Raw genomic sequence first — 144179 nt, 5'->3', positions numbered from 1 at the left:
ATATTTGTGAGATACCTTGTTTCCTGAAAAATGTTTCAGTCATCAATTTATTTTAATCTATCATTTTTACTTTTTTAAATAGATAAACAATAGGTACAATGACATATGATGTTCTCATATTTTAGTTCATTGTGTAATGATTATGAAGATGTGATCTTTAAAATGCTATTTCCTTGTATGTTTTGATCAAGGATATCCTCAACAAATGCCTGGAGCATGTACATAAAGCTTTTAAAGCAATGACAAAATATTCATATAAATTAATTGCTGATATCTTCTCATTATTTTCCTAGACAGTTTGTAAGTTATTTTTAATTTTTTATCTTCCCTGATTTGTGGTATATGTGATATTGCATTATACATATATATTTAAGGGGAGGATTTTTCTGGAAGAAAGGTGTAATAACAATTATAATTTCAAAGTAATTCAATATGAAATTGGAAAATATTCATTCATTTGATGGACAAATTTAGAATCTATAATCTTTCATGTTTGGACAATGATTAGATTGAAGTTTATCTATGGAGTTCTGCTAAAAATTCCTATGTAGATTAATATCATGAATTCAGTGTATCAGAAGGGTTGATATTATATTTAAATTACTTAAGGAAACATATACTTGAGCATTCAGTTATGCATAAGTAGCCATTGATCGTAAGAACATGAATGAAAGGTATTGAGAGAGAAAAGGTTCAAGGTCAGTGCCTCAGTTTCTTCCTCTGTAAAATAAGGGGTCAGAGCAGATATTTTTGATGTATCTTCTAGCGCTACCTCTTGATAATTCCTCTATAATTATCTTATTAATAAAATGTCTTTCCTTTGTTACCATACTGTTAGACTAAATACTACTGATAGATACTAATTTTTTTGTTTTCCCAATGGATTTCTTATCTTAAAACATTTTCATAATGTAAAACTTGCCCATTTGAATTTGTCTGACAAATGTTCCTATAAATTAATATATATGTATATATATATATATATATATATATATATATATATATATATATAGTTAGTTAGTTAGTTAGTTAGTTAGTTGGTTGTCTCTCGAACTGAGGATGACGATTGTCTTTATGCATTTTTGTGCACAAAGACACCTGTGCATGAAGATTTAAGTGGAAAAGTCGAAGCACAGTGACAGTCCCACTCTCTCAGCATTGGAAGCCTGGGTCCATTGGCATGAAAAGTTGTTACACCTGGAGACTTCCTCAGCTGCATTGGATGGCCGTGTTGTCCTTTGTGCTCCAACACGCCCTAAGCACTCCACAGTGCCTTGCTGCATCGCCATCTCAGCTGTTGAACCTTCTTTTTGGTTTCTTCCACCTGTTCTGCCGAAGCAGTCTTCACATGCTGGGTGAGCAAAGCCCTAGTTCACCAGGGGTCGACGTCGACCCGATGGCTACCCTTACAAGGTTTAGCTGGCCTGTCGAAGCCGTTGCCTGGGGTGTGGCCGCTGCCGCATGCTAGCAGCTACTGGGAGCCACAAGTAAGAGCTGGGTGTCAGGTGAGGGTCAGTGGCTGGAGAGCTGCCCTAGAAGGGCACGACAAGCCCTCCATACCAGAGATATTACCCTTCCCTGAGCACCCTATATATATATATATATATATATATATATATATATATATATATATAGGTCAAGGCTTTAAACTAGTAGCTTTTAAAACCTGGAAAGATCTTCTTGAACTGATGCAAAGTGAAGTGAGCATAACCAGAAGAACTTTCACTCAGTAACACCCAATATTAGATGATTAATGTGTTTAGGAATGACAGCTACTCTTAGCAATAGAGTGGTCCAAGAAAATCCTCAAAGATTAATGATGTAAAATTAAATTCATCTCCAAGAAAAATCTGATGAAGTCTGAATGAAGATTGAGATAAACTATTTAATATGTTTCAGTTTATTATTCACTTTTGCTTGTTTGAGTTCTCTTTCACAAAATATCTAATATGGAATTATATTTTACACTATTTCACTGTTAAAATCTACTTCAGTTTGTTGTTTTAGGGAGAGGGGAAGGAAGGGACTGAAGAAGGGGGATAAGAATTTGACTCAAAAATTTTTAAACTATTTTTCATGTGAGGAAAAAAATAAATTTTTTTTCAAATATTACTTTCTAAAATTCTGTATTTAATTTATACCTCTAAAGTCCATAAATAAAATTTACAGAACATTATAGCATTAATTTCCCCTTCTCAATCTCTGATTTATTACATTGTTTGTAAGGATACAATGTTCTTTTATAAACAAAATTAAAAGCACATTATATTATTAAGATAATTACTCCTACTTCAGTCTCTAATTCATTGTACTGCATCTTTATGACATCAAGCATTTTCTCTTATGAATGAAATTATATGGTTATTGCTATTTAAAAGATACAAGTACCTCCCAAATCTGTAATGCTTATATTGTTTAATATGTTGTTAATCACCTTTTGTTATTCTTTTTGACTTTTTTGACTTTATTGTTGAAAAGGAAATTAAATTAAGTCAATTAAAACATCCATGGCTGGTAAGGAAAACAAATAGACATTACTCTATAGAATAGTTTTAGTACATGGAAAATACAATCTATGGTGTATTCATAGTTAGTTTTACTATGTGAAAAACTTTAATATATCAAAAACAATTTTAATCATGAATACTATATTACATAGAATTTTATTTTTATTTCTTCTTATAATTTTTACTATATAATTCAAAACATACATTTCCTATATATTTCTTCCTCTTTTGGTAAGGGAAAAAAGTTCTTTCCTAATTTTAAAGTATTTGAGAATCTTAGATAATTTTGGCCATAAAGCATTTTGGTTATTTAAATATTTATTTTTGAAATGAATCTTAAGCAATGGCAAATTATAAATACAAGATAAAATAAAGAAATTAATTTCTAAAGTCATCACTATAATTTTAAGAATAGAAAATTTTTCAAGTAAAATTTTATTATTTTGTTATTATTATTATTGTTCACAGTCTCCTTTCTCATATCCCACCCTCAGATATATAAACTCAAACATATACACTTTTGGAGAACTCAAAACAAAAGACAACAACCTCTCTTTCTCCCCACAACTCCCAATAAATCAAACTTTTACCAAGTCAGGGAGGATCAAGCAGCAAAGTACTTAGCAAATAGTCTCTACAGAGGGACTAGTGCTGAAAAGCTGTATTTGCTGTAGTGCTTTAAATTTGCTTTGTATAAGGAGCTGAGAAACCAGATGACCTGTAATCTCACTTGCCCTTTCTACTTTTGCTCTCTCTAGGTCCTGTATATCTCTTCTTCCCCCTCTGACCTTGCCTGCCCCAGGTGCCATCTCCCAGTTGGCTTGTTCTTCTGAAGATGTCTGGTATGGTTAAGATTTATCAGATCACACCTTGGCCTGTCAGACCATGGCGCCTCCTTTGCCCAGCATCAGTCCATCGCTTCATTTCCCCTCCAAAGAGCCGGGTTTAACAAGTTAGCTTCGTTAGGCTCAAATAACCTAGATGGGTCAAAAACAGCTGGCAGTTTCCCTTTTTGTTACCTCTCAAATCCTTTCAAATGTGGCAGAATAGAGCAAGGTTATTATGAATTTCAGTCAAGGTCATGCCACAGAGGGAGAAGAGCAGATGCCTCTGGTTAGTGGCTTTAATGCTGTGATTTATCTAAGGCAAATAGTTATTTACTTATAGTCCATAAATAATGCTAACCTACTGTACCACTGATATGTCCATATTCTTAACTCTTTCATCTTATTTTTCCTTAATTTTGGAGTTATAACTTATTTAAGGTGACTCTTTTCTATCTACCATATACTTTTCCCACCTGACACTATTCTTCATTTGTTTTGTATCTGATTTCTCCTTTCATTTTGACGTTCATTTTTCCTTTTTTTTTTCTGAAGGAAATTCAATTACAATATTATTGGGATAGAAGACATACTTACAAAAAGATAACAGTTCTTTAAACAAGTCTCTCCCTTTTGCCCTGGGAAGATTACAAGATCACAGATCTTGAGCTGGAAGGGTATCAAGAGGCCACCTAGTCCTACATTTTCATTCTATAAAAAGACAAACTTAGGTGCAAAGCGAGGCTTTGACCAAATCCACACAAATAGAAAGGATCAGAGGGAGAATTTGATAGGAGCCAACTGAGGCAGAGAGAGATGGGAATCTCTTTCTGAGCTTTTCATATATTATTGGATATAACAAGAATCATGCCTGAAAGATCTAGTGAATGGCCTCATCCTTGCCTGAATATAGTTAGATATATTTCATCTGAAGTGAGAAAATATATGTAAGAAATTTGAAAATTTTAGAGGTCTAAATTCTAGAGCTCTTTTCACCTCTGGAGGTGAAAAATCAACCATATCTTACATAGATTTATAACAAATTATTTTATTCATATCTATGACAAGAGGACCAAATCAGACTAGATATCTAGGAAGTAATGTAAACTTGGAAGCAAAGTATTTACTGACTGAATGAATTTAGATTATTTAGATACAAAAACCTGAGAGGTAGGAAGTATGGTGGAAAAATGCTAGCTCTAAAGATAGAAAATGTTAGTTAAAATCACAGTTTTGATACTACCTTTGCCACTGTGGATAAATTGAGGCCTTCATGACTATATAGTGTAACAATTAATTTAGTTTCTAGTAATAAAAGTATTGTATTTTAAGAGGTTTATTAAAAATTATTAGAAATCAAGGATACAAAATAATAAAACACATACCTAGGGCTGAGTAGCCCATTCACATTTTACTTACTACATGTTGCAATTGCGGAGTAGAGGAAGAGAGAGGCCCAAGTAGGTGTTACAGCCAGTTTAAATACAAATTGTGATCTCACGCAGATGGGGACTCAGGTGAGATTATAGGGAATTCTGGGAAGTACCAAGGACTTCTGGGGATTGATGTCTGGGTTTCAAATCTCCATGTTATATTACACCCCCCTGAGGCCCAAGGAAGACTAGTCTCTCTGCTGGGGCTTGTAAACATACCTACTTTGAAATTATAATAATTTGAGGATAAGAGGAAAAGAGAACAAAACCAATGATTGCTAGGTGCATTGACAAAAAACCAGTTAGGGGGCAGTCCCCTTTGGCATGAAAGTATACATACAAATTAAATGTTCAATCAACCACACCCAAAGTTCATTCTTGATCTTTCTCGTGCAACTTGTGGTCTGTGGAGGCATCTTCATGGTGTCTTCTCCAAACAGTTTAGTTTCTGGATTCAGAGAAGTATCATGTTTCTTAACCTAAAATTATTCTCAAAAGGAATTTACACTTTGCAATTTAGAATAATAATAATTTTACATTACCCCCCTGAAGAGGGTGATTGAAAAACACAGGGGTCATTTAGGGATGCATGGCTAAGTTATGAGGTATAAGAATTAATTGGCAAGAGAAATAAAAAAAATCAGAAAATCCAAATAAAAAAAGATAATTTCTGGATGAAATAGAGACTATCAAAGTCTTATGTGTAAAAATTCTAAGTAAAGGAAAAATAAATCTGTAACAGGTCATTGAATCAGGGCCCAATTAAAATGATATAAGCAATTTAAGCATTTACCCAGTCAGTAGCCAGGACTATAGAAAGTTGCCACATTATGAAAGAAAGAAAAGGGACTAGATTATAGGAGCCAGGTAGGAGCCAAATTTGAGATACTTGTCTGTAAGTATTTCCACAGAGTGTGGATACAAGGAAGTCCTACTTCTTAACATAGTAACTTCTTAGCTTTGTAACCTCGAGTCATCACACTATGTTCAAGTCCTTTGTATTGGCTTAGAAGTGCATCAATCCTTCCTGGATTGTTTTTTTTTTACCTGTGTGCTCTTTTGGCACAATTCAGGTTTAGCTTTGTGCTTCTTTGACCCTGTGTAATGGCTCTTTTGTATATCTTGTCCTGGAATCAGACAGAATCATTAAGCAAAGTCCCATAATTTTTTTAAAACAATCAATGGCATCATTTTTATAATCTCAAGCTTTTGGGGCATGCATTGACATTATAGAAAATGTATTTTAAACATATTACTGCTAAATCAAAAAGGTTTAAAAAAATCTTAATATTGGTGATGTGCTTCAAATATAAAAGGAGAAAAAATAAAAGACTGATATAGTAGATTGAACATGCAAGAAAAATATAATAATAAAAGAGTTTTTGAATTCAAAAATATCTTATAATCATTGACACATTGTGTCAGCTAAGGAAATGTGGAATACAAGGCTTTCTCACGAAAAAATGAGATCCATTTCCTCTTCATACCAAGCCATGATCCACTGTGAGTACAAGCAAATGAATTTCACAAAGTAACAGTTGTTTTTCTTTTATAAAGAACAGCAATACAAATATGTAGGTATCAATATCTCCAAAATTCTCAATAGCCCAATTAATTACAATAACAAACAAAACTACTATCATATTTCACATAAGTTGCTGAATGGCATTTTTAAAGAAAATAGATACTTGTCACAAGTTTTTCAAGTGTAGAAATGTTTCAACCTTGGCAAACATATTTTTAACAAAGTGGAACTTATTTGGGTCTAGAACATCATCAAGAAATCTAAAGATCATTGAAATAATGTGTCAGAGGAGTCTAGGAAAAACTCAAACCTCTGTACTGTTGATGTTGGGTAAAGTGAGCTGAAGAGTTATAAATGAGAGATTCTCCTCTTTGGAGAGTCATCCAGAGGGATACAATGCCCTGGGACTAACTTTCCAGCTCCTTTGGTATGAGACTGTGATGTCCTATCCATTTACATTTTTATAAATGTGGGAGGTGGAGAATAAAATTGTATTTCACTTCAGCTACTAAAATGGATGTTAATTCCTGTTAGGGGCAGGCAAAATGATCAGTCTTGTTGGGAAAATAATCTAAAAATCATGTCTAAAAGATCCCTTAAAATCAATTTGAGATATTTAGCTTATTAAATTTTCCAAGGTTGTTATACAATTGTAACCAGTTCTGCTGAAGTCCATCTATTCTCTATGTGACAATTTACAAATTCAAAAATGGAAAAGGCTGTTTTTATATATGGGCTTATTCAATAATATTTGTTCAATATAGTTATAGGGGAAAAGCAACAGAATATAAGAGTAGTTAAAACCCAGTACATTAAAATGATTCAGTGTAACAGAATAGTATTGAATGCATTAATATATGAACTTAAAACCAACAAAATTAAATCTTAAACAAAACAATCAATAAAATGCAATAAAATACAGAGATTTTTATAAAACATTGGAGTCTAAAAAGTCTTAAAATATAACCTCCAGTCTCTTTAAAGTTCCTTCATTTTTGTCCATTTGGATGCCTATTGTCAGAAGACAGAAGATTGGTAAGGGGTAGGCAATGGAGTTCAATTGACTTGCCCAGGGTCATATGGCCAGGAAGTGTCCGAGGCCAGATTTTAACCCAGGACCTCCTGTCTCTAGGCCTGGTTCTCAATACACTGAGCCACTGAGCTGTTCCCCCATAGTGAGAGTGAGTTTTAGGAATCTAAAATTGGGCCAAAAAGTTGCAGGAAGCTGAATTTTCCCCCTGAATCCCAGGTGAGATAAGTAACAGAATCAGTGCACTCAAAAGATATCCTGTGAAATATGCCATGCTTGTAATTAACTTCCTGTTTGGAAAAGTCTCTTCCTTACCCTCGTTCTTCCCCCCCCCCCCCCGTGGTCCCCTGCCCCCTGCCACATGGAGGCTAATTGTAGCCTAAGGAAAGAACACCCCATTTTTACCAGTTGGCTTGTGATTCCTGAAGACACAGCAGCTACCAGAAGCCTGGGTCCTGGGACTGGCCTAGGGCGATCTCACTTGGAGGCCAGAGTTGCTGGGGCAGAGGCCGGGGCTGGGGCTGGGGCTGGGAGAGTGATCTGGGTCAAGCAGGTCCAGATTGCAGGAGTGCAGAAGCAGGCAGCAGGAGCTGGGTGGGTGGGCAGGGCTGGGACCAGGTGAATGATCTGAATCAAGAAGGTCCTAGTGGATGGCTGGAACGAGCTCAATTAGAAATAGCTGTGCAAGGGTAGGCAGAAAAACCTTGGCCAGAGAAACATGGCTTAAAATAAATCTAGGCAGTTCCCTCTACAGCTGATCAAAATAAGCTATTAAAAGCTGAATTTATGGATAGTCACAGTAGAGAAAAGGTTTAGGAAAGTTAAGAAGATTGAGGATATTTTGTCACAACCGTCATGGTCAGTCAAACTGTAATAATTAATTTAGTTTCTAGTAAGAAAAGTATTGTATTTTAAGAGGTTTATTAAAGATTATTAGAAATCAAGGATACAAAATAATAAAACACATACCTAGGGCTGAGTAGTTCATTCACATTTTACTTACTACATGTTGCAATTGCGGAGTAGAGGAAGAGAGAGGCCCAAGTAGGTGTTACAGCCAGTTTAAATACAAATTGTGATCTCGCCCATATGGGGACTCAGGTGAGATTGTAGGGAATTCTGGGAAGTACCAAGGACTTCTGGGGATTGACACCTGGGGTTCAAATCTCCATTTTACAATAGCCATTCCAGAGAGTAGTTTGGAACTATTCTTAAAAAGTCACTAAATTATTCATACCCATTGACCTAGTGATATTGTGCCTATGCCTACAAAGTTCAGAGAAAGGTAAAAATATTAATAAAAAAGATAAAAAAAATTTTTAAATCTTTTTAAAAGATTAAAAAAAGATAATAAACATTTATAATAGCTGTTCTCATAGTAGCAAACACTAGAAACTAAAGGAATGCCCAACTATTTGAAAATGGCTAAACAAATCACAAAATGTGAATATAATTATTATTACTTCATAAGTAAAGGTAATATGGACAGCTTCAGAGGTAATTGAGAAGATTTCTATGAACCAAAGTTCATTGAAATGAAGTTAACAGAACCAGAAGAGTTTTTACAATGATAACTTTATAAAGAAAAACAACACTGCAAGATTTTAGAATTTTTATTCCTGCTTCTAGAGAACTGAAGATAAAGCAAAACTACTCTCCTGCCAGACCAGTGAAGAACTTACAATGCCAAGTAAAATTTGTATTTTTTGAACTTCCTAACTTGAAAATTCATTAAATTTTACTATGTATATTTGCTGTTAGGATTTTCCTTTTTCAGTGAAGATAGATAATACATGCTTATTAATAAAAATATAGTTTTTAAAAGTTTTTTTTAAAAAAAGAAAATTTGAAACATGTTTTACTGGAGTCCTAGAAACTAACAGTCCCAATTTTTGGTATGTTTCTTTTTACCTAAATATTTTGAAATTTGACTTAATATTCAGCTTAAGTAAATATAATAAAATAGATCTTGTTTCCCTCAACAACAAAAAAGAGAGAGGGATGGGAATTCATTTTAGAAAGGCATTTGTGGACACTAAAAGAACCATGTAATTTCTCCAATGTACCCAGCCTACTCTCCTCCTGCTATTCAATTCTGAGCCCAGTTCATCATCCATCCCTTAATCATGTTGTGTCTGTTCAAGATATGTTTTAAATGGACTTCCTTCTGCTCTTGTTACTTTTTTCTCTATAGCTGGTTAAGATGAATTTTTTTGTGAGCAATTTTAGGTCTCATTGCTCTTTAAATTAGAGCTTTCATTAAAAAGACCCAAGCTTGATGAAATCAGCACAACATCTTCAGTAAACAGTAATACCTCAGCTTCTTTAGGTAATTCTTCCTTTAGCTAAATTTTATATTGTATATTTTCCATGACAATGGTAAACACCTTTGATGAATGTTTATATAATACTGTGTCACTGAAAAAGGATTATTGGACTAGTTATCAATAATATATCTTTCAATGAATGTTAAAGATCTTGATTTTTGTCTACTATATACACTAACAATATATTGGAGAAGAGTCTTTATTGTACTATTTTGCTCTATCAAATCAAAGTGTAATTGTGTAAGGAATAAAAACAAGTAAAAAAACATGGTTTAGGAATAAAAAATGAGAGGTCAAAATCTTACAGACCAATTGTTTCAAACAAGTAGAAATTGGGAATACTAAACCATAAAAAAAGATATTTATGGACTGCATATTGACCTAAAACATACATAAATATTATCTATGTTTTATGATATTTTTATTTGTTTGGTTTAAGTATTTCCCAGTTACATTTTAATATTTTAATCTCTTTGAACTGTACTCAGGAGTGTTGTGGGAAATATGTGACCTTTGGGCCAGGTGTTTGACACATCTTAATATATATTATATAGAAGACTCATAACTATATATTTTGAATACTCCATCAAGAAGAAAGTCAGAAAGCACTGACATGCTAAGCACTAAATGACATCACCACCACCCAAAGAAAATTATTATATTTTAACAGAGAGAGAAGAATTGTTACTGAAGGAGTCATTACTGGATTAGCTCTCTGTGCTCAATCATACTACTGACTTATGCACTACATGAAAAAGTATGAAAGGCTATAAAAAACATCAAGATGGATACCTCAATTGGACTAGCAAACTATGTACAAATCTTTATCAGAAATGGTATACACATGGTAAAAGAAATAATTGCCAAAATTCTATAGTACATTCTATATTTAAAGTCACCTAATAGACAGTCAACAATATAAGATTTAAATGTATTTATTATTTGTTGGCTATGGAAATGTGAGGAATTATTCATGAATAATATGTGAAATAGGATGTTACTAATTATTTTGATAAGGCATAGTATAATGAAAACTGTTAAAAAGCACTGAGTGAAATGGTTCTTTAAGACATTGTACATAATAAACAAATAGAAAGCCTTCTTAGACACTATTGTCCTAAATCAGTCTGGAAATTAGCCTGAGAAACATTTCTAATCAATTGTCAACAACCTATAATAAAAATTACTCTGATTAAGATTCGTTAAAGAGCTTATATACTCTTAAGAAAGTGTTGGACACTCATTTTAACAGTTTGACTATTCTTTGAATTTAATATTACAGAAAACAATGGAAAATTTCAAGAAATGAAAGCATATGAGAAATTTAGTGCAAATTCTGGGAATTTGAAACCTTAGAAGTTGTCGTGTAAAAGCTAAAAAGAGATACTATCAAATCATTGAATAATAAATTTAGAGCTTGGTGGATACTTAGAGATCTCCTAGTTCAATCCCCTTATAATGCTAATGAGAAAATTGAGACCCAAAGAGATTGTGATTTACCCAAGTTTTCAGTTAGTAAGTGGCAATGTCAGGATTTTAATCCAGGTCCTTTGACAACAAATTCAATTTTTTTAAATTAAACCTTAAGAGCAATATATAAAGTTATTTAAATAGTTCATATCATTTCATCATGGTTTAATATTGACGACTTTAAATTGTATAGCATTGTAAATTACAGGAAAATGAAAATTAGAGAAACATAAAATAAGAGATTTAACTCATGAAATGTTTGAAGTTTATAATGTTTTTTTTTTCTCCAATAATAAAAATAGATCTCATTCATCTTTTACTCTATTGGGAGGAGGAGGGGTTCTTAATGATATTGCTTTTGTGTAATTCTTTTAGACTTTCCAGTGACTTACTGAATGCATGTTTAAAAATATCACTAAGCCACTTCTTTTCTACCCTTTTCATTATTACCTCACCCTGCCAATAATTATAAAAGCACAAGTGAGTATTATAATAGTCAGTAGAATCTTGATTTTGTAATCTGAGCTGTTCTCTTGTAGGTGCTGAAATGTTTTCTGGTACAAAGCCAGAAATTTTAGTTCAATTGTGGATGCATTCCATTTTTTTTTTCTTCTTAACTGACATTTTGTGAAATAATAACCCAGTTTTTGCTTTAACATTAACTTCGAATTTGCTGTTTTCAATCACTTCTAGATTCACATTAAAGCTTATTTCCCTTGTTGCTCTGAATTTCCTCTGGTGTCTCACCTTTAAAATTCCTCGCAGTAGTTTAACTGGTGTTAATTAGAATTGGTAGTCAATCCTCAGTCATTTGAGTTAAAATAGAACTGAAAAGAGACATAATTATGCCATTTCATTGTCTTGGGGAGACAGAAAGCCCATGGGGCTTCCCTTATTAAGTTAACATCATCCTAATGGTTAATTTCTTTGTCTTTAGAATGTCCTGTAAATACAGATGATGGATACCAGTCATTTGAAGTTTCTACCCAACCCCCTCCGATCTCATCACCTAAATCCAGAATGAGTGAAGTGGATGTATGTGGAGGTGATAGAAGAAGAGAAATGGACTACATGTCAAAATGACAATTTGGATTAAGTGATTAATATAATGAGAAGAACACGTGATTAATGAGGGTGTTTGTACTACTTAGTCATACAATGCATTCATTTTTCTAATGTTTCAGGAAGATCTTCTCTCCAGTCTATCTGGATTTCAGTGATTTTTTAAAAGTACACTCATTTAATGAATGTGGGATTGAAAAACAACTCTAAATGATCTATAGTTTGCTATATTACTATTTGTATATGTAGAGAAAAGTTATACTTGGTACCGGAACCCTAGTTTGGGAATGGTAGACCTAAGGAGAAAGTCTGCTATACAAGTTAAGTAGAACATATTTGGAAAAAAACTAAATAACACTAGAAAGGTAAAGCACTGACTTATTTAAAATATCTATGGATATTATACTTTGATATTTGATAAACATATAGAACATGATAAATAAATAAACATATCTAAATAAAAGTGTGAAATTCAATTTTGTTAAGGTAATAGGTAGGTATGCCCTCTACTGGATTCAATTGAGTTCATTGATTTAAGTGAAATGGTTAAAAACTCAAAGAATAAAGCATAACAGTGATCTTAAAAGTAACTTGTTGGAGAGCTAGAAATGTTTATAAAGTATGATCCAATATGAAAATATATGATACATGTACCTATATATAAAAAGAGAGAGTCTCAACATTTAGGGAGAATCTTAATGTACAATAGTGGGAAACCTTAGAAAATGAATAAATATGAAAGTAAATGAAAAACAGATTTTAAGGGACCAAGATCAGGTGGTGGGAAACTTAAATAAATATCAGCTACTTAAGAAATCTACATTGACTAAGGAGCTGCTAATGCCCTTTCAAAAGGGATATGGAGGAATTATCTTGAAAATGTTCTCATCAGGGTCTCCTTACATCTAGAAAAATTGTAGCTAATTTATTTTTGCAGTATTTAAATCAAATCTGACAATAAACATTACACTTATTAATTTAAACTTTATTGCTTAAAATGCATTATAACTAAAATATAATTATACATTCATACATAATTAATAGATATAGATATAACCATAAAAATGAACAAAAGAATGTCAGATTAGGGTCTCACCTTGGTGTGTCCTGGAATATTAGTATACTATCTGTCATTATATTGCTTTTTATTTATTTTAAAAATCCAATAAATTAAATATTAATCATACTTAAATGTTTTAATGATAAAATAAAATAATGCTTAATTGTAAAATAAAATACTATTATTTGATGTTGAGCATATAGTTACTATTTCTTTCAAAATGAATTATAATTGTTTTTATTCAAAATATAATATATGATATAAAATAATGATATAATAATAATAATATAAAATATATGGGGGAGAATTAGATAGAGCATGCCTCTTTATCAATAAAATGATATATCATCCAGATGCCCAAATGGATTTTTCTCTTTTTATTCCTATATTTTAATTTGCAGCTGTAACTAGTAATGTTAAAATAATAGTATGATACTAGACGTATAAATGGAATTTTTGAAAAGATTATTCCTTTCTGTTCATTTTCTATATGAGGAAACTGGGGCTGAGATCAGTTAAATGCTTTGCCCAGAATAAACAATTTATCAATGGAAAAGCTAGGGCTACAATTTAGATCTTCTGAGTTTTAAATTCCACCTTTACTCCACTAAGTCACAAGTTCTGGTCTAACATTTGTTCCTCTCCCTCCCTCCCTCTCTCCTTCCTTCTCTACCTTCCTCTCCCCTTCCCTATCTCCCTTCCTTCCTCTCTCCCTCCCTCTTCACTCCCCTCTCTCTTTCTTCCTTCTTTTATTTTCTTTCTTCTTTCCTTTCTTTCTTTTTTCTTTCTTTCCCTCCTTCCTTCTTCCTTCCTTCCTTCCTTCCTTCCTTCCTTCCTTCCTTCCTTTCTTCCTTCCTTCCTTCTTTCCTTCCATCCATCCATCCTTCCCTCCTTCCACTACTCTGTGATTTAAGCCACTCTTCTGAATAATATTGACAAGATCCTAGATTCATTTTCTCTTTGGAATTTAGCTTTGCTGTGCTGAATGAGTGAAGAGATTAACTAAGCTTTGTTCATTAGATATACTTCATAAGAGAAGGCATATGATCAGTGTGGTCGATAAGAAAATAACAAAGCTGAACTCCTATTGGTTATGGACAAATGGCAACATATTGCATAAGGAAAATTGCCAAATTGGAATTATTCATATACTGCTTTATTCTAGCATGTGATACAGATTTTAGCATAAGATTAAATAACTGCCTTACAGATGCAAATAAACTGCCTTACAGATGCTATGATTTACACTGAAAGAGATATGTACTCAGTTCGTTCACTATAATAAAAAATAATTTCAGTGTTTCACCCAAATCTGACATAGAATGAATAATTCCTAGTAATTGAATCAAGTCAAGCATTTTAAATAATCTCATAATGTTGTGAATAAAAAATGAGAAAATGACAATCCAAGATTTTATAGAGTATTACACAAAGATAAGGCATTATTATATTTATTACAATTGTTAAAGAATGTGAGCCAAAAGGAACCTCAGAGAAAATTATTTAGTGCATCTATATTTGATAAAGGAGTTTTCTATAAAACTTTCTGATCAGATTTTGTTTGAAGATGTCTCATCATTATCAATCATCATCATTACCACCATCATTATCATCTTGTTTTCTGCCTGTATTATATAAATAGAAAGTATTCTTTCTTCTCTATGAGTTATGTTTGACATTTGGCATATTAATAAAAATAATTGCTATTTTTATAAAAATACATCCCACTATATATTAAAATATAATTATATTAAAATTGATATGCATATGTATTCTCTACAGGCTTATATATATATATATAGTCAATCTATTTTCTATCTATTGACATTGATCAATTTAGACATCTATTATTTCATAGACAAGACTTGGAAAGAACAAGTTTTACTGATTTGGGGGGGGGGGAGAGAACATTCATATTTTACCTTAACAATAAAAAAGCAGCAACAGTCACAATAAAACCACAATAAATCAAACCAAGCTATTGAAAAATATACTCTGTAGCTTAAACTTAGATCTCACTAACTCTAAGGCTATCTCTCTAATCATTCTGCAACGTTGGATTGGGGAGGGAAATTGGAGAAACACAGAGTACTGTCTTCCCCATATCTCTGTTTTTAAAAGAGTTGTTGTAGACCTGTATGCCCTATATGTGCTCTATTGTTTTATATGCAGTGGGAGAAGACTACTATACACTTCATACCAGATGCTACTGTGTGGTTACATTGAATTTATGAGAGGTACAGACTGGGCATGTGAACAAATGCAGATGAGTTTGAAAGGCTTGTCTTCATTCCGATTTCATGAAGGTTTTACTAGTTCTTTTTAAAACCATTAAGATGTTCTTCTAAAATTGGACTGCCCAAGAGGGCTTCATAGTTGTCAGTTAACCTTAGGTCCTGTGGATGTGGCTTCCTCTTCACAAAAGGTCATAAAAGGACTACTACATGAAATTGAAAACTTTCAGATTTAATAGTACCCTAAGACACCTTGAATCACTACACTTACCCCACTGACCATGGAAATAAAGAGGGCTGAGTCTACCTGTGTTAATGATATAGTCCTGTATACTTTCCACACAATGACTAAATAAATTTATTTTTATGAATAGTTGAAAGATCCATGAATTTCTTCCTAGTACTGAATCTGGATTCCTAATGAGGTACTCTGAATCCAGACCACTAGAAGGAGAGATAGGACATTTACTAACCTGGAAATTATTTTCTAGGGCTTTAATCTCCACTTCCTAAACTTTTATTTAAGCCATAATTCCTTCTGTCCATATCTGTGATTCCACAATTTCAAAATACTTCCATACACTGTCTTCTCTTAAAAAATTTTTTCTGATAATGAAATAAATTTTAATAGAAAAATTCACAAATTAAATTATTTATAGATTTCACAACACTTCCAGAATACCTCAAAGAAAATGCCTTAATCTCCTAAAAGGAGACATTTACTTCTCTTTTGAAATGTGTACTTGTTGACTAATTTTTTTTTTATTATCAAAGCCATGAATACAAAAAAGGACTGTGGCTACAATCATTATTGTTATTGTTTTTTTTTCAGTTATTGTTCTATGTAATTATCTTCTTTTACAAAATGCTAACTTTTCTTTTGATCAGAATTTATTTGTGATCTTTTATTTTCAACCATTTTTCAACTTCCTTATAAATTTACACATTTTAAAAATTATTATATTTTTTGATATCCCAAAATACATTGTGGATAATAGTCTTACATCAGACTTTTAAATATTTTCTGTTGTGATATTTAAATACCTGTTGTGATATTAAAACATCACTAAATTCTAGATCATGCATCTTAACCTGAGGTCTCTAAACTTGTTATATTTATATGCTGATAATTGGATTTCTTTGCAATTTATTTTCTTTTTTACCTTATTTCAGGTTTCACCAGACTGTCTCAGAGGTCTGTGACATACACAAAAAAAGGTTCATAACCTTGGCTAGTATAATGATTATTTATTCTAAGGTAGCTGATTTTAGAATCTTTTTATTGAACTATATATGTCCCCTGACACAAGGCCCAATTTCAGGACAGTTAGCTCTTTAAAAGGCTTCCCCTCCCTGTCCTATACTTCAATCTTTTATTTCATCAACAGCTTTCAGAGACTTTGTGTTAAATACAATTAGATTACCATCATTGCTCAAGGTCTTAGACTGCCAAACATAATCCATGTAAGGCACTTTTTTTAAAATTATTCAGCCAAGTATATGACTTAGAGTATTCATGATGGGATTTTTTTCAAAAACTTGGTCTGTAAAGTGATAGGCACAGAGCAAGAGGGATTACATAAATAATCAAGGAATGAAAGGGAATACAGATGATGTAACACTATCTCCTCCTTCAAAGCAAGAGACAGCATGTACTAGGCAGCATTAGGGACTTAAAGTGGGTGCCTAAAAATGGAAGCATAATTACTCTTCATGGTTAGACTCTAAAGTATTTCCTTTAGGAGAATGTACTCTCTACATTAAACAATCTAATGAAATGGTGAGGAAGAAGACCTTTGCTTACTAAGCTATAAATGATTTTCTTGAAGTCAAATACAGGGAGTCCTTTTGAATTGTTCTGTTTAACAATGTAATTGTGTCCTAATGTTCTAGCTACTCTTTTTTTTTTGTCTTTTTTTTAATTTAAAAATTTTTTTTTCAATTGGTATGTTTTATTTTATTTTAAGGATATTTTTTGCTTTTACATCACACTCATTTCTTTTTTTTAAATAATATTTTATTTGATCATTTCCAAGCAATATTCATTAAAGACAAAGATCATTTTCTTTTCCTCCCCCCCCCCACCCCCCATAGCCGACGAGTGATTCCACTGGGTGTCACATGTGTTCTTGATTCGAACCCATTTCTATGTTGTCAATATTTGCATTAGAGTTTCGTTTAGAGTCTCTCCTCAGTCACATCCCCTCCACCCCTGTATTCAAGCATTTGCTTTTCATCAGTGTTTTCACTCCCACAGTTTATCCTTTGCTTATGAATAGTGTTTTTTCTCCTAGATCCCTGCAGATTGTTCAGGGACATTACAACACCACTAATGGCGATTATACCACATTGTATTAGTCTCTGTGTACAATGTTCTCCTGGTTCTGCTCCTCTCGCTCTGCATCACTTCCTGGAGGTTGTTCCAGTCTCCATGGAACTCCTCCACTTTATTATTCCTTTTAGCACAATAGTATTCCATCACCAACATATACCACAATTTGCTCATCCATTCCCCAATTGATGGGTATACCCCCTTTTTCCAGTTTTTGGCCACCACAAAGAGTGCAGCTATGAATATTTTTGTACAAGTCTTTTTGTCCATTATCTCTTTGGGGTACAGACCCATCAGTGCTATGGCTGGATCAAAGGGCAGACATCCTTTTGTCGCCCTTTGGGCATAGTTCCAAATTGCCCTCCAGAATGGTTGGATCAGTTCACAACTCCACCAGCAATGAATTAATGTTCCTACTTTGCCACATCCCCTCCAGCATTCATTACGTTCCTTTGCTATAATGTTAGCCGATCTGCTAGGTATGAGGTGATACCTCAGAGTTGTTTTTATTTGCATCTCTCTGATTATAAGAGATTTAGAACACTTCTTCATGTGCTTGTTAATAGTTTTGATTTCTTTATCTGAGAACTGCCTGTTCATGTCACTTGCCCATTTATCAAATGGAGAATGGCTTGATTTTTTTGTACAATTGATTTAGTTCTTTGTAAATTTGAGTAATTAAACCTTTGTCACACATCTAATGTGTTTTCTTTCATTATTTCCCTGGATACTGCTTCCCTCCCCACCAGACCATTTGTTACCCTTTTACTCCCCTATAGGGTGCAAATCTATTCTCTGCCCCCAATGGATTGGATTGTTTTCCCCTCTTTGAGTCACTTTCAAATCACGTAAAAGTTGAGTATTTCCTTTCTCTGACCTCTTTACCCTTCCAGTGTATTGATGTCCTCACCCCTCCCACCATGAGCTTCTTTATGACATATAAATTTACCCCCATTTGTTTCTTTTCCCATTTCTTTTAATATTAACCTATTTTAAGCTCTAGTTATATATATAAATATGCATATATGCATACTTATGCATATATATTTTTGTATGTATATATCTATATACCTATTTATGTCTTGTCCTTTCATCCTATACGGTTTGTTGATATTCCCTCTAAGTATACTTCTTTTTGCTTCCCAGGTAATAACAACAGTTTTTAAGAGTTACCAATGACCTCTTTTCTTATAGGGATACATATCATTTTAACTTATTGAGTCCCTTAAAAATTTTTTTTGTTTTTCTTTTTCCCCCTCTTTTTTAATTACCTTTTGATGATTCTCTTGAGTTCTGTGCTTGGACATCAAATTTTCTGTTCAGGTCTGGTCTTTTCTTTACAAATTCTTGGAATTCTTCTATTTTGTTGAATGACCATACTTTCCCCTGTAAGAATTTAGTCAATTTTGCTGGGTAGTTGATTCTTGGTTGTAGACCTAGTTCCCTTGCTTTCCAGAATATCGTATTCCATGCCTTTCTTTTTTTCAGTGTGGATGCAGTCAGATCCTGAGTTATCCTCACTGTGGTTCCTTGGTATCTGAATGACTTCTTGGCAGCTTGTAATATCTTTTCTTTGGTCTGATAGTTCTTGAATTTGGCTATAACATTCCTGGGTGTTGTCAGTTGGGGATTAAGTACAGGAGGTAATCTGTGGATTCTATCAATCTCCACTTTTCCTTCTTGCTCAAGGATTTTGGGGCAGTGTTCTTTAATAATTTCCTGTAATATAATGTCTAGGCTTTTTCTTTTGTCATGGTCTTCTGGTAGGCCAATAATTCTTAAATTGTCTCTCCTTGAACGATTTTCTAAGTCCTCTGTTTTGTGAATGAGATGCTTCATATTTTCCTCAATTTTTTCATTCTTTTGGTTCTGTTTTATAGAGTCCTGCTGCCTTGTGAAGTTGCTCAATTCTAGTTGTTGTATTCTGGTTCTTAAAGACTGGATTTCATCCTTAGTTTTTTGGTCGTACTTTTCCTTTTGGTTGGATTTTCTTTGGAGGTCATCTTTCATCTTCTTCACCTCATCTTTCATCTGCTTTGCCTCATCTTTCATCTCCTTTGCCTCATTTTCCAGCTGGTTGATTTTGGCTTTCAAGACACTATTTTCTGTTTCTAGATGACTTATCTTAGTTTTTTAGTTCTTTTCCCAATTGTCTTCAGCCTCTCTTAATTGTGTTTTGAATTGCATTTTGAGTTCTTCCAAAGCCTGTATCCAATTCGCTGGGATTTCTGATTTTTCCTTTGCTGATCCCTCCCCCTCTGTTTCATTCGCTCTTTGCTCATTACCTGTGCAGAAGCTGTCTATTGTAATTTCTTTCTTCTTTTTCTGTTGTTTGCTTGAGTTTACCCCTTCTTTGCTCCCCGTATTTGGCTTTGCTCTTGCTCCTCTCATTTTGTTTTGGTTTTGGGGCTGTCAGTCTCCCCTCTTGGAGCTTTGTCAGATCTCTTGGTACAGTCTCTAGGGGAGGAATGTTAGCTTCTCTGTCCTCTGGAGGCTTTTGATTAGATTGAGTTCAAGTGGGTTAGGCTGTTTGTGGTATGAAGATCTGAGGCTCTGAAGACTCCTAGAAGGCTGGGCTGCCCAGGCTCTCTCCAGTTCTCTCCAGCTGCTTCTCAGCTGTCCGCAATTGCCTTTACCCGCCTCCCTAAACTCTGAGGAGTTCTGATTGAATTAGGTTCAACTGGATTGATCTGGTTGTGCCCCGAGGCAAAGGTGAGGCTGGAGCCTGATGGAGGGAGACAGCTATGGCCCGTCTCTCCCTGGCTTCCTCACTGCTGTCCAAGCTGGATGCTCCCAGCCCGGCGCCCGCTGCTCACAAGGTAGACCCTCCAAACCAGCACCTTTGCCCGCTCAGAGGTTCCCGCTGCTGCCGAGGGCTCAGCCCTCTGGGTTGTAGGGGAGTGGTCCTGGGATCTACCCTCTGCCTTCCCCTTAGCCCTAAGTATTCTCGGATTCTGGCTTTTGGGGGGCATACCTTTTGATTTGAGTCCAGAAGGAGGGTTCCCAGCTTCTGTCCTGTTGTTCAGCTTAGATTTCGGTGCCCTCGGAGCATTCAGTCTGTATTGGTAAGGAAGGGTCTTCCAGGAGGTCTGAACTTTTGCCACTTGCTAAGCCGCCATCTTGACTCTGCCCCTGTTCTAGCTACTCTTAAAAAATAAATAAATACAAGAGACCTTTGTTGGGTCACATTCTCCCAATTCAATGAAGCAAGCTTCAAGCAGTGCCTAATGTATTACCAGGTAATAATTTAGCTCTGGAAAGGTTACTAGAGTAATTATCTTGTCCTCTTCTTCTGTCTCTACAACTGACAAGGCAGGAATGAATTAAAAGTATTTCAGTCTATCATTTTCTTTAAACTCTCAGCATTTCTAAAATAAAAAAGGGATGGAAGCTGGTTTTAGGCTTTAAATAATTTGATGAGCCTCCTTATAAAAATAAACAAACCAAAAAAAGTAGTAAAGATGAGAAAAACCCAAAGAGCAACTATCCTAATTGTAGCACTTTAGCAAATTGTCCTTCTTTTCTTCATCCATCTAGGTACCTCATTTCATCTACTCTTGGTATCAGGTGATCTTACCATCATAGATCTAGAGCTGGAAGAGATACCATCTAGTCCAACTACCTTATTTTATACATGGGAAAACCGAAGCCCATAGAAATTAAATGTCTTGTTCAAAGGTACATAACTTGTAGCTTGTGAGCATTAGAAGTAAGATTTGAATCCAGGTCTTCTGGCCCACAAATTAGTATTCTTTCCACTGTACCATAAGGAGTTCTTTTTCACTCTCCCACTTTCCCAATAAATGTGGGTTCTGCAAAGCCTCTAATAGCCATTTACCTCTTAGAATAAATATGTCACATCCACTCCTGAGATGATTTTCTGCATTTTAAAATTAACTTTAATCTGACAATGAAAGATTATGTCCCCTTCTAAGATATCAGTGCATATGGAGGAGATGAATCTTTTCCAGGATCCTTCAAATCACACCCATCATGAGGAGTTGGGGGAAAAAATGGCCAGGATCTAGAAAACCTGGGTTCTAATATTTTCTCTAGTATTAAATAGCATGTTATGCCTTGAGCAGAAGACTTTCACTTTTATTACCTCAGAATGTTGAAAAATAGGTTGAACTGGACTATATAAGGTTGCCTCCAGCTCCAAGATACTATTGTATCTATGAATCTAATTAGCTAGTATAAGCCTGGCCAGAGTATCCTCTCACATCACTGACCAAGGCTATCATACTTGGTTTCATTTGAAAGTTGTAATATTTCATATTTTCAGAATTAACTTCAGTGACTATGATAAACAAAAGTCGTTTTGCTGTTGTTTGTTTTCATGAGAACCAAGCTGACTTGTTCTTTAACTTTAGAAAAAACTTGCAGTCAGATTTTCCAAACCAAATATTGCAGGTTGATAAAGTTAGAGGAGGAATTGAGTTCCCAGGAAGGTTGATTAAGTGAAAACAAACAAAACAAGCAAGCAAAAATCCTGGGAATTAATTTCCCAAGCATATTCCTAGATATATATGTTTGTGAGAGAGTGAGCACATCATTTGTACTTTTTAGGCTCTCATATTATACGAGTCTTTTCATCTTTAAAATGACACCATGAATGTCTAGTTTCAGGAAGTTATAGAAAAACTTGCTTAATTTAGGTGACAATGAAAAACTAGAACTAAAACTAAAGCAGTATGAGCTCATTAAATGAATTGTTTGAGGTCAAGAACATGATTCTCAGAACTGAAAATGTGCATAATTCTTTTGTAATAATCTCCTTCCTTTCTTTTGTTAAAATATGAGTGTTTTCTTTAAGTCAAGACAAGGGTAGATGTTTAATTAAAATATTTACCTCCTTATGTCCACAGTATCATTTACCAAGAAGTTGCAACAGGATCAGAACCCCAATCAAAATAACTCTAACCCATTTCTACAGTCTACTGTGGTGCATAAAATTGGCATGTAGTGTAGGCATTATAAATGCCTCATTAGGTAGCCCTTTTAATCTGGCATTCTCAAAACTATGAACAAGAACATAATTCATCAAACCTACAGTCTCATTTCTAATAGAAAGGTACACAATCACATATGCATGCAAGGAAAATAAACATCCTTCCTTTTGAAATGTAGGTAGAATTCTATAGTGGATAGAGTACCTGACTGAGAGTCAATAAGATCTAGGTTTGAATTCTGCCTCAGTTCCCACATATGTAAAATGAGGAGGTTGAACTTGAGGAACTCTAAAATCCCTCCTAGCTCTAAAGCTAGGATATTGTGAAAATTGAAAAGGCTCTTAAAGAAAGTAGGATTTTATCTGGGTCTTAAAGAAAGCCATGCAATATAAATATTAAGGCAGAGAATTCTAGTTATGGAGGACAACCAGAAAAAATACTCAGAATTAGAAGATAGAATGCCTCATTAAGAGAATTTAATACCAATGGATATTATGTACATATTGTGTGTAGATTGTATGTACAGGGGCTAACAAGGAACTCAAGTAAAAGAAGACTAAAAAGGTTTTCTGATTCTTATAATGTTTTTTAGAAATCAGTACTAAATTCATATCATCCATAAGCTTTCCCTTTTTCTTGATCCTTAGATTTAAACTGGGGTGGGGAGGAGTACAAGGGGAGGACTTTAAAGGTCCTTTTCATTTTAGAAATGAGAATATTAAGACACAGGGAAATTAAGTGGCTTCACCAACGTCATACAGGTAGGAAATAGGAGAAAAATATCAGAACTGTCTGATTTCCCATTCACAAATTTCCTTGATATTGTTTTGTGGGCCATTTCTTATGCATATGCTATTGTTGGTAATAGACTACAATCTACTTATAGCCACTGTGCCTTTCCTTTTGGACAACTGGCAATTGTGATTCTCCTTGGGTGTTGAAAATATCTACATAATTATAAGAACACCATAGTTTAAAAGATAAGACTAAAGAGCTACCTTATCTATGAACTTCTGCACCAAAGTAAGCAATTGACCCTGAAGAAACCCTAATAATGATCTAAAGATAATAAATATTGGACGTGAACTTTCCAAGCTAAGGTCATAGAGAGGGGGAGGGAATAAATTACCATTGATTGGATCCTTTTTTTTTTTTAATCTGTAAGTCTATGGCCTTATAAATTCTCATTTGCCCACACCACCCAAAAGGGCCAAGATCTTTAATGTGAACTCTAAAGCTTCTATGGAAAATCCATTTCTTTTCTACATAAACTTATGTTGCTTCCACATCACTTGCATGGAAACAAAGTCAGATAGTCCAATGGGACTTTGAAACATTGGCACTTAAAGTAAATGATGAATGTAATTTGGTGGCAAGTGTTACTATCAGGTCATGATAATGGTTAGAAGTTGTCTCCAATCTATTCTATTGACTGTTCATAAAAACTTCAAACACTATATCAGTAAATTATTACCTTACAAAATAGAGTCATGCACCTAATAGAATTGGCTATATTATTATTGCTTAAGTAGAAAGGATTCTATAGTCATTAGTAGCCTGACCAATTTTTTTATGGACTTACTTCATAGAATATTTCTAGAATATTCTGAAATTTAAAATTCTGAAATATTTTTAGAATATTTCATGAAAAATATCCTACATTCTTTTTTTAATTGTGTAATATTTTATTTGATCATTTCCAAGCATTATTCATTAAAGACAAAGATAATTTTCTTTTCCTCCCCCCCTAACCCCCATAGCCGATGCGTGTTTCCACTGGGTATCACATGTGTTCTTGATTCAAACCCATTGCCATGTTGTTAATATTTGCATTAGAGTGTTCGTTTAGAGTCTCTCCTCAGTCATATCCCCTCTACCCCTGTATTCAAGCATTTGCTTTTCATCAGTGTTTTTACTCCCACAGTTTATCCTTTGCTTATGAATAGTGTTTTTTCTCCTAGATCCCTGCAGATTGTTCAGGGACATTACACCGCCACTAATGGAGAATTCCATTACGTTCGATTATACCACAGTGTATTAGTCTCTGTGTACAATGTTCTCCTGGTTCTGCTCCTTTCGCTCTGCATCACTTCCTGGAGGTCATTCTAGTCTCCATGGAATTCCTCCACTTTATTATTCCTTTTTGCACAATAGTATTCCATCACCAACATATACCACAATTTGTTCAGCCATTCCCCAATTGATGGGCATCCCCTCATTTTCCAGTTTTTGGCCACCACAAAGAGTGCAGCTATGAATATTCTTGTACGTCTTTTTGTCCATTATCTCTTTGGGGTACAGACCCATCAGTGCTATGGCTGGATCAAAGGGCAGACATCCTTTTGTCGCCCTTTGGGCATAGTTCCAAATTGCCCTCCAGAATGGTTGGATCAGTTCACAACTCCACCAGCAATGAATTAATGTTCCTACTTTGCCACATCCCCTCTGGCATTCATTACTTTCCTTTGCTATCATATTAGCCAATCTGCTAGGTGTGAGGTGATACTTCAGAGTTGTTTTGATTTGCATCTCTCTGATTATGAGAGATTTTGAACACTTCTTCATGTGCTTATTACTAGTTTTGATTTCTTTATCTGAAAACTGCCTATCCATGTCACTTGCCCATTTATCTATTGGAGAATGGCTTGGTATTTTGTACAATTGATTTAGCTCTTTATAAATTTGAGTAATTAAACCATTGTCAGAGGTTTCTATGAAGATTTTTCCCAATTTGTTGTTTCCCTTCTGATTTTAGTTACATTGGTTTTGTTTGTACAAAAGTTTTTTAATTTGATGTAGTCAAAATTATTTATTTTACATTTTGTGATTCTTTCTATGTCTTGCTTGGTTTTAAAGTCTTTCCCCTCCCAAAGGTCTGGCATATATACTATTCTGTGTTTACCCAATTTACTTATGGTTTCCTTCTTTATGTTTAAGTCATTCACCCATTTTGAATTTATCTTGGTGTAGGGTGTGAGGTGTTGATCAATTCCTAATCTCTCCCACACTGTCTTCCAATTTTCCCAGCAGTTTTTATTGAATAGTAGATTTTTGTCCCAAAAGCTGGGATCTTTGGGTTTATCGTATACTGTCTTCCTGAGGTTGCTTGCCCCCAGTCTATTCCACTGATCCTCCTTTCTGTCTCTTAGCCAGTACCAAATTGTTTTCATGACTGATGCTTTGTAATATAGTTTAAGGTCTGGGACTGCAAGACCCCCATCATTTGTGTTTTTTTTTTCATTATCTCCCTGGATGTCCTTGATCTGTTGTTATTCCAAATAAACTTTGTTATGTTTTTTTCTAAATCAGTAAAGAAATTTTTTGGGAGTTCAATGAGTATGGCACTAAATAGATAAATAAGTTTGGGTAGGATAGTCAATTTTATTGTATTGGCTCGTCCTATCCATGAGCAGTTAATGTTTTTTCCAATTGCTCAAGTCTAGTTTTAGTTGTGTGGAGAGTGTTTTGTAGTTGTGTTCATATAGTTCCTGTGTTTGTCTCAGGAGATAGATCCCTAGGTATTTTATTTTGTCTAAGGTGATTTTGAATGGGATTTCTCTTTCTAGTTCTTGCTGCTGAGCTGTGTTGGAGATATATAGAAAAGCTGATGACTTATGTGGGTTTATTTTGTATCCTGCAACTTTGCTAAAGTTGTTAATTATTTCAATTAGCTTTTTGATTGAATCTCTAGGATTCTTTAAGTAGACCATCATGTCATCTGCAAAGAGTGATAACTTGGTCTCCTCCTTGCCTATTTTGATGCCTTCAATTTCTTTTTCTTCTCTAATTGCTACTGTTGGTGTTTCTAGTACAATGTCAAATAGTAGAGGTGATAATGGGCATCCTTGTTTCACTCCTGATCTTATTGGGAATGCATCTAGTTTATCTCCATTGCAGATGATATTAGCTGATGGTTATAGATATATACTGTTTATTATTTTTAGGAATGACCCTTCTATTCCTATGCTTTCTATTGTTTTAAATATGAATGGGTGTTGTATTTTATCAAAGGCTTTTTCTGCATCTATTGAGATAATCATGTGATTGTTGTTGGTGTGTTTGTTGATGTGGTCAATTATGTGGATGGTTTTCCTAATATTGAACCAGCCCTGCATCCCTGGTATAAATCCTACTTGATCATGGTTGATGTCCCTTCTGATGACTTGCTGGAGTCTTTTTGCTAGTATCCTATTTAAGATTTTTGCATCTATATTCATTAGGGAGATTGGTCTATAGTTTTCTTTCTCTGTTTTTGACCTGTCTGGTTTTGGAATCAGTACCATGTTTGTGTCATAAAAGGAGTTTGGTAGAACTCCCTCTTTGCTTATTATGTCAAATAATTTGTATAGTATTGGGATTAACTGTTCTCTGAATGTTTGATAGAATTCACTGGTGAATCCATCAGGCTCTGGGGATTTTTTCTTAGGAAGTTCTTTGATGGCTTGTTGGATTTCATTTTCTGATATGGGATTGTTTAAGAATTCTATTTCTTCTTCTGTTAGTCTAGGCAGTTTGTATTTTTGTATATATCCATTCATATCACCTAAATTGGTGTATTTATTGCCATATAATTGGGCAAAGTAATTCTTAATGATTGCCTTAATTTCCTCTTCATCAGAGGTGATGTCCCCCTTTTCATCTTTGATGCTGTTAATTTGCTTTTCTTCCTTTTTTTAATTAGATTGACCAGTACTTTGTCTATTTTGTTTGTTTTTTCAAAGTACCAGCTTCTTGTCTTATTTATTAAATCAATAGTTCTATCACTTTTGATTTTATTAATTTCTTCCTTAACTTTTAGGATTTCTAGTTTGGTTTTCTGCTGGGGGGGTTTAATTTGATTGCTTTCGAGTTTTTTTATTTGCATTTCCAATTGATTGATTTCTGCTCTCCCTAGTTTGTTAATATATGCACTCAGGGATATGAATTTACCTCTGATTACCACTTTGGCTGCATCCCAAAAGGTTTGAAAGAATGTCTCGCCATTGTCATTTTCCTTGATGAAATTATTGTTTCTATGATTTCTTCTCTAACTAAATGATTTTGGAGTATCATATTGTTTAATTTCCAATTAGTTTTTGATTTGGTTTTCCATGTACCATTACTGATCATTATTTTTATTGCCTTGTGATCTGAAAAGGCAGCATTTATTAATTCTGCTTTTCAGCATTTGTGTGCCATGTTTTTGTGACCTAATGTATGGTCAATCTTTGTGAATGTGCCAAGTGGTGCTGAGAAGAAGGTGTATTCCTTTTTATCCCTATTTATTTTTCTCCATATGTCTATTAATTCTAATTTTTCTAAGATTTCATTCACTTCTTTTACCTCTTTCTTATTTATTTTTTGATTTATCTAAATTTGATAATGGTTGGTTTAAGTCTCCCACTAATATGGTTTTACTGTCAATTTCTTCCTTCAATTCTCCTAGTTTCTCCATTAGAAATTTGGGTGCTATATGATTTGGTGCATACATGTTGATTTAGTGATATTTCCTCATTATCTAAAGACCCTTTTACCAAAATATAATTACCTTCCCTATCCCTTTTGATCAGGTCTATTTTTGCTTTGGCTTTATCAGATATCATGATTGCCACTCCTGCCTTCTTTCTGTCAGTTGAGGCCCAGAAGGTCTTACTCCATCCTTTAATTCTGACCTTGTGGGTGTCTACCTGCCTCATGTGTGTTTCTTGAAGCAACATATGGTAGGGTTTTGGATTCTAATCCATTCTGCTATTCATCTATGTTTTATGGGTGAGTTCATCCCATTCACATTCAAAGTTATGATTTTCACTTGTGGACTCCCTGGCATTTTGATATCCTTCCCTAATTCTAACCTTTCTTCTTTAGCTCTAACCTTTTAATCCAGTGATTTACTTTAAATCAGTCCCCCTTGTCCCCTCCCTTAATATGTTTCCCTTTCTAGTCCCTCCCTTTTTGTTCCCTCCCCCTTCCCCCTCTTCATCCCTCCCTTTTTTGTGTTCCCTCCCCCCTCCCCCCTTGGTTTTTCCTTCTCCCTACCCTTGTTAGGGTAAGATAGAATTTAAGATCCCAATGGATCTGGATGTTCTTCCCTCTCAGAGTTGATTTCCCTGAGAGTAAGGTTTAAGTAAAAACTCTCTTCCTCTCCTTCTTATAGGAGTTTTCTTCCCCTCTCCTTCCCATGTGAATCTTTGTGTGAGAAAGATTATTCTGTTTGGTCTTTCTTTTCCTCCTATTTACACATTACATTTTCCCCACATGTTAGTATACATAGATTGATATAAATGTAGTCCTTATAGAAGAGAGTTTGAGTAAAAGAAGAAGATAACATTTTTCTCCTTTTCCCTTTCCTTCATATTTACCTTTTCAGGTATTCCATGCTCTTTGTTTTTCGATATCGAACTTTCCACAGAGCTCTGGTCTTTTCTTTGCAAAAACTTGGAAATCTTCTATTTTGTTGAATGCCCATACTTTCCCTTGGAAGTATATAGTCAGTTTTGATAGATAGCTGATTCTTGGTTGAGGGCCCAGCTCTCTTGTCTTTCTGAAAATCATGTTCCATGCCTTACGGTCATTCAGAGTGGAACTTTGTTGTAGTTAAAATAGTTGAGAGCCTTAAACTGTATTTGAAGGCCATAAACTGTAATAATTAAAATTGTGGAAGACTTAAATTGTGGCAATTAAAGGAGTGGGAGAGACATAAACTGTAAGATTTAAAATAGTTGGTGTTGTAAACTGTGGCAGTTAAAATGGTTGAGGTCTTAAACTGTAGTGAGTAAAATAGTGGAAGATATAAATTGTGATAAATATAAGAGTGGGTGAGTAAATTGTGACTGCAGAAAATATGTTTCACTACAGTGTCTTGGTTTTTAAATCAAATATAAGGCGGTCGCCAGGGAATACATTCCCAAATTATGAATATGCCCAAGTCAACTGGGTTTTATAGAGCATTTAATTAATAATACAATGAGTAATCAAAGAAAAGGAGAAGGAGAGATAAAAGGAATTAATGGGAAAAGAATAGGTCGGCCCAGGGCATGCCTGGCCAACCCAGGCCTAAGCCTTAAGAGAGAAACCAGTCAGTTATCACTCACCACAAGATTTGTCTTAAGCAAGGATGTCTGGGGAACAGAATCTCCCCAGAGGGAGTTCCAGCCAGAGTCAGCCTCCCAAGGGACTTCTTCTCAAGAGATCGTGAAAGGGCCTCCTCCAAAAGGATCTATCTCCAAAGATCCAAAGATCCTATCTCCAAGCCTCTAAGGATCTCTAAGCCTCCCCTTTGCTCAAGAGATACTTTTTCTTATATAGGGTTTTTTTTTTTCCTATGTCACCTCCCCAAAGTTCTTCCATCTACCAATCACCATAGATGTTTCCTAAAGAACAGGCCATCTGAATTCCTGCTAAGTCGACTAATCCCCTCAGTAAATCTGAACCAGAGAAAACACAGCTGAGTCAACTAATCTCATTAAGAGAAAACTTGCCTGACCCTTTTAGGTACCTAGCATCCCATTATATCAGTTCTAAAAAAGAGGCATGGCTCAAAGAACTCCTTGCCTTATTATAAGCATGGGTTCAAGTACTTTCATTGTTTAGCAAGGAGTTTTCTCCCCTAAAGCAGTCTTAAGTACGGGTGGAGTAGAGGTCCTCCCATTTCTGATCCTGGAGAATTCTCACATCAAAATGGGGAATGTTTTCAGTGTTTCCAGTAGGGAATTTGTTCCAATGGAGGATTCCTCAATGTGGAAATTTTTAACATGCACAAGTCTGAGAAATTTCAAGATTTACAACTTGCAAGGTCTTGTGTGACCCTGATTGGCATTCCTTTATATCTAAATTGTCTTTTTCTGGCTTCTTGTAAGATTTTTTCTTTTGCTTGAAAGCTTTGGAATTTGGCAAATACATTCCTGGGAGTTGTCTTTTGGGGATTTAGTGTAGAGTGTGTTCTGTGAACTCTTTCAATGCCTGTATTGCTCTCCTGTTCTAGGATCTCTGGCCAATTTTCTTTGATTATATCTTGTATTATGATGTCGAGTTTGCTGTTTATTTCTGGCTTTTCTGGTAGTCCAATTATTCTTAAATTGTCTCTTCTCCCTCTATTTTACAAGTCTATGACCTTGTCAGTGAGATATTTTATGTTCTCTTCTAATTTCTTGGTCTTTTGGCTTTGCTTTATTAATTCTTGCTCGTTGTCTTTGAGTTGCCTAATTCTGACCTTTAAAACCTGGTTTTCCTTTTCACTTTGGTCAAACTGGTTTTCTAGATGCGTGAATTTCTTTTGCATTATTTCCCACTTTTCATCCCAAAGGGCTTCCATCTTTTTGATCCTTTCTGATTCCAATTTTTCATGGGTTTGTGGAGAGTTTCCTTTTCCTTTGGAAGGTTTCGAAGCATTTGCTTGTGTTTCCTCTTCTATCTCCTCTGTATTTTGTATTTTTGCTCCATAAAATGTGTCCAAAGTTGCCCCCTTCTTCTTGTTTTTCTTGGAATTTTGAGGCTTTTGTGCTTCTGTGGAGTTTGCCATCTCTATCTGAGTGGGGAGGACTGGCTTTTCTTATCTCTGTCTGGTGTTCAGAGGTTTTAGCACTAGGCAGATTGTTTGTTCTATGCAGTCGTTGTTCTGTCTTCCTGGGGAAGCCAGGAATTACTGGTGTTTCCGTGTTATTGCCCTCCTCAGTTCCCTCCCGATGCTTCTTTGTTGCCTTTCTTCCACACTCTGAGCCTGCCTTGGCCCTTTCTGTGGTGTTTGTTTCTGTGCCTTAGCCAGCCAAAAAAGCCAGCACTCTGAGGGGGCAGGGGCCGCAGCTTCCTGGATCTCCAAGGGCTCCTGATAGGATTAACTTTCCCTGGATTGAACTGAGTATGCCCTGAGGCAGGGACCTTCTGTGAGACTTGGATGGAAGGATCCAGCCAGGGGGTTACAATCTCCCCCCGTCTCTCTCTGTTTCCCTGCTGTCTGTGTTGGGTGCCCCCTCATCTGAGTCAGGTTGTTTTCAGGAAGTGGCCTTCAGAATAGCCGGCCCTGAGGCTCTGAGGTTCCCTCTGCTGCCTCGGACTCAGCACTCTGGGTTGGGGGGATGGGTCCTGGAACCTTCCTAATGTCTTAGGTTCGAGTGTTCTCGGGTTCTGGCTTTTGGGGGGTGCATTACCTTTTGATCCAGGTCCAGGAGGAGGATTCCCGGGGTCTATGCTGTTGTTCATTTTGAATTTCGGTGCCCTAGGAGCATATAGTTTGAGTTCGGTAGGGAAGGGTTTCAGGAGATCTGAACTTTAGCTTTCTCTAAGCCACCATCTTGACTGGAAGCAATATCCTACATTCTTAACATGCCTGACTACTCAGAAACTACCATTGTCCTGGTCTAGTCCCTTATCACCTCACCCTTGCATTATTGTAGTAACCTGTTGGCTGGTATCACTTCCAAAACTCTCTTCCCTCTCAAGTCTTTCCTCCACTGAGATGCCATTTTGATCTTCTTTAAATACATATATGACCATTTCACTACCATCTCCACTCCCATTCAATAAACTGCAATGGCTTCCTATTATTTTCAGATCATATAGAAAATTCTTTGGCATTCAAACACCTTCATAATTGGAACCACTCCTCTGGTGATTAACAAAGGATCCAGAACTTAGCACAATTCTTGCCACATAGTAGATGCTTAGTAAATAATTGTTGACTAACTCATTGACAATATTACTAGTCTTCTTACACTTTGTACTCTAGGATTCAGTGACTTGGCCTCTGTCTTGTTCCTTGAAAAATAAAGTTAATTTCTCAATTCCAGGCATTTTCATTTGCTGTTTCTCACAGCTGAAATTCTCTTCATTCTTGTCTCTATTTCCGGGTTTCCTGCAAGTCCCATATTTTACAAGTCCAAGTACTACAAGATTATTTACTGTTAATGCCTTTCCTCAATTTACTATATCCAATTTAAACTGTATAGAGCTTGTTTGTACAGAGCTGCTTGCATATTGTCTCCCATGTTAGACTGTAAGATGCTTGAGAAGGACTGTTTTTCTTTCTTTGAATTGGTAGCTGAGTGATACTGGAGTCCTTTATCCTCCTCCTCTAGGAGAGAAGCTAGCTTACACTAGCAATACAGATAACTTTATGGCCATGACAGAAATAGAAACATAACCAAATGCAAATTTCTAAGCAATATTCCCTATTCTCCATAGAAGTTGATATTTCCAGACATTTCTTGAATTACTGTTATAACTGGACCTTAAATACCAGATTAAAACTTTTAACAGTCAATTATCACTTGTTAAAACCTTGAGTTTATTCAAATTCTTTTTCTTTGCCTCAACAACTCCACAACCAAAGCCACATCTATTTTCCCTTAAGGTTTCTACCAAACTAGTATGTTTGACCAATTTACCCTACCTATACATCCACCCCATTCAATTTGCTTAATCCACTAATTGATCCACTCACCTTACCTCATTTGGATAAATTGTGAGTTTTATTACTAGATGGAATTCTCAAAGCAATGGAATCACAGTCCCACTTGATCATATATTAGATTAGTATCTAAAATGTCATTTGTTTTCTAATTTGGAAAAGGCCACTGCTTATTCCTTTTCTGGCACCTCCTAAGAGTTATCTAATTTAGCTAACACTGGTTTGGTTTAAATAATACAAGCAAATGACTAATTTATTAGTATTATCGATCAGTATTTGCTTAATGATTTAAGTTTCATAAAGCACTTTATAATTATTATTTCATTTCATTCTTTCAATAGTACTGGAAGATGGTGGTATTATTATCCTCCTTTTGAAAACAAAGAAACTGAAGCAGACAGAGGTTAAGTAACTTTCTGATGTTCATACAGCTACTAAGTGCTGAGACTGGATTTCAATTTGTCTTCCTAATTCCAGGTCCAGCAATCCACTTTGTCACCTCGCTGCATTTAGACATTTCTATATTATCTCGCAAAGAGAAAACTACTATTAAAAATCTGTCTATTTCAATCAACCTCACTATTTTTAAATAGTAGAGTAACAAATTAAGAAAGAAATATAAATATATATAAAAAGTCTAGCACTGTCAATATTTTATTATTAACCTTCATTCAAGGAGGCTGCAGTCAGACTGACCTCCTTTTTACACTCTGCCTATATTTGCTTCTCTCCTCTGAGGTCCCATTTTTCCTAACCTCTATCACCTAATTGTTTTTGTTTTATTAAGCTCCTGTATTAATGGAAAAATCTTCCCTCACCCAAAGCTTGAGAAAATTCTAGTCTCTAAGAGCAGAAATTAAAAAGGGATATTTCTGGGACTAAAATTCCCAGAATTCATAGTTTTCAAAATTGTTTTTCCTTGAAATCTTTTCAAGACACTATCCCTCTTCTGTTCATAACATAAATTGCAAGAGCCTAACCTATGTATCCCTAGATATCATCTTTGGCATGTGCCCCTCTTTGAAATCAGTCACAAAGGGTAGCAGCCAAGGTATATTTTCAAGAGAGAGAGCTAGGCAGTAGAGAGGCAAGAGAAAAATTTAAACTTCCTGTTCCCAAGGAGCTCTTGTAGTTGTTCAGTCATTTTTCAGTCCTATCCAGTTTTGAACTCAAGGACATGAGTCTTCTTGACTCTATGTCAAGCACTCTATCCACTGCACCACCTAACTTAAGAGCTTGCATACTGCTAATCCAAGAGCTGGTAAAGGGAGAAGCACAGAAAATAACTAGGACTCAGAGCAAGTCCCTTTAAACTATATTTCTTACTTTCTAGATTTTCTCTACCATGCATGCTAAAGAAACCTCTTCATTTTGTAACTATATCTACCCTTGGATTTCTCATACTGACAGTATCCTCTATACTCCCTCTGACTATTCAGACTTTTTTGACCATGTTCCCACTAAGTTACACCTTTCCCTTGTTTTAATTTTTTTACTTATAGTCTCATAAGCTCCTTAACAGCAAAGACTATCTTTTCCTTATGATTATTTTCCCAAGCTTGGCACATTGCAAGGCATACAAGTATTTTAAAAATATTTATTGACCTTACTTAAATTTAAAGAAAGGGGGTTGAAGAGGCAACTTATCAAATCAAGAATAGTCAATCAATCAGAAAACATGTTTGCATTGAATGACTTTGTGAGCAGGCACATGAATTTAGTCAAAACAAAATTTCACCTACTTCATAATTTTGTGAAGAGCCTGCCCGCCCAAAACTGGCTAATTGGCATGTCTTTGATTTCCTTAGAACCAACTTAAAATGTATAATCACAAGACAAAGATTTTAAATCTCCATCGCCCTGATGAGGAATAAAGATGGTGATGCCAGATTGAGCCTGTCAAGGTAGACACTTATAAAAGCTCAAGTCCTCAAAAACTTCTTTTATTAATTTAGTACATGCTCCCACCAGTCACCATGCTAAATAAAAAAAAAACTGACATCATTGACAGGAAATAATAAATATGTATATATTATTAATACCATCATTGTAATTATTTCTAATATCTCTTATTTCATATTTACTTTGTTGGAGGTCTGTGATTTTCTTGATGATTTGGAATTCTCATTGAAGAAAGCCCTATCATTGTAAATCCATGCTTTCCATGATTCTTAGAGTCTTAAAGTCTCATAGGGTCATGAAAGGTTTAGTCATATACCCAGACAACATAAATACCTTCATAATTATCATCATAACAGTTTGTTTTTACCTAGTACTTACTACGTGTCAGGCATTATGTTAAGAAATTTATAAATATTTCATTTTATGATCACAACTGCCTTGTGAAGTAAATGCTATTATTATCTTAATTTTAAAGTTGAGGACACAGAGTCAGAGGTGAAATAATTAGCTCAGGATCATACAGCTGGTAAATATCCAAGGCTATATTTGAGCTGGAGTCTTCCTGACTCCAGCCTTAGTACTCTATCCACTGTACAACCTAGCTGCCCAAGGTGGGCCTTGAACCCACCCAATTTGAGAATAGTATTTCTCTATCTATCATGTCATGCCATTTCTAAGCAGTGGTATGTTAGCTATAATAATAAAATGGGAATATTATCATATGAAGCACAACAATTAATAAGTAAGGCTTTCAGTTATTTATAAATATAACTTAATATTTATAGAAAAGTAATGAATAATGTCTGTCAGCTTAAAATAAGTTGCAAAATCAAACAAAAAGATCAGAGATCCAAGCACTAGCAGAGGACAGAAAAAAAATTATTCAAAGCCCACTTTTTTAGGAAAAAGGATATATGGGGAAAGACTGCCTCTGTGAGTGGGGGAAGACTCCTGGTAAATATCAAGGAACTAGTACATAAGACTATGGCAAGGAACATAGTCATTGAACATCTAAAATGCAAATCAACATCTCCTAGGATTAACGTAGGAAGGCAAGTAGAAAATTGGCAACATAAATTTTTCCAATGAAGAAACGAATAAATTATCTAACTAGACATGGCTGCCTCAAGAATGAAGAGTATTCCTTGGTAAACTAATAAAAAGTAGATAGAACCTTGGGTGAGGTCATGGAAATTGATCTACTGAGATAAAACCATAAACTCTAAAAGATAGCAACCATACACTAAGCTACACAAATTGAGCCATTACACAACATGAGCCATCTCCTTATTCTCAAGAGGACGAAGTTTGACTTCCAATAAAGTGCATTTCTTGTCTGATAGAGGTGTATTTCTTGTTATAAATAGTTGATAGCAATATTAAAAAATGGAATATGAAAAAACAGCTATCATTCTGTTATATAACTCAATAAAATACAATTTACAGCCCCAAATTTTCATATCTCATACTCACAGCTCTGAACTGCATCACTTATAATAAGGTAGTATATGGTTGGTTTGTTTGTTTATTTGAATTCTAGAAATTATTTGCACTATACATCTCCAGAAGGCTTGTCCAGACCTATTTGTTGTCTGGATAACAGGGCCTTATGTTTTCCTGTTCTTCCAAAATTCTAAATGAATCAAATTTTGCAAATACTCAGACCTTGATTGCCATCCTAGCATATTAACCATATTTTTGAGTTTCAGAATAGATTGATCAGTTTGAGAATTTGTCTGTCACTGTGACTCAGCATTTCTCCAATTCACAAGCATAAAAGGACTTTGTAACATCTGGAACCTAAGGACTCTTACAGGATAAAATAAATGCTATATTAAGTATTTTAGAAAATATCATGATATGAAACCAAAAAATAAAAATTTAACTTAAAAAAAATTAAGGGAGCAGCTAGGTAGCTCAGTGAATTCAGAGTCAGGACCAGGGATGGAAGATCCTGGGTTCAAATCTGGCCAACTGTGAGACCCTGGGCAAGTCATTTAACCCCCATTGCCTAGCTCTTACCACTCTTCTGCCTTGGAATCAATACACAGAATTGATTGCAAGATGGAAGGTAAGGGCTTAAAAATAAATAAATAAATAAAATTGTTTTTAAAAAAAATTATTAAAATAGAACTTCAAGATAAATGTCAGGCAATTCATAAAGACAATTGGCATATTTGTGAATTTTTCACACTTCTCAGTAGGTGGCTCATCACAAAGAATCATAGTACTTTAGTTGGAAGAGGCCATCTAAATCCAACTATACCTAATTTTACAGATAAGAAAACTGAAGGTCAGAGAAGTTACATAATCTGCCAAAGTCCACATGAGGTAAGATTTCAACAAAGGTCAATGTCTGACCATCTGTCTGGTAAATTGATCAACAGCCTTTATCTATTCATGAAGATAGTCCCAAGCCTACTTAATGTGTTTCACTCTATAAAAACCATGCCATAGTTGTATTTTAGAGGTGACGTATCATGGAAGAGACAAAGATATTCTTTTAAACACATTTAAGTAATATATCATTTTTGCTCAAACATCTGAATTAAAAGTATTGGGCAATATGCAGTGCAGTACATCAGGAAGAATGCTGGATTGGGGATCAGATGGTTTTGGTTAAAATTGTAGCTCTATTTGTGCGGCGTTAGGAAAATCACTTAGCTGCTCTGGATCTAAATTTCCTTATTCTAAACATAAATGGATTGGACTAGATGACTCTTAATGTCTCTCTCAGCTCTAAATTTGTTCATTTTAAAATAGAACCTAGAGAGGAAACTAGCTACCTGAGATAATATTCTCCAGTCCAGAACATGGAATCAGAAAGCATGGTTTCAAAATCAGGTTCTAACACTTAAAAGATTTGTTCACTAGAGCAAATCGCCTTGCCTTTCTCAACCTCATTTTTCTCATCAGGAAAATGAGAATAATAAAACTTGAACTACCAAGCTCACTGGTTTGTTGGGATGAAAGTGCTGTATAAACATTGACTTTTATTATCATTATGCCTGGTACTTCAAACACCAGTTGGGGGAAAAAAAAGATGTTGATATTGAATTATTCAGAACCTTAATCTCTAAGACCTTTGTATAATGTTTCAGTCCACTTTTTGAAGCTTCCAAACCACAAGATCAAATAGGCATTGAAAATAAGGTACCAACTTACACTGCCAAAGGTTTTCTACCATCCTGATTTTTCCTGTTGAGCAACATGCTTAAGCAACTTCATTGGCACACTTACTTTCTTCAGAAAATGAGCTAACGAAATGCATTTTGCAGGGAAGCAAACTTTCAACAACACTTTTGAAGCAAAAGTTTTGGATCTCAGTGAAAATCAAAAAAACAAACCATGGATTTTTCTTTTTATTCATGATACCATGCACCAAAGTCCCAAGGTCATAGGGCAATAGATTTCTTTTAGCCCAAAATTATATAAGTGAGAAATGGAATATTCTCTTTTATTCTTGAGAACAAGACACGGATACCAATATGACTCATTGTGGGCCAGTGAAGGCCAAAATGAAGAGATATGAGCTTTCCATCTCCCTCTGTATGTTCTGTTGCCTGGTGCTGTAGGAGTCAAATTCCACAGTTTGGTGCCTTTAATTAACAAAGCTCTTGATTTTCTTCTCCCCAGGATAAAACCTGAGGACTATCAGATGTTAAATGCCAGCTCATCAGAGTTCCCAGAAAAGAATGAAGATAATTCATTATATCCTGATTCTGTACCAAACATTACTGTGAATGGGATAGAAACTTGAATCCTAATCTTTGATACTGGTCCTTCCGAAGCAGAGAAATAATCAGTCTGCAATTCATAGAATCCTAAAATTTCAGAGCTGGAAGAAACCTTTTACTTTACTGATATGTCCATAAGGATACTTCAATCCCTATCCAAAAGTTCTGGGTAACTGATCATCCTCCCACTCCACATATATTTCCAATGACAAGGAAATCAATAAGGCATCCCATCCCATTTTGTAGACAGCTAGAATTGTTAGGAAGTTCCTCCTTATATTAGAGCAAAATTATGTTTCTTAATAATTTCTACCAGTTTAATCCTAGTTCTTCCCTCTCTAGCCAAAAACAAACAAATAATTGACATATCTTTCATATGAGATAGCTTCAAATATTTACAGATATCATGTGCCCATGAAACTTTTCTTTTATAAGATAAATATCCAAAGTTTCTTCTATAGGAGAATATTGCTCAAGGAAGTTCCTGATCAATTTAAAGAGATTAAATTCTAACTTTTGCTCTTCAGATATGGAAAGGTTAGGTAGTTACCACAGGAAGGAAAAGATCTTTATTGTGGTGATTTTTAGTAGCAATATGGCACCAGGATTTTTTAGAACAGACTTTTTTTAAAACAAGTTTTCAAGAAGATCCAAATAGAGCTCCTGAAATAGTTGTTGTTGCTGTTGTTTCTGCTGATGCTATTTAAGAAAGAGAAATTTTGTTGGTATACAGTCATTAAAATTCATCAAATATATAAGAGGAAATATTAGTTTTCCATAAGAGAAATAATAAACATATTTATATGAAAATTGGCTAGAAAAGCAGGATGTCATAGAAAGAAAATGAGGGTCTTTGCTATATGTAGGGATGTTTACTAAAACAAAAAATGACTTTCCAAAATTTAAGAATGCACTTTTGGCTGCAGTGAAGGCATGAGTCTCTATAGTTGAAACATGAATCCTATTAATTTTGTGCCAATGGCCTATATATAGCTCTACTGTATTCTGTTACTGTGATCACTTGAAAAGTCTTCAGTTTTCCCCTTCTAATGTGATATTCCTTCTGATCAATGTTTCTCATTATATCTATGTATTTCATGTCATTTCATCTATGTATTTCATTTCATCTATGTATTTCAGTCTCAAAAGAATGTTAGCTTCTTGAGGACAAGAAATGGGTTTTTTGTGAGTTTGTCTTTTGTTTTCCCTGTGATTGGTACAAATTAAGTCTTTATGCTTATTGATGAACATCACATTTTTAAAGGACATCAAAAAATTTAAAAATGCCAAAGGATAATGAAAAATTGAATAGGAGAAAAGGGATCCAGATGATGAAGGGACTCACTATTGTCATAGAGTAATAATTCATGTATTTATGTATATATATATATGTATATATAATGTGTATATATAGAGAGAGACAGAGACAGAGACAGAGAGACAGAGAGTGTGTTTCAGGGTTTATAAAGACATTCCTCAAATTAATTCGGTGAAGTAGATGGTAAAAATGTTTTCATACCTCAGATTTTTTTACAGAAAAGAAAGATTTTATGATTTTACAGATAAGAAAGAAATTATGAGAAATTAAAAGATTTACCCATGGCCACACAATTAGTAAATACTCATAGTGGGATTAGGACCCAGGACTTCAGACTTTAAAGTTCAACATGTTATCTATGCCATCCTCAGAACCAACAGAATAAACTAGGAAATTATAACCTAGAGAAAAATGAATAAACATGATTACTGCTTATAATATTATATCTGTCATGAGGAAGCAAAATTAAATGACAGCTGAGTGCTTCTGGGTTATTATTAGGACCAAAGGTTAGAAGTTATGAGGAGACAGATTATGGCTCAGTAAGAAGGTAGAAAATATTCTAACAAATAAGCAAATATAACAATAATAATAAGCAATGAGATAAACTGACTTTAGAATTTCCTGGCATTAAAGATGTTCCAGACAAAATGAAATAACATTCTATCTTGTATGTTGTAGATGATGTTAATATATTATATAGTTTTTCTCCATTTGTAGGAAGAGGGGATTAAACTAAGTATTGTGTAAAATTTCATCTAATCTAAGAGTCTCTGTTTCCCTCAGTGATATGTAAAAGGAGTAATGGGTCCTTAAAAAGCAAGTGTTAGTGACTCTAGCCACTGAGGTTTGGCTTAGTTAAAAGTCAATGAATATGAGGTGGAAAAGTAGTCAGAAAATTCAGGAGAAGAAGAAGCAGGTCAGTTGAGGATATTAATCTCTTATCCTCTGGATTAATAGAACATTTAATAGTTATTGACCTTTCTAAAATAAGGGAGAGTGACATAATAAAAGAGCTATATGGGGAAGGTAATCTGGCATAGAGTTTCCATGCATTCCCAATGACTGGACTAAAAGCACACAGAAATCAGAACACCAGATTATTCAGTGAATATTTCAAAAAGGAGGTGGGTAAAGGGGGCAAGAAGAAGGGAGAAAGAGATGAATCAGAGTTTTAGAAAAGGAATTGGGAAATAAGTCATTGCATAAGGAAGGAAAGTTAAAAATATTGGAAAGGAGGCAATTATTTAAATATGACTGATTTTTAATAATCACTTTCTTATTTTTAACTCAATCGCTTGTATAATTTTCTCTCAGAAATATCAGCATTTTTAATGAGTGCATACTGACAAAATCTAAAAGATAACTGGTTAAGATTTTTATGGCTACAATATATAGAGTGGATAAAGTATATAGAAACAAAAGAAAAAAAGAACAATTAGGGTAGCAATTACCAGAGTCTAGGTATAAGACAGAAAGACCCGAAAAAGACTTTGGAAATTAGAATGTAAAAGAGGCATAGATTCAATGATGACCATTGATTAAATATATAGTAATAAGGAAAAAGAAGGTAGAAGATAATTACCAAATTCAGTCTTGATACCAAACCAGTATCAATGATTAAAAAAAACAAAACTTGAAAAGCTAAAATTTGAGAGGACGATTTCAATTTAAATACATTAAGGCATAGACCCTAATTTTGTCTGAAATTAATACTATTCACCAGATAGAAGAAAATATGGAATTGGAGTTGAGTTAAAATAGAAATCTGGGAATTGTTACATAAGAGTGATAGCTAAAGCTATAGAAGTAGGTATGCTCTCCAATGAAGAGTAGAAAATGAAAAGTAGAGGAGATAACTAGGTGACTGTGGATTGAGAGCCAGGCCCAGAGCCTGGAGATCCTGGATTCAAATCTGACCTCAGATACTTCCTAGCTATGTGACCCTGGGCAAGTCACTTTATCCCAATTACCTATCCCTTACCACTCTTCTGCTTTAGAACCAACACACAGAATTGATTCTAAGATAGAAGGTAAGGGTTAAAAAAAAAAATGAAAAGTAGAGCTACAAGAACTAGACTTTGGTAAATGTCCAGGTAGGAAATAAAAGGAGTAAGGATTAAGTAGAGACAGAGAAGTGTATATGAGAAGAGAACTAAAATATGAGATGCCAAGGGAAAATAGATTTTGGAGAAGAAAGACATAGTCAACAGTGCCAAAAAACTGTAGAAAGTTAAGAAATAAAGCATACTTAGGTCACTAACAAGCTTCAAGATTGCATTTTTCACTAGAGGCAAGAGGTAGTAGAATACAGTTGTAGAAAGTTAAAGATTTGAAAATGAATGGTGAGAAAATGGAGGTGAAGTTTGGCAAGGAATATGAGAGTTTAGGATATACTAAAGGGTTAGGAGTTCTAGGTTTTCATTTATCAAGATAGGATAGCTCTGTTCATGTTTAAAAGAAACAAGTTGAGTCACTAATGGTGAAAAACTGAAGATGCTAGAAAGAGGATAACTAACCAAACCGAATCTAAGAAAATTTAGAAAGTAGATTCTAGATACTTACCTTTGGTAAGAAGTAGCAAATCTTTCTCTGATTAAGGATAAAGAATCTTAGCATGGTCCAAAGATAGAGATTTTTAAAGGCAGAGAGAAAAGAAGCAAATCTATATTTGGTAACCAGTCTTAATTGTAAAGAGAAATGAAGTCACCAGCAATCAGTCTATCAATTAGTAAATAAGCATCTATTAAGTCTTTTGCCTCTTTTTTTTCATCCCCAATCTTATCATAATGACTGGCACATAACTGATACTTAATACATGTTTAATTGACCAACACTTAGAAAAGATATTTGATGTGAATACTTTTCTCCAATCAATAATTAACTTTATCCTAGCTATACTGATTTTGTTCATACAAAATTTTCAAATTCAAGTAATTAATATTGTCTATTTAATTGTCTCAGCCACCTCTATCTCATCTGGTTAAGAATTCTTCAACTAAGTGGAGTCATGAAATGTACATCTATTCATTTTCCTCCAGCTTTATTTTTTTTAATGATATGAACTTTTAAATTTAAGAATTGTATCCATTTGGAACTTCTTGTACTACATGAAGAAAATGCTGCTCTGAATTTATATTAGTTTTACAAAATACTTTTCAATTTTTTTCAGATATTCTTGTATAAAAAGATATTCTTCCTTGAATAGTTTATCTTCTTGACACTGAAGTATTTAGTCCAATTTCTTCTTATTTTATTTATCTATTCTGTTGTACCGAATTACTGTATTTGTCGGTACCAAGTAGTTTTATTACTACTGGCTATATAATATAATTTGAGATCTTTCCTTCTTCTTTCTACTTGTTCAATATTTTTTAGTTTAGAATTTTGATTCCTCCAAATAAATTTTGCTATTTTGAATAGTTAATTGATAGTTTGATTGATATGGAATTTATAACTTAATTTAGATACTATCATTGTTTTTTGTCATACTGGTATAGATCAACTATGAGCAACAAATATATCATCAATTATTTGTCCTTCATTGCTTTAAAGGATGCTTTTAAAAGTGTAGATATGGCAGTTTTAAGTGTACCTTGGGAGATTGACTATCAATTCTATATAGTTCTTTGCAATTATCTAGAATGAAATTTCCCATTGTGTTATTTCTTTCTGTTTTTGGAATTTCTCTGTTTTTTTTTTGTTGTTGTTGTTTATCCATTTTATCTATCTACTTTATTGAAACTATTAAATTTTTCAAGTCTTTTTTTTTCAAATTCTCTTCAGTTTTCTAAGAAAAGGATTAAATAATCACCATATCAGGAAGGGTATTCCCTCCCCCTCTACCTTGGGCCCCCATTGTGTATCTGTTTGGTTTCTTTCTCTTGCCTCACTTTTATTATTATTATATTGTAGAAGTAAGTCAAATAATAATAAAGAAAAGGGGGAACCTTTGCAAATAATGTTAGATTGTTGCTTTTGTTTGTTTATTTGTTTTTTAACAAGTAGCAGTTATAAGGCAGAAGAGTTTTAAGGGCTAGGCAATTTGGGTTAAGTGACTTGCTCAGGGTCACACAACTAGGAAGAATCTAAGTTCAGCTTTGAATCCATGTCCTCCTGACACTAAGCCTGGTACTCTATCCATTGAACCACCTAGTTGTCCCAGATATATGCTTTTTCATAATGTAATTTTTTTCTATGCCTGTGATTTTTAAGCATAATTGAATATTTATTTTTTATCAAAAATGTCATTCATTTATTGGCAAAATTATGTGGTTTTTTTGTTTTGTTTTTAGTGTTCTTGTTTAGACTGAATTCCACTTGAACAATTTTGGCAACCAATTCATTCAAACACAAATATGATAATTGGGAGATACATTTTTTTGGTATATTTTTCTTCAGACATTTGAATTAAATTTTATTTAAAATGTTTGCATTACTATTTATTAGTGTTTTAAGTCTAAAGTTTTCCTTCTTTCTTTCATCTCTTTGTATTTTAGCATTAGAACCATATTTTTCTCATTAGAAGAATTTCTAGTATTTACTTAGAGATAGTAATTTAAGGTATTTATTTCAAAATTTTTCATTTCTATTGTGATTTTATATTGTTTCTTAAATGTCAGTTTTGGCCACTTGATTTTCTGCTTACCTTTTTCAGGTTAGCTAAGAAGTTATGGATTTTCTTGGTATTTTCAGAGAACAAAATTTGTATTAAATTTTTGCTTTTAATTTTTTATCTATTTCTTCTCTGATGCTTAGGTTTCCTTTCTATCTTTATTCTAATTTGTTATTTTATTGATTCTCATGCCCCTTTAATTGTCTTCTTAATTTATTCATCCACTATTATGCTGATTTCTTATAATATTTCTTAAGGAATCTGAACTCCTTTTAGAAAAAGTTTACTCATTTCTCTTTAAACTTTAAGGCACTGCTGAACTGATTGTGGGAATATAGCAGAGGTGGCAGAGCCCAAAGACCCCAGAGACTGAACTGGGGAATACTGAAGAGATCAGGCCAAGATAGTAAAGTAAAAAAATAGCCAAAGACTGCCAATACCCTCCAAATGACCACAGAATTACAAAAAATACCTCCAAATGAATACTAGAGTGGTATAACCAAAAGAAGAAGGGCTGAAACAGTGCTCTGACTTAGAACAACATCGAGAGACAGCAAGAAGGTCTCATCTCCCTGTGGTGCAAGGAGAAAGCACTGAAAAAGACTTTGAAGAACTTAGACACAATATAATGCAAGTAATACCAGAAAGAACACAGATGGTTTGGTTTAACCTCAGCAAAGTAAGAGCAGAAACCAATGCAATATAGAACAAGTAGCTGTGGGAAGAAAACAGCCCTGCATAGTCCAGCTGGAACAGAGGACTGCCAAAACCCAAGGCTGGCAACAGTAAGAGAAACAGCCCAACAAAGTCTAGCCTTGGTAGGATTGGGCAGAACTCATGTTGAACCAGCTGAACTGAACAGCTGCAAACCTCCAGAAAGCAGCCCAACCAACTTGCCTTTGCAAGAGTACTCAAACTGAGACTGAGACAGCTTAGCTGATCCCAGGCACAGAACAAGTACAGGACTATACTTCCTCCATCTCGGAAATGGAGCCCAATATGAATAAAATTAAAGAAAAAAATAGCCCTAAAATGAACAAAAATCAGAAATAAAGTCTGACACTAGAAAAGTATGTAAAAGAATGACAAGTCGAAAATGAAACCATAGAATAGCTTTAAAAAAAAGAAAGAAAAACAAATAACAGGAAACAGAAAAAATGATAGAAAAATCAACAACTTAGAACAAAAACTTGCTGGAGAAAATTAAAAAAATAATTTTTTTAAAGTTCCCTAGAAAAAGAAAGTAAAATCTCAAACAGAAAAATAAATTCCTAAGAAAGGAAATGCAAAGTCTCAAAGAAAAAAAACTTATTCCTTAAAAATTAGACAAATGTAGGCTAACAGCTTCATGGGAAATATGAACTGAAGAGATCAGGCCAAGATAGACCAAGCAGGAACAATACAACAAATTCAAAAAAATGAAAAAAAAAAAACGATTTGAAATCTCTCACTGGAAAAACAACTGACCTGAAAAATAGGTCCAGGAAAGATAATCAAAGACTCTTTGAACTGCCTGAAAACCATGATGAAAAAATATATATAAAAGACCTGAACACCATGTTGTAAGAAATTATCAGGAAAAACTATCCTGATGTTCTTGAAAATGTAGGAAAAATAGAAATTGAAAGAATCTATCAATCACCTCCTGGAAGTAATCCCAAATTTAAAAAATCTCAGTACTATTATATCCAAATTCCAGAAAGCCAAGCCAAGGAAAACATACTGGAAGCTTCCAGAAAACAAATTAAAATATTGTGAAACCACAATCAGAATTAAATAGGATCTAGCAGATTCTACATTAAAGCATCAGAAGGCACAGCATATGATATTACAGAAGGCAAAGGATCTATGCTCTACAACCAAAAATCAACTGCCCAGCAAAACCAAGTATAATATTCTAGGTGAATAGATGGGTATTTAGTGAAACAGAGGAATTCTAGGTATTTTCAATGAAATGTAAAGATCTAAAAAGAAAATTCAATGATCATATTTGGTACTCAAAAGAAACATTAAAAGGTAGAAAACTCAAGGGAATCAGTGAGATTAAACTAATCACATTCCAAATGGGAAACTGGTAATTAGGATACATATAATTTCCATAGTACTAGAGGTATATAAAGTACTTAATATATTTAATGTAATCAAGGGAAACAATGGGGTTATACTGATTACATTACTAGTAAGAAAGTGATAACCAAATTGCTTAAAATATCTATGATACTTAAAATATCCATGATACTTAAAGTACTTAGGATATTTAAGGTACTGAAGGTACTTAAGGGCTTTATAAATAGGGTAATGAATAGGAGCATATAGAGATAGAGAGCAAGAAGTAAGTTGAATGTGATGGGATTAACTTTAAAAAATCAAAAGATAAGAAAGAGTAATACAATGTGAAAAGAAAAATGAAAAGTTGGGGGTCAAAAATACCTCATATAAAGAGGCATGTAAGAATCAATACATTAGAAGTATGGGGAGGGGGTTATACTTGTACCTTACTCTAATGAGAAATGTCACAAAGTGGGAATAAGTGGGAATAACATCCACACTTACTTATAGAAATTTATCTTACCCAATAGGAAAAGGGGAAGAGAAGACAAAAAATTGGGAGGGAACAGACAAAAGGGAGGGGGAACTCTGGAATGTGGATAAGCAGAAGCAAAAACATTTATGAATAGGAAAAAAAACTGAAAGGAGAGAAAGGGAAGGAAAATGGGGGGAAAGTAAGATAGAGGGAAATAACACAACTAATGAGAACTCAGTGATTTCGTTACTTCATCCCAACCTGCTGACTTGAACTCATTAAGGATAGCTAGCTATCATATCACTTATCTTGAGTTTCAAATCTTTGTTAACAATTAGTCAGAAGATTGTTCTCCTTGGTAGAGAACATAGAAACAAAACAGGAGAAATGTAGTTTCTGTTTGCTCTCTCTGTTATCATCATTTCATGCATTCCAATTAAAGATTTTTTTTAACTCCCTCTTTGTTGTCTTTAAAATTGATCATCAATAAATGTTGGAGGGCACGTGGAAAAAATGGCACATGAATATACTGCTGATAGAGCTGCAAACTGATACAACCATTCTGGAAAACAATCTAGAACCATGCCCAAAGGGACATAAAACCATGCATACCCTTTGACAGAGCAATACTACTACTAGGTCTGTATCCCAAAGAGATTAAAGAAAGAAGAAAAGAGCCTACCTGCATAAAAATTTTTAGAGTATCCCTTTTTATGTTGGCAAAGAACTGGAAACTGAAAGGATGTCCATCAATTGTGGAATGGCTGAACAAGTGATAGCATATGCTATAATGAAATACTATTGTGCCATAAGAATGACAAACAAGATGATCCCCACCCAAAAAAAAAAAAAACAAACCTGAAAAGACATATGAAAGGATACAAAGCAAAATGAGAAGAAACAGGAGAAAGTAGTACACAGTAACAGCAATAATGTATGATAATCAATTGTGAATTACTTAATTCTTAACTATCATGAAAAAAAGGCAAGAATTCAGGACAACTCCAAGCAAAAGAAGGGATAGTCACTGCCATGGAAGGAATAGATGGTGTCTGAATACAGATAGAAACATACCATTCTTTATTATATTTCCTTCATGAATTTTCATCTCATATAAGCAATATGTGTCTTGTCACAATGCCAAATATGAAAACACTTTTTATGTGATAATGTATATACAACCTATATCATATTATCACCCTTCTTGGGAAGAGGGAGGAATGGGGGAGAGAGAACATGGATTACAAAATATCAGAAAACAAAACATTAAAAATGGAATAGACAATGTAAAAAAATACCATTGTACATAGTAACAGTAATATTGTAAGGATGATCATCTGTGAAAGACTGATCAAGACAATGATCTAAGAAAATTCCAAAAAACCCATAATGAAAAATGTTATCCATTTCCAGAAAGAGAACTGATGAACTTTGAATGAAGTTTGAAGCATATTTTTTACTTTATTTTTCTTTTTTTTTGTATTTTGTATTTTATTTTCTTTTGCTACATAATGAAAATGGAAATATGCTTTAATTATTCATGTGTATTTTTTAAAAGACATAAGCTATTTGGAAATAAGAGTTTTACAAGCTTTCTACCTCTGACTTTTTGTCTTTTAAATTGTTTCTGCTTTTCCCTTCATTCTTGTCTCTCCTGTCTCTACTGTTGCATAGCTTCTCCTACGTCACATATTCTCACTATCCTCTTACTTAGACAGGTCTTGGAAGATTGGCTGTTTCAAGATTCAGAATAAACATTGTAAGAATGTTCATGAGTTTCCTGCCACCTCCATCTCAAGCACGCAAGTTTTTAACCCTTTAGACATCTTTGTTGCTCCATTTTCCACCTCCATACCCTCTTTAACCCATCTAGTTGTTCTCCCCTTCCTTCACATAACAGAAGAGCATCTCACCTGCCTCTTTTGGGGTAAAATTTTTAGATCAAGCAGCCCCCTTGGGGGATGGGAACAAGAATAAGCCTATACAGTAGCTTATTTCAGCTACTCCTAGAGTGTGGTGTGAGTTGAAGGCAGAGATGCCAAATGTGAACCCAAGTTATTTTAGTTTTTAATGTCATTTCATGAAATCATTTACTTCATGTAGTGTTTCTGACTTCTTGATATTAGTTACTTCATATTTAATACATAATTCCCAACTAGGTAACATAGATTTTTGTATTTGGAATCAGGAAGACACCAGAATCCAAACCATACCCCAGATAGTTACTAGTTGTATGACCCTAGAAAAAATATCTTAAATGCTATCTGACCTTGTTCCTCCAATTATAAAATGGGAATGATAATAACATTTACCTCCCAGGGTCATTGTGAGCATCAAATGAGTTAATATTTATAGAGTACCTAACATGGCACCTGGCAAATAGTAGCTACTTAATAAATTCTTATTTCATTATTTTTTATTTCATTACTTTTATTTATTTTGACTAAAATAGTCTTAGGCAAGTTTGTAGAAAACATCTGCTCTGTCATTAGAAAATCTAACAATGTTTTATAGGCTCTGAACAGGAATGAATAAAGTGGATAGTTCTGGTGATATGAGGGGTGGAAACTGGCATGAGATATGTCAAGATTCTATCTGTTAATATTGCCTATATTGAAATAGTTGATCATAAAAAACAATCCAGTTAACAAAGCAAATATAGAAATATAAGATTTATGGAGTGGAAAGCTTGGGGTCAAACAACTGGAAGTCTCAGAGAGGATCAAGAACCTATTTATTATGTATGATTTAATAAGACACAAGATTACAAAAAAAAAGTTTAGGACCTGAGAGAGACAATATGAACATTGATATCTTGGAGGAAGAGGAGGAGGAAAAAGAGGAGGAGAAAGAGTCACATATTGTGAAAAGATCTATGTATATGTGGGTTTCATTGACTGTTGGCTAATATGAGGCATAGGTGAAAGTCAGTAGAGTTGCTTACTTGATAAACAATTATTAAACACATACTATATGCCAGGTACTGTTTTAAGCACTTTACAATTATTATCTCATTTGATCTTAACAACAACCCTGAGATGAAGGTAATATTATTATCTCCATTTTACAGATGAGGAAACGGAAACAAACAGAATACCACTGGTCTGGTTCTGAAGTAATATTTTAAGGGGACAGTTACATCTTAGGGTAGAGAAAAATAAGTAATACATATAATTTTTAGAAGATCTCAGAAATAGAGCTTGGACAAAATAGGATAAAAGAAGCTGAGAATGGTTAATGTTTCTATCAGTGTTCTAGAAGTAGATTTTGAGATGAAAGAGATCAAAACACTTTCATATCTCAATGAGTTGAAATGAATTAGATGAACTATCTCCACAGCAAAGATGAGTGTGTTGTCTTCAAGGAAGAGACAAATTTCACTTAAGGTAAAGAAGTAGAGTGAAAACTTTTAGTTTTGCTAGTAAGTTTGATGAGGATCCCTGGGCAGAAAAAAAAAAGATACAATGGGGAGATCAAAGGGGAAGTAGGGGCTGAAATGTAGAACTGGATGGTTAAAATATCTTTAGCACAGGCAGAAAGGATCATATTGCCCTCAATTAATAAGTCAGTTAAATATTTATTAAGTGCTTACTATGTGCCAAGTACTGTGTTAATCACTGGGGGTAAAATATAAAAAAACGAAACTGCTCTTTCCTTATGAAGTTTATAGTATACTAAGTACATACAAATAGAGATAAATAAATATTATAGTTTTTAAAATGTATGTTCATTATAAGGAAGGCAAAACTTAAATTTAGGAAATCAGGAGAGACTTTTTTAAAGCATTTGAGCTGAGTCTTAAAGGTAGTAAAGAGTCCCAAGAGATAGGAATAACAATGGAGAAGATTTTGGCATGCTCTTCAGAATTATGGAGATGGGTGATAGGAGAATAGCAAGCAGGTCAATATGGTTTAAAGGGAGAGTTTATAAGGGGAAGTAATATGATTAACTTATGAATATAAGACTGAAACCAAATTTTTGAAAGGTTTTAAAGACAAACAAAAGAGTTTATAGTTTGAGTCTAAAGAGAAGGAATGGGGAGTCCCATGAAAGATCTTGAGTAGAGGAGTCCATGGTCAGAGCTATATATTAAGAAGATTCATTTGGAAGACCAAGAGTTTCAAAATGAGTATACAGAAATAGATAGATGAGAGTGAGAGGTAGAAAAGAAACAAGTTTAAAAGATAGGAGAAAAGTGGAAGTAATTTGAGAGGATACTGATAACTTGTGAAATAAAATAAAATGAAGAGAAGAAAAGGATTAGATGAATAGACTTTTAGATATCCATATGCACAGACACCTAGATTATTATGCAGCAGTGCAGGTAAGAGGCAAGATAACAAAAAGAAAATATCAGACAAGTCTAATCAGTGATTAGCTGAGAAAAAGTAGAGGAAGAGATAACTAGAATTTTTTCCCTTAAATAATAACAATTAAATCTGAGGAGGGCCAGTGTTTGCAACAAGATATTAGAAGTCTGCTACTATCTGATAAAATACTGCCAGATAAGGCCAAAAAGATTAGAAACCCCTAGAAAAATGGGGACAGAAGAGTAATCTTCCTAAAAAGAAAGTCTCATCCAGGGAGCCCAATCAGCAGAACCTTGAATAGTAAATAGGCTGAAAAATTATTCAGCTGGGCTTGGGAGGTAGATACAACAGCTTGAAGATTACAATTGAAACAAATACAAGTTCAAAGGGAAAGTCCAAGTGACTTGAAGAGATTTAACTTCATTTTTGTTTTTCTATTGCAAATTCTTAATTTTTTGTGTCATAAACCCCTTTGTCAGTCTTCTTTAGTTTATTGCTTTTATTAATGATTATGATATTATTAATATCAATTATCAAGAACAATGTTTATTGTTATTAATATTGATTGTAAGAATATATAACCATGCATTCATCAATATTTTCTTTTAATTATTAATGTATATCATACATTTAAATAATTTTGGAAAGAATGCTCATTTTCATTTAGAGGGTAGTGAAAATAAAGATGTAATTTTTTTTTTTGCATTCAAGTTCATTACCCGCAACCTCAGTCTTGTATATTCTCTGGGTCCCCTGGACTCCAGGATAAGAATTCTCATGCAAGCTAAAAATTACATGTTAACACAATGCAAAAGGGTCTACCTGCCAGGAGAGAAGGTGAATAGGTTGGAGGAATGACCTTTGTTGAAGGATTAGGTTTTTCTTGAAATTGGAGAATCACTTAAAGAGGAAAACAAAGAGGAAAAAAACATTTTAAAGAACAGTAGGGATTCTAAGTATGTTTCTGGTATTTTAAGAATGAATGAATGAATTAACTTTTTTTAAGAGCTGCTAATTGTCAGGTACTACAATAAACACTAGGGATATAATTATAAAACAAAATAGTCCCTGCCATCAAAAAGCTTATATTCTAATAGGAAAATGACCAGTATACTTCTTAGCTAAATAAGAATGTTAGTTGATTGATGTGTTCATTATGGCAATGGGCTAGTGGTGAATTAATTACTTTTACCAGAACTAGAGGTAGAAAAGAGAGTGTGAAGACAGAGGAGACTCTTTAGCATGACTGAGAGATGAGGTAGGTAGAAGCAAGATGGTATGGATTAGTTATGGGGAAGGTTCTCCAATTTGGGACCCAGGTTGAAGCTGAACTTTGGCATACAAGGGTAGGGAGAGGCCAGAACTCTGGAGCATGCCATGAAGCATGCCTGGCTAGGGTTAGAATGGACTTTGATGATTGCCCAATTTACCAGTCTATTATTACAAAAAAGAAAATGGAAATTATGTTAATCTGGTCAAGAGACCATTCTCATTCCATCTTGTTTCCTCCAACAGGTTGTCCTCTCTGTTATTCCCACTCTTATCTATTTTTAGTCTCTTTTTGTCCACTGGCTCATTTCCTATTGCCTACAACTATATCTATATCTCTCTCATCCTGAAAAAATAAAGCTCAGTTTATACTTTCCTAATAACTCATTCTATATATCTTCTTCTCTTTGGGGCTAAACTCCTCTAACTGGCCATCTACAATAGGTTCTTCCTCTTTCTCTCCTCTCACTCTCTTCTCAACTCCTTCCAATTTAGTTTCCTACTATATCATTCTATTTAAACTGCTTGCTCCAAAATTAGTAATTATCTCTTAGCTGCCAAATCCACTGGCTTTTTCTTAATCTTCATTCTCCTAGATTTCTTTGAAACCTTTGGCACTGTTAATAACTCTCTCCTCCTTGATGCTTTCTTCTCTGTGGGTTTCCAGGATGTCACTCTCTCCTGGTTCTCCTAACTATCTGACTGGTTAACTTCTCTGTCTCCTTTCTTTGGATCCTCTTCTATATCACTTTCTCTAATCATAGATGTCCTTGGGATTCTGTTCTAGACCCACTTCTTTTTTCCCTCTCTAGTATTTCACTTGGTGTTCTCATCAACTCCAATGGATTTACTCCAATCTCAATTGTGATAACTTACAAATCTAACTGTTCTATCCCAAACTCTGCTTACCTCTAATATTACAAATTGACCTGCTTTTGAGACATAATAAATTTGATGTCCAGTAGACATCTTAAACTCAATATATAAAAAAACAGAACACCTTGTCTTTACTCCTAAACGCATCCCCCACTTCCCTATCACTGTAGCAGATAATTTCGTTCTCCTGGTCCCTCAGGCTTACAACCAATAAGCCATCCTGGACTCCTCACAATCTTTTACTGCTCTCCTATCCCACATGTAGTCAAGACCTATTGATTTCACTTCTGCATCATCTCCAAAATAGATACTCTTCTATCTTCCTAGACTGCTACATTTCTATCGCAGACCTTCATCATATCATGAGTAGATAATTGCAATAGCTTGATTATGGGTCTGCCTGCCTCAAGACTCTCCCTATTCCAATCTATCTTCCATTCAGCTAGTTGACACAATAAATAGAGTGCTAAGTATGGAGTCCAGAAGAACAGAGCTCAAATCCAGCCTCAGTAACTTACCAACTGTTTGACCATGGACAAGTCACTTTACCACAATCTGTCTCATTTTCTTCAACTATAAAATGGAGATAATCACAGCATTTGCCTTACAGGGTTGTAGGGAAAATAAAATGAGATAATAGTTGCAAAATAGCTACAACAGTCCTTGGTTCATAGTAGGAACTGAATAAATACTTGTTCACTCTACCACCACCCCAACATTTCTTATTCCTCCATATGGAATGTTGAATATGAAGAATAAAAGGAAACATGGAAAGATTTTCATGAGTGGATACAAAATTAAATAAGCAGAAACTGTATAGAAAACTACTATATCTTCTTCCAGCCCTATGATCCTATAGTCCCTTCTAATACTTAGAATTCTAGATCAACTACTAGAAAGGATATCAATGTCCATCTTTTATTTTTGTCACTAAGATTTTTCTTCTTCAGGCTAAATATCCCCAGCTCCTTCAACCAAATCTCACATGGGTGATTTCAGGATCCTTTACCATGCAGCACACTCTTCTCTGGAAGCTCTCTAGATTGTCAATGTCCTTCCGTAAATGTAGCACTTAGAATTAAACATATGTGAACTGAACAGTGTAGAATAAATCAAGACTATCCCCACTCCAATACTTGATAATTTAATGCAGCCCAAGATCCCATTCATTTTTGGAGTACTATCCTAAGCATGTGACTAATATTGGGTTTGCAGTCAGTCAATAGGCATTTACTAAGTACATACTATGTACCAGGCACTAGGCTAATGCTGAGAATAACAACAACCAAAAAAAGGGAGCCCAACCTTAAAAAGTTCACAAACTATGGGGAGACAGTATGCAAACAATTATGTATATATTAGCTATAAATAGCAAAAATGTCTGTATTCGTGTGTAAATTGGAAGGTTAAATGGAAGAGACAGAGAGACAGAGAGAGGAGAGAGAGACAGAGACAGAGGAAGGAAGGAAAGAAGAAATGAAGGAAGAAATGTTGTAAAACGCTTTAAACACAGTCCACTTAATACTAAAAATCTTTTTTCCCCTGATAAACTATTATCTAGTGTAGTCCACTTCCTCTTCCACTCATACTTGCTTTTTTAATAATATTTTGTCAAATATTTTCCATATATACATATATATAAATTTAACTTGTTCTTTTTTTCTTTCTGTTATCATAGTAACATAATAACATAGTAATATTAAATTATAAAATTAAAAAATTAAAATCAAAATTCTCTCACTTTTATTTCTCTCCCAATACCTGGTGAAGGGAAGTAATATGATACTGATCATATATGAGAATTCACACAAAATATATTCCCATATCAGCCATGTTGCAAAAGAAAATACATACAGAAACACATACCCACACATACACATGAAAAATAAAAGCATACTTCAGTTTGTACCCAGTGTTCATCAGTTCTGTCTCTGAAGTTGAATAGTATTTTTTTGTCATGGGTCCTTTGGAATTATCTTGGTTCATTGTCTTGATCTAAAATCTATCACAGCAAAGTTATCAATGTCATGCCTTAATGGGATCAGACTGCTCTCTGCTTAGTACTGTTCTGGCCAGCCATTGCTCTCAATACTCTGTGCCATGTGTTACTCTCTTCTGCTACCTACTAGGAACTGCTCTCTTGTGCTTTCCACCATATTTTGTTGTTTATTCTACTTGGCCACCTATTCTAGTTCTTTTCAAAGTTATCTTTACATTCTATGCAACAAACTCATTAAGGTTACTATGATAACAGAAAGAAAAAAAAGAACAAGTTAAAAACTTCTCATCAAACACCAAATTAGAAATTCTGAAAACCAAAGAGAGATTGATAAAATCAAAAATATAAATCCATAAAACTAATAAATACAACAAGAAGCTGGTTTTATGACGAAAAACAAAATAAAATAGAAAACATTTTGATTAATTTGATTTTTGAAAAGGAGAAAAACAAATTACCAGTATCAAAAATAAAGAGTAAATTCAATCTTTGTGTCATAAAAGGGATTTGTAGAACACCTTCATCTATTTTTCCAAATATATAGTACTGGCATTAATGGAGATGAAATTGATATACTTATTAAGGGCTATTTTTGTCCCATTATGTGCCAACAAATATGATAATCTAAATGAAATGGATGAATATTTATTACAATATGTTTCCCAGACTAACAGAAGAGTAAACAGAATTCTTAAATAACCCTATCTTGGAAAAAAGTGAACAAACAATAACTTCCCTAAGAAGACATCCTCTGGAAATGATGGATTCACAAGTGAATTCTTCCAAATATGCAAAGAAAAATTAATTCTAATTTATATAATCTATTTGGGAAGATAGTCAAAGAAGAAATCCTATCCAATTCCTTTTTATGATAAAAAATATGGTGCTGATACCAAAACTAGGAAGAGCAAAAACAGAGGAAGAAATCTACAGATAGTTTTCCCTAATGGATATTGATGCAAAATATTCAAATAAAATACTAGTTAGGAGATTATAGCAGTATATCACAAAGATTACTATGACCAGATGGGATTTATATGAGCAATGCAGGAAGAATAAAAACAACAAAAATCATAAAATACCCTCAATAAGATGTCAAATTTTTATTTTCTACCAAGTTCATATTTTGATAAAATACAATGCTCATTCCTATTAAAAACTCTAGACTGGCATCAGCTAAATAGCTCAGTGGACAAAGAAACAGACCTATAGACAGGAGGTCCTGGGTTCAAATTTGTCCTTAGACATTGCCTAGCTTTGTGACCCAGGGCAAGACTCAACTCCAATTGCCTAGTCCTTAGCATTCTTGTGCTTTGGAACCAATACTTAGTATTGATTCTAAGATGAAAGTTAAGAGTTTAAAAAAATTCTAGACAGCATAGGATGAATGGAGATTACCTTAAAATAATAAGTAGCACTTATCTAAAACCATCAAGAAGTATTTTAATGGGGATAATCTAGAAGCCTTCCCTATAATATGAGGAGTGAAGTAAGGATGCTTAAAATAACCACTAATGTTCAATTTTGTTCTAGAAATGCTAGTGAAAGGAATAAGACAAGAAAATGAAATTTAAGGTATTTAAAAAATTAGAAAATGACAGTAATTACTTATTGCAGATAATATGATAATATACTTAGAGAATCAATTTTAAAACTAGTGGAAATGAACAGATTCAGCAAGTGTGCAGGTTATAAAATAAACCTACATAAATCATCAGCATTTTTATTAATTACAAACTAAGTTCTATAGGAAAAGATACAAAGTTCCATTTAAAATAACTGCAAGCCATATAAAATACTTAGTAATTTCCCTGCCAAGACAAACCTAAGAACTGTATACATACAATTACAAAACACTTTTCAAATAAAGTAGGATATAAATAATTGGAGAAAAACATTAATTGCTTATGAGTAGGCCAATCCATTGATATAGAAATCACCAGTCTATCTAAGATAATTTATTCAGTGCTTTGTCAATCAAATTACAAAAAAAAAAAAAAAAACAGAGAGCTAGAAAAAAACCCATAAAAATATTCTGGGAGAATAAAAGGAATCAATAAAAAGAAATGTGAAGGGGGGAGTGTTAAAAGTATCAGAACTCAAATTGTATTCCTAAGTAATAATTATTAAAACAATGTGATATTGGCTAAGAAATAGAGTGGTTCCTTAGTAAAATAGATTAGTTACAAAATACATAGTAGTAAATATTCATAGAAAACCAGGATTTCACAAAAACAAACATCCAAGATTTGGGAACAAAAAATCAAAATTTGACAAAAAATGCTGGGAAAACTGGAAAAGCAGTTTGGCAGAATCTAGGTATATATCAACATCCCACACACTGTATATCAAGATAAAGTCAAAATAGTTACATGATTCAGATATAAAGGGTAATCTAAGCAAATTAGGAAGCATAGAATAATTTACCTGTCATAATTATGGATAAGGGAAGAATTTATGCCCAAATAGAGACAGAGCATTATGGAACCCAAGCAGGATGTGAAATGCTGGTTATAGTTAATTAGCTTCTCACTACAGAGAATCTAAATAGCTCTCAATCAATATTCTCAGGCAATAACTATGAAACTCATTTAAAAGCTGACTCAGTTAAGGGCTATAGTTATCACCAATAAGTATTTCCAACCAATAGCTATGGAATTTGATTTAGTTCTCTCAGGTTTCTCAGCCAGTAGCTATGAACCTTTCTGTTCCCAAGTCAGGCTACATTAGAACATGCAGAAGATTATGCTTACATCAGTTCTACCCCCTTGAACTCTTAGAATTCTTCTGTTAACTGCTTTTCTTCATTTGACCTCTGAACTGCACTAAACTCTGAACTGCTCTCTTTTTAAACTGTGTTGTTTTTACTGGATTCCCTAGCTATTTCTATTCAACTGTCACCAACTTATGGTTAGAATCTCATTCGAGTTTTTTAGTATTTATCATACCTCCATCCTGAGGTAAATTTCCCTTCATCTCTACTTCCTCAAACAGAAAAGGAATTGAAAGACAAAGGTAAGAAAACGGTTTAACTTCACCACAGCTGCCCTCAATTATATATAAAACATAACCTGCTCTGCTTGCTAGAGAAGCCTTAGAGGCCTTTTGACTTTCATTCAAAACTCTTCTTAACAAATTCTCAGTATCACAACATGTTTTTTTTCTTGAACTTTCTATTTAATCACTCAAGCAAGTGGCAATGAGAATTATAAGTGTCTGAATTAAGGCAAAGGCAATGGGGAAAGACAAGAAGCAATAGAGGTGCTGACTTATTAGAAATGAGATACAAGAGAGAAGGGAAAGCAACCCTAAGTTTGTAAAGAGTCTGTGGGAGTGGTCAGATGGTATTACCAGAAACAGAAACATCAATGTTAGAACTAAGGAGGAGCAGGCTGACTGGGCAATATAATGATTTCATTTGAGGGTATATTGATTTGGGGGAGTCAGTGGGACATACCCAGAAGTGGAACTTATAAGTAATTGGAGATGTGAGTGTGGATTTATATATTATATACCAAAGAGAGGTCAGGAGTAATGATATATTCTTAAAAGTCAACTGCATTTAATTGATATTTGAAATAGTGGGGATGAATGAGATTTACCAGGAAATGGAGGTAGAGAAAATAAAGACTACTAAGATTTTTGAGGAAAGCCCTCATTAAGGTGTCAGAAAGAAAATAAAGAACTACTGAATGAGACATAAGGAAAAGGGTAGAAGGACCATGAAAATAGGTCTCTCTAAAGTCAAAAAGATTAGCAGAATGGTGTGGTTAATTGTAGGAAAAAAAACTAAAAAAATCAAAAAGGATGAGCACTGGTAATCTGTAACAAGACAGGTTCAATAGAATATTTGAGATTGAAGCTTGGTTGCAAGAAGTTGGACAAAACATGGGTAGTATTGAAGGGAAAGCATCAACAGGTTGTATACAACTTTCATAAAATGTTTAATAGGGACTGGAGAAGCCAGAGGATTTGACTATATGGGCTAAAAGGATGATCAGTAGACATGATCAGGATTAAGGAAAGATGGAGTATATTTATTTACTAATGGGAAGGTGTCAGCAATGAAAAAATATTTTAAGTACTTGATAGAAGGGATGTTCACTATACCAGTATCCTAAGGAAGGCATCAGAGAAAGAGACCAAAGAGTTTGTAATAGAGAACAACAAAAAGAGGTAGGAAGAGAAATAAGAGAAGATAGTCTTTCTGAAGCCAAAGGATGAAAAAGCATCCAGTAGGATGGAGAGATCAATAATATTAAAAGTTACAGCTTTTATAAGGGAAGAATTTAGGTCAAAACATGATAAAGAGAGCATTAGGAGATGTAAAATAGCCAAATTTGACTACATTAAATTAAATAGTTTTTGCAGAAACAAAAGCAATGCAACCAAGATTAAAAGGCAAATATCCAGGGGAGAAAATCTTTTTAGTAAATCTCTCTAAAATGGGCTTCATTTCTCAAATATATAGAGAAGTGAGTCAAATGCAAAAGAATACAAAGTATTTTCCAATTGGCAAATGATCAAAGAAAATTAATAGGCAATTCTCTGATAAATAAATTTAAACTATCTTTAGTCATATGGAAAAATGCTCCAAATCACTATTGATTAGAGAAATGCAAATTAAAACAACTCTGAGGTACCAACTTGCATCCATCAAACCAGCTAACCTGACAAAAAAATAAAAAACAATAAATGCTAGACAGAATATGGAAAAATCAGGACATTAATACACTGCTAGGGGAACTGCAAATTGATACAACTATTCTGGAGAGCAATCTAGAACCATCCCCAAAGGGCCATAAAATTGTGCCTACTTTTTGACCCAGTAATACTACTAGTAGGTCTGTATCCCAGACAGGTTAAAGGTACATCATACAAAAATATTTATAGCAGTTCTTTTTTTGTTAGCAAAGAACTAGATATTGAAAGGATACCCGTCAACAGGGGAATGCCTAAATAATTGTGGTATATGATTGTAATGGAATATTATGTGAAATAAGAAATGATAAAAAGATGATCATAAAACAACCTGGAAAGACATATGAAGTGATACATAGTGAAGTTAACAAAACCAAGAGAACAGTCTACATAGTAAATATAATAATGTATAATGCTCAACTATGAATGATAACTATTATCAACAAGGCAAGGATCAAGGATAACTCCAAGAAACTCATGTCAAAAAAGGAATCTCCACCACCACAGAAGGAACAGATAGAGGCTGAATGCAAACTGAAACATACCATTCTTTATTTTCTCCATGAATTTTTGCCCAATTTAAGTATTGTATGTCTTCTTTCACAGGATGGACATGAAAATAAGTATTTTCCAATAATATATGTACAGCCTATATCATATTACTTGTCATTGGGGGAGAGATGAAAGGGAGCAAGAGAATGTGAATTGCAAAATATCAGAAAACAAATATTAAGAAATTCCATTGATATGTAATCTGGAAAAAATATTTTTAAAAAAAGTTGCAGAGAGTCTAGGAAAAGGAAGGATGCATTGAAGACAGATAAAGTGAAGATACTCAAAATCTATGAGGAATAAAAGAGGGGACCTGAAAGAGATTACATAAATTTCCCAAATTTTCTGGGTGAAGTAAGAACCTACACCATCTGCTAAATATTTTGGAAGTAGGGTATTGGTGATAAGAGAACAGATTTGAAATATGCTCTAAGGAATGATATGAGTTGTTAATAAGGGTAAAGTCATACTGTTGAGCAAAGACCTAGTTGAGATTCTGGTATGAATTTTTATCAGATAAAAAGTCAGCTCAACTCAGTGACTTTCTCTAGCAACATAAGCTATAGGTATATGGTAGAAGTAACCTGGGGATTCAGTTTCATAGGCTGAATAGGTGTGAGAAAGCATGGAATTGCTGGATAGTGGCTAATGTTAAAATGATGAACGTGATCCAGTCTGAGTATTAAACAAAATAAAAGGAGTAGGGCAGAGAGGAGCAAGGTACTTAAAAAGGGGATGAATTGATTTAGTATGGAGGAAAGAATGCAAGAAAGAGAATGGGATATTGTGATAAGAAAATATATTTTTAAAGTTTTCTATCTTAGATGTAATGCAATTTCAGGAAATAGGTTTTCTTTTTTAACATGTTTGTATGTAGCTGATATACAGTGTTGAAGGAAATAACTGATTTGAAGAAGTAGAATAAATAGATGGATGAGTTACTGGAAAAATCATAACCATAAATGCTGAGGTCCCCAAAGAGGAAGATACATACATAGGGAATGAAGGAAAATGAACCTAGGTGCTAAAGATCCTAAGAATATTTAGAAAACAAATGGTCTCTATGGTAGTAGATGAAAGGCATAGAAACAGATTTGAATAGGATGCCTTGATCCTGGTATAAACAAGACCTGAAAAAGTATAAATCAGGTGTCTTGATCTCAAAAGAAGAATGGTATGTAGTAAGTTCTGAAGGTTAATATAATATTTTAAAAGTATTTATTTTTTAATATTTTATAATATTAATATTTAATAATATTAATATTTTAAAAGTCCACTGGACTCAATCACTGATTAAACACACACACACACACACACATACACACTGTCACACAGTGAAGGAATGGTCAGACATAGGAGAAACCCAAGGGGGAGAATATCTAGAAGATATGGTCAATGTTCTCAAATAGTGGATAAATATCAAGGAGAATTAGAGCTGAAGAAATACTCATTGGATTTGGCAGTTAGGGTAATTTGGGTCTTAGATAAAATTCTGTATACTAAAGGAGATGGAAGCCAAATTGGCAATGAGTAAAACAAGAGATAAAGTCATATCCAGATCATCAAGACAGACATGAAAGGAGTTGCACACTTGTCCAAAGAAATTGAGAAACAATTGTTGCAGGGTATATAACATGAAATCAGTGAAAATAAATAGGAATTGGTCTAAAGTCCTTTATAGTATGGCTCCCAACAACCTTTTGCAGTATTATTTTAAGCACTTCTCCTACACGCCCTCTGTTCTAGTCAAACTGGCCTGATAGTTACATGGTATCTTATTTTCAACTTCCATGTCTTTGCACTAAAGAATTATTGACTCCTTTCAAAGTATAGTTGTACCACCTTCTAAAGGAAACTTTTTTTTCTTTTCTGATTCCTTTCCCTTTTCTACTTATTAATGTTGTTTTGAAGTTTTAAAGTTACTTTGTATAACTTCTTTGTACATGGTGTACTCTCCAAGTAAAATAAAGCATAATATATGATCTTTGCAGAAAGTTTTCTTTTTCTCTATTTTTCCTTCTTTCTCCTTCATTTCTTTCTTCTTTTCCTATATCTTTCTCTTTCTCTTCCTCTTCCTTCCTTCCTTTCTTCCTTTCTTCCTTCCTTCCTTCCTTTTTTCCTTACACATAACATTTAATCAATATCTCCTGAATTTAATTTGAATTGAAACTAGATGGTTTCTATGTTCTCTTCAAAGGCTGAGATTTATTGAATAAAAGATCTATCATATGGCCAGTGGGCTATTTTGGATTCAACACACATTCATTTAGTAAGGTGTTGGGTCTTGGGAAAAGGAATGTGGAAAATAGATGATGGAAGTTGTTCAGTGTTAGTGTGTCAAATTATAGGTTTAAGAGCCAAAGTGCCACCTTTAAGAGGTTCTAGTACAATTTCTTCCCTTTAAAGATAAGAAAAATGAAGCTCAGAAAAATGAGAATTGTCCAAAGCCACATAACTATTAAGTAGTGGATCTGGGTTCAGGATTTAAACCCATTTATTCTGTTTCCAAATTCAATCTAACAAACACTCATTAAATGTCTATTATGTGCAAGGCATTGCATTAGGAATTCGATTTAAAAAGGCAAAGGTAAAAAAAACTTATTCTCAAAGTATTTTTCTCACCTTGAGATCACAAATTTCTTTGATCTGAAATACTTGATGAACTACATGTACCTTGCTCATAGTGTGCAAATAGATGCTCTTAATCAGTATTTGTTGAATGAAATTCAATAGCAAAGACAAGAAGAATAGAAGGTAATGAAAAGAAAACAGATAATGGAAATTATTTCCAAGTAGTCTTACTAATTTATTTTCTTTTTTAAAGATCTATTTTGTTTTTTTATCATTTAAATTTTCCTCTCTATATCATCTCTTTCTCAGAAAGCCATACCTTAAAAACAAAAAATGGGAGGGGGGGATAGAGGGGAAAAAAACACTGGAAAAATCTAAAAATCTGGTTTAATAACTCAGTGGTTTATCATTGGTCCATATTTATTAATGCCTCCCCACCCCAATTATGTCTTCAAAGGGAAAAGGGTAGGATTCTCTCATATTTCTTTTTGTCTTTTCTTTGTAATTTGAAGAATTCTGTTTTTATTCTCTGGAAATTCTTTCCTTTTTCATAAGTGTAATCAATGTATATATTGTTTTCCAAGTTCTGCTTAGTTCACTTTGCATCAGTTAATGCTTTTTTCATGCTTCTCCATATTGCTGAATTTCTCTTTATAACACAGTAATATTCCATTCCATTGACATAGCACAATTTGTTCAGTCATTCTGTATTTGATGGGCATTTACTTGTTTCCAGTTCTTTATGACTATAGAAGGACCACTGCAAATATTTTGGTAAATATGGAGCCTTTATATCCGTGCAGCATAAGCCTACCAGTGGAATCCCTGAGTCAAAGGGCATGGGTTTTTTAATCACTCTCTTTTCATTGTTCCAAATTCATTTCCAGAAGTATTGGACTAATTAGCCTTACCAACAATGTATTAGCATGCCTGGCTTTCCCCAACTCCTCCAACACTATCCTCCTCCTTTGTCAGCTTTGCCAATTTGCTAAGTATGAGGTGAAACCTGAGGTTTGTTATGATTTGCATTGCTCATTATTAATGTTTTTGAGCATTCTTTCATAGGGTTGTTAGTAGTTTGCAATTACTCTTTTGAGAATTGTTTGTTCTTATTTTTTGACCACTTCTCTATTGGGAAATGTACTAATTTATTTTCAAGGATTCACAATGCAGTTTATAGTTTACAGTAGTGGATTTGCAAAGGACAAGGCACAAGATAATGTAAAGTGACTTGCTTATCTCAGTAAAACATGATAGAGGAAGACAATGTGAGAAATGAGGCTGGGAGCCAAGTGTGCTAGAGGGCATTTAACTTAAGACCCATAGCTTTAACCCCCTCAGCATCAAGCCAATTGGTATTTGGAAGCCTAGACAACTGCCAAGTGGTGAGCAAGCAAGGGACCACAAGAAAACACAGCTGCCAGGGCATGGATCTAGCCAAATTAAGTAACAGCTGTTGTGTGATTGTATATTTAATCAAAAACACATTTTGTGAGCATAAGAAAAGCTGATTTTTCCAAAACAAAAGTAGGGCAAATCATTTTTGTTGTTGTTCTTGTGAAAGGAACTGAAGAGTTAAACATCAGCTAAGGAAAGCAGAATAAGGGTTCGATGAGGAAGAAATTGAACTTCATACCTACCATTAAGTCATCTTATTGAGTTGATTAATAGTAATAACTCATATTTTTATATTCTATAATGAACTTTCTTCCCAACAATCATGTGAGACAGTAAATTAAAACATTCCCATTCCCATTTTACAGATGAGGAAACTGAGTCCTGGGCTAGGGAAGTGACTTGCCCAAACATCACCCAGTTGGTCATGTTGGAACTTGGATTTGAATGCAGACATCCTTCACAGTCTTTAAACTATACCACACTGTCACCATTATTACTGTGGAGCTATTGTCATTTGGAGCCATGGCAGCAGCATTCTTATCTACCTCTAAAATGCTTAGTTAGAATTATATGGGTTGGAAAGAATGGAAAGTTGCCCTATTTCACCCTCTCATTCCAAGAAACTAGCTAAACTGAGGTAATGTCTTATAATTAATAGATAAATACAGAAGGAGTCAGGATGCCCTTGGATTACAATTCTGCCTCAGACACTTCCTAGTGACACTACCTAGGGCAAGTCACTGAACCTCAGTTTCCTTATCTGCTGAGGTGGACAATAATAACACTTACCTCAAAGAGTTGTTGTGAGATATAGATGAAGTAACAGAGAGGATGCTTTGCATATAGTACTTTTGTAAAGTACTATATAACTGTGGGTTATGAAGCAACCTTTTAACTGAAAAAGGAACATGAATCTTTCTCCTTTCTTCCATCTCCCACAAATGAGAGCACTAAAAGATTTCTGTCTTGTTCCTTTTGCTCAAGCCTGTCAGAGAAATAAAAGTTGTAGAGTAACATAAAAGAAAAGGGGGGGGGGGGTGTGGGAATAGACCAGCCTCAGTGGTTGAAGCAGCTGCATATTCTTGTCACAGGTTTTAGCTCTGTAAATAAATTCATCTGCAAATAGTAAACTGTCTCCTACTCCAGCTTCAGCCCTGGAGAGAAATGGTTTCCTAGGATTTAAGTTTAAAATCAGAGCCTTCCTACCTTAGGTGTTACAAATAAGTAGTGTCATTTTCTTTTTTTGCTCTGAGTTGGTTCATCCAATCACATGCCAGTATGCAAATAATCCTCAGCCCATTCAGATAAAAAAGGAACAAATAAAGCTAAGTGCTCAATCTGGACAAAATCGCTGAGCTTGTGTGGTACTTCTCTTCACCTGTGTTTCAGGGACCAGGTCAGAAATGGCTACAAATGAGGGGCAGAAGATCCCAGAGGAGGAGCAAACTGCAGCCAAGCTGGGAGAGGGGACCATACCTGCCCCACTCAAGGAATGGAAAATTCAATATACTAAGGTTAGTAGGTTTAGACAACCACATCTGTTATCTTGCCTTGAGTAGGTGAAATGTAAGACTTACAGAGTAAAAAGTTTAATTTAAAAAATGACTTATTAGAAGATTTTTTCTAAGAAACTCATGCATAAGGAGGCTCTAGATGAATCTTGCAAAACAAGGGATATTAAATAGGACAAATAACCTCATACTAAAATTATTCCTTGGATTCTGATGTTTAAAGTGGTCTGTGGTCAAATCTTCGTATAGGGGCTGGTACATATTACTTAGTAAGTTTATTAGTAAATTGTACTACAGAGACCCACATGTGGGGAGGGAGCGGGAATTATTTAGACTAGGTAAAATAATGATTCAGTAAGTACTTTTAAGAGAGAAACTACAAGAAAGTTGGCATAACATGGCATGCATACTGAGTGTTTTATTATCTTTAAGATACAGTGTTGGATATAGTATAACTTGACTGGGCTACTTAGCTAAAAATTGAATAAAAGCCAGTTAAGGGAAAAAATGGATTGGTATCACTGGCATACTTTTTCAGATGGAAAGAAATCCATTTATCTCACTAGACAAGTTTACTGCTATTGGAACAGATACACAGTGGCTAACTAGTTGATTTGGGGAGGCTCAGAGAGCCAGACCAGGTCTCAAGCATTCCTACTGAATGACTGGTAAAAGACTCCTGCATTGTTAATTTTAAACTGATTTCTGTGTTGTGTGTACAGATGTGCAAGCTCAAGTTTAGAAGCTCCAAAGAGCTTCCGAAGACCCTCTCCACTGTCCTAACTTTAAAACTGCAGTGTGTTGGGGTTTTTTGTTTTTGAAGTAAATCGAAAGGCCGAGTAGAAAAGAAGACCAGTCATGTTACACATTTATACATGGCCATCTTGCTTGCTGAAACTAAAGAGTAACTGACAATTCTAATTACAAAGCATAACTGGGAGAGGAGAGGGAAAGGGCTCATTATTTGCAGCCCTGGACAGTTGGGGCATTTGAAAGTTTCGGGATGTTTCTGTTTTCATGAACACTGTACAAGAGATAGCCTCAGTCAGCTGAGTGATTTTCCCCCCTTCTTTGCAAAGTGTCAGTATGGGAAAGTGTTTGTTAGCAGTATAAATTGTGAATGACCAAGAGCTGTCAAATTCATCAAAGCATTCCTTTCAGAAACACTTTACTGGGAAAAAGCAAAAGAAAAATGACAATTTTATTACAAATAATTCTACAACAAGTTCTTAATGACAGTGCACCCAGGAAAGACATGAAAAACTGAAATAACTGCAAAATTCCCACCAGTTTTCCCTCCCTCCATTACAAGGTTATCATTCATTAGCGATATCCCCTCCCCCCAAAGAGGGTACCTGAATATTATATATCTTTAAACATAATGTTCCAGATATTAGTTGGTTTGATTTAGGGTGATTAAACCACAGTGATCTACCATAAGTAGCTGTGCAAAGTCAAATGACTGACAATAAAAGCTAATATTTATATAGTGCCTTATGATTTGCAAAGCATTTGGCATATATTATCTCATTTGATCCTTCAGCCTCATTTTCCTTTTCTGCCAATGTATGGTCCTCGGTTGAACTGTGATCAACATACTAGATTGATGTCTGATGTCACTTCTATAACTATACGCTTTAGTAAAATCATGTATCCCAAATGCCAATTAATAAGTATAAAACTTATCTGCCCTAATTGGGGGGAAGGGGTTATTTGTGGTTCCTAAGAATTTTTTGTTTTTGTTTTTCATACATTTCTGCTGCTTTTGTTACTTTTTTGCTCTGCAGAGTTCATATTTTTTTTTTCTCCTTTAACATGTACTTCACGGAAATTTTCAGTGTTAAATGTTTTCTTCTCACTAAGTTTTTAAAAATATGAAAACCACATTTAACACTAGTTTTTGAACATCCCTTTTGTGCGAGGAATTTCATTAATGTTTTGTTTGGGGTTTTGGGTGAGCTTAGTGTGGTTACATAGATGAATAAGCCATCCCAACTGGCAAGCTTTGTAAAGTCTAATAAAGGTTCGAATCTAATAAGACAAACAAAAACTCACAAACAAAAATACTGACTTTTATTGTTTCCACAAAAACAGGCAAGCTTTAGAGTTGGAATTCAACTCAATTTAACAAACCTTTAGTATGTGCCTATTGTTTTCAGGGCAATGGATTAAAAATCCATGTTTCACTTGAACATTTTTTGGAAAAGTGAAATAAAGTCAATACTTCAGAGGCACGTGAATCCGACTACAAGTATTGTATGATGCTGTTTATGGAATGTATGGGAAATAGTACTATAAGAAATTAATGAGTTGTTTTTCTCAGTCAGAGGTGTTCTGTATAAATTTACTTCCCTAAAAGTAGTATTTTATTATTTGGTTTACTAGCCAAAGCCTTTTCACACTTGGAAGGACTGCAGTTATGTATGTAATTAAATCTGAATGAGTGAGTGAACTTTTAAAACCGCCTGACACTTTGCATCCTCTTGTATAGTTGCCCCACCAAAGATCTATTCCAAACCTAAAGTAATGACAAACAACTAAAGTATTTGAAGATTAAGCCAGAAATAAAAGGATGGTCATTTACCTGTCTCCCAGCTGAGAAATTAGTCAATCATGCAGTTGTTCTACAAGCACCTTATGACTTTGAAAGAACTTAACCTAAATCTCTTGCTTATTATTTCATTGCAGCTTTTACAATCATGTTTATGCTATCATTAAGTAATATATTAGAGTTAAAAAAACAATCAGTTGCAAACATGATAGTGCAGTAACTTAACATGCATTTAATTGAAAATTAGTTTTTTTTAACAAAGGTAGTATTGATGTCTTGTATACTTTATTTTTTCCTTGCATGTACTCTGATTTTTCCTCATCATTTAACTCTATTGAGCTCTGAGAGGATCTAAGATTCTGTTTGTGGATCAGAGAGGGGTTAGGGAATTTTAAAAGTGCTTCCAAAATTGATTTGATAGTACTTGTTGGATTTCAGACCACATTTATAAAAGGAATTGACATAAAACTAGGCACTCTCTTCACTCCACTTTTCTCTGTCTCTGGATTTTTCAGTATGTCTGTTTCTCTCTGTGGGGCACTGCCTCTGTCTGTTAAGTCTCTTTCTCTTTGGGTCTTTTGGTTTGTTTCTCTGTGTCTGTCTCTCCAGGTCTACACGAACACACACACACACACACACACACACACACACACACACACACACACACACACACATGCACACAATATTTAGGGTTTTAATTTTAAAATCACTTTTAATTACTCCTGTTAGTCTTTCCCCCATAATCCTTTTTAAGAGGATATTTTTGGCATCCCCCTTCTTTGCAGAGGTGGCTATATCGAAATTTGAAGATATTGTCAGACCTTTTCAATTTTGGGGTTTAGTTTGGCTGAACTATTCCCTTCTCATCCCTATTTAATTTTTTGATATAAGGAATGATTTTCTGAAAGTGAAAGAACTGATAAATTCATTTAGAGATATAGGTGATATCAAACAAATACACGAATTTAAAAAATTTCTTTAAAATAAAGGAATCATCTTATTTATATTATCTTTTCTGTCTCTCATGGCTTTCTACTTATGCATTTTTTATCCTCTCTCCCCAGTTTTCCTCCCTTATGATTCTATCTTGCGTAGTTTTGAACAGCCATATTCTGTAGGATCAGGTTGACAGCTTAAGTTATGAAGTTATAGGTTTGTGGACAACCTTACGATGTCAAAAACTGTCCAACAGCATTTGATGATTTTTCTTTTCTTTAGGAAAAAAGAGACAGCTTAAACAGATAACCCCCCAAAGGATGGGTGTATAGAGTAAGTTTTAGAACAAATTATTAAAATCTTAGTCATAATTTTAGTACTAGAGGAAATATTAAAGTTTTATCATTTAAATCTCTGATTTTGCAGCAGACTGGGGCATAAAAGGAGATAATTTACTTATTTGAAATAAGGATAGATAGATAGACAGACAAATATATATATACACACACACACACAGTGGTTTTTAATTGCCTTTGGGAATCAAATTGACTTTAGAGACACTTTGAAAAGGTGATTAGATCTTTAAAGCCTCTGATGATTTCCTGTTTTTATTTAGTAGCCACCCTCATGTCCTGGAGGAGTGAATATACCAAGATTATTATGATATTCATAATTTTAACCTTTCGGGTGAAGGGGCCTGGCAGCAGAGAGGTTATTAATTTGAATATTTTCAAGTTATTTAAAAACAGTCCTTTCATCTATGCTTATGTAATCTATAGACCAGGATATATTAAAAGAAAAATTGAAATTGTATCCAGTTCCATACAATTTTATACTACTAGTGTTTCTTAAGAAAGAGAATACTTGATTGGCTGGGTACTTCACATCAGCCCTTCAGGAGAGAAAGATGTACCTATCAATAATTTGATTCCTCATCAAACATCTAAATGTACCTTTGTATCTGATACTGTTCAATTTTGCCCAAACTCTATACAGCTTACCAAAGAATTGCCAGTTATCGTAACACAGTAATACATTCATCACTTGGAGTCTTAAATATCTGGAGATCCTCTTGGCATTCCAACTGTTGCTCAGCTACTTCTGAACCCACAAAAGTGTTGTTACCTACCCAGGAGTAGAAGGGACAGAGTAGAGAGAGACCTATAGTTTGTCCTGAGAAGATAGGTGATTGGGAAGGGAAGAATTTGAAATATTTTCAACATTTTTTAAACTCCTGAGCCATTGGAACTTTACTATATTCTGACGAAAAACAATTTACATTGCCACAAGTTTCAGGCTTTAAGGGGAAAAAGAAAATTCTTTTGAAGTCCAGATGTGATCTTTTCCCTCTGAACAAAGCCCATTTCTTTCTTTTTTCCTCCCTTTCTCTTTCTTTTCTTTCCTTCTCTTTTCGCTATACAAATGCTATTTTCCTTTTTAGTTTTTAAATTTATTGTTACATTAAGATTCCCATTTCAATATCTATATCTAGCCTTCTATTTAAAAGTTCATTTTACTCTCTGTCTTTATGAGATTTATCTATAAACTGAGGAGAGAGTCACTGAGGAGACAGAGCACTAGGAATGACGTATTGCCCCCCAAAAAAGAATGTTTCACAGCCTGGCTATGCTGCCCAAAATTCTGAGATCATGGCGTCATTCCTTTGTGTTATCTAGCATCTTATTTCAAAATGCAAAAGTAAAGCAAGTATCTATCACATGTGCCTTAGTGTGAATGGGTTTATCCTATCATCTAGCAACAGCTAACTAAAATAAAGGCACTGAGAAAATAGGGTTAAAGAATCCTAGTTTAAGAGAAGAAACTCAGAAATTATCTTGTCCAAACCATATCTGAGGAGATTTTTTCCATGTCCCCAATGAATGCTTATCCAGTCTTCACTTAGTGACCTCTACTTGAAGTAGAGTGCTTGATTCCTCAGTGGGTTCAACACCATTTTTCTTCTGTTTACAGGTAATGTCACTATCCAGAGAAGGGATCAGGACCAAAGCACAAACCAGAGGAGTGGCTTAGCTAGCTACTCCTTATGATTATATAGAATTCCTTTCTGGTAGTTAGCAGTATGTTAATTATGAGTTGATTCAAAACATAGTTAAGGGGCAGCACAATTTTCTAGCACTACCAAATACTGTTATCCTTACCCACATTACATGACTCTATATTCCATTACTTACTTAAAATTCTTATGCTCTCTACGCTAATCCACGGCATATAGTGACTTGTCATTTCAGAGGCTATTTTTTATGACAAATGTGTGTTTCACTTCAAGAAACTCTGACCTATAAAAAATATATATATATATACACACTTACAACACAAACATATAGGTAATATAAGAATCCAACTTAATAGCCATTCTTAGCTTTAACAAATTTTGAAATTTCCTTTAAATAGCAGATTCCCTAATGAGATTGAGACTATGTACAGAACATTATCTGATGAAAAGAGGAATAAAGCTGAGATACTTTTTTTAATAAATTGAATTATTAGAAAACATTTTCAATTAAAGATCAATTAGAAATTAGCAAAGTATATCCAAAATTTAAAAAAATTCTAAGTCAGTGTAGAATCTTTCATATTTGCAAAATCAACTTATATACAACTGCCCATGAATACATCTACTGTGGAAATTAAACTGTGCATGTATTCAGAGTGACATTTCCTTTTTACACATATCTCTAGCTCCTAGAACAGTTCAAGAAGATAATGTATCCAGTTGCCAATTGAACTGTTTATGGGACAAAAAAAAAAACATCATAAAGAACTATGGGATCAGTCTTAGTTATTTAGAAAAGTTATAAGATTGCTTAAGTCATTATGCATTTCAATTAAACAAAAACTCCTAAAAACAAACAACCCATGAAACTCAAATATCTGATTAAACACAAAGTTCCATATCTTTGACTAACTCCCTTGTATTAAAAGGTCTCAGAGCTTCAAGTCGAATGTCTTTGTAGAGGAGGTGCAGAATGTTGTTTACATATATTTTTGGTGCTATTAAAATCTCTTTACTTTACACTTTAATTGGAATGGTGTTCTCTTAATGTTTACATTAAATATATCATAAATTCTATAGAGTATAATTTAGTAGTTAATAAACTAAGACTTTGCACGTATTTGGGCCATAGTGCCATCAATTTTGTTAGAGAGGAAAACACACTTATATATTGTTTATATATTGTATTATATATTGGCTATATATTGTTTGCCTATTTTCTCTCTTTACATTTGACTTATAGAAACAGAAACCAATTTATTTGTTTTAATGTGTGAGGCTGATGCTATCTGACTTTCCCAAAATTATTTCTTTGGTATCTCTCTTCTTTTCTCTGTTGAGTTAAAAAAGGTGGGAATGATTATCAAAACTGATTTTTTAAACAGAAGTTAATTCATGGAATCTTTTATATAAATCTGTCTAATACGAGAGAAAAACAATATCATATTCATCAGCACATATGGTCAGTATGCTTTCTTCTTTTTTTTTTGCTATTTTCATTTCTGCTTCATATTAATTATTTTATCAACAAGCCATTTCCTCCTTTTTCGTTCTTTTTGTTTCCTCCTTTATTTCCTCCCCATCTTCTCTGAGTCTCCCTATTCTTCCTTTTCTGGATTTTTGTTGTAGACCTTGACTCCATGAGAGGTAGTAAATTGTAGCAGCAAGATCAATGAACTTACAGTTACAAGATACAGAGCTGGTAGGCTCTTTGGAGGCAGTAGTTGAAGACATTTAGAAGTCGTCTGGTACAACTCCCTCATTTTATAGATTAGGAAAGTAGAACCCAGAACAGTTGAGTGACTTGTTCAAGCTAACACAATAAATGTTAGAAGAGAAATATTTTTTAATCCAGGCACTCTGAATCCAGGTCCATTTGGGCTTGAGTCTTAGCATTTTGAGTTACAGTGAATTGTACAAATTTCTCTGTATTTTCATTCAGTAACATGCAGAGGAAGAATAGTAAGATTTAGATTTCAGGGAACTGAGTTTAAAGTTTGGTTCTTCCCCCTAGTCACTGTGTGATTTTTAGCAAATCACTGGACTTCCCTGGTTTCCTCATTTGTTAAATGAGAGAAATAAGACTAGATGACCTCTACTGTCCCTTGCTGCTCTAAATCAATAATCAGCAAAGTAGGAATGATCACAATGGACCATGCTTGCAACAAAAGCACATTCAAATATAGCGCTTAATAATTTACTAAATGTTTCCCACACAGTAATCCTGTTGGGAGCACTGGAGTAGATGGCCCCTCAGGGTCCCTTCCAGCTTTAAGTTTGTAATCCTATGATAGGTATCTATATCTGCCTCTCTGTATGTGTATGTGATGTGTGTATACATACATAAACATTGAGAAGCAACATCTTACGTGGGGCAATGTATCTGTGCTTGATGTATTTGAAATCATATTTTCCTACATCTGAAATTGGATAGCCTCTCCATGAGGCTTTGAGCCTTCACTTTAATATATCCAACCTAAAAGCAAAAAATAGTTTGCAACATCCTTTGGAAGATGAGATCTGTTGATATAAAAACATATGCATTTATAAAATGTATTTTAAGTGCCACTTCCACCTCATCTTGAATTGCACTCTCATAATATCTGGCATTCAAAGAGTCTTTTCAAGCTTGCAGAAGGAAGTTACCTGTACCATCTCACTTGATGCCTACAACATTCTGTATTCAAGGTCCTTTCAGTATTATTATTTGTCCCTTTTCCAAATGAGAACATTGAGGCTTGTGAAGGGTAAGAGACTTGCCCCTATTCCCTAGCTATCAATAATGGAGTCAGGATTCCATCTTGGTCCTTTTTGACTGCAGATATGTTTTCCTGGTGACAGACTTGACTAAATGGTTGCTTCTCCCTCCAGCCTATATATTCCTGGTCCTGCCTCTGATTAGACTGATGCAGTGGGAAAAGGATTCTAGTTACCATAAGCAGACTTAATTTAAGTCCTGGAGGCAGGGTTCCAAGGGGAAGAGCACTGCATTTGAAGTTGAAGAGTCTGGATTAAAAATCTATCACTATCATTTACTACCAGTGAAAACCTAGTGAAATCATTTAACCTTTATAAGTCTCAGTTTCCTTCTGAAAGGAGTGAGTTATGTTAGGTAAGTCTAGCTTGAAGTACATCATCTCATGAACCTACGTGCCATTAGTGGGCCAGATAACCTCTGGCAAATTTATTTCTTTGGCTCTCTAAACCTCAGGCTCCCCATTTGTAAAATAAGGAAAATAATTACTCCAATTGATCATGAGATAATAATGAGGAGGAAAAAGTAAGATCACATAGAGGGAAATGCTTGAAATAGCTACAAAAGCCTTTGTAAGTGTAACGTATGTTCACAACTTTTACTTGTCAGGGCTCTATTTTTACAATCAATTTGGCTCTTCAACCCCTATTTCTTTTACTCAGTTTTCAGCTTCTTCCTGCCTTAGTATTCTCCTGTTTCCCCATTATCTATGACTAAAAAAAAAATTCTTCCATGGTTCTTAAAGGAGTTTTTCACTTCAACATGGACATTCTTTCCAAATCACCTCCTTAACCATATATTAACCTAAATTATCTCATTTAAATTTCCATGCAATCTTAATTGACCAGATAATTACTAATGTATTTTTTTTTTTTGGTGCTGTATATGTAAAGCTTTAGTGCACTGGAACCTGTGACATAAGTCACATGTCCTGTTATAAGTTAAATTAAATCACACCTAAGTTATACTGACTGGTCAAGGAACCAATAAAACTGGCTGCTTTTCCCTGGACAGAAAGGTCATTTGCCTTGTTCTTATGTTTGTCAGTCAGATTCTGGGGCTGTAGGGCATTGCAATGTGCCTGTGGAATCAGAAAAAGGACTAAGAAAACAAGCTTTTCCTCTATCAAAGAGTCCATTTTACTGCCCCCAAGTCTACTTATAGAAGGGCTTCCACATACAATTTACTCCAGTTTGTCCTCCAGTCCACAGTTGTAGGAATTAGACTAGTTTATTATGAATGTGCCCATTAACAAAATTTAGCCAATTTTAGCAGAAAAAGAAATGAAAATAGAAGAATTCTTTCAAAAATATACTCTAAGGATAAATATATAAGATGAAAATAGGGCTTAGGAAAAGTTTTTGGTTCTCAGAAAAAAACAAAAATTCTCTACATCGGTGTTTCTGGTTCTAACAGACCACATTATTGGCTATTAACATACTAGTTTAGCCTGCCATTTTAAGTTAAAAAGGACCACAACTCAAAAATAACTTTCCTTTGTTTGTGTTATTTAACTATATGTATTTGTGGTTTTTTAAAATATTATTGGGATAAGGGGTCAGCTGGGTAGCTCAGTTGATTGAGAACCAGGCCTAGAGATGGGAGGTCCTAGGTTCAAATCTGGCCTCAGCCACTTCCTAGCTGTGTGACCCTGGGCAAGTCACTTGACCCCCATTGCCTAACCCTTACCACTCTTCTGCCTTGGAACCAATACACAGTATTGACTCCAAGATGGAAGGTAAGGGTTTAAAAAATATATATATTATTGGGATAGGAGAAAGAATTTGCAGGAGGGATAGTTCAGGGTCTTGACAGGGAGAGTAAGAAAATAGAAAAGAATCTACAATGTTAGCATAATGATATATATTCTAGGCTTATAGCTATTGTAAATATTTATGGTTCAAGATGCATCCTGTTCCCCAGATTAATTACCAGCAGTGTATATAATAGCATCATAAAACATCACAAATAGTTTCATTTCTATGAGTATGATACCTTCTTTGCCTAAATTTGTTCAAGGAAAAGCGATTTTGTAAGAGTTGTGGTTTGTTTCAGCTTTATGCCACTGCTTCAGATTGAAAATGGATTTTATAGTTTTATGACACTTTAATCTTCACCTTATAATATTTTACCTGATAAAAGAAAGTGGGATTATTTAGTCCCACTTGTCATCTACTGAAAAGTCTGGACAACCTTTATATGAAAGATAAAATTAAATTAAAACTTATGAGTAAACATTAAGATGATTTTCACTCGCTATGTGCAAACAGCCAAGGGAAAATAAAGTATTAGCAAATAACTGTTAAGATGCTACAAGAGCTGAACTTTTGTCTTAGCAGAACTATTGAAAAAGTCTTGTTCCTGCCCAAAGGAAGTTGTCTGCAGATTTTATAACACAATTCCCTATTCTAAGCTATAACTTTTTTAAAGTTCTGTTCTTCTGATATGTCATCATGGCATGGAGGAAGATCTTGTATTATTTTTAACATGTCAATATTACATTTAAAACTCATTTTCTGATATTTTGCAATTCATATTCTTTCTCTTCCATTTTTTCCTCTTTCCCAAAGTGGTAGGTAATGTGATATAAGTTGTACATGTGTTATCATATAATACATGTTTCTGCGTTCATCATGTTATGAAACAAGACACATATTGCTTACACTAGAGAAAAATTCATGGAGGAAATAAAGTGAAGAATGGGATGCTTCAGTCTGCATTTAGACTCTCTCAGTTCCTTCTGTGATGGTGGATAGCTTTTTTGTCATAAATTCCTTGGAGTTGTCCTAGATCCTCGCACTGCTGATAATAGTTAATTCATCATACATTATTGCTGTTACTGTGGTGTTCTTGGGTTCTTGAAGGATGTTCTAGTGGTAAATAAACTCTGGATGTTTTTACCCATTACAGCTCTTTGAGATGTCACATTGACAAATTAGAATAAAAAGTATAACACTTAAAAACAGTTTATGTTTATACAATATAAAGGTAACAGATACTTTATTTTTCAAGTGTAGCCTCATAGATTTTAGTTGTGGACGTGACTTTAATGAATAGTCTAGGGTTCAAAGCTGTGATTTCATTGCTTTAGGAAATTCCTATATGTGAAAATTTCCTCTACCAAAGCAAGTCACCATTTTCCTGGCAACCTATATTCTCAAAAAGGTTGCCTAGAGATTGGAGAGATCCTTGTTCAGGGTCCCTAAGCCTAAAGAGGGAAAAGGTGAGATTTGAAACAATTCTTTCTGCCTTCTGGGTCACCACTCTAGCCCTGTTTTATTCTGCCTCTATTTAATGAGTAAATGAAAATAATTTCAATATCAAGCATCATAATGTTAAAGATTTCTAAGATATTTCTAAACTACTCAAGGATTTCTGATAGCAATTAGCTCTTGTAAGTAGTTAAATCATTTTTGCTAACTCATTTAGCTTCTTTGCATTATTAATAAACAACATTTTTTTCATAGAATAGAAGCAGACTTTATACAGTTTGTTTGAATTAACAAGAATTTTGAAATAATGGTGTCCAGAGATACTGAGGTTTTGGTTTAGATCCAGCATGTAATTGCTTCAATCCTTAAAAAAATTTTACATCCCATAAAATCATAATTGAAATAACTCCTCAGCAACTACTGCATATTTTTTTAATCCCTTTGAATGTTAAATCTAAGTTTATATCCTATATCTATATAAAATTTTTAAAGGAAAGTGAATGAGGGAAGGGAGAATTCTTATATACTTTCCCAGAAGTGTAAATTATTTTATTTTATTGATCACAGGAGGGAAGTTTTTTAACTTAAGGGCTTCACAAACCTTTGTTGTTCGGTTGTTTTCAGTTGTGTCAACACTTCATGACACCAGTTAGGGTCTTCTTAGAAAAGACACTGAAGTAGTAGAAGTCATTTCTTTATCCACCTCATCTCACAGATGATTAAAATTGGGCAAACCAGAGAGAGATTTGAACTCGGGAAGCTTAGTCTCCCCAACTCCAGGATTGGCACTCTCTCTAAACTTTCTCCAAAACCTCTTCCAACATTTTCAGCCAGGTCTGACTCTTTGCGACCCCATTTTCAGTTTTCTTGACAAAGATTTTGGAGTGGTTTGCTGTTTCTTTCTCCAGCTCATTTTACAGCTGAGAAAACTGAAGCAAACCAGGCTAAATGACTTGATCAGAGATACAGAGCTAGTAAGTGTCTAAAACCAAATTTGAACTCCGGAAGATGAGTCTCCTTGACACCAGACACTCTATAGACTTCTCCTCCTCAGTGTCCATTAAATATTGCTGTTGTTCAGTCCTGTCCAACTCTTCATGACCCCATGGACTGTGCTGTCCATGGGATTTTCTTGGCAAAGACACTGAAGTGCTTTACCATTTCCTTCTCCAGTGGATTTAAGCAAACAGAAGTTAAATAATTCCCCCAGGGCCACACAACCTAGTAAATGCCTGAGTCCAAATTAAAAGTCAGGTCTTCTTGACTTTAGGCTGCAGTGCTCTAGCCACTGAACCACCTAGCAAAACCCTGACTCCATTAAAAGAAGATTTAGACATATATCATTGCTTAATTAGGATCATATTCAGTGAAACACTAATCTAAGACTAAACGAGTTTTAAATTACTACTTTTAAAAACATGTCAGAAATGAGCATTTAGCCTTTTGAATATAAATAGAAAAGTGAATTTCATATTTCTGGTGTCCAATGTTTATTTCAATTCATCTCTCTCTTTTTAAATTCTTAGTCATTATTAAGTAGTTTATTATTCCTTAACCTCATTTCCTTTGCTTGCATTCATGCTTAGTTGGTCTCAAAGTATATGTAATAAATTGAAAGCAAATTCTATATACCTTACCATTCAAGGTTTTTTTTAAAGAGATACCTAGTATTTTTATTAATGCTCCTGCAAACAAATTTCATGTTTTCATTATTTTTCTAGATCTCTCTAAAGTACTGAATTATTTTATAATAACAAATCACTAATGCTATGGTTAAGCAGACAAACTGAAGTGGAAAATTGAGACAATTAAGTCTATAAAACCAATTCTTTACTTTGGATTGGTTGTTTGGGGTGAAAACATCCCATTGAATGAATTTCCTGAATTCACCATTGTGGAGATAGTCATTCCCAAGGACATTTTCATATTGTACACTCTGGTTCATATTTTCTCAAAAGTAGCCAAAATGGCATGGGGGAAGGAGATTATTTGTAGAATCACAGAATCTTATGAGTTAAAAGGGTAGTAATGAATCATCTAGTCCAACCTTTACTTGAATGACAATCTCATCCACAATATGACCTTTACAAATTATGGTTTTAGAGTGGAAATACAAATAAGGGTCTTTATTGATATTGCAGGGTTAATTATTGTGAAAAAATTTTTCCAAGTATACTGAAATATATATGTGACTAATTTCCTTTTATATTTCTCAAGATATTTATAAACAACGAATGGCATAATTCATTGAGTGGCAAAAAATTTCCAGTCTTTAATCCTGCAAATGAAGAAAAAATCTGTGAGGTAGAAGAAGGAGATAAGGTATGTTTTCTCATCTGCTATTCCATTCATATAATGAGTTTGCTTTTCTTTTTTATTCTCAGTTTGAAAACTATTGTATAGTTAAATCAACTTTTCATTTTTAAAAATTTACTTGGCAGGGACAATAGAGATTATTTAGTTGAGCACACTTAGTTTTAAAGATGAAGAATCTGAGGCTTAGGATAAATGACTTGCTGAGGGCACACAAGTGGTAATTATGAGATTTAAATGTAGATATGTTGACTTCAAGAATCAGTTTCCAACAATACTGATGCCTCACAGAGGAGGGAGAAATGTCGAAAGTGCCACAGATCATAGTTCCTTATTCAGAGCTCAATAACTTTATTATTCTTGGTTGTTTTAAATGATGATGCCATATCTTATCACATCCCATACATTTCTCCTCCTTGTCTTTGTAATGGATTATGTCACCATGAAAGTGAAAATAAAAACCCCAATAAGTTCAAAATTATTAAATACATATTGATACCCTTTTGACCCTTCCCCCTCAAATTGAGATTGACATTCATTTAATTCTACTGTTTATTAGTCAGGTAACCTGCCTTTGATCCCTCAAAGCCTTAGTATCCTCATATGTAAAATGAAGGGCTGAGATTAGATGATTTCCTACATCCTTGCCAGTGGTGTTCTGTAGCTGGCTTGTAGAGACTTGCAAAAAGCCAATTGTCCAATTTTTAGTGTGAGCATTTTATTCCTTAGAAATTGGTAAGTGTAACAAATCAGGATTTGATTTCTTTTTTGTTGTTGTTGATTGTCTAGACTTAAGGAAGTAATGAAGAAAATGTTAATGATGCATATTATATTTTAAAACTATATCTTGCATACTTTATTTCTCCAGAGGATTTGTTGTTAAATGTTTACCAACACACCTGTACTTGTAGCACTGATATTCTGTGTTTAATAATGAAGAGAATGGTCCATTAGAAAATGTTAGCTTTTCTGTAAGTTAGCAAAAAGAACTTGACCACATACAAAAATGATTTATGTCTTAAAAATCAATGTGTGTATATACTTGCATATATGTATATTTTCATATATTTTACACTTATTATTATAAAAATAACCCAATAAAACACATTTAAAATACATGTTAAAAGAATTTGTTAGCATTCTTTTTTCTTGAACTTTATTAAATATTTTTTCTTAAAAAATAACTTAAGAAACTTAAGTTGTCTTAGAGCTTAAAGGGAATTTAAAGATCAGCTTGTTCCATATAACATATGATATGGTATAATAACTTTTCCACTACAATGTAAAAGCAGACTTTAGCTAGAGTCCATGAATTAATACAAACTCAGAATTAGTTATGTCCAAAATGTTGAAGTCTTGTTTTAGATTCAGTCTTTATGGGTTGTAACTCATAAATATTGTAATTTGCATCCTCCCCTCCCGAATTTTAAGTGAAGTGATAGTTAACTACCTAGTGTTTTTGTTTAAGTATACATGAATGTTTACAAAGTATCCATATTTAATTATCATACCCATATTAAATTTTAAAGAGTGAGTGAATTAAGATTGATATGAAAATTGAAGCCCCAAACCATGAGAGCCCAAGTCAGAAGTGGCAAAGACTGATTCTACTTTGTGTTTTCTGACTTATTTTCCAACAATATTTCTAACATATTATGCTATTAAAGTTAATAAAATAATTTAAATTAAAAATGAATTTATTGGTGTTGCTTTAATTACTACATCTCTGTGCTTCGAAGGTCTATTCTGACATTTTGTATATGGGTTCATGTAGCAGCAAATGGATGGGCCCCTTTCTCCCCTTTGGCCTTAAAAGAATTTAAGGAGCTATGATTTCATCCATGTGGGTTATGGATAATCATAATGATCAGCTTATATTTTGTTTAAGCTTTGTTTAAAGTGAAGAAATTGTTTCCTTCACTTTTTTCTCTTTAGAAAAGCCAATTTTGGTCCTCTTGTGCCTTAGTAGGTGTTTTTATTTATAACCAACCTTCTGGAGAGAAGCACCTCTTTCAACTAGTGTTCCTTTGGGGATGTCTGAAAAAGCAGGGTCACCTCCATGTAGCTTTGACCCTAGGACAGATCAAAACAAGCAAGAAACTTCTTCCTTGAAAGAAGAAATCAGAAAAACAGTAAGAGATAGAATAAAATGGTTACATAACTTCTGGGTTAAATTATGAATTGAAATGAAGTGAGGCTTCCAATGGCAATATGTTTTTGAAGTTTTTTTTTTTTATTTTCAGGTTTGTTTTTTTAGGGGACAGGAGATAATTAACCTTAAATAGTTTGTTTGGGGCACTCTAATACAACAAGGAAAAGGGAATGCTATCTGAACACAACCAGTAATGACTCAATATCTATCTATCTATCTATCTATCTATCTATCTATCTATCTATCTATCTATCTATCTCAATAGGTTAAAACTATGTCTTTAAGCAGAAAAGTCTCTACTCCATGTTAAACTTTTAGAAAATTCAATGTGTTTTTTTTGTCTCCTTAGGCATGCTAAAGTCAATAAACTCTTATGAAATTGAATCTAGAATGAGTAATATTTTAAGTGACTGAAAGCAAAATCAAGATTTTTACTTAGGCTACTTCATATACCATTATTTCCTGTTGTTACTCGTGGTTCTTTATAACAATTGTTCTTGGCTCTTTATCTGGGCATTGTTGATAAGAATGGGCACATCTGAAAATATATTACCTCAAGTACTGAGTTTGCTTTGTTATACCTGTCTTATTATACAAAAGATGCACATTTATAAGAATGACACTTTTTCTCCTCACCATGGGGAAAAGAGTAAATGAAACATTAATTTATGAAAACAACTGAGCATATGATAAAGAAGAAAATATGAGTGGAAGTCAGTTGTGCTTCTATATACTCAGATTTAAACCCAGGTACCAAAAAATACAAGATAGGTAAATAACCTCCATTCTACCTGCGTTATTTTGCCCTGTCAAACAAAAAGAGATCAGATCTAAAGAGTTATGTAACCATTAGCTGTTTTCCCAAAAGATCTTAAAAACATGCAAAAATCATTGATACCTTTTGTTTTAGTATATAACATTTTTGTTAATATATTATTTCTCCTTTCCCTACCTAGAATCTCTCTTTTTTAAGAAAAATATGTATTTATTTGTTTGTAACTTTTCAAACATTAAGCTACTTATTTAACTTCCCCCCTTCTATATTTCCACTAGAGAAGGTATTATTTGACAAAAAGATATATATATATATGTTTTTAAATATATGCACATGTTTATTCATATGTATAATTATGTCTTCTATTTATCTATTCTTTCAGTGTAAATAGACATAAAGAAGTCATTCTTCAAAGCATATTTCTCTTTCTGTATATAATGTTCACTTGGTTCTACGTATTTCATTCTTCATAATTTTGCATTGTTTCTTCCATGTTTTTTTCCCGAAATTAACCTGTTAGTCATTTCATATGGCTCAGTTGTATTACATCACAATCATATTCCACACATTGTTTAGCCAGTCTCTTATAACGAAGATGAAAAAGATAGAGGGACAAGAATCTCATAAAAACTAATGAACATAGCAACCATTGCATGTATATTCGACATTGCATACAAAATGTCAGAGAATCTTTAGACAGAAATGTAAAGACCTAGTGGAAAGAATGCTTGAAAATAAGAAATTATCTGAAATTTGTCATGTTTATGCTTATAGGATGGACCACTAAGTAGTACCTTATGGATAATCATAATGCTCAGCTTATATTTTGCTTAAGCTTTGTTTAAAGGGAAGAAATTGTTTAATTCACTTTCTATACACTTAGAACCATTCATTAACATAAAAAGTCTCCCCTAAGTGCTATTGCTAACATTTAGATTAAATGATCACATATATTTGTTTCTACATTGATTGATAGAAATACCTAAAAAATAGAAATCACTCATCATGCATTTATTAAATACTTACTATGTGATAAGCCTTGAGCATATTGCCCATTCACATTCTTCCCTGTAAGTGTTGTTGTTTTTTCCCTTAATTTACTCAGGTGAATCTGTGATTTCATTCCTGTTCAAGTTCCCTTCAATAACACAAACTGCAGCCTGTCCCTACCTTTCTATCCTGTGTGATCTTATCTATGCCCTCTTATAATAAGTTTACTGCAGCAGGTCTAATTAAAAAATGTTTGGGGTACTCTTGCTTTCTTTTAGAATTATGATAATTCTAGTGAATTGTATGGGTTGTTGATTCTTGTGTATTCTTGTGTATTCTTAAAATATGGAGAATTTACCATTGGAGATAAAAGCATAATTATATAGTACAGTTTTAGGAAATTTCATGTTTTGACTTAAATATTTCTTTACTTCTACATTGACGTAGTCATATCCTTCTTTCATCTGATGGACAAAGCTTATTTTCTAGTTTTATTTGGCAAATAGCCACCAAGGAATAGATATCCAGCAAAAGTCAGAAAACCCATTATCTAGAATTAAAATGGGTCAGAATTTCTTCTTTAATGATAGAGTCCTTTCAAGTATTACTACATAGTCATGATTTAATAGATGATGTAGACCTGCTATCACAACCTCATTAGAATATAAGATAGATCCATGAGAGCAAAGATCTTTTTTCTTAACTTTGTGCCACTTGCCATGCTATTACTAGCACATGATAGGTGCAATGATTGTTGAACTTATTGAATATAAATCTGCTAATGAAAATTAAAAACTTGTCAGCAGAAAGGTGGTGACTTTCTTACACTCTACAGAGTTTTAGCCATTAGTCTAGAGACAGCTGTTCAAGGTTGGGAAGCCCATCAGGAAGCTACAGCTACAGAAAAATCAGTCAGGGGCAATTCATTTACTTGGCTTTAATTTTGTCATCTATAAATTAGAGTTTAGAATAGATTACCATTTTTGGTTTCTTGCAGCTCTAAATATCTTATCCTGCAGAGAAGTCATAAGGTTTGAATTTTGACATTTATGAAGACAGCCAACCTTATCTATCTCATGACTACCTTCTCTATCTGTGTAACTCTCCTTTTTTCTAGGGCTCATCAATTCCCAGAACAATCCCACGTGAAAATTGAAACTAAACTTTAGGAAAACCAAAGTTTTTCCTAAAGTAATGATAACAGGAATGATAATTATCATTGTTATTATTATTATTACTATTATAACAATAACTCATATATTATAGTTCTTTATTTTACAAAGTCCTTTTAACTGGTTGTTGATTTTTTAACCAGGTCATACCTGATATTTCCTAAAGGCATTTGCCTATTACTAGGGTAATCTTAGAAAATAAAAATACCTTTAAGGCCATTATGAAGCTTTAATAGTGAAGTGAGATGCAATGATGATTATATGTTGAAGTTGGAGAAGCCCTCAAGGAATCATAGAGTAAATCTATTACCAAAGTGAACCCTGGGAGAAAAAGATATTTGGGAGTTTAGAAGGCCAAGAAACCAACCTAAAAGTTTCAGTAATGAATTGATAATGATTGAACAAGAATTATTTAGAAAATGTTATTAGAAATTTTTAAGTCTTAATGTTTTCTAATGCTTTATCTGTAAATAGTGTTCCTACATTATTTACCTACAACTAAATTTCCAATAAATACTATCTGTTGAGGGTACTCAGTAGTTGAATAAGAGTTACTCATGAAAAAGCAACATGCTAGAGTGATAGAGATTTAAGTCCCACTTCTGTCACAAGTTGATTGCATGACTCTGGACAAGTCATTTAACTTCTCTGAGACTATAACTGCAGAACAAGCACAGGTCTTCATTTTATCAGTCAACAAATATTTATTAAACACTCACTACAAACACAGAAAATACAAAAAAGGCAAAGACAAAATACCCCCCCCAAATATCCCAGTCCTATTCTCACAGAGCTCACTAACTAATGGGGGAGATAATTTGTGGAACTATTGGTAGCTGGGCTGGATAGCTTAAATAAGGTTTTTTTGGTAGGGAAACAGGAGTGTGTTTCTATGTAGTAGTGAAATAGAGAATAGATAGGGGTTTCCTTCCTTCCTAATTTGTAGGGGGAGTATCCTCATTAGGAACGTCCTATGCTCATGAAAGGAAGTAAGGATGAAAGAAGAGAAGAGAGAGAATGTCAGGTCGGTATGAGGCAAAGATTCTCTCTTTGGAACATTACTCAATAGGCGTTCTTTAAGCACATACATGCACTAGGGATATAAACATAAAGAATACAATAATCCCTCTTCTCAAGGAGCTTATATCAAATTTTTAGACTGCTACAGAATTCCAGATCTGAGTTTTTAAGGGCAAAAAGTGCTCATGGTTAGCACCACAAATTGAATCTGTATTGCCTTCTTCAAATTGTAAAACGGGAAAACTCGGTGAGTTTTAGGGTCTTTCAAAAATAATCAAAGTACTCATTTGCTGGGAATCTGTTAACAAGACTTGCTCATAAAACCCAGTTCATGGTGGTAAAGAACACCAGTAAGATCTCAGGGTAAGGCAACTGTGACTGTCTTTCTAGGTTTTAAAGTCTATGGGTACAAAGTACGTGTTTATCCTCATAGAAATCTTTGACCCACCATAGAGTCAGGAAGGTACTTTGAGATTCACTCAAAGTTCTCCTCTTATCCCCTCACTATAACCTTTGACTTAATGTGAATGCCTGCTTACTTGACCAGCTTTAGGTTATTTTTAGATTCTAAAATTATTGTGTCCCCTTTCTTAAGATCTGGCTTCTTTCTGCTCCACAATCTCTGCCATCTTCTTATACTTGTGCTTCCTCCTTGGGGTTGGTGACATCTTGTATCATAGACCTTGCCATAGATGGCAGAACAGGACCTGAGGACCTATGCTACTCCTTTCAGGGGGAATTCCCCAGATTGGCAGGGATGTGAGTTCATACTGTGTGAAGCAGTTTTTTTTAAAACTGCAGATGAGAGATGACATACACACATACACAAACACATACCCTAAATGAATTTGCTCCAGGTTCTAGGAGTCCTAGTTACCACTCTATAGACTTAGTTTACTACTGGACTTTAAAATTTAAGTTATATACAAAATTGAGTGGTTTGGATTGCTTTCCAATGAAATTCCTCAGGGCATGTAACTGTTCACTTAACATTCAGTTTTTGGTGGGGTTTTTTTTGTAGCTTTCACACTTCAGAAAGAGTCTTAACAAATCATTGAGAAAAAGTTAATGATTACTATTTAGCACAAAGGTTTGTCTTCTATCCAATAATTCTGTAGAGAACTGTATAAAGATAAATGCTCTTAACTATATTACTTAGTGAAATATTCAAATTTGGCAAATTACACAGACATTATAAACCTAATATTCTGGAACTGATTCTTTAGATAATTAACCAAAAGACTTTAGGAATTTAATTTGTATGTAGAATAAAACCAGCAAAAGCCTGTACGCTGCCATTTGAAATGTTGTTGTTTTAATTAGGAGTTAAGGAAAAGAAAGACCAAGTGGAGATTGCTAATCATAGATATTATAAACTTTTTTCTTTTCACTTTCATGGTTCTTTCAGATTATGTTGACAACCAACTGAAGGTTGTAATAATAGAACATGAATACATTTCCTTAACAAATTAATCTTTAGAATTTAAGTAATGTCCAAGAAAAAAAATACTTATAGCAAATATAAAAAATAGTACTGTTCAATCTCTTTGTAAATGGCCATATTTTATTTGCTTTCACACATACAATTATTGTTCAGTCATTTCTCAGTCATGTACAACTCATTGTCATCCCATTTGAGGTTTCCTTTGCAAAGATATCAGAGTGGTTTACCATTTCCTTCTCCAGCTTATTTTACAAATGAGGAAACTGAGGCAAAGAGGATAGCATGACTTGTCCAGTGTCACACAGCTAGTGAGTGACTGAGAATGTATTTGAACTTGGGTCTTCCTGATTCCAGGCCCAGTGCTATATTAACTCTGCCACCTACCTGCCCACACATTCAATTACAATCCAACAAAATAGGCTCCTTTGATCTCCCAGAGAACTCCATTATCAGCCAGTTCCCTTATTCATTGATGGCCACCATGTGTTTGCAGTTGGTAGGTATTTATCACCATTGTGAAATATCTCTAACTATAAGCATATAAAAGATAGCCAAAGATCCTTGGGATACACCACTGTCCTCTCTATTTCCTTTTGTACTTTTCCTCAAGCAGACTGTGGATGATAATATCCCTTTTTGGTCTTAGTGGAAAGACTGTTCACTTTCACAACCAATAAAATCCATCATTGGAGCCAATGTTCTTGTCCGGAGCTTCTCTGAAATTATCAAGGCCTGTCTTCTTCATCCAACAGATGTAGCTACTTTTTAAGGCTTGTAGCCTTTCCATCTTGAAGAGCTTGTTCTTTTTTTGACATTATGTTCAAATGTTCAATGTTACCTCCCTGCTATGATATGGCAGAAGAGATGAAGAATGAAACAGATACTGAAAAATATGGACATGAACTGCTACAGAATGAGGTGAACCCCCCCCGCAAGATCGTATGTGCTGATCAGTGTAACAGGAGTGGAAACAACTCTAAAAGAGCTCAGAAGTTTGATTTCCAAAATCTGATGGTGAAGTGTACCTTCTCCCTCTCGATGGAGACATGAGTGACTAGAACCATAGAAACCATGAATGCATCCTCAGATATGGTCAACATTTTGATTGATTTATCTTGACTTGTTATTAGGGTATCTAGGCAGAGAAGGAATGTTGTTTGGCAAGAATTAAAAGTTGTGGGAAGAATAACATCAGTAAAGCATTTTAAAAGTTTCAGAGAAGAAAAGAAAGGGTGGTGGAGAAAGTAAAAACATATATATTTTGTTACTTTCTCTTTCTACATACATACATATTAAAAGCAAAATATTCTTTGTGATGAAAGTACACAGTTCATTATATGGTCCTCATTTCTGTTTCCCCTTTTGTCTTGGGACTGTTGCAGTGATGTATCATTATCAAATTCAAAATCCCAACAACAAAAAAGAGAATTGAAAGAATAGTTTGTGGGTAGTGTAGTGATAAGAACACTGGACTTGGAATGAGAAGAGCCGAATTCAAGTTCCTACTTATTAGCTCTGTTACTTTGGGCAATTTTGTCCCCCTTTTTTAGCTCTGATTTTCTTATCTCTAAGTGGGAACCATCACATTTATATTCCCTCTTTCAAAGCGTAGGTTAGAAGAAAGCCAGGACTCAAAGGCAGTCGTTGTGACATGAAGCCCCCATACTCTTTATACTTTACTCCTCTTCAAAGGGTGCTGTTTAGCACAGAAATTTGACTTCTGTCCAATAGTTCTATAAAGAAATGTGTAAAGATAAATACTGTTATCTGCATTACTTAGTGAAATATTCAAATATAGCAAATTACAGTCATTATAAATGCAATATTCTGAGACTGATTCACTGAACTGTAAAAACTATATAAATGTGAGCTAATATTAGAAGTCAGCTACTAGCAAGAAGATATGCTTCTCAGTAAGCCAAGAAAGGAGAGTGAAGTTCATGTCTGGGAAGAATGAGTTTGGCAGGCACTCAAAGGAACAGACTTCCTGGGGTAGCCAGGTTAGGGAAGTTCAGTCTGGATGAATAGAACCAGAACATGTAATATTCAAGGAACTAAGCAAAAAGGGATGCTGGGTCCAGAATGGATTATATTCAGGGTGGAAACAGATGTAGCCTTACCAAATAAGTCTGGAAAGAATAGAATACTAAATAAATTGGACAAAGCTGTACCTACCCCTTGGTCATATTTTATACATTTATTTGCCTGTAGGAATGCATAAGCAACTGTATGCTAAGTACCCTGATGATGAAATTTAAAATATATATCTGGTTATAAATATATATATATATATATAATGCATGGAAATAGAAAATAATATACATTATTTTATCTAATTAATGCCAAATTAGCGTATCAATCTAATACTACAGACAACTTGACATTTCACCATTATAGACTCCTGCTCCTAAACCCCTACATGTCAACAAACATTTATTGAGAGTTCTCTATGTACCATGCACCACTGTGGGGTTACAAAAATGAGGCAAAGTAAAGACAAGTTATCAAGGAGTTTACGTTCTAACAGTGAGAAGTAATAAGGAAGCTTGGAGAAGACATAGTGTTGTAGTGTGAAGATGAAGTCCAGAGAATAAAGGATGGATATTCTGGTTCCTTCCCCAAAGGGAGATTCTGGGAGGAAATCACCAATGAGAGAAAGGGGCTGCCATGGAAGGATAAGGCAATTGAATCATGGTACACGGTACATGGTACATGGAATTTTCATGGAACAACAACAAACAAACAAAAAGTACAGATTACCAGATAGTTAATTTTCTAGCAACACCTCTCGAAACATAAATAGGGCATTCTGGGTACATGAGCACGTCACTCTCACTTGCATGCACACACACACACACACACACACACACACACACACACACACTCCCATACACAGGAGAATCACAGTAGCTGTAAAATGGAGAACTGTCTTCTGAGTAGGAAAGATAAAGTTTATTTGCTAGTAACATCTGAAAACTCTCAAAGTTGTAGAGGATGTGTGGCAGAGGAAAATTCTTTACTGGAAGTTCACTGTATTGGTAAAAACACAGATCTGACAAAAAGAAATTAGAGAAAATTATGGCCATTTTCATTCTGGTAATTATCTTAAATGAATAGACTCATACTGGAAGGAGAGTAGATAGGATCCACTTGATCTTGTGCTCTCTTGACACCATCTTCAGACCAGGTCTGCTTCATTCTTTGATGAGGCATCCGAGCTTGGAGTCAGGAAGACCTAACTTTCAATCTTGCCTTAAACATGTACTAACCATGGACAAGTCACTATCCATCTCTATAGCTCCGTGCCCCCATATTAAAAAAAAAAAAAGATTACTAATAGCGCCAACCTCACAGGATTGTTGTAAGGATCTAATGAAATAATATACATAAAGCAGTTTGTAAACCTTAAAATTCCATTTGAGTGGCAAGTCTAACAGAAGGGATCTAAACTGAATGAAACAGTCTCCTAGTTTTCAAGGAATTTATAATCTGGTGAGATGAAGTGAGCATGCTTGCATGATTAGTGAACAGTTAGGGACTAAACACCTGTTTCACTGCTTCTAAGTCTTTAGGAGATGAGAAGAAAAATATCACGATGAGATCAAGTGGTGAGAGAAAGTGGTAAAAGGGTCATAATTGTGGAAATGTAAGGATATAAGGAAAAGGGTGGGGGGAAGAAATTTGTGTTTTACTCCAGAGGTCTGAGGCAAGTCATGAGGAATGACTACAAGAGGAAGAGACACTTGAGACGTGGGTCCATATGAAGTGAGGTGTTAACATCACATCCTCAAGAAAAGCATCAATATTTTTATGTGTTTGCTTTGGTTTTGTTTTAGTATTAGAGGTCAAGCAATCTGCTATGCTACCCTATTTTGTGAGGTACATATGCTCTGTTCTAGAAATTCTCCTCTTAAAGCTTTTTTAAACACAAATGATGAAATGCCTAATATAGGCAAGAGACAGAAAAGCCAAATTGCCTGATTCCTGGTCAATTCTGTATCCATTTGGCTATATGGCCTCTCTTTGGGAGGCCGGAATGTCTATAGATACCCATATATGGATAAAAACCATGGACTGAACACTGAACAGAAGCACACATATGAAAATTGCACCACACAGATCTGTTTAAACACAGGACAGTCAGTATATAATGTATAAGTTGTGTTCTGATAGCATGCAGACAGCCTTCCTATTCCTGGTGATTTGCTTTCTTTCAAAGCAGTAGGGTCAGACTACTTTTATTTAACTTGGAGAACAGAATGTATGAAATTCTGTATGTATGAATGTATATATGAATGTATGAAAGGCCATAGTGATTAAGGTTTATCTTCTTCTGTTCCTCTTGTCCATCAGCCTTGCATTAAATATCTATTTTCAATATCTCTCTGTAGATGCCAAATTATGTCTTACTGTAAATATCAATTACCCTCTAAACCATTAGTCAGAAAAATATGGAACAGTTACTTAATGAAATGAAACATTTTATATTTGCTCTGAAAAACTTATCATTAATTTTTTTAAACCCTTACCTTCCATCTTGGAATCAATACTGTGTATTGGTTCCAAGGCAGAAGAGGGGTAAGGGCTAGGCAATAGGGGTTAAGTGGCTTGCCCAGGGTCACACAGCTGGGAAGTGTCTGAGGCCAGATTTGAACCTAGGACCTCCTGTTTCTAGACCTGGCTCTCAATCCACAGAGCTACCCAACTGCCCCCTTATCATTAAATTCTATTCAGGTAAATTGTTAATTCACTTAAACCTTTAATAAGTATCTGCTGCACACACAATATTGTGGGAGGTAAGACACTAGTAAAATATTCCCTGTCCTCAAGGTGCTTAAGTTTTTCTGGGGAGTACAAAATGGACTCAGTGTCCCCCCAGAAGGGTGAGGGGGAAAATACCTTAGGTAAGAGTTGATCTCTGAACTGAAATTAAAAAGAGGACCAGAGAGTCTATGAGCCAATAAGAAGAGGAATACCTTTATGTTTTTGTCAAAAACACTACGAGGTAACAAGATCCATGGGAATATAAGAGCAAACACTAATGAAACTTGGCAGTTATATGATTGAATCTTTGATGTTGAAGGGAAGATTACCAAAGGAAAATCATATAAAAAAGGACATATTGAGTACTTCTCTATTCCACCCCCCCCAATCTATAATTTCTTTTTACACATATACTCTAAGACCATCTAGTTATAATGGGGTGAAGCAGAGGAAAAACAAGGAATTATTCACATCCTCAATGAGCTTACATCTTGGTGAAACAAGATTAGCAAGAACAAACCACATAATAATTGGATATTATGCATTTCATATAGATTAAGTAGTATAAAATGTAGAGAAGCATCAGCAAAAACAAAAATTGAGCCCTACTATAAAACATAAAAGAAGTATATCATGCACCTTTCACATACACAGGAGACATATTTTTGTAAAAGAAAAAAAGATAATTTTGGTTAGATGAAATGGCAATACTTACACACAAAAATATTAATATTTCTAAGAAAAAAGGAAAATGTTCTTACTATTAAAATTATATCAAGTTTCTTGAATTGAAGAGTTTGATACTTAATTTATTTTAACAGTTAACAGAAATATAGAACTAAATGAATTACCAAATAGATAAGTGGTTGAAAGATATGAACAAATAGCCCTCAAAACAATTGTGAAGTATTATTAAGGCAATTGAAATAATAGAATTGCAAATTATTGCTAAAGCCATAAGAATAATTCCTCCAAATCATGATCATCAAGAGAAACACACATCAAAATGACCTTCAGTTTTCACTTCACACTCATAAAATTGACAAAGATGGAAATAGTAAATGTTGTGGCTGTTACGAAAAGGCAGGTATTATTAATTCATTGTTTGTAGAACTGACTGGTCTAACCATTCCTGGAAAGAAACTTGGTATTATATAGAAGTATGATTATAATGTTCATTCCATGTGATCCCAATATTCCTCTGGTCGGCATATATCCTAAAGAGGTGACTGATAGAAAGAAAAACTCAGGATAGGACAAAGTAGAGCAGCACTTTCAGTGGTAGAAAAGAAGTAAAAACAAGGGAGAAGCACATTCATTGGAAAATATTTAAGCAAAATTGTGTGTGAATGTAATAGACTATTACTGTACTATTAAAAAAAAGCAATGGACTTGATGAATGCACTTGACACTATAAAAGAAAAAGGAACAAATGTTAAGAGAAATATGGAGAGCCAGGAAATTAATATATACAATGACAAGAGCAATACAAACAGAAAAGAACAACCACCATATAAGAGAAAAAAATAAATGTTATAAAGTTACAAAGTACAAATCTATCCACCAAAGAGATACAACAAAGTACTCCTTCCCTACCACACACACACACCTCTGGACATTTGCAAAGGTTTGTATGAGTGGAGCACTCTGGCATGTAATGTCAGTTGGTTTTTTGTTGTTGTTGTTGTTGTTGTTTTAATGCTCTGACCAAATCAAATTTTATAAATTTTTCTCTTTTTTTCTAATCCTTTGTTATAAGGAAAATCACTCTGACAAAAGAATTTCAATAGTTAAATAGCTAAAAATATGGCAGCCATTATTCATAAGAATATAACTTTAAAAATGGAAGATGTCTATGAGTCTTAGCCTTCTGTTTTATACAAAAGAAAACTGAAGTCCAGAGAAGTTATGACTTGCCCATTATCACACAGTAAGTGAATGAAACAAGATTTGAACTCCCAGGCTTCTGGAATTCTGAGCTAGTGTGTTCCTCAAATTTTTTTCTTTAGGGAGCCATTTCTCAGTTGCTCTTAGGAAATCCACTATTACATGTTACATGAAGAGCAGTTCTATGAGAAAAATGACAATGTCGACTATTTTCCTCTCCAAAATGTTCAATGTTAGTCAATATTTTTAATTGTATTTTATTGTCATGCAAAACATATTTCCATAATGGTCATTGTATTAGGAGCAAACTTGTGCAAAACCAAAACCCAAAATAAAACCATAAACACACTGAAGTAAAGATGACTCCAAAAGTTTTCACTAAAGGTGGATAGCATTCCCCATCATAAGTCTTTCAAGATTGTCCCAGATCATTACAAGTTTTCACAATTTTCACAGATAATCAGCATATAATTGCTGTTATTGCATACAATTGTTCTCCCAGTTCTGCTTATTTTCTCTGCATCCTGAAGGTCTTTCCAGCTTTTTCTAAAATCATCTTGTTTATCATTTCTTATGACACAATTCTATTCCATCACCAACATGTACCTCAATTTGTTCAGCCATTCCCTAATTGATTAGGCAATATATTTATTAAAAAATATTTGGAGTAAGAAAGGCAACCTAGAAAGGGAAAACAGTATTGAATTTAGTCAGAAGAGTTGGCTTCAAACCTCATTTATGCTACTTATGTTACCTTGGACATAGTTCAATTCACTTGGCTTCCATTTTCCTTGTTAAATAAGAGGTTAGCACTAGAAGCTCTTTAAGGCATACTCCATCTTTGCAACATATTAATCTTACCACATGTGACAGTTTTTCCATGTGAAAATAGGATAGTTATATTTTAAAAGGCCATCTATAAAGCATTTTAATTGCATAAACATTTGGGAAAATGAAAATTGCCATAATTTCTTCTCTATTTTCATGTCATTTCCCCAACTTCTTCTTTATTACAGGAATGTTTCATAATTTTAAGCCATTGTATGTGAGTTCTATCAGCATATTTCAATCCCCAAAGTTTTCCATGTCAAAATTAGATTGGGAAATATTACTTGAATATCCTTTTTATGAACTTAGTTTTCCTTTATTTTTTAGGAGGATGTAGATAAGGCAGTGAAAGCAGCAAGATCAGCTTTTCAAATTGGGTCTCCATGGCGGACAATGGATGCCTCAGAGAGAGGAAGGCTCTTGAACAGACTGGCTGATTTAATTGAAAGAGATCGTCTGTTATTGGCAGTAAGTATGAACCAGTGAAAGCAAGAGCTTGTTAGTGACCTCAATTTTATTTTTCCTTATGATGATTTCATGTCCTCAAAAAAACAAAACCAAATATTTTTTCCAGGTTTTAAGGAATTCCTTTTATAAGCTGTTTTACTCCTCTCCCTTATGTTAAAAAGAATCTTATTGTAGTAATCATTTTTACAGGAAATAACCATAACAGGAACAGAGATAAGGTAATGCTAGGGATTAATCTTGCGTTTTCATCAGTACAGATAAATGCATTGATAGGAATATTCTATCTCAAGGCAGGGCAGTCCCTCTCCACAAAATGGAGACTCACCTAGAGTATTGAGTGGCTGTAGCTTATTCAGCTTTAGGCTTCAGAGCCAATTCTTTCAGACCATTTGTCTATCTAGGGTGAATTTCAGTGCTTTGTATTGTAAGAGTTAAATTAATGTCTAATACTTCAAGTATTATTTTTATAAGTTTATTATCTGACAAAAATAGAACCATGTGACTAAGTTAATCTACCTGCTCAAAAGGTCCTGCTCTACCAAAGCTGCCAGCAGGGAGGAAAAAGATCTAGCAATGGAACTCCACCCAATTTATATCCTGTCTACATCAGCATGTTATGACAGGAAGTGAGTGGGGTTCTGGGAATCGTAGTTTTTGCCAGGGATTGTAGTTTTGAGGGTAACAGATTCTAATTTCACAATATCACTATTAAACTTTACAAAATACTCTCACAGAATCCTCATCCCTCAGAATTGGAAAGTGTCCAGAGAACATCTAGTTCAACCAGTCTAGAATTTATCACCAAAGTATCATCAAAACTTTACTTGAAGATCAAGCATTCCATGTGTGGATTGCTCTCATCCTTATGAATTCTTTTCTTATCACAAGCCAAAATTTAGCTCCTTGTAATTTCTTACATTTGCTTTTGCAATCGGGACAAGTTGATTCCTTTTTCCATGAGGGTGCTCTTCAAAAATGTGAAATAATTTTTGGCTATATCAGAGAAAGTGGAAGGGAATAATTATTTAGCACTTACTGCATAGGTGCCTGGCACTGTGGTAATTGCTTTATAAATATCTCAAGTGATCTTCAGAACAACCTTGGGAGGTAGGTGCTATTATTATCCCTCATTATATAGTTGAGGAAACTGAGGCAGAGGTTAAGTGATTTGCTCAGAATCACACAGCTAGTAAGTGTCTGAAACTAAATATGAACTCGGGTCTTCCTGATTCCAGGCCCAACATCCTAGGCATTACCTTCCATAGCTGCCAAGATATGCTATAGAGACTAAATATTTAGTACATTAAAACTTCTGTTGTTGTTGTTTTTTAAGAACGGCAGTCTAGCTACAACTTTCCCATCTTAGCACACTACCTGGCACACAAGTAAGTGCTTAATAAATTTTTCTTCATTTGATTTGGCTTTTTACCCAAGAAACTGATTTTTTTAGCCTTAATGTCTAATAATGTTCCTTCTGCTTCTACTTCCATCTTCACCAGATTTTTCCCCATTATACTTACCCCTCTCAGCTAAGCAGAACAGCTGGGCTTGGAGTCAGGATGACCTGAGCCAAGTAAGTGGCTAATAGACTTCCATCTGCTGCTCCATCTGCCTCAAGGGCTGAGCAAGATATTGGGCCCAGGGAGCACGGAAATGGCCACCAGGACCCAGGAGCAGTAGCCTTAACTCAGAATGCTTTCCTGGACCCAACTTGTCACTGGCCTCTTCTGGATCCAGGGAACATGAAATTTGTCTTCTAGGCAGCCGCTCTATTCCCCTACATGATGCCTTAGGATTTCCATTGTCTCTTGGCACCACTTACCCAGAAATCTTTGGGAAGTTGCAAATATTTGTTGACACTTCTGTGGTCTTTTACAATGGCTTCTGGTTTTCAAAGATTTCTTAAAAAAAACAAAACAGAGACTATCAGCCTCTCAAATGCTCAAAAAAAGGGAGGGAAGAGTCCATCACTTCTAAACTTTTAGTCATGATCCAAATCTAAATCTAGTTCATTCAACTTAAACAATATCTTGTTTGTAAACAAATCAGTTGCTAATTCCCTTCCAGCCATCCTGGGAAGTCTACAATTATATAATGATCACCATTGTACAGATGAAGAAATCAGGTTTTAATAGTGACTTGTTCAAGGTTTACAGCATTAAAATATTTTTTTTATTCTGGGAAGAGTTGTTAGAGCTCTATATAATCAAACACCTCAAATTACAGATGAAAAGACTGAGACTAAGAGAAGTAAAGTGTCTTGTCGAAGACCACTCAACCAATAAGTGGCAGAGTTAAGATCTGACCCATGCTTCCTAATTCTAAATCCAGTATTCTTTCCACATTCAGCAAATGAGTGCCAAAGCTTACCACACATGTTTAATTGTAACATTATGTAAATAACCAAGTTTCTGGTCAATCACATCTAGGACTGGTTAAGGGAAAAATAATAAATACAAATGCATATGTATAATTCACACATACAAATATTTGATAGCAAATATATAATATCTGCTATTTAAATTTATAATGTGAATATTAGTTTTAACACTCATCTGTTGGGATATACAAGGTGTCCCAAAAATGGTAATGCAATTTTAAGCTTTAAACAGGTAAAGTTGAAAACTTACTAAGCCTGGGGATATTTTATACTTAATGTTTCTTTTTCAGTTTTTAAAATTATGTACTTTTATACACCAACAAAAAATTTTAAATAAATAGGGGCTTGAGTGAGAAATCTGGAGTACATCTGACTCTAGACTATAACAACTAGAATAATTAAATAGGACCCAGGTGAAAACAAACACATGAATTTAACTCTGTTAAGAAGATTTTTCCCCTGGAATTGTGTATGCTGTTCTCTCTTTATCCCAGGTTTGATAAGAGTAGGATTCTAACTAACAGCGCTCTACCCCCTCATCCCCTTCTCCCTGGCAATTCCTTGACTCATTCCTTCTCCATATGAAAGTCATTCTACCCTACCTCTTACTGGCCTATTCCACTATCATTTTGGCTTATTCCTTTACATTGACCTCAACCTGGAGCCTCCCATGCCCTTTCAAAATACATAGGCAATGAGGGCATAACCAAGGGCCATAGATGGCATTTACTGATATAGGAATCATGAAGTTTGTTTGAGTTGCTTATGATTAGTCTCTCATTACCTTTGTGTGTTTCCTAGAGATCAAATTTTCTGCTGAATTCTGGGTTTTTTTATCCAGAAACAGCTGAAACTCCTTTAAGTTCATTAAATATCCACTTTTTCCCTTTTATAATTTTGTTCATCTTTGCTGGATGTATTATTCTTGGTTGGAAACCCAGTTCTTTTGCTCTACAAAATGCTGTGTTCCTTGATCTGCACTCTTTTAATGTTGTGGCTACTAAGTCTTGTGTTATTCTCACTGTAGCTCCATAGTATTTAAATTATTTTTTATTCTTGTTGTAGTAGTTTCTCTTTAAGTTGGGAGCAATGTAATTTAGAAATGATGTTCCTATGCACTTTCATCTTTGCATCTTTTAGAGGTGATGATTGGTAGATTCTTTCAATTTCTATTTTATACTCTTATTCTATAATTTCAGGGCAGTTTGCCTTGATGATTTCTTGGAGTATGATGTCTAAACTCTCTTTTTGATCATAATTTTCCAGAACTCCAAGCATTCTTATGTTGTATCTCTTTGATATATTTTCCAAGTCTATTTTTTTTTCTGAAAGGATGTCTCAATCACTTCTTATTTCATTCTTTTGATTATTGCTTTATTATCTCTTATTGTCTTAGGAAATTGTTAGTTTAGCCTTTTCCAGTTTTAGTTCTTAATACATTATTTTCTTCTTTGTATTTCTGGATCTCTTTTTCCATTTAAGTGATCCGTCTTTCATAATTTTCTTATTTTTCTTGCACTATTCTTATTTTTTTTCTAACATTTTCTCAGCCTCTCACTTGTTTTTTTAGTTCTTTTTTAAAGCTCTTCCCAAAACACTTTTTGATCTTGTTTACTTGTTATTTTGAAGTAGGTATTATTACTTCACTGTCTTCTGAGTTTGAGCCAAGGTCTTCTCTTTCTATATAAAAGCTATCAATAGTTGAGTTCTTTCTACTTTGTTTGGTCACTTTGTTGTTTGTTTTAATTTTAGTGTCCAGACCAATAGACTTAATTAAAAGTCCTAAGGTTCCTAGTGTATTGGGGTACATTACCTCAGGTTTCAGGATATTTTTGTGTGTTTGTTTTCACCTTGGTCCTATTTAATTTTTCCAGTTGTTATAGTCTAGAATCAACTGTACTCCAGATCTCTCACTCAAGCCCCTGATGATTATGGACCTCAAATGTTCCAATTAGCAAAGTATTCATTATATAATCATCTATTAAGTGTCTGTTACTTTTAAAGTATGTTATTTGGTACTGAAGAAGTCACCTCAAGTCTGTTTTTAAAACAAGTTTCAGAGGTCAGCGAGGTGGCTCAATGGATTGAAAGCTAAGACTAGAGATGGGAGGACCTGGGTTCCAATCTGGCCTCAGATACTTCCTAGCTGGATGACCCTGGGCAAGTCACTTAACTCCCATTGTCTAGCCCTTACTGCTCTTCTGCCTTAGAACCAATATTCAGTCTTGATTCTAAGATGGAAGGTAAGAGTTTTTAAAAAACCCAATAAGTTTCAGTCTAGGATTGTGGAGAGCAGAGGGCAGAAGAAAAATATATGACATATTTAAGCCTAGCCATGTCACTCTTCTGTCCAAGATTCCTCAATGGCTCCAGTTGCTCTCCAATTATATTAAGCCTATTATTAAGAGCTTACTACTCTCTAGTGCCATTACACTATTTCAGATTTGTCTGATGCTACTCCTTTACAAGTATTGCACATTCAACCTGGGAACAGGTAAAGATTGTCTACTTCAGAGATTCTTCAGCTGAACCCTTTTATAAATATTTTGAAAATTATATTTCAATATAATCAGTTTCCCTTTTAGTCTTACATATTTTCTTGTACACATTTTTTTTTAAATTCTGACAAGGACTTCAGTAGTCTGTCAAAGGGATCCATGACAAAGAAATATTAAGAACTCCTGAAGTACCTAAAAGCAAGCAGACAGAGGGCCAGACTATTTAGTTAAACTCTGAAATCTATGTTTACTAGAGTAAGACAACAAGGATTTGTGATTCCATCAGTGTGGGCAGTCTGAATCTCTCCTTCTCAAACATTTCATTGTATCAAGTTAAGTCCTAGGGAATTGACTCAAACAGAATAGATTGGTTTGCTTGCCCAGGGTGCATAGACATTATGTGTCAGAGATAAGATTTGAAGCCAGAGCTTCCTCATTTCAAACCTAAAACTCTTATATGCTATACCACACTCCCTTTACATTAGGATATTATCATTACCTAAATGAGAAGTGTACTATTTTTTTAAATTAAGACAAATATATAGAGTTCAGTTTGAGCTTAATCTCTTCTTTTTCCCCAGACATTAGAATCTGTGAATGGTGGAAAAGTCTTTTCCAATGCATATCTGATGGATTTAGGCGGCTGTGTGAAAATATTACGCTACTTTGCAAGCTGGGCAGACAAGAATCAGGGTCGTACTATCCCAATAGGTAAGTACATTTGAGTTCCTACAAGACATAGAGTTTGAACAGATCAGGCTTATAACCAAGTACTTCATGCCAGAATCACTTTATCTGATAATGAAAAATTTCACCTTGGCAGCAGGTGGAGCCAAGGCCTGTTAATTTTTATCAAAGGTTTTCTTAATTATAGATTCCATAAAATTGTGCCAATAACAAGCTTATAAATATTTTAGTAAATATCAAACATCCTTGAATTGATCTAATTATCAAAGTAAAATTTATACTCTCCTAAGGGCCAAAATTTTCAAACTGATGCTTGACATTTTTCCTCTTTTATTTTTCCTTTTTATTTGTAATAATTAATTATGTTCAGGTATCAGGTAATTAGCTAAGACTCATTCCACATTTCAACAATATACCAGCATAATCATCTTTTCCAAGTCTTGCTTTGTATGGCTGAGTTCACATACAATTTTGTTAATTCAAAGAAAAATGAAAATAAGTCTGGGGCCAAGTTTAAAAATGTTAAGGAATTAACTGTTTATTTACATATCTATATATAATATATATGTACATATGTATATATATTTTTTAATGGGGAGGCAAGTAATTTCGTGAAAAGATAAACAGAAATTTGGAGAACTTGAACTGTGAATTTAAGTTGAATCTGATTCAATTTAACTCCAGAATAGAAGAATTCAAATGATACAGTGGCATAAATTATATTTATTGGTTTGGGGAGAAACAGAGTTTGACCAGAAAATTTTAAAGATAACCCAACTCTTCATCTAAAACATAACCAGTTCTATGAGAAGATGGATGAAAATTGTCCTCCAACTATGATCTATCTCCACTATGTGAGAATCAACTTAGCTTTCCAATTTATTGATCCTGATGGTTGAAAATTTGATAGAGATGATTCTGAGGTTCTCCAAAGAGACTGAAACTACCTAACAACCAATGAAAAGGCCAAAAAAGAAATTAATCATAGAAACAAGATGGGCAATGGGTAGAAGAGAGAAAATGAAACAGAGAAGTAAGGAAATAGTGGGGCACAAATCATGGCTCATTTTGAGTATCTGTTTTCTAGACTGATAAAGTAAGAGAAAAAATGAAATGTACAAATGGTTAATAATGAGTGGGTATTAAAATACAATAATTTATTGAGCACCTACTATGTGTAAAGCTTTTAGAGAAATTAGTTCAGACTATTCATTGGAAGGACAAATTCTGAAGCTGAAGGTTAAATACTTTGACCACATAATGAGACCACAGGACTCACTGAAATAGATCCTGATGTTGGGAAAGATTGGAAGCAAAAGGAGGAAACAGTATATGAGATGAATAGATAGTGTCATGAAAGCAATGAACATGAGCTTGAGCAGACTACAAGAAATGGTGGAGGGCCTGGCATGGATCATGAAGAGTTAGACATGACTAAAAAACTGAATAATAAACGTAAAGTATTTAACTAGGTTCTGGTGAAATACAAAAAGGATATGGGACAGAGTTCTATTCTTTAATAGCCACCACGTTTCTGTAGGATCTATAATCTACAGAAATTTAAACAAAATTTAGCAGAAAAGACTAAATGAAATCTTTAAGTATGTGGAATGAAGTTAAATTCAGACATAAACCAGATGTCTTTGGAAGGAATGGGGAAGAAAAGGAGAGGATTAGAGGAGATGTTTGTGGTTCCTTGGGGTTTTGTTTATTTTTATTTTTTTTAAATATTTGGGGCAGAGCAGTGAGGGAGGTTGTACCTCCAGCAAAGAGAATGGAGCCTGTATTTTCTATAAATCCTCATTTCTATTTTGCTATTAAATCTTGGCATAGTAAAGCTCTCAGAACTGTATTTTTTGGCGCTTTTCCTAAATCTCCTTACCACCACTCTATTCATTGCCAATTTGCCACTTATTTTCTGGAAATATTTGTAAATATAGTCAGATACTAAACCATGTCATGAATCTTCATTTTGTATATACTTAATAGTTGGTTTTATCCATCAGAGCTGTTTCAAATGGATCTTTTGAGTTTACTGTGCTTTTTTGTTTATTTTTTTTTAGATGGAAAGTATTTCTCTTACACGAGACATGAACCTGTCGGTGTTTGTGGCCAAATCATTCCTGTAAGTTGCCTGACATAAGATTTTTTAAACTCTTGATTAAAGGATAAACCAGTAACTTTTTTTCTCATAAAGTTCTATTTAGAGCTGTCTTAAATACAAAAGTTGTGGAAGTATTGTGCAGTAAGTCATATTGAAGTCTTTCTCCTAGGAAATAAATGACTTCCTATTTGTAAACTAGGAATCCTTGTACCTTTTCAGGACACAATTGTATTTCCTAATGTTTCAGTGTTAGTGAAAAAACTTACCTCCTCATTAAAGTCAGGAGGCATTTACTCAGTTTAAAATTTTTTATTGCTCTTCATTATATCCTTTTGTAGTATGCTTATAGTTTGTATATGTGCTATCTATTGAATAAAGTTAGAATGGAATAGCATGGAATAAAGAGAGATTAAAGTAATTTGCTTCAGAGAGCATAATTTTGGCATAATTAAAACACACCAAATTGCTCAACATCTTTTCAAAATGCCTACTAGAAATCTGATTGCTGCGAAGCACCATTTCCAAACTGAAAATTCTAAAAGGAATTTTCTAAAGTATAACATGCATAAGAATCATGCAGGATGATTGGGTGTGGATGGAAATACCCACACCAATGAGATTAAAAATCCTTTGAATATCAACATTTGAAAAAGTATTGCTAATGTCATTTTGGCATACAACCCTGAAGCATAATAGCTCCAGACTTAAGATGATGGCACTTTATTTTTTATTATAAGCAAATAGCAACATGCCTCTCTATTTGTCTCTATCTCTCTCTTACCTTATAAACCCTCACACATGGAAAGTGAGAAAGAGCAAGTGAATCTTCTTGCTATTTCCTTGCAGAACAACTACAGAAATGATTTATTGTTGGCATTTTCCAATATGACAACCAAATAAAATTTCTTTTTCTACCAAAACCTAGCATTTCATTGCAATTCTTTATGAAGAACTGCCTCTGCCAATGCAGAAAAAAGACACCTTCTTGATAACTCTTTAAGAGAGTTTCCTGGAGCAATGCAAGGTTCAGTGACTTCCCCAGGAACATGTAACCAGCATGTGGTAGAGGCAGGACTTGAATTCAGGTTTTTCTGACTGCTGCCATGCTGCTTTTGTTGATAAATAGTGTCTAAATAACTAGTTAGATCTCTTAGATTTGGAAATGGAACATTTCTATTTTTATAAGTAAAAGCCAAAAAATGCCACTCAAAATACTTATTCAATGCATTATTAAATCAAATATAACAAGTTCAAATTGCTCACAGTTGGATAGATGTTTTTAGTGATCCATTTATTCCTAAAAACATTAGTGAGGCAATGTGATAATGTAGTAAATAATGACAAATTGTCCAGAGAACAAAGAGCTTTTTCATACTTTAAACATAATGTGAATCCTGAGTATATTTCACACGAAGAACTTGGTTCTTATACCATGAACATGCTGTTGGTTTTTTTTTTTTTCAGACTGAAATGTCACTTCAAAGGACAGAAATGAAAAGAGCCCTATCTGTTCCCATTCCATCCTATATAAACAACATGATTTTATTAAAAGATCATTTTTTAAATAAAGGATTTATCTTTTATACTGCTTTCAAACAAATAATATCATGCAAAAATCAAATTTGTACTACTATAATGATTACTGTTTCATATTTGAGAAATTAGAAATCTGTGAAAAATCTAATCACAGATCTGTGATTTTATAAGTGTGGTTTGAATCATAACTCCTTTATGTAAATATATCTGTGTGAGTTGCTTTGGTTAGGAGGAAAAATCCTCATTTGGTAACAACCACTCCTGGGCTGAGCTTCCCTTTTTTAAAAATTGCTACGATAGTCTTCAGATGATATATAACTTTTCCCCAAACCCATACCTAAGAGATTTTAGGGGGGTTGGTTGATACTCATTAATTGCTTTCTAGTGGAATTTTCCTTTGGTCATGTTCATTTGGAAAATTGGACCTGCACTTTGCTGTGGAAACACTGTGGTTGTCAAGCCAGCGGAGCAGACCCCACTCTCTGCACTTTATGCAGCATCCCTAATCAAAGAGGTAAGTTTGCCAAAAAAACAAAAAAAAACTTGCATACCAACCTCTCTAAGAATGATCATATATATTCATATGAATGAATATTAAAATATAGTATATATAGTTTTATTAAGGGTTCTCCCTCATTAGAATGTGATCTCCTTGAAGGCAGAATCTGTATTTTTGCCTCTCTTTGGATTCCTACCCTATAACACAATGACATAAATGACATCATCTTAGTAGATGCTTGTGGACTGACTGACCAACAAAGACTATACCTAAAAAGAGCCAAACCATTTAGCTCTTCAGTGTCTACGACTTTATACCTTAGTTTTCAGATCTTGTTCATCCCTACTACCATTCTCCTAAGCCCTCCATCCTTTCCACAACTTTCTCTGAGATTAATGATATTTGCCAAAAGTTTTATCAGTGGATTACTCTATTGTTTGCACTCTCCATTTATGTGACTGACCGTAATTCCTTTCACTGGCCACTGGGTTATATGGGTTGTCTCTCCCCATTAGAATTATTTTATTAGTTTTATTTATTAATTAGTTTATCCTTGAGAGATGAGGATTTCTTGCTTTTTTATATTTTTATAGTCAGAATTTAGAATTAGTTCGAATATAGTGCACAATTTGGCACACAAGAGCCTATATTAAAGAAGCCTATATTAAGTAGGCTTCTATCACCTTTCCATTCATTTATTCCAGGTGCTTTTCTCTATAATAATTTAGACCCTTCTTCTCTAAAATTAAGCTGTGGCTTTGTCATTCCTTTAGGCAGGATTTCCACCAGGAGTAGTGAATATTGTGCCGGGTTATGGGCCCACGGCTGGAGCCGCCATTTCTTCTCACATGGATATAGATAAAGTGGCCTTCACAGGATCCACAGAGGTAAGAGAATTTAAGTACAAAGTTATCTTCAGCGCTTAGAGGCATGCTTAAAGGAGCTCCTTTAGGGTCTGTTTATAAAACACAGATCTGTTTAATGATTTGTATCTCACTATGGCTTTCAAATATACCATATAAGCAAAATTGGCAAATATTGATTCATTCCTTCTAGTGTGCTCCTGGATTCCCAACTATCATCTATATCTTTGTTCATTTGCTTTTTGTGTTGTTGTTGTTTTCACATTATACTCACTTTCATTCAAACCATGTGTCTTTGGGCACATGTTTTTTTATAACTAAAAGAAGATTGACACTATCAGTGAGATACCAACCCTCATATGACAATTTAAAGCTTTTTTCTCAAATGAAATTTAATTCTATTCTTGTTACATAAATAGAAATCTCAGAAAAAGGTTCCTTCTTTAGAGAAACACTCATATCATCCTTTTTGATGCTCCATTTCAGGTTGGCAAGTTAATCAAAGAGGCTGCTGGGAAGAGCAATCTGAAGAGGGTTACCCTGGAGCTTGGGGGGAAAAGCCCTTGCATCATATTTGCTGATGCTGACTGTGAGTATAATGAAAATTTTTACATTCCTTTTCCCTTGATTTGCAATTTTTGACCAATGTTATTCAATGAGTTAAATTCTTGCTAACTGGATCTCTTTTGATTCAACATTAAATAGTCTTGTGAAAGTTTATAGACCATGAAGTCAGAAATCTTGGATTTGAATCTGTGCTCTGTCAGTAAGTAGCTTCACAATTTCTGCTCATTTTGCTTTGCTTTAAATTAGGGGATGGGACTAAATAAACTCTTAGATTGGTGCCATCCAGTTCTGACATTCTATAAATTCAATAGTATTAGTATATACCTTGCCCAATCTATATACTACAGTCATATTTTCATTTTAAGTTTTAAGATAAAATAGCAATTTGGAGATTAAGCTCTCTTTTGGAATATTAAAAAATCAAATTCTATTTGTGAGTCAAATAAAGGACATTGTGATATCAAAAGATTATTAAACTCAAGTCTAAAGGATACATGACTTGATTCATTGTACTCTACCATATTATCCTTGATATATAGCTTTCTAAATGAGGCTGTCCTGTTACAATGTTTTGAAAAGAATTTTTTGCAAGACTTTGTTAAGCATGTGAGAAAATGGCACCCATTTTTGTTTTAAACAATCCAAGTAAAAGTCGGTGCTAAAGTATACTATACTTTATACTATACCCACAGAGGCTACTAAATCAAAGACTTCCTTTGGAGCAAGAAAAATAAACTAACTGTAACAGTTTAGTCAAGGTGTTTTTTTTTTAATTATAAGTTACTATGAAATTCAGTTTTAGCTTCTTAGATAATTAAGACTTAATTTTAATAGTAATAGCTAACACTGATATAGCACATTAAGGTTTACAAATTACTTGACTATATAGTATAACATTTAATGCTCCCAACTCTCTGAGATAGATTTTATTATTACCCCCCAATTAATAGATGAGGAAACTAAGGCTAAGGGAGGCTAAGTAACTAAGAACCAAGACCACATAACTGGTAAGTTTCTGAATTAGAATTCAAATTCATTTCTTCCCAGGTCCAAATCTAGAACTCTAGCCTCTCACTTTTATAAACAATCACAGAATTCCCGTGTTATTTAAAATTTTCATACCATTTTCTCAACACATAGACAAGTAGGATTTTCTATTGAAATCTAAAGCATTTGGGAGGCAACTAGATGGCACAGTGGATAGAGTGCTGTGCCTGGATATAAAAAGGCCTCAGAAACTTCCCAGCTGTGTGACCTTGGACAAGACACTTAACCTCTGTTTGCCACTGGAGAAGCAATGATAAACCTCTCTAGTATTGTTGCCTTGAAAACCACATGGAAAGAGGTTAAGTGGCAGAGGGCGAAGAGTCAGACCTGACTGAACAACAACAACAACAACAACAGCAACAAAAAAACATATATGAGGCATTTTGAAGTTTTCGAGGAGAAAGTAATAATTTTAAGTGTTAAATAGTCTTTAGGTTCTGCTACAGATGTCACAGACCATTTACTTCAGTCTTTTCAGAATGACATAATGTAAGCCCCCAAACAAATAATCATCCAAGATTCATTCAGACTATCTACTCTACTTTTAAGGTTAAAAGATACTTCCTCTTCCTTAGGGAGTTGAAGGTGGGGAAGTGGGGAATAAGCATTTTTATAGTGCCTAACCATGTGCAAGGTACTGTGCTAAACAGCTTACAAATATTATCTCAGTTGATCCTAACAACACCTCTGTGAGGCAAGTGCTGTCCTTATCCCTGTTTTACATTTGAAGAAACTGAAGCAAATAGTTTAAGTGACTTACTTTGATCACACAGACACTAATTGTCTGAGGCTGGATTTGAATTCAGATATTCCTTTTCAGATCAACTTTTTGAGAGTAAATGTTTTCCTTTTGACTAACTTGCAACTCCATTATATTTCCTTTTACAGTGGATAGTGCTGTGGAATTTGCACATCATGGTGCATTCTACCACCAAGGCCAGTGCTGCATAGCAGCATCAAGGATCTTTGTGGAAGAACCTATTTATGATGAGTTTGTTAGGCGAAGTGTAGAGCGTGCCAAGAAATACACTCTTGGGGATCCTCTGAACCCAGGAGTACAACAAGGCCCTCAGGTTAGTTTAAAAAAAAAAAAAGGAGTGCATATCGTAGGAGTCACACATCTATATGAAGTATGCATTTTCTTTCTGTTTTCTCTCTGTGGAGCTAGTCTCTCTTAAATGAAATGAGAATGAATTTTATCTTAATGTCTTTGGAACAAATTGGAATGAAATTTAGAATTCTAGACCTTGTTTCTCCTGCCATATTATTTAATACTAATTCCTGAAACCAATTAAGGAAATTTTAGCATTAAAGAGTGTAAGAAAGTTTTTATATTCCAAATCCAGTGGGTGAAATAATTTTAATTCCTACCTCTATCTTTCGTCTTCTCTGTTCACCAAATGAAAGCTATGTGAAATCCACTTTTTTCTTCTTCACTATCTTGTTTTTCTCTCCTTATGTTTGTGGCGTATATTCAACCAAGATGTGTTTATAAATCTTTTTTCCACTCTAAACACTGAAATCACTCTAATCAGCTGATGCAACATCCCACAACCATCCTAGAAAATGATCATGTCCTATATACCTTCATCTATCAGGGAAAATGTATAAATCTTTATGCCTCTTATTTGTGGTACTAAAGCCAACTCTTTCCTCCAGCAGATTGGTTTTTTTGTTTGTTTGTTTGTTTTTAATCTTTCTTCCAATGTATTTAGTACCAAGGTAGCAAAATTGCTTTCCCCCCCTTTATTTCTCAGACCTCTTTCTTTTCCTCCTCGTGCTGCTCATCTGCATCAAATTGAGGCTATACCAACCATTTAGTAGTTTGCTCCTCTACCTGCATCCATGATATAATCTAATTTCTAAATATGCACTACCTTCATTAAAATAATTTCCTTTCTTATTCCCTTCAATTTTGCCTCTATGACCATTTAGAACAAGGTATATATTATTACAATATATAATATATAATAACATAATATAATCATATATGTATTATATATTATATTTTTTCTACTTCTCTAAGAGGAAAATAAGGACCCATAAATCACCATTCCTTTTTCAACCAAGTCACCCAACAGGAAACTTAGCATTTGGGAAACTCTGAATATAGAAAACTTGTAATCCCAGCACATACAAATTAGTACCATGAAGTAATGTTTCCATTTCACTTCTACCATTTTGCAACTAGCAGTTGGTTCTAAAACAGTTCTCAAGGAAGTTGACTGATTTTGTCCTGCTTTGTTAAATAAAGAAAAAGGTCAAGGTATTTCTTAATTTTGTTTTATAAAATTGTCTTCCACATCAGAGCAAATAACAGAAAAAAAAACCTATCATTCATATTTTAATGGAATTTGCTTAACATTTGATTTTTTCAGAGCATATATTCTAAACATCCATATAGAGAAATGCTGAAAATTTTTCTCTAATTTAAAAGAAGAAGTTCAAAATAGCTAGCAATAGAACCCAAACTTGGGTTCTCTCCACTAGAAAAGCTATAGGAATTAGACCCATAGGAATTATAAGAGAACTCAAATGTTTTATTGCTTCCAAAAGAAAGATAATATAGTTCTCTAAGAAACAAAGTTTTCCTGTCAGCTGATTTAACAGATCATTGGACCTTAATCTCTAAAAATAATGAAAAGATGTTATCTTAGGTTGTATTTAAACCAATAAGTATGCTGAGACAAAAAAAAAAAAAAAAGCCTGAAACACCCCTAGGGCTTCCCCACAATTTAAAAATACCTTTTGTTGTCGTTGTGGGAAAGGATTTATCATAAAGGTAGACTTCATTCGCCTGGAACATTTGGCCTATTGCTTCATACTCCCATTTAATGGGTCAATCCTTAAGATTCTTTTCCACTGTGGAGACAAAAGATAAATATTTTATGGTTTCTTTTTTTTTTCTATCTGACCACAAAAATTGCAAAATAAAATAAACTTGATAAACAATTCACTGTGAATTGCCTATGTTTACCCAAAACTGAATTCAGAATATCAATTATATGAGAGTTCCAATAGCCTGTTCACTTAGCCACAATCCTAATAATCTAAGATAACTTTTTGAGTCTTGAGATGGACCTAGTCTAGATCTGGCTAGGATGTGAATCTTTTCAACATATCTCTAAATATGGAGGACCTTAACTTTGTTTCATGACTCTAGTGGGGTGGGGGGCAGATTTGAACCAGGTTCTTCGATTCTAAATCCTTTCTAAAATGTTCTTTTCTATCTCCTACCCTCAAGGAGCCTACAGCCTAGCTCAGAAAAGCAGGAGATCAATTTGGGTTAGATTACTTGGGGAAGAAGGTTTGAGTTGGTCCTTGAGGAATGATGGGATTTGTAAACAGAGACACATGAGAGACCATTCCAGGAAAGTACAATGTTGAGAGCAATAACAAAGAAGTGGTAAACAACCTGGTATATATTTAAAAAAACATTAAAAAACAGCCTTTCTGGAGAAGGGAGTACTTATAAGGGGAGTGGTGAGAACTTAGTCCAATATAAAGGGTGTGGCACATTATGAAGGGGTTTGAAAGTGATAGGAAAGATGATGAAACTGGTATTTTACAAAGATTAGGCTGACAAGCAGAATGGATTAGAGTAGAGAGACTAAATCAAAGCAAACAGCAAGAAAGCTGTTGCAATAATCTAGGCTTGAGGTGATAGGACTCCAGTGATAACAGCAGGAATAGAGAGGAAGGATCAAATATGAAGAATGTTTTATGGAATAGATGGCAAAGAAAAGAAGGAAAGAATTTAAAAAAATATATCTTTTATATTTATAGCCTTTAAACCTAAAATAATTGTTATGCCACTGACTAAAACAGGGCAGATAAAACTAGACAGGCAAATGGAGGAAGCAGTGTTGTAGAATGAAAAGAATGATGGATAGGAAGTCTGAAGACCTGGATTCAAATTTCAGATCTGCTACCTTGTTGCTTTTGGCAGATCACTTAACCTCACGAAATCTCAACTTCCTTTATATAAAATGAAAGGATTAGACTAGAAGACCTCTAAGATTGCTTCCATCTCTAAATTTATTAAGTGAAAATGTTGTAATGACATTTTAGAAAACCTACTAGACTTGATGCTCAGCTCTTCCACTTGCGGTATGACACTAGACTTTAGATGACATGAGACTTTGGATATGACACTAGAATTCTCCTGGCCTGGGTTTCCCTACTGTAATGAAAGGGTCGTACTAGATAGCCATCTTAGCTCTTTCTAGTTCTAAATGTATGATTCCAATGTCCAATGATCCTGCTTGTTTACTGTGAAATGCCATCCTGGAGGCAATTGAAAATGGGGGGGGGGGGGTAGAACACAACTGAAAGATACAGACTGTAAATACAAGGTTTTACTCATCAGTAGAAAATTTACTGTATAGTTTTTGGAATACTAATAATGGTGGGAGAATACAGAAGGTAATAGGAGAACCTAATCTATAAGTACCCTACTTTGGGAAACCTGCCATGTATTCTTTGGTTTTCTTGTACTCTTATGGAGTTAAATACTTTTAAAAATTTGTTCCCACAGGAAGAAAAAATAATGATGATATAAATATTTGAATGTGCTTTTATTGTGTCAAGGAGGTGTTTTTGTTTGTTTAAGTGGGTGGTTTGAGGCTGGATTTAGTTTGCCCTACCCAGAAGTGTTTTGGCCACTCATGGGCATGATCCCACTGCTGATAAGTATGGACTCTTTGACCTATTCAGTTCAATCTAGACCAATTCTCTCTTTGTTAGGAATGATGTTGCTCTTCTCACCTTGTGGTTTCTCCATATTGGTGCTGGACTCAGTGTGGACACTGAATTTCAGCCCTGCTACAATTCAGAACTCCTAAATTCAAGAGCAGTCTAGAAACCTCAGCTTTCCCCTACAGCAGGAATGACTGATGTGTATCACTACACTAAGCTTTATTTTTTAAAAGATGCAATAAAGAAGGTATTGAATGAATAACTGATAAGGTCATCTTGAAAACAAACTTTCCCCTCCTTAGTCTGACTGACTTATATCAGTCAACATATTCTGAAATTTCTAGATAGGTTATGCCTGAATTATCTAAAACATTCAAACATAGATTTTCCAAAATGACACTTGCAATGAAGAGCTATAAAGACATGAAGTGATTTGTCTACTTAATAGGATAATATGTAGAACTAACACTAGAAGTCAGGCAATAAAATAATGGGTACCCACTTGTTATTTATAGTAATTGGAATTTAAAATGAAAAAAAAAACTAAAAATAAGTGTCAATACATAAATATTATTTTATTCAATTTAATAGAAATATTAGGTTAACTAATCTGGGGGCATGGGGAATAAAACATCTTGGGATCAAATACTCTTCAATATTATAGTACCAGTTCTAAATGACTAATTTTCTTGTGTCAAATAAAAGTCAGAATAACTGATTTTTCCCTTATCCCATCTTTTTAGCAAGTTGAAATGAAGTATGATTAAATTATATTTTGAGAGGATTAAATTATTGTATTTCCATAATGGTTCAAGATGGTTTGGAATTCAAAACTGCTGCTTCATAAAAATATTAAAGTCCAATCAATTGAGATTATTTAAACAGGGTACATCATTTCACCCTTATTTAAACCCAATGTCAAAAAAAAAGTTTTAATTACCTAGCCATATTGTTTCTCAACACTAACATTTTTATCAGCAACAACAATAATAATATTTCATGTAGCAACTTAATATTTATAATTAATTCTAGGGATAAAAATATAAATTTCAGGCCAAGAAAACAATGTTAATATAATATTTGATATTTAACAATATTCTCTTTTTGAATTATAAGTTCAGGAAGAAGTGAATTATTATTCTAAGCTGTTGCTTTTTCTTTTCTGACCTTCAACCTGACGTACCCCCTCATAATTTCATGAAGATTGATAAAGAGCAGTACACCAAAATACTTGACCTTATTGAGAGTGGGAAGAAGGAAGGGGCCAAACTAGAATGTGGAGGAGGGCCATGGGGAGAAAGAGGATACTTCATCCAGCCCACAGTTTTCTCTGATGTTACTGATGAGATGCGTATTGCCAAAGAGGAGGTAAGACTTGGTTCCATTCTTGTTCCTTTAGTTAACTTTCTATTTTGCCTACACACTTGCACTCAAAGGATCCATTTCCAAGGCACAACTGGTTGAATAACTTGCACAGGAAATGCCTTGCTTTTCTTTTTCTTTCACCTTAATTTGCCTCTCCTACTCATTGATGCAGTTTTAGCTGTTGTCATCTAGACTGGGAAACACGGAACACCCCCAAACCATCTGGCAGTAATTACTAATTATCATATGGCAGTTCCCAGATATATACACACAGAATAGAAAGGGAAAATCTTTCTATGTGTTAAAAAACAGAAACAGAAAACTTAAGAAATCACAAAAAGCACTGTATGGGTTGGGGATTTGCTTCCCTTTCAATAATGGAGAACCTTTAAAACACCTTCCCTTGCCAAGGTAATTGCTAGTTTGGCCTCAGTTGAGGAAGTATCATTTAAAACATGGAATCTATTTAAGAATCATATAACTGAAACAGACCTAGGGATACTATCTGATGCAGAGCACTGACTGCAGGTTTTCAGATAACTAAGCTATCCAGAACAAACTGCTTGGGTTGTAGCATCTGTAGTGCTTCATGACCTTTACTAGTCTAGTGTTCCCATCACTAGAGATGACAGGATCAGTTTTCCATTCTATTCAAATGAAGTTTCTGCTTCCCTTTTCTCTAATTCCATCTATTACACACATTTAGATAGCACTCTAAGGAATTGCAGAGTGCCTAACATGTATTATCTAAAAGGAACATAAAGAACAAGTTAGCTAGATCTTCCTTGCAATATTTATCAAGATCCTTGGAGATACCCCTTTGTTTTTTCTTTGCTATAACATTCTTATCCTATTTACTCATTCTTTTCCTAGAGATTTTTTTTTTAATTTCCTTAATAATTGGTTCACACTCTTAAAAATCTTAGGATGATAGATCTAGGGCAGAAAGAAATCTTGAAGAAGCCATTGTGTCCAATTCTTTCATTTAAAAAAATTAAATAAATAACTAGAACTTCCATTGGGCATCTAGATGGCACAGTGGATAGATTTCTGGGCCTGGAATCATGAGGACTCATCTTCCTGAACTCAAATCTGGCCTCAGACACTGAGCAAATCATTTAACCCTGCTGGCCTCAGTTTTCTCATCTGTAAAATGATCTAGAGTAGGAAGTGGCAAACTTCCTTCAGGATCTCTACAAGAAAACTTCTGTTGAGGTCACAAAAAGTTGGACACTGGATAATTACTGAACAGAAAAAAGAAAAAGAACTTATATTGGGCATCCCAAAAGTATTGGTGCAATTTTAAGCTTGTTAATTGGACAAGTCACTTTACTATTCCTATATCTCAATTGTCTAATCTTTCAAAGTGGTAATATCCCCAGTTTCCCTATGCAGTAAAATGACAAAATTATATGAAGATTGTTATTTCACTTATGTTGGGAAGTCGCTACATCAAAAACAGATCTGAATCATTCTATAACTTAAAAAGGAACTCGTGGGGAGTTGTGTGAAATACATGAAGGTTAAAGGACTTATCCCTATTAAATTATCAGAATCAAGATTTAAAATCAGGTTATCACTTTATCTGTACCATAATGTGTCTTTAAGCTAATTAATGTATTAACTTTAAATTTATTAACACTTCAGAACCAAGATGAAATCAGCAGCCCTTCACAAATTCTTATGACCTTGCTGGATGGATAGAGTATTGCCTCTTTTATGGATGAGTAAAGCGAGGCATAGAGATGATGGTTACATAGCAAACTGGTGACAGCATGGGAAGAGAATCTAATCACCTCTGGCATTTTTTAAGCTCGACTTCCTTTCTTTTGCTGTTTATTTAATATTGTTCTACCATAATGCTCCGTTTTAATCACACTGAATTGTTGTGAGTCCATTGCCCTTTGTGTTCATTTCTCTTTAAGAGATAAACATCTTTATCTAAAGAAGGTAACTTTGTCTTTGTTCAAAAAAGGTTTAGATTCCTGTGAATTATCAGCCTGACTTATTTATGCTTCTTGGACAGACCTGAAATTGATTTCGAAGGAGTGTGATAGAAAATTTTTCTTAAAAAAAAAAGTAAGAAAAGTATTAGAGGGGCAGGTAGGTGGCTCAGTGGATAGAAAGCCAGGCCTGGAGATCTTGTGTTCCAATCTGATCTGAGACACTTCCTAGCTGTGTGACCCTATGCAAGTCACTTAATCCCAATTGCCTAGCCCTTATAGATCTTCTGCTTTGGAACTGAAACCTAGTATCAAGAAGGCAAGGGTTTAAAAAAAGGAAGAAAAAAGAAAGAAAAAGTCTATATGTATGTATACAAAATATGTATAATTTTATATAATATATGTAATATATGGGATATATAATTTATATAATATGTGTAATACATGTTTTAGATAATTTGTTGTTATATATAATGAATCATGTAACATAATTAATACAACGAATATAGTACTATTCTAATATAATATATAGTATTGCATAATTAACATACAAAGAGAAATATAATTATAAAATTTAACAAATTACATATAATATTTTAATTATTGTGATATTAAATATAGTATATTAGCATCTGTACTACATTTTATATTTTGTATATAATTTGTAGAAGTATTTCATTTATGTTACAAATATCTATTTTAAATGTAGTTTATATGTAATAAAATATAGTAAGCATTTTATGTATATATACATCAGTTGAGTATATATCACTGAACTGATGTATATATACATGAATCATATATACTGAGATATGTATAAATCAATGATTTATGCATATCTCTATATATAAATTTTAGAAGTAGCTTTCTACCCTTTCAACTTCAGCTAATATGTTTTATATATAACATAATATATTATGCTATATAATATGCTTTACTATTCCATAATTTGACCACAATGAGTATTTTTTCTTTGTTTTATTGATACCAATTTTTAGTTCCATGTTCATTGATCCCTCTATCATTACAAAATAAACAAGTAAATTAAGCTAACAAAATGATTTTGTGATAGTGCATCCAACATTCTATCCCTGTTATTTCCCATATTTTGAACAACAAAAAAGAAGCATTTCCTAAATATGATTGTTTTAAAGCTTCTATCAGTTTTTAAATAGCTGAACAAATGCAGGAAATTAATGATATATTAATATATAATTAAAAAATATTGTGTTTGTTTTTAGGGATGGGGATTTTCTTTGCAATCACCTAATTTAACACTTCTTTTACATTTATTTTTAAATTTTTAAAAGTTTTTATTATATTAACCACCATTTCTCCCAGCATCCCTTCCTTCTCCCAGAGAGTCATTTCATATGACAAATAATATTTTTAAAGGCAAAAAAGAAATAGAAGGAAAAAAGGGGTAGGGGAAATAGCATAACTCATCAATACACTGACAAAATCTAAAAACATTTGCAATGGGTGTTTGTTCCCTCTTTTTCACATGGAAAAAATGAGCCCTCCTGTTCAAGTCTTACCTTGGAGAACTCATCCACATTAATCCTCACCTCACCCCCACCCAAACTACCCCCCCCCTTGGGCAAGTACTAAGATGGGCTTGTATTACCTAAATAAATACCAATTAAAATTTCTAAGAGGTAATCCAGAAACTCATCTGGTGGTGAGGAAAAGCCAATAAGAGAGTTTAAATATACTACAGGTAATCCATAAAGAGGCAATTATACATAGAGGAGATTTCCTGTGAGGAGAGCTGGGTCTGGGCTTGAGAGCTCTTAAGACTCTATAATGCCACCAGAGGAGGGTTAACTACAGTTTCCACCTGGAGGTTTTCCAAACTCTTCTGTTGGAATCGATGTCAGGGCTGTTCTCATCAGTCTCTGAGCCTTCTCTCCTCGTAAGTAAACCAAGGTACACTGATCTTCTAAGGTCGGAGGCTGTTTTACTCAGGTCAGAGATCACAAAGCTCTGATTAGGACCAGGGTCTGGAGCCAGGAGAAAGAAAACCTACAACTGGGAAAAAGCTCCCAAATCCTTCTGTAACTCTAACTCCCAAGGCAAACCCTCCTCTATACTTGCCACCACTAGATTTCACCATCACCAGCCGTCCTGGGAGAGTAGAACTGGATGAGTCCAAAAGGAGTCATCAATCACAGGTGTCTCACACAGAGGGGGCCAGGAAATGTGATGGAAAATCGACCAGTGGAACAGGGAATTTCCTCTCCAGTATTAGATCAGGGAAGAAGTAGTAATTGGATTTATCCCGTTGAACCCCTTTTATTACCAACTGGAGAAAGTAAATGGAAAAACCAAAAAAAAAAAAAGGGTGGGGTAGATTCATTTACAGAAAGCAAATACTGACCCAACTTGACAAAGGTGACAAACTGGACCATCTATTTTTGAATTCACAAATATTGTCATGACTTACCAGCCTTAGGCCAGTTCTTTCTCAGTTATGCACTCACATTTCTTGGCTCCACCAGGAAAAAGAGGAAAAGGCTAAGATCTTGGTTCAGAATAGCATATCTGGAAGATAAGGGGCAGGGAGGACCCCCAAACCTATAGCTGGTCACAAGTACTTGAGGATTCATTTTGTTTTTATCAGTAATCTCTGCAAATGTTTGTAAAACCCGAATGCATGTTTGTGCTATTATTAATTACTTATTATCATTGCCTATATAACTTCAGGTTTAATATCTTGATTGAAAAACACAACCAATAAATTAAAGATAAAACTATATTTAAATATATGGCCCTAAATCCTCCTTCAACATCCCCAACAAATTTTTTAAAAATACCAATGGGAGAAAAATACCCTGACTAGGGTATGTTCATAGTGATCAAAGGATCTATAGCTGGAAAGTACCTTTAAAAAGTCTAATCACACCCTCTAATTTTACAGGTAAAGAAAATACAGACCTAGAGAGATGAAGTGATTAGCTCATGATGATTCTTCTAGTAAGCAGAAGTTGAGATTCTTTCTGATTGGATCATGTATCCAATTTGGAATTAATGAACCATGGGGAATTGAGGTGTGGAGTTGAGTTTTGAACAAACATTCAAGTTACTCCTGGGTTTTGCCTGATTAGTTTCCTCCTTCCTGGGTACAAAACTGGCAATGTGACATCTGGCTATTAAAACACGTTCAGTCTAATAGCTAAAACTGTTGTTATAGTTACATAGTTAAATCTTGATAAATATCTTCTTCCAGAAGGTCAGGTATTGTTTTCTATGGAAAACATTGCATTTGTGCAGCTCTAATAACTATTTCAGAAGAGGGATTTTTAAAACACATCTCTCCAAGTGAAATTTGAATTCTTCTATAAATGCAGGTACAGGAATGTGGATCCAAAATTTCCCTCTCTGTTACTCACCACCTCATTTCTTCTCTTTGGAGCAGATTTTTGGACCAGTGCAACAAATTATGAAGTTTAAAACAATTGATGAAGTGATCAAGAGGGCCAACCATACTAACTATGGCTTAGCAGCAGGCATTTTTACCAAAGACCTTGATAAAGCCCTGACAATTTCCTCTGCTCTTCAAGCTGGCACAGTCTGGTAAGTCAAACATTAATGAGGTATTTAGATTATGTGCCATCTCAAATAACATTAAAAAACAACTTGGGTATTTACAGAATTAAATTTGTTTCTCTTTCAAACTAGGCAGCCTGCTGGGATGTAACCTTTCTCTGTTTTCTGAACTACTGATAATTTTATAGATAATAGATATTCTCATTTAAATGAGTTCAGTTCACCCTATGTGGTTTATTTCTTGAAAATATTTTCCTGAAATTAGTTGTTTAATAGAACTATTAGATAGGCAGGGTGGATGTATTAGATTGAGATCCATCCTTGGAGTCAAGACTGGGGCTCAGGTCCAGTCTCTGATAAATAACAGCTGCCTGATAACTCAATTAACCTCTTGTGTCCCAGTAAACTCTCTAAGATTATAAATTATAATAGTAATTGCCTTTCTGTACCAACAGAGGAAGTTTCCAAATAAAGATGTTCTCTATATTGTAAAATCACAGTTCCAGAACAACCAGAAAAAACTCAATCCATCACCAAATACTTATGAGCACCATTTACATGCTGGGCACTATGATAACTGTTGTGGAAGACATTAGCAAAGTATATGGCATAGTATTTTGCTCAGGGAAATTTCTTATATGTAGCATTAAATACATGTATACATCTATAGTATATATATATATATATATATATATATGTATATACACATCTATGTATATAAATTTTGATTTCATGGGTGTAACAAATTCCCATTGAGGAAATTCCTTCTACTGTTGTAGACTAGAACCTTCTCTGCTACTTTTAATTTTAAGAGAATTGCCTAGGAGGGCAGGTAGGTGGCTCAGTGAAAGAGGTGGGACTTGTATACACCTCTTCCTTATTATATATAAAACTTTGTCTTCTAGAAGTAAATCAGACTTTAAAGATCACCTAATCCAACCCTTATATTTTACAGATGTGGAAACTGAGACTTACAGGCACATTCTTCTTAGACAAATAAAAGAGGGACAGGAAAAGGGAAGATCATTTTGTGGACAAACTCTCTCTCTCTCTCTCTCTCTCTCTCTCTCTCTCTCTCTCTCTCTCTCTCTCTCTCTCTCTCTCTCTCTCTCTCTCTCTCTCTCTCTCTCTCTCTCTCTCTCGTCTGCTCCTTGAATAACAAACACATTTTGTCCATCCTGAGAGGCTTCCAGGGCTGGTAGAAAAATAATAGAGTTTATACTCTACCCTTAGCTTTCCAAAACTAACCACAGTAGTCTCTTAACTTGGGGAATCCTGGTTTCTGTTGGTGAATATTGTATAAGTGCTCATGACCCATTTTTATAAATTGTCTAGGTCTATGTTATAATTTCCCCCTTTTGAATACAATAAAAATATAAGCTCACATATTTAGAGGGAATATAATATCCTAACTGATGAAACCACAATGCCAATTAAGACAAAATATAAACTACTTTGTAAATAATAACTAGAAATAAATGCCTTTAGGTGATCTGTCAGTTTAGTTAACCATACGAAGTTGACCACTTACTGTCAATTTTACAAAGAGGCAATGTGGCATGCATTTAGAGAGTTGAACGTGGAGGGAGGAAGACTTGGGTTCAAATCTCTCCTCTAATGATAGAATTGCTGTGTAACCCCTGACCAATCATTTAACTTTTCAGGAATCTAGGCAACACTTTAAGAGGCTAAGCTGTAAAACAAGTGCCAATATGTTGTCTTGGTAGCATGAGTTTCCTCACTGGGAATTCCTACACCAAAGAAGTAACAATTCTAATTTTTTTTAAAGGAGCAAATGAAACTTATACACAATATGCACCAAATACATGCTTATTAGATCCAGTTGAAATAAGTACAAAATATTCTTGCCTTTTCAGGGTGAACTGCTATAGTGTGGTTTCTGCTCAAAGTCCTTTTGGTGGATTCAAGATGTCTGGGAATGGGCGAGAATTGTAAGTAAGGCTATTTGGCATTTTTTCGTGGTATCTGCAGCTTATTCTGATGATACATATTAAAGCTTTATCTCTATGTTACTGTTAATATCTCCATGTTCCTAGATTCTCAGGAAAAAATCCTGAGTCAATAATTAACATATATCTGTATTTCTCTTTCATTCCCCAAAATAGCTCATAGAATGTAAGATTCCTTCCATTCATATGAAAAGGAGTATAAAAATACATATTTTTATATGGATGAATGTATATTATGTATAAATATATTGCCCTTAAATATATATTCATATATGTGAATTTATGTGCATCTACATATATTTTTGTTCCATCATTTTTCAATTATTATTATTTCATTCAGGGTTTTCTTGGTAAAGGTACTAGAGTGGTTTGCAATTCTTTCTCCTCCTCATTTTATAGATGAGTAAATTAAGGCAGACTTGGTAAACCGATTTGCCCAGAGTGAAACATCTAGTGAGTGTCTAGGGTCAGATTTGAATTTATAAAGATAAATCTTCCTGACTCTAAGTCTGGCATTCTATACACTGTGCCATCTAACTGACTTGTACATATATACAATATTTCTGGACAAAAGATAGGGACCAAAATATTCACAGTCATTAAAACAAAAAATATAACTTTTGTTTTTGTATAAACTCATGATTACAGGAAAGATACATCACTTTTACCTTTGAAAATATATAACATATATGATTATTTGCATGTTACCCATTCACAGATAAATATACACATGTGTATGTCTATATAATTGACATTTTTCCAGAATAGTATCATAAAAAGACTGCTGGAATTGAGTTCAGAGAATGGGTATAGACTATTTATTCCCTTTGTGATCATATAGCAATCACTATGTAGAATTACAAACTTGGAATGAGAAGGGATTTTGTGAGTCTTCTAATCCAACTTATTCATTTTACAAATGAGGAAAATGAGGCCCAGAAAAGTTAGTTAACAAAGGCCCCACTCTTGTCAGTGGCAAAGCTAGAATTTGAACACAGTTTCCCTGATTCTACAGCCAGAGGGATTTGTTTGTTATGTTTTGTGAAATCACATAAAATGAATTCACTATGATAATTTTGATTAAATTCAAGATGAATACAAACTTAATTATATGAATGTACCTTGGAGATCTATTCTCAATGATAATTTGATTCATGAAAATGCCTTACTTTGCCATTATAATTTAATAAGGCAGCTAACTGGCATAGTACTGGATCTGGAGGCAAGAAGATGTGAGTTCAAATTCAGATACTTTGTGCCCCTGTACAAGTTGCTTAACCTCTCTCTAACTCAGTTTCCTCTCCTGTAAAATGGAGATATTAATAGCACCTACCTTTGAAGTTTGCTATGAGAATAATATGAGATACTATTTGTAAAGTACTCTTCAAAACTTAAAGAACTATATAAAATGCTGGCTGTTATTATTACTACTGCTAGTACTACTATCAAAATAGCCTTCATGAGCCTTCACCCCTTAGCTTCTAGTTCCTTCTGAAACCATTATAGATACCTACCTAATTACAAAGTCATGTCAATCATCTCAGACTTTTCAGTTTAAATTTGCCAGAAATTATTTAATTCATGCAAAAATTAGAAAGCAAATTGTCATGACAAAAATTGTCACATCCTAATATGCAAATCATGTGTGATCAAGCTTCATGTAATGTCCTTTTTATGAACACAATATTAAAATAAATTTGCCCCAGTTCCCTTAAGTTTATTATGCAACTAGAATTTTTTAATTTTTTAAAAGATCATATTAAATCTGTAGCCTTCTTATGATAAAAAAAAGTAGTTAACTCAGAACTAATTTACAAATTAATTGGGGTGATGGGACACATATGTTAAAAAAGAAAAATTCTGAGCAAGAAAATTTGAGAGCAAGATCATTTGGGGAGAGGGTGAAAGGATAAAGTCAGGGACAAGCTGGTCCTTTCACCAGTCCCTGGGGGAGAACCACCATCCATCGCTATTAATCACCAGCTCCTTTATAATAATTCAGAGTTCATTGGAACCCTGAGAAGTTAACTGACTTGACTATGATCAGATAACCAGTATCTATTAGAGGCTAGATTTGAATCTGAAGTCATCTTGACTCCAATGCTGACCCCTCTGAATGAACTGAATGAACCACGCTTCTCCAATGAACACCAACCAATTACTAAATCAATGTAAATAAGGTCTCTAATCTCCACTAAGGTAGAAAGGCATAAGGGTATAAAGGAAAGCACTTTGAACAGAAAGACTGAAAGCTTTGACCCTGAACTTGGCAAGTCAGGCAACCTTTTAACTTTTTAAGCCTCAGAATATTCACTTATACCATGTATTTGATGACCTCCACTTTTCCATGTGGCATTCTATGATAAGGACTATGTGATTTTGATTCAAAAAATCTCATCATAGGCTGATGTAATAAAAAGGGGAAACCGTATAGTTCCCCATAAATGTTTGTTTGACTTTTAACCGAAATGACTTTAAGCCATGTATAGTGGATTGACTTATGTACATCACATCCCTGGTTAATGCATATGGCTATCATTCAGAACAATTAAACAATTATTATTAAGCACCTACTGTATGCTAAGCATATTCTTAGACATTAGAAATGAAATAATCAAAATGAAAACTGTCCTTACCTTCTAGGTTTTATTTGCAACCTAAATACATTAATTCTCAATGCCAAAACTTGAGTTACTAATTAAAAAACAAAGACCATCCCCCACCAAATCTAGTGAGAATTCAATTACAATAACCCCTGAGCAGAGTTGAGAAAAGTAATTTTGGTGCCTTTGGCAACGTTTTCAAATTTCACAACCCTCCCCCCATTTCCAATGCTTTATCTCCATTTAAAAATTGTACCTTTTGTGTGTTATTGCCTGATGAAACTTTAAGCCTTTACATTAATAATACCCATACACCATGAAGATCAGGGTTTTTTTGGCCTTGAAAATATATGCAATTGTAGTAATATGATGATGATGATGATAAGTGCCTCTTATGGTGTTCCATCTTCTTCTTCCACCACGTGTTAGCAGCTACTTGCATTAGTTATCCCAAGACTTGGCTCTGCCTCTTTGGTTCATTGCCAAAACATTCCTCAGTATTCTTCAGATTGGACCTTTAGATTAATTGACTAATCATAAAATCATTTTGACATATATTTTGCTATAAATCTCAGTTTCTAGAACTTTAAAATAGGGGTATTGGAGTAGACAATTTCTGTGATCCCTTCCAGTTCTAAAGTGCTATGATTCTGAGTTTATCTCACATAAGAAATCTGAGAAATACTGACAGTAAAATAGTAAATAAGTAGACCCAGGGACCTAAAGATGAAAAACTAAAAAGTAACTTTAAATAACTTCTTGAATGAGAACTTAAAAGAGAAAAATTTCTTATGAATTAGGTTTAAGCTCAACTTAATCTGCTGTTGCTTAATTTCCCCTGGGAACCAAGTTTGAATACCAAAAGAGAGTAACTAAAAGAATGATGTTTCATGACTTTTAAACTGGAAAAAAAAGTGATTGGTCAGTTGTTTCCAGTTACACTGTTTATGCATACTGCCAGCCAAACAAAACCAATGTTGAGGTAATATGCATTGACAAAAGCTAGAACACACAACATAAATCAGGATGCTAGCACTAGGAGAAATAAAGTGACTAATCATTACTACACACTATTTCTCCCTAGAATTTTAGTGAATCTTGGATTTGAAAGTGACCTCAGTGGCCATCTAGTCCTAGCCATGTGTGACTGAATATTTCCTGTGATATTTCCAGCATATGGTCATTCACCCCTTGCTTAAAGGCCCATTTTGAAGACTATCCAGCTCATTTCATTAATCAATAATTCTTGCTATTAGGAAGTTGCACCTGATGGAACTCTGTCTCCAACTTCTAATCATTGTTTCTTGGTCTACCTTTTGTGACCTAGCAAAACAAGTCTAATCTTTCTACTGCACAAAAGCCCTTCAGATTATTTGAGGAGAGCTATTATATCCGCCTAAAGTCTCTCTTCTCACAGATCCACATCCCTAGTTTTTCAGTGGACCCTGTTTGGCATGATCTAGAGGTTTCCCAGCATACTGATCACAACCTCCAGTTGTTCTTTAGCTTAACAATGTCTTTCCTAGATTATAGTATGAAAATATCATACTCTACTTCTAGAGGCCCCAAAGAGTCCATTTGGTCTATAAAGTGCTTCATCCTGGAAACTGCAAGTCACTTGATGTAGCCCAAGAACCATTTATTACCAATGTTGCCCATTGTATTTCAACATTACCTTACAAATGAGCTTTTTGTCCATTAAAAACTCAGATCTTTTCAGGTTAGTTGCTAACTCACCATACCTACTTCTTCTTATATTTGTGAAGTTGATTTTTAAGAAGCCAACTTTATATTAATGCCTATTCGATTTTAGTTTATTAGATTTGGTTCAATATCCTAGACATGTGAGATCTCTTTGGATCTCAGTTTCATCTAGTATGTTAATCTATCACAAATTATTGTGAGCTGGTAATAAGTATTGTTTACTATTTATTATTATTATCTATCTTGTTTTTATAACATTTCCTTATAATTATTACATGATTCATGTTTCCATTTGTAGTGTTCCCTTGAACAATATTAGAAATTAATTCATTCTCCTTGGAATTTATCTGTCTATTGAATGGTCATCTTTTATTGATCGATGACAATGATAACTTACCCATTTGCCTAAAGATATAACCAGGGCAAGGTGGTTGGTGATTAACTCAATGCAATAACATGACCAAAAGTGTGCATTCACTCTCATCAAAGATTTAGAGCAGGATTTCTTGACCTTGGATCCATATATACTTATTGATAAATTTCAGGAGCTCTGTAAACTTTTATGAAAAAATACATCTTTATTTTCATTCATCTCTGATTTCCTTTGTAATTCTATATATTATATTTTGTGTGTTTAAAAACATTCATGTGAGAAGAGGTCTCTAGGCTTCAACAGACTGTCAAAGGGAATCTACCCCACAAAAAGATGTTAACCCTTTGTCTAGAGAGAGCTGACCCCACATTTCATCATGCATCACAGTTTGCCAGCTCATACCTCTACTTTCTAAGGGCACGTGAGCAAGATTATGAGCTCCAGGAAATGAGAATGGGCACAATATGGAACATATTACTATCTCACTCAACTAGCACTTGCCATCTCTTGCCAATTATTTTGGTAACAAGTGAAAAAAATCCCTAATTTTAATGATATTTCACATCAAAAACATTTCCTAAAATGTCAGTCCCATGTCTAAGAAAGTAAAAGTTCCTGGTTGTGATCTGAGTATTGATGTAAAAAACTCACAAAGTAGTTTCCATATGGCTTTTCGCAATATGGACAATTGGGTCAGGACAAGAGTTTGTGGTGCTTCTGAGAATATAAATTATTTATCAAATCACTTATACTGATTTTTTGTTCATACCTATAATTTCATGAAAATGAGTAATAAATGAGTATAAAAATACATTCTACACATTCAGATGATTAACTTATCTGTAACTTATTCCCTTTAAAAGTTACTTGGGGGCATTTGCTCATGACCATCCAGCTAGCATGGCTCAGAAATATATGAAATGTCGTCTACCTGACAATAAAATTTACCCTCTAATCATCCCCTCATCCAGTCTCATACATACCTAAACAACACAGTCAGATTCATATTGAGGCATTGACTCTGATATATGAATAATGATATCTCAAATGTTATTTTGGATTTTTTCCCTCTAGAGGAGAATATGGTCTCCATGAATACACTGAAGTCAAGACTGTCACAGTCAGGATCTCAGAGAAGAACTCCTAAGAATTCCACAGGACATGGAGCTGTTTATCTTCAATGGCCAAGTAGCTCTTATCTAAGCTCATGAAAGATTTTACACCCAGCATTATTATTCCTGATTTAAAAAAAGAAAAAAATAAAATAAAATTTTAGTTATATTAGCAGTAAGAAGTAACATCTAGAATATGTGCTTTATTCTGAAAGACTCCTTTGCTTTTTGATGCTCATGTGAATACAGTGAATCACATTCCACTCAATAGAGATAGTGGGAGATTGACTCAAGATCTCTCAAGTATTAGAGGAGTTGTGAGTTTTTCTTAGTAGATGCTTCTTGTAGAGTTTGAGACATTTAAAAAATGTGAGAGGACCAGTTGTTGTTTTGCTTTTTGTTTCTATGAATGATTTCCTTGACATTTTCTGCATATGTTAACAACCAAATAGATTGTAGTCAGTTTGCTTGTGCTATGAAATCTTTCTTGTCTTTGGAAATGCTTCCTCAGATGTCAAACCCATGTCTAATGAAGTAATTTAATGCCTGCACTGCTTAACTGTAGTCTGAATATAAGCTTCATTAAAATAATCTTACATAATCTTTTGTAAGAATAGATCTTCATTGTGTGTGGGGGTGTGGAGGGGGTAACTCAAGGCACTTTCCATTGAATTGGATGTGTGTTTGAGTTTAAGGCATAGACTCCCCAGTTTTTTTTCTCATAAAGTATTTATTTAAATTTCACTGAAGTCTTATGATTGCCAGGATGGAGAATGTGGAGAGGGGTTGGTGACAGGGAAACATGGAGGAATGGCATAGAGATGCTGACAGTGCACGTTATAAAATTGATCACCCTTATGGGGACCCATAAGGCATTTCACAGATCTAGGACTGGAAAGGACTTCCAATATAATTTAACCCAACTCTGTCACTTCAAAGTTGGAGAAATAAAGCAGGGAGATTAAGTGGTTATTGAATTCACAGAGGTGACAAAGTAGCCCAGGGCTTCTGGCTCCAAATCAGCCTTTTTATCATGATGCCCCATCTATACAAATTACAGAGACAAAGACAGGGTGGTAGCAGCCAGGTTAGATATTAACCCAAGTAAGCCTTTAAAAGCAACTAGTGACTAATGATAAAAAATTATTGAGAAACTATTGGCAGAGCACCAGTAATAGGAATAGCCCTCATTTGCCAGTGATACTTTTGTCCATTCTTAGTTTTTCCTACAATCACTCACAATTTCTTATTGTTAAAGCTTTACATTCATCCCACACCAAGAATTAAACTTCAGGAACTCAAAAGTCTTGAACTTTAAGAAGATTAAGAAAGGTCAAATTCATATAAGACCATGATTTTGAGCTAGAAAGGATAACCATCTTATTTTACCAATTAAGAAACATAGGCAGAGAGCTTAAGTGATTTGCCCAGTGCTTGAATTTGAACCCAGATCCTCTGATTCCAGTGTATTCTGATGCCTCTCTTCCTAGTCAGAGATTTAAAATTAAACACATTAATTTTTCCTTGCATATTATTGCTTAGCAATTCAAGCTTTCTTGATTTTCTCGTTTTCCCAAACTGCTCTTTTATTAGATATGAATACAATAACATAGAGGGGAAAAGAAACAAGACATTAAAATTATTTTTTAGACTACATGAACTGCCTTTCCCTCGTTAACTAAAATTTACATTTCACAGTAAGAGGCTCCTTTTTATTCTACTCCCTGCAATGAAGCCAAGGAATTTACATAGAAAGGAGAATGTCAATTAAATATTAATACAAAGGTTATTGCTGAATGTTTTGTCAGTCACATATCTTTTCTGCCTTCCCTCACATACCATGAAGACCTTTTCCAAAAAATAATGACATTAATGACTCTATCCTTAAATACACAGACCTAACTAAGTAAGCAGAAGAGTGAAAGTTTACTTTGCTACTTATTTGAAACCCTTTTCTAATGCTTACAAAAGAACTGGTAAAAGGTGCCTTCTGTGGGTAAAAGTCCCATGTACATGCCTCAAATCCACATTGGTCTGAATCTCTGTAAGGCTGATAAGTATAAGACATTTTTGCAACTTTGTCATTCACATAGAAAGTTATATCTCCCCAGATGAATATTGAATACTTTTCCAATGATAGTAACAGTTTTGCAATGAGCATCAATTGTGAAAAATGCCAGTAGGTGGCGCATTGGACAAAGAACTGAGACTGGAGTCAGAACTCCAGTGAAATGTGATCTCAGATTTTTGGTAGCTCTGGGACCCAGTCAAGGCACTTAACCGCTGCCTCAGTTTCCCCATATGTAAAACAAGGATAAAAGTAGTACCTCTCTCCCCGTGTTCTTTTAAGAATTAAACAAGATTATATTGGGGCTTATAGGTCACAGGAGCAACAAGATGGGGGACCCAATGTTGTCCTCGGGCCCCATAAGGTCACAAACCTCTCCAACGTGGATATTAAGATAAAACTCTTGACTGTTTTCATGGTCCAGGAGACACAGGATCCCCAAGGTTAGAACGAAAACAAGAACTGATGCTCCGCGTGTCTGAATTCAGCAGCCCTCCCCTAGCTCCCAAAGACGTGACACAGACTTCCGTTAAATCCCACTTCTACACCCCAGTCCCCACTCTCTCTTTCCAGTACCATGAAGACCCCAGTTCCAGGCTGCAAAGCAATTTCTCGTGCTTTGCCGGCCAGCTTGGCCGCAGCCCTCCGGGGGCTACAATCTGAAGGCTCCAGGGCTGTAAAACTCTGGACTGCTGCTGGTGCCAGAGTAAACAGACTCTGAACTACTGAGCCTGAGCCAAAGGACTGAGGAATGAACCAAAGTGGCTGGAACAGAGACCCAGAGGGCAGTGTTCTACCGAGCCTCCTGGCAAAGAGCATAGCAGACAGTTAAGCCCAGCTCGGAGCGCACACGTTATTGGAACACAAGTCTAGAACAGTGAATCATGAATTGTCCAAAGTGGGAGGAAGCTAAAATGATCTGAGGTCCTATTATGGGGTGAGAGAGCAGGCCTGATTTGTGAGGAGTCCGCACCTCGGGAATTACAAATGAGCCCCAAGAAATATAAAGAAATGTTAGCAAGATGGTCAGGAGGCAAGCCCTGCCTGACTCAAGTAACAAAGTAGTTTTTATTGGTCTCCCGGGAGAGTTAGGTACATGAAGGGAAACAAGGGGGGAGAAGCATGTGATTCCAGTTAACTCTGAGGTGGGCATGTGCCCCCAAGGATGGTTGATTTAGGGAGAAGGAGCCTAAGTAGGCATGTGACTCCCCCTAAGGCCAGGTGACTTTAGGGAAGAGCCTGAGGTGGACAAAATTGCCTGTGCACATGTAGATCTCAGAATGGAACATGTACACCATCTTTATCTGTTTATTGGTAGTCATCAAGAATGGTCTTCTCTGACCAGACTGGGTTAGGAGAAATCCTTCTTTCATGCCCCAAAATTTCTATATATTCTGCATCACACTCCATTTCCTTTCTCTTTATTTCTGGGTCCCATTATAGTCCAGTCCCCAAGAAAGTCACAAGCAGAAGGAAGGGAGTACAGGAAAAAAATGAGAAGAAAAAACAAGGGAGAAAAAAAGTTTGAAAAAAACAAAGATTTCAGGAAGACATCTCAAAGAACTTGAGCTTTGAAAATTAATCAAGAGGAAAAACCATAAAAACAGAAGGAAATATGGTTTCCAGATCTAGTAAATGAATTCAAGTATTTATGAATGCATACTGCAAAATAAAGGAAAGTGCTACAACACTTGGTGAGACAGAGAACCTTGTGGAATTTGAGGCAAACTTGAAACCATAGTGTTGTTTCTAAATAGTTTAAGTGGGAAATAAGAATCATTACAGAAAAATTTATGACCTCCATCACAAAATAATGAGCAAAATAGGGATACTTTAATCTGCAAGGACAAGCCTCAACAAAGAAAACAAAGAAACAAAAGAAAAAAAACACAATAGATCAGAAATGTAAATGCAAGAAGTGAAGGACATTCTACAGATAAAAGCAAAAAATAACATTAAAAGATAATATTTGGGAACACTCCACACTGTGTCTAACACGTGAGCATTTGTTATTTTGTTTTTCAGTTGTTTTCAGTTGTGTCCTACTCTTCATGACCTCATTTAGGATTTTCTTGGTAGAGATACTGGAGTGGTTTTCTAGTTCCTTCTCCAGTTCATTTTACAGATCAGGAAAATGAAGAAAATTGCATTATGTGATTTATAAGGTACATAAAATGATTGTTTCCTCTTTCCAAAATTTGGGATAACTACTTTGAGTCTGAAGTTCAATCAATGATTACTGAATGTCTTTTACTCCAGGAATATATGTCAGAATCTTGGATTCCTGAGATTCTAGGAAAAGGGAACAAGTCAATATCTGCATTTGCCTGCCTTATCCCTCAGTGTCCTGAGCTTACCAGAAAAGAATGATAGAAGATTGATGTCTTTTGTTTGTCTATATATTGGTCTGAATAAATCTAGACTTTTTCAAATAAAGCAATAACTACGAAATCCTTTTTTTCCCTCAAAAGTCATTTGTTCAGATAGAGGCAGTAAAATTAAGGGACAGAATGGTACCATTGAAGTCAAGAAAGATATGTGTTGAAATGTTGCCCCTAATAATATCTGTGTGATCCTCAGGAAAAAAAAAAATCACTAAGCATCTGGATCTCAGGTAACATCCAAAGAAATCTGTCACAAAATAAATGAGCTTCAATCTGGGTTTTTGGAAATTGTTCATACTTTACAACTGACAAAATCATGGATATGTGGTATGTTCATATGTTGGCATTTAGTTATTTTTCAGTCATGTCCAACTCTTTGTGACCCTTTTGGGGGAGTTTGTTGGCAAAGATACTGAAGTAGTTCATCATTTCCTTTTCAAGTTCATTTTAAGAGAAGAAACTAAGGTAAACAGGAAAAAAATATTACAGATTAAGTGTGACTTGCTAAAGTCATATAGTTAGTCAGTGTCTATGAGGCTGAATTTGAACACAGATCTTCCTGACTGTGACTGGCCCTCTACTGCACCACCTAGCTAACCCACAGTAATTATGCAATACAGCAGAAATAGTGTTCAATAGCCCCTTCTTGATTCTACAGTTCAAGTAATGTAAAATGAACAATGGCATATGACAATCTATCAAATGAGCATTTATTAAGTGCTTAATCATTATTATGTGCCTTGTTTTAAGCTCTGAAGATACAAAGAAAAGGCAAGGTGCTTGGTTTTTTAAAACATTCTCAAGAATAACACCATTATCATAGTCCACTTCAGGCATGTAGCATCATGCCGTGTGTCCCCAAGTATCTTTAGAGGTTCTCTTGGATCAATGCAACATCAAAACACACTAAGTATAAATTCTAATAATTAGTTGTTTGGCCCTGAAAAAAAAGCATAACTCCTAGTGCAAAAACTTTTCAGACTTGCATGGATTATTAGTACTTTCAAAATGAATTTGCTTACCAGTAATTTTAAGCTAATTATCACTTTGAAGGGCATTGAGAAAATGAAAAACCTGAAACAGAAGTCCCAATAAACATTAGAACTTGGCAAAATAATTTGTCTGGGAATGAAATTTTTGTTCAGGGAACATTTTTCAATTTGGGGATCCTTACTTTCCAACCATGCACAGATACACACAAACCAGACCATGTCCCATTCTTATGACAAATGTTTTGAATGATGTATAAAATATATGATTTATTGTTGAGGCAGACAGCCTTGTTATGGGTTCCAATCAGAATGTTGTCTCTCTGAAAGTATAACAAAGAGTCCTGGGCAAAATAAGAGAACTGACAAAAGCCAGAAACAAGTTAAATATTTTAAAATAAAGGAATCGGTGTTTAATAAGACATTAAATGAGTTTTATCATGATAATAAGTTCTAATACCTAGAACTTAGTGGTTTCCTACTCCTTTTTCTTTTAGCTGTCAAGAAAATAAAATCAGCCAGTCTTTCTTAGAACAGCCCATTTCCACCTATGCACAGTCACAATGCATATAGTACTGAGCCTGAGTCAAAAAGAACTGAGTTCAGGGGCAGCTGGGTGGCTCAGTAGATTGAGAGTCAGGCCTGGAGGTGGGAGGTCCTGGGTTCAAATTTGACCTCAGCCACTTTCCAGCTGTGTGACTCTGGGCAAGTCACTTGACCCCCATTGCCTAGCCCTTACCACTCTTCTGCCTTAGAACCAATACACAGTATTGATTCCAGGACTGAAAGATAAGAGCTTAAAAAAAACAACAACTAGCTATGTGGCCCTGGGAAAATTACACTAAATCTGTATCTACTTCAATTTCTTCAATTGTTCAAAACAAAAATGGAAACAATAGCACTCACCTCATGATTGCTACCAAGAACAAATGAAGTAATATTTGTAAAGCATTAAGAATAGTGCCTGGCATGTAATAGGTATATAATGAATAAATAAAGTAAAGAAATGAGAAAGAAAAGCTCTTCTGTTATTTAATTACTCCTTCCCATGACCTGTATGCTATCTTGAGTTTCTAAATTTAGCTGGAAAGGACCTTAGAGGTTATTGTTAAGGTATGAAAAAAATGACCCAACCAACACTCTTGGGAGACTTCACCCCATTTTAAAATGGTTAATATACAGCTGCAGGGGTCCTTGTGTATGGGTTACTCTACCTGTTTCTATTTGAGTTTGACTGTACTAATCTAGACCTCTGTTATACAAAGAAATGAGTCCCAGAGTTTAAATGACTTGCTCAATTTGCAGAGGTAACAAGTGAAATGAGTAGGATTTGAATAACTCCTCTGACACCAACCTCATCATTTCTTCCACAGGATCTTTCTTGTCCCCTTTCTCATGAAGGAAGGTCACACATTCCTCCTTCACTTCTTGACCCAAGTAAGGATTTGACCATTTTTAGATTGGGGATGGGAGGTTGTTATATTGAAGCCTTACTTCCATTTTAAAAACACCTTAATTTTCTCTGGAAATCTAGAGGTTTAGAGGTATGAAGTCTTAAACTTTTTCTATGGGGGAGACAAAACTATACATTGAAAATAGAGAATAATCACTTGACTGTTACAGAAAGACAAACACTGTACACTCTGCAAATGACTGTAAATTCTACCTGTTCTTTATACCTGCTGGATTTTGCTTTTTCAAATGTGAATCTTATTTGTTAGTAAGTCTTGAAACCAACCTTCCCAGAAATCTCCTCTTACCTGACTAAAATCTTGCCATATTTTAATCACCCTAACAGCACTACCCAGAATATTTTCTCATATCTTAGCACCTTTCACCTCATTTTTCTGTAATTCTTCTTGTTTTGTTCTTTCTTAGAAAACTTTCTTCATCTCTATATATCCGTTTCTTCCCTTGTAAAATGACTGAGTTATAACAGTTGCTTTTTAAAGACCTTTCCACATCCAAAGATACTATAGTTGTAGAAGCATGTACTAAATTTGTTTTGATTATAAATACTATTCAGATGTTTCTAATTCCTTCCATTGTTTTCATATGGTCTCATCCCAGAATAAATCTCAATTCCAGGTTTGTCCCTCTAGCATGATTTAAAAGAACAACTTTTTTTTCTATTTACCAATTTATTTAATTTCTATTTATCCAATCCAAATACAATTTATTAATTGCAAGGACAATTGAAAAACAGTAGGTGAATTTTTTTTAATTCATATGACTAAATAGCCTTGATTTTTGTTTTAAAGCCAGGGAGAATTAAGCAACTTCCACAATTATGTAACCTTGTTTATTCACATTCTTATCCACCTTCCTCTCTGGTAGCTTTGACCTTTTCCTGAACAAAATGAGGAGTAAAGAAAGAGAGAAAGAAAGAGAGAAAGGAAGGAAGGAAGGAAGGAAGGAAGGAAGGAAGGAAGGAAGGAAGGAAGGAAGGAAGGAAGGAAGGAAGGAAGGAAGGAAGGAAGGAAGAAAGAAAGAAAGAAAGAAAGAAAGAAAGAAAGAAAGAAAGAAAGAAAGAAAGAAAGAAAGAAAGAAAGAAAGAAAGAAAGAAAGAAAAAGTATTTATAACATTACTATGAAGAGAGAAAGAAATTTTTCAATGAAAAATGATAAGGATTTTTTTAGATAGGAATAACTATGGTTTGAGTAAGTTTAATACTAAAAAGATCCTTCACTGGGACACTGTGCTCTTGCTTCAGCATATCATGGTGGTAATCCATAATTCATAGCATTTGTACCAATGGAGTATAAACTCTAGGAGGTCCTACAAAGTCAGAAAGATATTGAGTGTGTGCCTGACAAACAGATTCTGTGATTAATCATTTTAAGCCTAACATAGGTAATTGTGAAATGAAGAGAGATAACCCCATCACCAGAGAAGTTTGGTCCTCAAACAATTTTTGTTAACCACAACCATAAAAGATTATCTACTCAAACATGATGGATTTATAATCTTCCTCAATGAGAAAGCAACCACACAGGTGAAGTGATGAATGCTAGAAACAGTCCAGTGAAATGATAAAAAATATATTGTCACAGCTAATGCAAAAATGTTTTTTCTTTTGAATGACTATAAATTTTGTAATATATTTTGGGTTTTTGTTTTCTCATTGTTAGGGGAGGAGAAGGAAAACAACTTGGAACTGGAAATATAGGATATTAAAAAATGTTTTGGCTTTGGAGTCAGAAGTCCCAAATTCAAATCCCACCTATGCCATTTTTTATCTATGAAACATCAAACAAGAAACTTGACATTTATGCTCTCTGTTTTCTCATCTATAAAAATGTAATGTTGGAATATATGATCTCCAGTATCCCTTCCCACTAAAATTGATGATCTTATGTTAAATATAGAAGCAAGATACAAGGAGATAGAAAAGTGTGCTAAATAAGTAGGAGGAAATAAAAGATGGCTAATACCTATGTAGTAAGAAGTTCTAAGAGATAAAATAAGATAATGCAATTTGATAAAGTAAGGTAGAAGGTAATGTAAGAGAGTTCTTCATACATTTGCCTCACATGAGGGTTTTTTAGTCTAGAATCTATTTTTAAAATATTTTGATGACGACTTTAATATAGTTTATTTTCTTGGAAGCTTGTGTATTTTATGCATTCAAATGTATTCCCCTGAGAAAGAATCTATAGACTTTACCAGATTTCCATACAGTACCAGAACATAGATGAAAAAAAAGTTAAGAAGCCCTACATCATGCAAGACATCATGGGTTTTTTTTTATTATTATTGTATGGTACCATAATCAAAAATTCTGAATTTACAAACACAAGTTTCACAAAGGGTTCCCTCACTATATTAATTGTAAAATAACTAGACATATTAAAAAACAGAGACCCTCCCTTTTTGTTTCTTCCCTCTTTCCCCTTTCATTCAGAGGCTGCATTTATATTGACGATGTAACAAATTCTCCCTCTGATTTACTAGTCCTATTGATAAAATGACCAAATAATGAATCTTAAGAGATGTCAGATTCTTCAAGGGAGGATAATCTATTGCCTGTAATAATTTTATTAGATTTGTTAATTATCAATTAGCATGCTATTTTATATTAATAAATATACATTTACATATAAGTATATAAATATATGAATAAATATATAAGTATAAATAAATAATTTGATTAAACATAGCAATTAAAATTTAGAATATTAAAGAAGTTACATCATAAAATTCAATGGGTCTAAATGTGAAATTAGAGTTCAAAGGAGCAGCTTTCTTGTTGGTTTTTTGTTTGTTTGTTTGTTTGTTTGTTTTTACCTAAGGTGAGTCTGAAGTTAAAAGACATCAGAAACAGAAAGAAAAAAATGACAACTTTTGAGGGAAGGTACTTAACAATGACCCTTCTCCCCTGTATTGACTTTATTCTCATCTAAAATTATGTTTCACTTTTAAATGAAGTTTTATGTATAATAAGTGTACTCAAACAGGTAATATATTGAAGATACTGCTCTATAAGATTCCACTAATTACAAAAAGTCACAAACTTCACTATGTTTTTAACAGCTTTGAAAACGTTCCACATCATGGCAGAGTAGATAGGCAGCTTACCTTGGTCAGAATGACTTAGATTCAAGTTCTCCCCTCTGCCATATGCTAGTTGTGTGACCCCAGGTAAGTGATAGCTTCAGAACTCCAAGGCAAACACAGTATATAAAAACAGGGTATAAGCTAAAGAACATTTTCTGAAACTATGGATTTTTAGAGGCAATTTCCTAATTGGAGATGGACTCTTACTACTTCTTGACAGTCTTCTTACTATATCTATACTGATGCACTACCTCACTTTCTACAATAATTACTTCAAACTTGTTCTCATTAGCCTTAAACCCAGTGATGAGACTCCTGCAATATAGACTCCAACTTCTCTGAGAAACTGAGGAGAATCAGGAAGCTGTATGAGATGATGGGAAAATACACAGATTTAGAGGCAAAAAAAAATTATATTCAAATGGCAGTTTTGTCATAGTATTATATTGTTGGACTTTGGTAAAGTTGCTTCACTACTCTTAGTGTTTTTCTTATTTTTTCCATATTACATATAGGTACAATTTTTAATAATTTTTCTGATATTTTGCAATCTCCTTTTTTTTCCCTCCCACTCCTCCCAAGAAAGGAGGTAATATGATATAGCTTGTATATTGTTATATAATATAGTACATATTTCCATGTTTGTCATGTTGTGGAACAAGACATATTGTGCTTTCACTAGAAAAAAATTGATGAAGGAAATAAAGTGGAGAATGGTATGCATTCAGACTCTATTATTGGATGGGGAATTGATAGCCTTTTTAATCATAAAGCCTTTGGAGTTGTCTGGATCCTTGTCTTGTTGATAATAACTGTCATTTGCAGTTCATCATATATTATTCTTGTTACTGTATACAACATTCTTCTGGTTCTGCTCACTTCACTTTCAATCATTTCATATAAGTCTCCTTTTTTTGTGGTCATCTTGTTTGTCAATTCTTAAGGCACAATAGTATTCCATTACAATTATATACCACAACTTGTTCAGCCATTCCCCAACTGATGGGTATCCCTTCAGTTTGTCACTACACAAAAAAGGAGTTGCTATAAATATTTTTGTACAAGTAGGTCTTTTCCTCCTATCTTTAATCTCTTTGGGATACAGACCTAGTACTGGTATTGCTGGGTCAAAGGGTATGCATAGTTTTATGATCTTTTGTGCATGGTTCCATTGCTCTCTAGACTGGTTGTATCAGATCACAGATCTACCAATAGTTTACTAGTATACCAATTTTTCCAAATTCCAACATTTATCATTTTCTGTTTTTGTCATGTCAGCGTTTGTCATGTCTGATAGATGTGAGGTGCTATCTCAGTTTTAATCTGTATTTCTCTAATTAATAATGATTTGGAACATTTTTTTCATATAACAAAATCATTTTAATTTCTTCATCTGAGAATTGCCTGTTCATATCCTTTGACCATTTGTCAATTGGAGAATATTTTATATTCTTATAAATGTAATTCAGTTTATATATGTGAGAAATGAGGCCTTTGTCAGAGACACTTGCTATGAAAATTTTTCCAAGTTTATTTGCCTTTTAATGTGGATTGCATTTATTTTGTGCAAAAAAAATTAAATTTAATGAAGAAAACCTTATCTACTTTACATCTTGTAATGGTTTCTATGTTTTGTTTTGACCTAAATTGTTTTTATTGATGGTATTCATAGGTACACTATTTTGGGCTCCCCTAAATTGTTTATTATATAATTTCTAAATTATATATCCATTTTGATTTTACCTTGGTATATGGCATGAAGTGTTGGTCTATGTCTCAATTTATGCTATACTGTTTTCCAGTTTTCCTAGTAGTTTTTTCCAGAAATAGAGTTCTTCCAAAAGCTTGGATCTCTTGGTTTATTGAACATCAGTTTACTATGGTCACTTGCCACTACATGTTGAGTGTGTAATCTATTCCATCTGTCCATCACACTATTTCTTATCTAGTGCCAGATTGCTTTGATGGTTGCCACTTTACAACACATTTTGAGGTCCAGTACAGTTAAGGCACTTTCCTATATATTATTTTTCATTTATTCCCTTGATATTCTAGGTCTTTTTTTCTTCCAGATGAATTTCATTAACATTTTTTATACCTCTCTGAAATAATTTTGGGATAGTTTGGTGTGGCACAGATAAGCGAATTAATTTATATTTTTTATTATAATTTTTTTATTTTGGTTCAACCTACCCATGAGCAATTAGTGCTTTTCCAATTAATTGAATGTGACTATTTGTGTGAAAAAATGTTTTGTAGTTGTGACCATATCTTTCCTGGGTTTGTTTGGACAGGTAGCTTCCCAGTTATTTTAATTTCTTCAGTTATTTTAATTGGGATTTCTTTTTCTAACTCTTTCTGTTGGGGATTATTTATAGTAAAGTAAAGTGCTGATGATTTGTATGAGTTTATTTCATATTCTTCAACTTTGCTAAAGTTAATTGTTTTGATTAGTTTTTTTGGTTGATTCTTTAGGATTCTCTAAGTATACCATCATATCATCTACAAAGAGTGATTGCTTTATTCCCTCACTACCTAACCTAATTCCCTCAGTTTATTTTTCTTCTCTCATTGCTATAACTAGCATTTCTAGTACAGCGTAGAATAGTAGTGATGATAGTGGGCCTTCTTGCTTCATTTGTGATCATATTGGGAAGGCTTCTAGCTTACCCCCATTACAGAATGCTTGCTGTTGGTTTTAGGTATATACTGTTTATCATTGTGAGAAATGTTCTGTTTATTCCAATATTTTCTAGTGTTTTTAAAAGGAATTGGGTATTATATTTTGTCAAAAGTTTTTTTTTTCTGTATCTTCTGAAATGGTTTCTGTTGGTTTTGATATTCATTAATCTTCATGTTAATCTCATCCTTTAAAATGAGGGGTTTGGATTTGATGACCTTGAAGGTCCCTTCCAGCTCTTTCTGTGATCCTATGAGCACCTCACCTTAATTTTGTAGCCATTCTCAATATCACTTTCTCTTTCTTCCTTTCTTCTTGTTATAGAAAATAAGATTCCCTCCTTTTTTTGCTAAATTAGACTTTCTATCTACAGCCTTATTCTAATTCTGTCTCCCCCATACCACAATCAGACAACAGAGGACTTAAGTGATGGTAATATAGCCATCCCTTTTTCCCAGAGGTCAGAAAATTCAAGCAAAAATTTCAATATTTTATTAGCCATTATAAGAGTTTATCTTCATCTCAGAGCTAACCTCAGTCAGCTGTAAACTCTCAGACATGATGGCAGTAGAAAAGTTAACTTTTCTAGGATATCTAGTATCATTATCTATCTTGGGCTGAAATATACAATGTAATATGACCATTAAACACAATTCTATAGCCTCTGATACCAAATGGTGACATTCCCAGGGCCTCAAAATCTCCAGAGGGATTTTAAACCTCGGAATCTGATACCACAGCCCAACAATATTATAAATTAGTCAGGAAGAACTCTAATAGCTTAGAGCAATTTCATCATGGGGACCTCAAGAAGCTTCCATTCTTTTTCTCTTCCTTTTTAAGTATTCCTTTTATTTTGGAATATAGGATTAGGAAACTAAGGGCAGCTTAGTGGATAGAGAGCTAGGCCTAAAAATAAGAAGTCTTGAGTTAAATCTGACCTCAGACACTTTCTAGCTGTGTAACCCTGGGCAACTCAATTAATCCCAATTGCCCTAGCCCTTACAACTCTTCTGCCTTGAAACCAGCACAGTAAAAATTCTAAGACAAAGGTAGTTTTTAAAAATATAGGAAATTTTAAAACTTATCAATGTTTTAATCAAACAACCAGCCAATCATCAAGATTCCCTAGAAATGAAATAAACTATCTAATCAATTTAAATAAATCAAAACTTTAAAACGTTCTAACCAAGTAATTTTGCTATATTTCTGAATATTCTGAGACATGAAATTGTTTTATGATCAGAAAACTAATGCCTTAGAAATTTTTGTTTTTCTAGGAAAGACATTAGAAAAAAAATGTCTTTCCTAAAATAGTGGTTCCAAGGAAGGAGTCACCAATGAGCACAGGAGAGCCCCAGGGCAAATGTTTCCCACAGGAGTAGCTTAAGGTAAGAATGATTTTTGAGTTAAAGAAGATTGTCTATGATAAGGGAAATGGCTATAGACCTAAGGGAGACATCTGCTTTTTATTCTTATTATCTACTACTCTTATAAAAACTATCTCTTAAGCTAAGAGAAATGGTCACCTCTTATGTCAAACATAATTTTCAAGAAGTAAAGTGACTGAAATGGAAAAAAATACTGTTTTATTGGAAATTTCCCATCTGAAAATTTTAGGAATGAATCAAAAAAGAATATTTCTTCAAATGATTAAAAAATGGAAATTATTTTGGTAACACATCAATATTTACTGATATGATTACAACCAAAGGATCTAAGACATCTTCTAGAATGAATATAAATGCCTCTGTTTGCCATTTAAAATACTTCACAATTTTTTCTATTTTTTCAGATTACACTGCCCCCTAATGAACAGTAATTTACTGTTCATTACACATGACACTTTATCTTTCATCTCTATGTCTTTGAACTAGTTGTCCCTCAGGCATGGGATGCTCCCCCTCTTTACCTCTGCTTCTTAGCTTCTTTGGCATTTTTAAAAATATATCAAATCCAATCTTAAGCAACAGTCTTTTCCCACTTGTCAGTACCTTCTTTTCTGATGTATTTATGTATGCACACACACACACACACACACAGGCAAGTAGTTGGGTGGTAGAGTGGATAGAGTACCAGAGCTGGAGTCAAGAAGATTCATCTTTCTGAATTCAAATCTGGCTTCAGACATTTATTAGCTATCTGACCTGGGCAAGTCACTTGACCCTGGTTTCCTCCATTTCTTCATCTGTAAAATGAGCTAAAAGAGGAAAAGGAACCTACTTCAGTACCTTTACCAAGAAAACTCCAAATAGGGTCATGAGAGTCAGACAGGACTGAAAATGACTAAACAACAATAAGCATGTGTGTGATGTGCATATATGCATGTATTTAGATATGTATGCATTTAGGTACATGTAAGTTTATAGATGTCTATATGTGTGTATATGTATATATACACATATGTGTGTATATACACATATGTTTGTAGGTATGGGTATCTGTCCACACTATATAGATAGTGTGAAAGTAAAAATGAATGAATACTCCAATAATTTAAATTTATAGGATATAATAACGACAAAATGAGAGAGAAGGGGTTCCTGAGCAGAGCACAGAGCCCGAGACCCACACCTGCCATTCTAGAGCTAAAGCAAAAGCCCCAAAAGCCCTGAAGCATGGTTTCAGCAATATTTATCTCCCAATGTGAGGAGGGCATAACTGAAAAGGATGCTGGGTAAATGTAATTCAGGTATATCAAATTTCTATTTGCACAATAGACAGATAAAGTATATTCCCAGCTATTTATACGTGTTTTTCAATTCAAATGTAAACTGTGAGAACAGAAACCATTTTTTGCCTTTCTTTATATTCTTATCCCACCTCCAACCTTAACTCACAATCTAAAAAACTGTGACTGAGCTATAGCTTCTTCCAACCCAGTTCAGGTGAGGTAAGGGGAGCAACTGAGCTGTTTGCTGCCCTTTCTGGATTCCATCAGTCTCCCTCCTAAGTCTGTCTTGGAGTCCTCAATCAACAAAAAGCAACAAATTAGCCTTTTTGATCTGAAGGCTCCTCCTGAGAATAGCACACTCAATTCTGTCTCACTCACTCACAATAGAACAAATACACTCACAAAACAATAACAGCTGGCTTTTATATTGCTGTTAGGTGGATAGAGTGCCAGGCTTGGATTTAGGCAGGCATCTTCTTGAGTTCTAATCTGGCTTCAGACATGTACTAGCAGTGTGATCTTGTGCAAGTGACTTAACTCACTTTGCCTCTATTTCCTCAACTGTAAAATGATCTGGAGAAGTAAATGATTAACCATTCCAGTCTCCTCGCCAAGAAAATGTCACAAATAGAAAAACAACTGAATAATAATTTTTATTGCACTTTTTAACATTTACAAAGAACTTTAGAAATATCTCATTTGATCCTCACAGCAGCCCTGGGAGGGAGGTGTTATTAATATCTCAATTTTACAGATGGGTAAAACCAAGACAAACAAATTAAGTGACTTCCTCAGAGTCCTGTGGCTAGTAAGTATGTGAGGTCAGTTTTAAACTCAGAACTTCCTGACTGCAGTTCCAATGCTCTAGTCACTATACCATCCAGCTGAAAGACTTTCAGTGAAGAAAATTCACTTTGTAAGGAGGTAACCTCTGCAACTTTGGGAGGGAGGGAGAATGGCAGTTGGGCATCGTGGATTGGGGTGTGGCTTTGGAGTCATGAAGACCTGGAATTCAGCTTTACCTATTATATATTAACTATGCCACATGCCATCAGCATGCCACTTAATCTTTTAATACCAATGATAACTTTATAAAACTAAGTTATAGCAAAGTCTTTTATTTGTATTGATTGAAATAGTTCCAACTCCAGGAGATCCCCACACTGATGAAATTATAAGTGTGAACCAAAAAGAAAGTTAGGAAGTATATATCAATTTTGCTGTATCACAAGTAAGTTGAGTCTGACAAGAATAAACAAAGATTTCTGTAAGATTATTCTATAAAAGTCAGTACATAAAAAAAAACATTTCAATAAGGCTTAATGTCCTTCTTTAGGATGCAGAATGCAGGAGAAATGATTTTCAGAATTGTTTTTGCAATTAATAGATTGCTATTTTCTAATTTAGTCCCTTTTTGTTTGTTTGATTTTTTGTTTTGTTTTTATTTGTTTTTTTGTTTTTGGGGGGGGGCCTTTAGCTTCATAACAAGAGTTGCTGTTACTTACCTATGGCTTGCTGTTGCTTTAAGTGGCTAAAATTTCTTCTGGAGAAAGATAAAGATAGCCATAGCATTTATATAATGCTTTAAGACTTTAAATATTATCTTATTTCATATTTACAACAACCC

General features: G+C 34.2%; 1 protein-coding gene across 1 annotated transcript; it reads left to right on the top strand.

Annotated features, from left to right (window-relative positions):
* The first annotated feature begins 58563 nt into the window (after positions 1 to 58563).
* On the top strand, positions 58564 to 127800 carry ALDH1A1 (aldehyde dehydrogenase 1 family, member A1). Its single transcript, XM_001373091.5, has 14 exons — positions 58564 to 58702; positions 66299 to 66423; positions 80106 to 80210; positions 95561 to 95701; positions 101161 to 101290; positions 103330 to 103391; positions 105292 to 105420; positions 106179 to 106292; positions 106755 to 106857; positions 108771 to 108955; positions 113784 to 113948; positions 119307 to 119464; positions 121315 to 121389; positions 127162 to 127800. Exons 2-14 carry the CDS (start codon positions 66313 to 66315, stop codon positions 127232 to 127234), a joined length of 1551 nt encoding a protein of 516 aa, XP_001373128.2. The 5' UTR covers positions 58564 to 58702; positions 66299 to 66312; the 3' UTR covers positions 127235 to 127800.
* The last annotated feature ends 16379 nt before the right edge of the window (positions 127801 to 144179 follow it).

This window comes from Monodelphis domestica, chromosome 7 (assembly GCF_027887165.1).
Source record: "Monodelphis domestica isolate mMonDom1 chromosome 7, mMonDom1.pri, whole genome shotgun sequence".
Lineage (NCBI taxonomy): Eukaryota > Metazoa > Chordata > Mammalia > Didelphimorphia > Didelphidae > Monodelphis > Monodelphis domestica.
Note: the sequence above shows the minus strand (reverse complement) of the source record. Positions and strands in the feature narration are given on the sequence as shown.

Bases quoted from the DNA above. Each gene is read 5' to 3' on its own strand.
- ALDH1A1 (XM_001373091.5), top strand. From the start codon at position 66,313: ATGGCTACAAATGAGGGGCAGAAGATCCCAGAGGAGGAGCAAACTGCA. The intron at 95,702-101,160 runs GTAAGTATGAAC...CTTTTTCCCCAG, and splicing joins GAGATCGTCTGTTATTGGCA to ACATTAGAATCTGTGAATGG. The intron at 105,421-106,178 runs GTAAGTTTGCCA...TCATTCCTTTAG, and splicing joins CAGCATCCCTAATCAAAGAG to GCAGGATTTCCACCAGGAGT.